A 144179-nucleotide genomic window follows, 5' to 3' on the forward strand; every position below is an offset into this window, starting at 1 on the left:
TAACCTAAGGACAGCACACAACACCCAGCCATCACGAGGCAGAGAAAATCCCTGACCCCGCCGGGAATCGAACCCGGGAACCCGGGCGTGGGAAGCGAGAACGCTACCGCACGACCACGATATGCGGGCGCGGATTTGGTTCAAATGGCTCTGCGCAGTATGAGGTCATCAGTCCCCTACAACTTAGAACTACTTAAACCTAACTATGGACATCACAAACATCCATGCCGGAGGCAGGATTCGAACCTGCGATCGTAGCTGTCACGCGGCTCCAGACTGTAGTGCCTAGAACCGCTCGGCCTCTCCGGCCAGCGAACGCGGATTTACTGCAAACTTCGTACACTCGTAGTACTCCACGAGGACAACAAAATGTGTAAGCAGTAGCGCGTACTTCTCAAGCGTTATTGAGAAAATCGCAAGATAATTCCGGTCGTCAAATATATACCTGTGAGTGGTCATTTTTACCATGAAGCGCCGGCAGCCGAGTGGTAGCCGGCACGGTAGCTCAGCCTGTTCGGTCAGAGAACTGGTTGGCCTTTGTAATAAAAAACTGTGAAATACTGAGTGGAAGGGCCAACAAACGAACTTTAACGGATGTCATGTGACGTCGTCAACGGTCAAACACACCGATCAACAACGGAAAAAAAAAAAAAAAAAAAAAAAAAAAAGGTTGCGTTAAAGCCCTGTAATCGCTGGGTCGCTGGCTCTAGTCCCATTCGTCAGTCTACAAATTTTTATTGTCACAAATAATATAATATTCATAACTACCGACTATTAAACGGACAAACGCATAAGTGATACTGAAAATGTATGCTAGTCCGTGATTTGAGAAATCCCTTATACCTGGAAGGAGCCCGAAACGACTTGTTACCTCCAAGTTTTGACCGGCACAGGCGGCTTCCGAAAGATGTACAATTAATCGTCGCTTTCGACATTACGAGTGCAAGTTGCAGGATGGTATTTTTCGTAAAAACTTGAAAAACAACGTTAAACGGCACGAGCTGCATTGAATAAATGATATCTTTCCGCACACGCAATGTCTTTTGAGGTTTTCCGTGGAAAAAGAAACCTCGTTAACATTTTCAAAAACCTCTCTTTCAGCCGATAATTTGGAAGCAAACCATGCATAACGTAGCATTTCCTTAAATATCGGCGCTGATGGTTCAAATGGCTCTGAGCACTATGGGGCTAAACATCTGAGGTCATCAGTCCCCTAGAACTTAGAACTACTTAAACCTAACTAACCTAAGGACATCACACACATCCATGCCCGAGGCAGGATCGAACCTGCGACCGTAGCAGTCGCGCGGTTCCAGACTGAAGCGCCTAGAACCGCTCGGCCACTGTGGCCGGCTATCGGCGCTGATCATTTGTCATGCAGTATCGAGTGTATTTTAATAGCGTCTTCACGAGAAGCAATTTCTCGTTCTGTTTCGATTCAATACGAATAATTTTGAAGACACGGACAAGCATAGATTTTCAGTATCACTTTATGCGTTTGGTCATTTACTAGTCGGTAGTTATGAATATTATAGTATTTGTGATAGTAAAAATTTGTAGACTGCCAAATAACATTGTAAATTTAATAAAAGTTCATCCGATTACACGTATTTTTCCCCATTACATCAATTGTAATATAGATAGTAAAGAAAATGACTGTGTTAGAAATAAAAAAAACTGACGAGCGGGACTCGAGCCAGCAACCCAGTGATTACAGAGCTTGAACACTAACCACTCCGCTGCCGGTGCTTCATGGTAGAAATGGCCACGCGCACGTGTATATCTGACGACCGAAATTATCTTGCGATTTTCTCAATAAAGCTTGAGAAGTACGCGCTACTGCTTACACATTTTGTCGTCCTAATGGAGTACTGCGAGTGGACGAAGTTCGCAGTAAATCAGCGTTCCAAACGTCGTGGCCTCCCCTTGTGAGTATAATTAAAACTACACCAAAGACATGAAGATAGAGTTGAAACTTCCTGGCAGATTGTATGCGCCGGACCAGGACTCGAACTAGAGGCTTTGCCTTTTACAGACATGTGGTCTGCCAACTCAGCTACGCGAGCACAACTCACTTTTCTGTGGGTAAATGTACAAGGTGATCAAAAGGTCAGTATAAATTTGAAAACTGAATAAATCACGGAGTAATGTAGATAGAGAGGTACAAATTGGCACACATGCTTGGAATGACATGGGGTTTTATTAGAACCAAAAAAATACAAAAGTACAAAAATGTCCGACATATGGCGCTTCATCTGATTAGAATAGCAATAATTAGCATAACAAAGTAAGACAAAGCAAAGATGTTCTTTACAGGAAATGCTCAATATGTCCAACATCATTCCTTAAGAATAGCTGTAGTCGAGGAATAATGTTGTGAACAGCACTGTAAAGCATGTCCGGAGTTATGGTGAGTCATTGGCGTCGGATGTTGTCTTTCAGCATCCCTAGAGATGTCGGTCGTAGGTCTGTCCACATTCGTTCCCTTTAATGTGCGTCAGGGCGCTGATGACCTCGACGTTGAGCACCCATAAGCCCCAACACACACAAACACACACGATACACTTGCGACTTCAGGTAACCCCAAAGCTAATAATCGCACGGACTGAAGTCTGGGGACCTGGGATACCAAGCATGACGAAAGTGGCGGCTGAGCACACGATCATCACCAAACGACGAACGCAAGAGATTTTTCACGCGTCTAGCAATATGGGGTGGTTGTAATAAAACCCCATGTCATCCCAAGCATGTGTGTCAGTTTTTACCTCTCTATCTACATTATTCCGTGGTTTATTAAGTTTTCAAATTTAAACAGACTTTTTGATCACCCGGTACATTCCTGAATCAATCAACCGTTTCTTGAATAAAAGTTCCTTTTTTTTGTCAAAAGCATTACGTTGCTTCAGCCTCCGTATTCGTCGGACAAGGCTCCCTTATGCAACTATTGATGAAATACAAACAGAGTCTCTGAAGGAGCTGAACATCAAAACGAAGAGCAAGTGCGGTAAGTACTTCCAAGATTGAAAAAAGTGCTGTCACAAGCGTGTTATATCTGAGCGGGATTACTTTGAAGTAAACGTTGACTTGATAAAGAATTAAAGATTCCTTAAGGGAAAAAAATTACCGTTACGTTTTGATCACACCTCGTATGGATCTCCTCCGCCTTTTTAGAGTCACGTTAGTGACCGACGTGTTTCAAATGTCATCCACTGCCTGGATTCGAACTGGCTGCCTCGGTAGCAAACGTAGCGAAACTGGTATCGGGGACATGTGCCAGTGTCGAAGGTGCTACGGTTGCAGCAGGTTGGCAACGTTAGCAGTTGGTGCTGTAGTGTGTGGCGGTGGTAGGCGCGTGGATACCTCAGCTGCAGCAGCTGTGTGCGCGGTGCGGACGGCGGCTGCAGCGCCGGGTCGGCTGTCCTCTGGCTGCGCCGTATAAAAGCGGCGCCGGCGCGTCGGGCGGCTATTCCGCGATGGGCACCCACCGCCGACACACACCGCTGCTGCTGGCGCTGCTCGCAGCCGGCGCCGCCTCCGCCGCCACGCTGCAGCCGCAGCCACTGGTCCCAGGTGAGTGCAGAGTCGCTGTCATCGCACCGTGCTCTTTGGCGGACGTCCTCCTCCTGCTACGGCCAGGACACCAGTAGGCCTATGTTAGTAGACGACGCGTGGTTCGGGCCTCTTCATATCGAGGACGTCCCTTCAAACCCAACGAAACGATCTTTTGGGAAGTGCAGGACAGTTGTATTTTCGACACCACCACTGCTCGTTTCCCACCGTGGAATTACATGTGTTCCGTCTTCAACGTGTACGACAAGGACAGGACGGTATATGCTCACTCCTACGGTGAATAACTAGGGGCGGCATATTTACTAAAGAGACCACGACTGTGAATAAGTAAAATATAGTTTTAGCATCGACAGACAACTGTGCGACGTGACGTGGTACTTGTGTTGGCTGAAGAGCCAACACCGTGTTACTAGAGGAGGCCGAAATGCACGCGTTTTAGCTCACGCAGGCTGGCGTGAGGAGGGAAGAACTATATTGACGTGAGGTCTGGAACATGACAAGGAATTAGAATTCAGAAAGCGGACATAAGTAGTTTGGTACTTAGCTTTAATCCATTACTGATGAACGTCGCTCTCGACGGTACATGAGTCACAATATTATCTGTTCAGAAGACATAGTAACTGAATATGGCGCCTTGCTAGGTCGTAGCAAATGACGTAGCTGAAGGCTATGCTAAACTGTCGTCTCTGCAAATGAGAGCGTATGTAGACAGTGAACCATCGCTAGCAAAGTCGGCTGTACAACTGGGGCGAGTGCTAGGGAGTCTAGACTAGACCTGCCGTGTGGCGGCGCTCGGTCTGTAATCAATGATAGTGGCGACACGCGGGTCCGACGTATACTAACGGACCACCGCCGATTTAAAGGCTACCACCTAGCAAATGTGGTGTCTGGCGGTGACACCACAGTACTGATATTACGAATACTATGGACCAGTGTGGTTTTCGTCGAAACCTCTCACTTTTCATCGTTACATCGAACCGAATCCTTTCTAACATACTTTCTTTAAGGTATATCGATGTCGGAACGCATATTAACGTTCGTAGAACAGCTTCTCTGAAGTTTGGAAGGTAGGAGACGAGGTACTGGCAGAATTGAAGCTGTAGGGGCGGGTCGTGAATCGTGCTTGGGTACCTCAGATGGTAGAGCACTTGCCCGCGATGGTAAAGGTCCCGAGTTCGAGTGTCGCCCGGCACGCAGTTTTAATCTGTCAGGAAGTTTCACATCAGCGCGCACTCCGCTGCAGAGTGAAAAATCTCATTCTGGGAACATCCCCCAGGCTGTAGCTAAGCCATGTCTCCGCAATATCCTTTCTTCACGAGTGCTAGTTCTGCAAGGTTCGCAGAAGAGCTTCCGTGAAGTTTGGAAGGTAGAAGACGAGGTACTGGCAGAATTGAAGCTGTGGGGGCGGGTCGTGAGTCGTGGTGCGTAGCTCAGATGGTAGAGCACTTGCCCGTGAAAGGCAAAGATCCCGAGTTCGTGTCTCGGTTCTGCACGCAGTTTTAATCTGTCAGGAAATTTCGTATTAACGTACTTTATAAGTTACGTCTTTCATTACTTGTTCGATCGTCGTTGATTCTGTCGTGCTGGTGTCTGTGTAAGTTCTCAAACTGTAACAGATCAAAGGCGAAAAGCACGCAATGTACTGCAAAAGACATCTAAACTTGATCGCTTTTAGTTAATGATATAGGGGGAAACATTGAATATTTATCTGAAAATGTGTAAGTTAAGTAAGTTTCTAGTGTGGTTATTCAAGTAAAAAAAGAAGAATTTTGGGCATCTGATATAGCTGAAAATCGTATGGCTAATTCTTTAGATTGGCAATTCTTTTATATAAGTGATGAAAACGGAACCGGGAGATCTTATACATGAATACAATCAAGCGTAAGGTATTAAAGACTATGCTTATCAGAAAGTTGTAGACGTTATCGAAATAAACAAAGATTGTCACCAAGACTGTCAGAATATACATGATGTTTGAATAATAGTGTACTATGCGATTATTTGGTTCATTCGGTATGCCGGGGATCATTCAATTTCGTACTCGTCTCGTACACTTTTCTGTCAGTGCTCCAAACTTTGCAGCAAGTGGGAATCGTAACAGTGACAGGTCAACGGGTCATGCAATCTTTTGTGCACTAGAATAAATGAAAAGGAATAAGTTGCTTAGAAACCGGAAATATTTCCTGCTCAGGTATACATAATAAAATCATTTACGTTCTGCCGTTGTTGGTTCCATATATGGAAACTTGTACAAATAATGTGGGATTGAAGAAATTACACTGGTGCAGGTGTACAAACGAGCCACGTAATATGAGATGTTTAGGACGCACGGTTAAAAAATTGGTATCACCCCTTTAAAATATGCTGCATATTTCTCATCGCACTGTAAGGAATCATGGCAAAACAACACATAAGAAGGGAATAACTCCACAAGAATCGTAACGTTCCGAGAACAAATCGTTTATCTGCATCAGACGTCGCGCTCTCGATACGCGATATCCAATTAGCCATGGATAGAGCAGTCTATGAAGCATTGTCATCGAAAAGCTTCTGATTCGATATACTGATGTTAACTAAATACATAGATGTTCGTATTGAATATCTATCCAGGTTTGCAACTCAGCTGAGGGTTTTGACAGGTTGAGAGGAGCACATTATTTTGGACGGACGGACTTTCACAGATATAGGGTTTAAAGTCTGTTCCAATGAAGTAATACAGAACCATTACTCTTATGATACATATTAGATGACTCATCACATAATAATCATCACCGCTTTAGATTATTGCAGATTGTGCATTACTTGTTGTATGTGAGGAGTAATCATCCGATAAAAGTTATAATTCCGATAACGCCTGAACAAAAAGATGCAAAGACAAGTTCTTAATGTAGAAAAACCTAACGTTATACAATGAAAAAGTGCAGTTGTCTTTGATTATTCGATTAGTAAGCTACAACTAGAGACATTCTAATCATAGCGATACGTTGGAGTGTTGCGGTAATGGATGTTCAGTCGTTGGTAATACAGATAAGTACAATACTCGAAAATTGCCGTTTCCCTCCAAAAATGTTGCCTATTAAAACACTATTGCGGACGTGTCACATAAGGAAAAGCGTAAATAATTGCATTTTAGTTAAACTCACGGAAACATGGAGCAGCAATGGAATAAAATCTAAACTTAACATGACAATAGAAAAGTACCAAATATCTCAGAAGTGTTTTTCAGAGATTCAACCAATAAGCTGGACCTGTAATCCATGCTCCATTGCTGAACTGACGGAGATCGAAGATAAGTGATCTGTTTTGATATGAGGGGCACTTGTGAATTTTGGAGCCTATCTTCATCATCTACGCTATGCGTGACGTTACCATCACCTTAATCTCAGAAATTGTCTCATGAAATGTCTGTGTACCTCGCAGGTAATGGTGTGCCCTGTGTAGGTGACACATTTATAGCTGTCCAGCTGTTTTGACGACTCCATTATTCTGTACAGTATTTCCACGACTGACGCAGAAGTCATCGTCAGAAGAAACTTGCTACTGGCTGAGATGCACTTACTGTGTAGGTGCCAACTGGTCCGTCAAGGAGAATTAAGTCAGTCGACCAAATATATTAAACAATGGAATCGTTAACTGAACACCGGAAAAAATGTTATCAGTCACGTCGGTAATACATCAGGCAACAAACCATTTCCGTGATTATGGATGTGTGTTCAAATCCCCATCTAGCTATCCAGAGTTTTCCACGGCTTCCTTGATTCACTTAAGGCAGATTCTGGGATGATCCCTTTAAAAAGGGCGTCGCCAGTTTCCTTCTCACCCTTTCCTTCCCAAACCTAGCCCGAGCCTATGCTCCGTCTCTAAGGAACTCGACGTCGACGAGACGTTAAATCCCAACCTTCCTTCCTCCCTTTTCTTTAAGATGTATTACCTTTTGAACTCGGTTGCGATTGGGCATTGGCATTATCATACGGCGCAAAAATTAGGAACGGTATATAATCTGAAGAAATTCCTTGCGGAAATATGCAAGAGACTGGATGTGAATAGACTGCAGCAAATGTAAGAACATTTTAGTTGGTTGTTTTATATACACGCTAACATTTCCTCGTGCTGTTTTGCAGGTTTTTATTACTTCGCCATTTCATGCGTGCGTGTGATATCGAGTGTCTCTCTCTTCATAAAAAATATACTGTTTTGGTTCATTGTCTGCCATCGCTATGGTGCTCCCTTACTGTACCTCCCATGCCAGATGATCTTCAAATGATGTCTTACTACTTTCTGATAGTGTGGCATATGTGAATAGTTCCACCTGTAACCATAACTCCTAGAAAGGGTGTTTGCATAAAATAAAACAAGCGCGCTGGTGCTATGGTTAACACATACGAACTTAAGGAACATTGAATCAAATTAGCGACTGGAATGAAGATTTCCCAGCAAAAGAAAGTACCACTTTTACAATGTGTAGAGAATTGTCAATTGTAAAAGTGTCTTTCTGATATTTTCCACGTGAATGTTATTGCCCCATTAACATTCATGATATGTGTACATCAGCTGGTGAATAACGTCGGAGGCTGATGTAGGACAATTGCTGTTGCGTGTTCGGAAGTCGACAACCCACAAAATTGCACCGAAAAGCCGGATGACCTGCAGAGCATCAACTTGTACCACAAGGGCATGGCTGTCGGCGTTCATAAACTTTGCGCAAATGAGTGGAAAGACGCATTACGATTTGCTCACAACGTTGATAATCAATCACTATAAACATTGACAGCTGTAGAATATCGAGGAATACTCGTCCGATGCATTGTTAAGTAGAAAAACAGATGTGACACAGTCATTGAAAAACCCTACGGAAATGTAATTCATCCAGAGAGAGGTACCTTACAAAGTTGTCTTTCAACCGATTCTTGAGGGCTCATGAGATTAGGGTCATAATCAGGTAGAACTAATATGTGAGATAGACAAGATCCATAGCCGAGCTGCGCGTGTCGTCACTGGTTCATTTAGTTAGGTGAACCATCTTCAGGAGGATACGCTTCGTGAGAGGAGTTGTGCATCACCGAAAGGTTTGTTGTTGTCCCGCAAGAATTGTAAACTAACTTGTTCCTTCCCACAATACCTCACATTATCGCCATGACGGTAAATTCAGTGGAAGTCGAGTCCCTAAAAGGGGTTTTGCGCGGAGAGAGAATTGGGTTGAAATTCTCCTTCAAGCACCATGGCTTAGGTCTTTCAGGGTTTTCATAAATAACTTCGGCGCTACTTTTTAAACGATATAACGGACAGTTCATTTTCATATTATAGTTATACTTCTAGCGCGGTGGCACAGCACTATGTTCCCTAACGGTAAAGTAGATCGCAGTAATTGAGTTTCTGTATTGAGCAGACGACAGTGCTGCAAGCAAATCTGAGCTATGTGACGGCGTATTGAATTAATACTGGAAGTGTGGAAACACAAAGATGTACTCACCGAGACTGAGAAATGAGTTTGTAACTTGACTACCAACATTTCCAGTAGTTGTTTGTATTCGTGAAAAGACGACATGGGATTATGCACATGTCTGAGCAAATACGAACACTAGCAAGCCCAGTCACCAGTGCTGCGATACTGCAGCCTTTTATACGACAATCGCAAAAATCGGTGGATCTCTGTGCAATAAATAGCGAGGGGAGCCAATCTGGCAATCTGGTATCCGTAAAAATTATGAAGGCTGCAAAATAGAGGGTGTGCATTTCAGGATAACTGCACGCTACGAGAAACGAGGAGCCACGCCGAAGTGTTCCGTATTGTGATCCAAAGGTATGGTACGTGGAAATGAGGAGTCTGCAAAGTGTTTTGTCAGTCATAATAAGGCGCAGTTCGAACAAAACAATGCTTTAAACTTGTATTAATAAGGAATATTTCGAATATTGATTTTTGTAGACAGGAGACTGTAACTACAAGAAGTTGGCACTCTTTCCCACATCCGTCAAGATTTCTAGGGCGTACTTTGAGGACATTTTCTGAAAGATGGGTAGATAAAAGTAGTTTTACTGAATACTCACAATGGTCTGCGAACATAGCACTTTGAAACTTCTGTCCGTGTCAGAACTTGAAGGCTGAAGCTTAAAGACAAAGGCCCGTTACGCTGAAGACGTGACTAGAATACAATGAAACATCGTGTGCAGCCATCAGCGTTACAAATGGTAAGCCGTAGATGATTCAGCTGCTCGACGTCGCCGCTAGTGACCGATGGTAGCCACCGTATACAGAGGCCCGCGGTATCTGCTCTTTATTTTGTGTTGTATTCTCATTCTTAAGGGAATCTGCTCTTGAAAAATGTCCAAAAACTGGAAAAAAGATCGTTTCATGCCGATCACAAAAATGTATAGCGTATGGACACTTTCATTTTGCGTTTGTTAGTAAATTTAGTTTGAACGTAATGCTGCACAGGTGTCACACCCCTCTGTCCTTTCGGGGTCCATCACAACATGTCATGTATTATTCTTTTCCATTTTTTTTCCAGCTTTCGGATACAGATCATAAAAAGGTGTTTCTAGAAATGTCTGATTACCAGAATCTAAGTTCATGCGTATCTCCATGGCTGTGGCGTAGCTACAACCAAACATCTTAATATACAGGGTGTTACAAAAAGGTACGGCCAAACTTTCAGGAAACATTCCTCACACACAAATAAAGAAAAGATGTTATGTGGACATGTGTCCGGAAACGCTTAATTTCCATGTTAGAGCTCATTTTAGTTTCGTCAGTATGTACTGTACTTCATCGATTCACCGCCAGTTGGCCCAATTGAAGAAAGGTAATGTTGACTTCCGTGGTTGTGTTGACATGTGACTCATTGCTCTACAGTACTAGCATCATGCACATCAGTACGTAGCACCAACAGGTTAGTGTTCATCACGAACGTGGTTTTGCAGTCAGTGCAATGTTTACAAATGCGGAGTTGGCAGATGCCCATTTGATGTTTGGATTAGCACGGGGCAATAGCCGTGGCGAGGTACGTTTGTATCGAGACAGATTTCCAGAACGAAGGTGTCCCGACAAGAAGACGTTCGAAGCAATTGATCGGCATCTTAGGGAGCACGGAACATTCCAGCCTATGACTCGCGACTGGAAAAGACCTAGAACGACGAGGACACCTGCAATGGACGAGGCAATTCTTCGTGCAGTTGACGATAATCCTAATGTCAGCGTCAGAGAAGTTGCTGCTGTACAAGGTAACGTTGACCACGTCACTGTATGGAGAGTGCTACGGGAGAACCAGTTGTTTCCGTACCATGTACAGCGTGTGTAGGCACCAGCAGCAGCTGATTGGCCTCCACGGGTATACTTCTGCGAAAGTTTCATCCAACAATGTGTCAATCCTCATTTCAGTGCAAATGTTCTCTTTATGGATGAGGCTTCATTCCAACGTGATCAAATTGTAAATTTTCACAATTAACATGTGTGGGCTGACGAGAATCCGCACGCAATTGTGAAATCACGTCATCCACACAGATTTTCTGTGAACGTTTGGGCAGGCATTGTTGGTGATGTCTTGATTGGGCCCCATGTTCTTCCATCTACGCTCAATGGAGCACGTTATTATGATTTCATACGGGATACTCTACCTGTGCTGCTAGAACATGTGCCTTTACAAGTACGACACAACATGTGGTTCATGCACGATGGAGCTCCTGCACATTTCAGTCGAAGTGTTCGTACGCTTCTCAACAACAGATTCGGTGACCGATGGATTGGTATAGGCGGACCAATTCCATGGCCTCCACGCTCTCCTGACCTCAACCCTCCTGATTTTCATTTATGGGGGCATTTGAAAGCTCTTGTCTACGCAACGCCGGTACCAAATGTAGAGGCTCTTCGTGTTCGTATTGTGGACGGCTGTGTTACAATACGCCATTCTCCAGGGCTGTATCAGCGCATCAGGGATTCCATGCGACGAAGGGTGGATGCATGTATCCTCGCTAACGGAGGACATTTTGAACATTTCCTGTAACAAAGTGTTTGAAGTCACGCTGGTACGTTCTGTTACTGTGTGTTTCCATTCCATGACTAATGTGATTTGGCGAGAAGTAATAAAATGAGCTCTAACATGGAAAGCAAGCGTTTCCGGACGCATGTCCACATAACATTTTTTTTTTTTTTTTTTTTTTTTGTGAGGAATGTTTCCTGAAAGTTTGGCCGTACCTTTTTGTAACACCCTGTATATCTTGCTTTGATAATTTGAAACACGTGTGGCTCGTAGTTACTGCTGTGTTGTGCTGTTTCAGTGTACGTGCCTTCTCCGTTAGAAGTTCCGAGAATAAAGCAATTTAACATGAAACTGAAGTTTCGAGGCAACCGGTTCAAAGCAATATCAAATAATACACTCATCACACAAAATGAGTGTACAGCCATATCGTTTCCTCACAAGCATTCCTTGGTATTATTGGTGCAATTAAGTAAAACAAAGGGATCTGGCAAATATAAGTAGTCTTAGGAGATATCTCCACGGTCTCTCGTAGAATCCGAATGAAAGCATCATTGAGGAGCGAATACCGAAAACTATACTTGTCGAGCTGACAGTGTTGAAGGTAGCTGTTATGGATGCACTAATAACTTTCAATGATGGTGCAATTTCTAGCACTCATGTTCTGCAAACAATTAGATGTCCTGACTGGATATGGCTGAAGCTGTTATTGATCGTCTGTGAGTAACAGAAGTGGAGAGAGCTGCAGAAGCTGTTACAAGAGAGGCTAGGATAAATAAAAGAACGATGAGAAAGAGCATGGAGATTAAAGAAACAGGTGACCGACAGGAATATGCAACTTGAATGCTCTAAAACTGAACAGTGATACACTAATATCTTCATAGACCTTCATTCACGATTTACCGGAAACTTGAATTTTTATTCAGGTACAGTTCTCTCCTTAATGAATTACATTAAACTCAGCAAAATTGGCACATATAATTAGAATGGCCTTCTCTACCACCCTCGGCTACTACTTTCACAAAATTCTAAATTGTGATGATGATGCGTCTGATTATTGATTTAAATTTTTAAGTATATTTCTCGTAGAAAATAAATTTTGCATATTTTTCACATATTAGTTTTAGAAGAGGAAACTGGAGGCATAACAAACTTCCCTGAGTGTTATCTATAACCTGAATGTTTTTCTAAGCGGCGCTGTCAGTGGTAGCAAAGAAAATGGTAAAACTGTTACAGTGTTCTGGTTCGTAGTCTTTTATAAATATTGTTGTCAACATCACAATATAATAGGTAGCTAACCGATTTTCTCAGAAATGCTTTGACTGATAACCCTAACTGTTTGCACAAATTCTGAGCTGCTTCTGCTCTGTAGATCAGCAACACTGCGAGGGAAAGAGAACGTTAAAAACACAGCCCCTTCAGGGATGGGTCCTCTTAAGTGAGAAATACTCTGCTATGTAGGCACACCAGACAAGGTACTTTTTTTGAGTCAGCAGTCTTCTGACTGGTTTGATGCGGCCCGCCACGTTAACGTAAGGCCCTGATGAAGGCTAGCTGCAACGCTGGCCGAAACGTTGGCGCATTTTAAATTATGACGATGCGGTCTGATACCCTGAAGAATTTTATTGAAGCAGACGCTTTACGATTTCCTCCTTGCGGAATGACTTTCCTAATGTTTCTCATAGTGTTTTGTATGGCATTGTGACCGAGCACTTGAATTACCGAAAATTGTGCGCACGTTGGGTACCGAAAATGTTGGCGGTTGTACACAAAATCAAACGTTTACACAGTGCATTGACTTGCCTTGAGCGGTACCACAACGACGGTGATGATTTCTTAAGCCAAATTGTTAGGGGCGGTGAAAGATGGATGGCCTACGTCACACCAGAATCAAAGCAACAGTTTATGGAAGTTGAGCAAGGGCATCGTTTTGCTGCAAGACAATGCCCGTCCGCATGTTGCGAATCACACCAAAGATCTCATCACATCTTTTCGATGGGAAACTCTAGATCATCCTCCGTACAGCCCCGATCTTGCGCCCAGTGACTACCATCTGTTCCTGCACTTGAAGAAACACCTGGGCGGTCAGCGTCTTCAAGACGATGACGAAGTCAAAACAGTGTTGATGCAGTGGTTAACAAGTCAGGTGGCAGACTTCTATGAGGGTATTCAAAAACTGGTACAACGTTATGACAAGTGCCTCAATATTGACAGAAATTATATAGAAAAGTAGATTAAGGTAGAGGCTTTCATGTAAAAATAAAATTATTGAGATATCTTAGCGCGTCTTTTTTTAATTTCAAAACGGTACGTACTTAAAAAAAACACTCCTCGTAGAGCCATCCTGCCAGGAACGTACATTTTAATAAATTCCAAAAGAGACTGAGCATCAGAGAGTATTTGCTTTTGGTTAACGACTGCCCCTTATTTCAAATAAGGGAGTGGTTCTAAAGCGAAATTTAATTTGCTATTTGATCCACCATACAACTCATCTGGGACACGTGCCATACGCAACTGTTATTAATTTTATTATAATGGCAACTGCAATTATATAAACACTGTACTTATTTATACAACAGTTTTCGGTCGCTAGCCAATTATCATGTGTTCGAGTTTTTAGCACATCAATGATTTTTACGATTTGGTTTCTGTCGTGACTAATCATTCATCACTTTAAAATGGACAAGACTCGAAGCCGGTCGTGTAAATGAATGTTTTTATGCAACTGGAGGTTCCATTTAATTTACTCAACTTGTTCGCTGCATTCTCTCCGCTACTACACCACGCTAATGACAGGCCTCCTGTCACGAAGCTACGAGTAAAATTACCGGGCACACTTCCTTCCATCATAATCTTCGGCTGCCCTAAACGGCTGCAGTCAGATTAGCAGAGGAACGTCAGAGTAACGACTCTCAGCAAAACCGCGGCAGCTGACCGCGTTGCAGCGAAGAGGTGCAGGCCCGGAGCATGCTCCTGGTGTCATTGACCTTCCGCGCCCGGAAGCCGCAGCCGCATTGTGCCGGCTCTGCAGCGCCCCCCAGGCCATCCACTCCGAAGGCCGTTGACTCGACTCCCGGCTGCAGCCTGTCAAACTCCGAGAGGCACAGGAGAACACAGGTCGTTCCAAAACGAATAAGCAGCTTTCGACATTTTACTGAGGCCAAAGTGCACACGACACGCGCACATTTCGCTGCTGAGGCACGTTATTACGACTACTTTGCCAGCACTCAGCTGTTTTACAGCTCAGTTGCTGAATTAAAAGAGAAGATGATGTATCTGAAGGGTATACTGTCTGCAGTGCTCCCCACAGCTGTGGAAGGATGAAATTTTCTGACAGATTAAAACCACTGGGACTCGAAATAGTAATCTTGTTTTTATTGGACAATACTTTTACTGTCTGAGCTATCCAGATACAGCCCGTCATGAAATTATTAACTGTATTCATTTAGTTGCTTCATTTAGTTCAGCACATTGTTTTCTGCAACCTGCCTAACAGGGCTGAAGAACTGCGTAGGGAACCAACTTTATTGACTTCTTTATTATTTCATATCATTATCTAGTGTTATCTATTATCCATAATCCTAATCATGGATAGTTCTGTTATGTACAAATATGCGTGTGCGATCGTAGACTCAGAATAGCCTTCTTGGGGACTGATGACCTCATCCTGTGGAATTTTCCGCTGGACTGTGCAAATTTTGTGCGGCAAGCTGGCTTGGGCAAATGGTATTGCTACTTCCAGCAACCACCCGATTGGACAAAGCCGCTGATGCCGCAGTGTCGTTTCCTGACGATTGGCTGTCCTTCGTCGCCACTCAGGGATGTTGCACCAGATCACACCGTCTGGGAACTTTTAGAATTTTTTCAGTCAGCTAGACTAGGCCTGGTGATGTGGCAGGTCATGGTGCTGTCGAGCGCACTTAGCGTAAACATTTTGGTTGGGAATAAGTCAGTCGTTTCGTTTCATAATGTACGTAATCTCTACAGTAATTAAATTTAGTTATCGGGGGAAGTCATGTGTAGATTTTGTCGATTTCGACTTAGTTTTTGGGAGGACGATTTTTTTTCGTTATCCTTTCACATTAAGACTTTTCCATTGTGCTCTTGAGCAGATTGAATGACCACATGACGGCATCGTCTTGTAGTTCGTAGGAATTAGAGGGATTTTTTCTTGATACTGCGAACTTATCTTCCAGTGGCTTTCTTTCTCTTCTGCAGTGATGTATGCGACAGTGCGTATACCAGAGTATCAGTGTCCCAGCCTTCTGATAACACGGTCCTTTGCTGAAAGAATTATAGCAAGAGACATTGTTAGAATCTGCCCCGGTAAGGAACTATATTCCTAAGATATCGTTACTTCGTGAAAAGATTGCTAAAATAGAGAAGAGAATAAATGTCCTTTATCATGGAATATAGCTCGTTTGCCATTTCCCCCACGTGCTTTTCACCATTCCTTTCCTAGTCCTGTGATAGCTGTCGTTGAGAAACGTCTCTTGAAATGTTTAATTGAACTTCTTTCCCTGTCAGTTATTCTGATGTCAACTAGGTAGATTCCGTATTATAAGTAAATCTTTGGTCCGAATTCCAGTAAATCCTCTTACATAGTCACTTCAGAGGACACTGCAAGTAGAGAGCCATTACCTACTCGTGATAAGAACCACTGTGGCTTTATAAAAAGTCCATGCTATATGGCGAAAGAGGTATCCCATATTTTTATAAAGAGGAAGGGGGGGGGGGGGGAGAGGAGGGGCGGTTAGACATCAGTGTTTGGTTGATGGAGCCTCCCACGTCTTCCTTCGTGTGCCAACCTCTTCATCACAAAGATAGCACTTTCACCCAATGTTTTCGATTATTTATTGAATGCATTCCGATATCTGTCATCCCCTACAGTTTTAGACCTTTACGGTTCCCTAACATATAACGGAAGCTAGTCTCTCGTGTCTCAATACACCTCCCACCATCCTTTCCCTTCTCTAGCCGTCGATGGCCATCTATTCCTTTCCTCGCTAATACTGCAGGGAGTCTCCTCATTTCTTATCAGTCCAGTTAAGATTCAACATCCTTCTTTTCCCGCTTGGCCGCAGTTCATGATTCACTTCCACGCCGTGCATTCACCAGACGTACATTCTAAGGAAAACGTGGACGTTACAGTTGAGATGAGTTAAAACCCGTGGCTCTACCCTTCATTCGATCCCTGCGAAACCCTACATTTCAGCAGGATAATGCACGACCGCATGTTGCAGGTCCTGTACAGTCATTTCTGGATACAGGAAATGTTCGACTGCTGCCCTGGTCAGCACATTCCCCAGATCTCTCCCCAATTGAAAACGTCTGGTCAATGGTGGCCGAGCAACTGGCTCATCACAATAGCCAGTCACTACTCTTAATGAACTGTGGTATAGTGTTGAAGCTGCATGGCCAGCTGTACCTTTACACGCCATCCAAGCTCTGTTTGACACAATGCCCAGGCGTATCAAGGCTATTATTACGGCCAGTTGTTCTGGGTACTGATTTCTAGGATCTATCCACCAAAATTGCGTGAAAATGTAATCACATGTCAATTCTAGTATAATATATTTGTCCAATGAATAGCCGTTTATCATCTGCATTTCTTCTTGGTGTAGCAATTTTAATGGCCAGTAGAGTATGTTGGTGAAACCTTCAGCGAGGTCTGCAGTGCGATCCTTTGTGGCAAAACGGCACAGCACAGACCAATGAGATGAAGATCGTAGTCACGAACAAGGAAAAGAACGGAAGACAGTTGTCGATTAAAGAGCAGAAGTCGTAACATCGGGAGCTCCGAGTAGTGCCTACAGGGAGACAACAGCCCTGACGTCACGCCGCTATGAGTCTGCGTGTTGGCAGGAGAAGAGAGGGAGAGAGAGACAGGAGAGCTACATAGTGCGTGCGTGTTTATGCGAAGGCCGCGCCTCACGCACCAGTGGAAGGCTAGCCGTAGCGGCAGCAGTTTTACAGCGCAGGGCCGGCTGGACAGCGAACAAGTGACTGGCAGCTGACCGGATTCACACTGCTCGCGGTCCCGCTACATTCTCACGCCGCTGCTCCGACACAGGAAAGCCCGCTCTTCGTCTGCTGCGGGGCCACGTTGCGAGATTTTACACTTTTACTGTCACACTCAGTGCCAAACTTCACTGAAAACTTCCTCCTCCAGACACCGAACGAGGACTGGCAGTAGACACAGTGCTTGTAGCACAGTCACGCAAATTTTCGCAACCAAGCGAATAAAATACACTACTGACCATTAAAATTGCTACACCAAGAAGAAATGAAGATGATAAACGGGTATTCGTTGGACAAATATATTATACTAGAACTGACATTTTCACGGAATTTGGGTGCATAGATCCTGAAAAATCAGTACCCAGACAGCCACCTCTGGCCGTAATAACGGCCTTCATACGCCTGGGCATTGAGTAAAACACAGCTTGGATAGCGTGTACAGGTACAGCTGCCCATGCAGCTTCAACACGATACCACAGTTCATCAGGAGTAGTGACTGGCGTATTGTGACGAGCCAGTTGCTCAGTTACCATTGACCAGACGTTTTCAATTGGTGAGAGATCTGGAGAATCTGCTGGCTAGGGCAGCAGTCGAACATCTTCTGTATCCAAAAAGGCCCGTAAAGGACCTGCAAGATACGGCCGTGCATTATCCTGCTGAATTGTAGGGTTTCGCAGGGATCAGATAAAGGGTAGAGCCACGGGTCGTAACACATCTCAACTGTAACGTCCACTGTTCAAAGTGTCGTCAATGCGAACAAGAGGTGACCGAGACGTGTAACCAATGGCACCCCATACCATCACGCCGGATGATACGCCAGTATGGCGATGATGTATACACGCTTCCGATGTGCGTTCACCGCGATGTCGCCAAACACGGATGTGACCATCATGATGCTGTAAACAGAACCTGGATTCATCCGAAAAAATGACGTTTTGCCATTCGTGCACCCAGGTTCGTCGTTGAGTGCACCATCGCAGGCGCTCCTCTCTGAGATGCAGCGTCAAGGGTAACCGCAGCCATGGTCTCCGAGCTGATAGTGCTTGCTGCTGCAAACGTCGTCGAGCTTTTCGTGCAGGTGATTGTTGTTTTTCACACGTCCCCACCTGTTGACTCAGGGATCGAGACGTGGCTGCACGATCCGTTACAGCCATGCGGATAGGATGCCTGTCATCTTGACTGCTAGTGATACAAGGCCGTTGGGATTCAGCACGGCGTGCCGTATTACCCTCCTGAACCGACCGATTCCATATTCTGCTAACAGTCATTGGATCTCGACCAACGTGAACAGCAATGTCGCGATACGATAAACCGCAATCGCGATAGGCTACAATCCGACCTTTATCAAAGTCGGAAACGTGATGGTACGAATTTCTCCTCCTTACACGAGGCATCACAACAACGTTTCACCAGGCAACGTCGGTCAACTGCTCCTTGTGTATGAGAAATCGCCGGCCTGGGTGGCCGAGCGGTTCTAGGCGCTACAGTCCGGAACCGCGTGACCGCTACGGTCGCAGGTTCGAATCCTGCCTCGGGCATGGATGTGTGTGATGTCCTTAGGTTAGTTATGTTTAAGTAGTTCTAAGTTCTAGGGGACTGATGACCTCAGAAGTTAAGTCCCATAGTGCTCAGAGTCATTTCATATGAGAAATCGGTTGGAAACTTTCCTCGTGTCAGCACGTTGTAGGTGTCGTCACCGGCGTCAACCTTGTGTGAATGCTCTGAAAAGCTAATCATTTGCATATCACATTTCGCATCTGTAGCACGTCATGTTCTTGGTGTAGCAATTTTAATGCCCAGTAGTGTATGAGTTTGAATGTAATAAAAGATTCGATTTATTTTGTGCGGGTGGTGTTCCACAACACCTAAGTATTTGAAAAAGGAGAACGAGTGTCACGAAGCTCAAGTATTTTATCCAACATCTGATTTCAATATCGGTGCACCATCTGCCCAGAGTAATTGAATCGTCATGTGCTGTAAACCATTAACTATACATACACATTATCTAATTAAAAATATCCAGATACCATAAGTGCTGAGGAATTAACCACCAGATTCACGAGAGAAGGATTAAACGAGGCAGAGAATGTTCAGTTGTCAGTAGAGAAACAGTAACAGCACAATGGGATTAGTCTTCAACTTTTGTAGGCCTGTCTTCTTCAGTTGCGTGTAATATTACGGTATATTGATAATTTTTACTTTATGGACCGTCTGACACGATACAAAGAACATATCAGATGTTGGAAGTACGAAACAAAGCATTCTACACTTGCAGAACATTAAAAAAAACTCCAACAACCATCCTACAAACATGGAAGAAGAAATGAAAATAATGAGAATAATCAATCATACCAAACATCTTATACAAATGCAAGAAAACTTCCACATTCAGAAAACCATCGTGGAAAACAAACATGGGATAAATGAACAAACACAAAAAAATGGTTCAAATGGCTCTGAGCACTATGGGACTTAACATCTGAGGTCATCAGTCCCCTAGATTTAGAACGTCTTAAACCTAACTAACCTAAGGACACCACACACACCCATGCCCCAGGCAGGACTCGAACCTGCGACCGTAGCTGCAGCGCGGTTTTGGACTGAAGCGCCTAGAACCGCTCGGCCACAACGCCCGGCGCAAGATCTGGGCTGTACGGAAGATGATCTAGAGTTTCCCATCGAAAAGATGTGATGAGATCTTTGGTCTGATTCGCCACATGCGGACGGGCATTGTCTTGCAGGAAAACGATGCACTTGCTCAACTTCCATAAACTGTTGCTTTGATTCTGGCGTGACGTAGGCCAGCCATGTTTCATCGCCCGTAACAATTTGGCTTAAGAAATCATCACCGCCGTTGTGGTACCGCTCAAGGAAAGTCAATGCACTGTCTAAACGTTTGGTTTTGTGCACATCTGCCAACATTTTCGGTACCCAACGTGCGCACAATTTTCGGTAATTCAAGTGCTCGGTCACAATGCCATACAAAACACTACGAGAAACATTAGGAAAGTCATTCCGCAAGGAGGAATTCGTAAAGCGTCTGTTTTCTCTCACCTTATTGTCCACTTCCTTGACCAAACTTTCATTGACGACCGAAGGACGCCCACTCCGTTCATCATGCACATTTGTGCGGCCATCTTTAAATGCTCTCACCCATTTTCTTACCATTCCATCACTCATAATGTTTTCTCCGTAAACTGCATACATCTCACGATAAATATCGATCGCTTTTAGGCCTTTAGCACAAAGAAATCTTATAACAGCCCGTACTTCACAGTCGGCGGGACTCACGATTATCGAAGGCACCTTAAACACTCAGTACACAACGTAAACAAAGAAGAATCAGACTGTAATGGCGTCAGCGCGTAGATTAAGGCACAGGCTTTCATGTAAAAATAAAATTATTGAGATATCTTAGCACGTCTTTTTTTTAATTTCAAAAGGGTACTTACTTAAAAATCACGCCTCGTACATATTGCAGGCCATTGAAGATGCCTTGCGGAAAATAAAGGTGAAACCGCGTATGGCACTAAAATTGTGTTTTATTCAGTTGCTGTCAGATGGTCCATAAAGTAAAAATTATCAATATACCGTAATGGGATTAGTCATTGGATGTCAACTAACAAACCAATCAGGGACAATTACCACGCTTCTAAAACTGCTCTAGTCGGCTGTTTGTGACGTTATTGATGTGACTGAAGAAATGCGGAAGAATAACGATAGCTAAATCAAGAGCACGCAGGTGGTTGTAAAAAATTGCATGAAATCAGCGGAAGGAATCAGCCATGATTTCCACAGTGCTACCAGCAGTCCAGCTAGGTCAGTGTCTGTGAACAGATTTAAAAGGAATGGGACACGGTGGTCCAGCAGGTCCTCATGAGCCATACATTTCTTTAGTCAGTGCTAAGTGACGCTTGAGTTATTGTAAAGAGTGACGCCACTCGACAGTGAATAACAGGAAACGAGCGATTTGGAGTGATGAATCGCGCTGTGTACTGTGGCAATCCCATAGAATGGTTTTGGTTGGGCGAATGCCGGGACATGCTCGTCGTATAGCGTAATGCGCAGTGCACTATCTCACGAGAGATGAGCCCGACGCGAACCGTATCCGTACGGCGGGTTAGCTACCGTGCTGGAGCATCGACCAACCTGAGTGTGCTTTTCGGCGGTTGCCCACGCACGTTTAGGCAAATGCTGGGCTGGTCCCCATTCCTGTTCTCAGAACATATGACACAAACAGCTGAAATACGATCACCCGCAGAACAAAGTTTACACGATTTACTGACAGGTGGCCCACAAGACTTCCTAACCTGAGGTAACTGGCGGATACGACACAGGAAGGGCATCCTGCCACAAAGTTAAATCAAATAAATGGCCAGAAGTTGAGATAAGCGGAACCTCTCCTAGACGCCCTAAAGGCTAAGGAAAAGAAAGTTTCTATGGGCCCTGGAACGTTGTAGGAAACTGTTAGCAACTAACAGTTTCAAAACGTTCGGGATTCGCTTCACATTATATCATACTTTTTGTATAGCACTGTCACCTGTGGTCAACTGTTGTGTATCTGATGCTAGGTTTTATTGCCATTCGGATGCGCCTTAAACTCCAGGTCCCAGGATAAATAAATCAGTCAGTCATTTAACAAGTCGAAGGACAGCATCCACTGTAAAGCTATACCGAGAGTTTCACACAGTGCACTCGCACCCAGGACTACCGAGATTCAAATCCCATACCATCATACAAATGTAGGTTTTTCCTTAGTTTCCCAGAAACCCGCTTTTCCTTAGTTTCCCAGAAACCCGCGAGGCAAATGACGGGATAGTTTCTTTAAAACTGAGACACCCGATTTTTTTCTCATTACGAGCCTGCAGCCTGTCTCTATCAACGGGACATCAAAAACTAATGTTTCTTCCTTTTTGTGGTTTTAAATCCTCTTCATTGATGCGCGCTGCGTTTTTGTTCTCAAACAGAATCACAATCTTCAGTATTAACACTAGAACACTAAAGTGGGTGGGGGGTGGGTGTGATGGGGTGAAAATGTTACATTGTTACTAGACAATCGTAAATTTTACTACTCCGTAGTTTAGTCAAATGTAATTTATGATTTATGCGCTACTTAATTAAAATTGTAAGGTTTCCAGTGAGACCCAACATACTAAATACGCACAAAATATCGCGCTTGACACGCTATCCGACTAAACTAGATTGGAGGGAACCACGAATTGGTACCAACTGCAATCGTAAATTTTACGGTGGTTCAGTGACTTAGTGTTAAAGTGTGACGTCCCGACTAAATTTTCGCCATTAGAGTGTTAGCATACAACATTAGCGCCAAAGCACAGGCAATTAATACCTCTGCAAACTCCAGGTCATCCCACTCGAAGCCAGACAGTTGCTGGCTGTATAGAAAATCCAAATAGCTTTTTTCTGTGGCAGAGACGATGACGGACATTCCCACACGTATCTCCGTGGTGTGGAAGAAACCGACCGAACGATCGGCGACAGGTTGCGATGTGGGGATAACCGCGCATGTACGTCCGTCGATGACGCAATAGCTGTCACGTGCTCCGCGTTCCGAGAAGACCTTCGCGAGGTCCCGCCGTCGTGCAAACATGGGCCCACCCGCTGCAAGCACTGCCCATTCTCTACATCCGAGGCTCACCTGTAAACATCTGTCAGCTCTTCAGAGAGAAATGCATACGGACGAGGACTGCATTCCAGATGTTCCGGACTTATTATGCTTTATTGAAAGACGAAGTAATGAAGTAATGTTGGTAACAATACGAGATCAAAGCGTCCTCTAACCATCACGTATGGTACGAAGCTAATACATGAAGGCGCAAGTGTGTAGGCTTCCACGGCCGCAGTACTTAACATACTTTTCTTTCTTTCAGGCCGGCCGAGCGGTTCTAGGCGCTTCAGTCTGGAACCGCGCGACCGCTACGGTCGCAGGTTCGAATCCTGCCTCGGGCATGGATGTATATGATGTCCTTAGGTTAGTTAGGTTTAAGTAGTTCTAAGTTCTAGGGGACTGATGACCTTAGAAGTTAAGTCCCATAGTGCTCAGAGCCATTTGAAAGCCTTTCTTTCAGGAACACATCATACTGAAAAATAACTGACAGTAAATGTTATTTCAGTTTTTCGGAACGAAGACCATGGATTTTGAAACAGGGTTCTAGGAGCATATCAGAGTTGAAATATTAATCTTTCCACAATAGGAGAACGCACGGCATGCATACGACATATGAAGGGCTTATTTCAATAGTGGTACAAGTCCATTACCTCCACTTTTCTGTCTATAATGCTTCTGACAAACAGAAAGAAAGGTTCATCTCTAGCAAGAAGCCGTATGATTGAATATTTCTGGTATCTCAACTACAGATTTTTCGGCGCTGATTTAACTTTAGGACTCTGTATCTCAGAATGAAAAAAAGTGGACTTGTACCACTATTGAAATAAGCCCTTCATATATAATCGTATTGTCAGTGAAGCAAAGAAGAAATAATCTCAACACACGTGTAAGGCTGAAGGAAAACCGCCGCATTCAAACAATAAAGAACCTTATAGTCGTAAATAATCACTCTCGAATGAAAGATACAACATTAACGACTCACTCACGCACACACACACACACACACACACACACACACACACACAAGATGGAAAAAGACTTAAAAACAGAAAAGATTATTACATGACAACGCAGAGAGAGAATATGATAGAAAGAACAGGAAGTTTTGAAGGAGACTGGGATGAGTGGATAAGGGGGCACAGAGGACAAATAACTCATTCGATGAGAACACTTGCGCAACGAAACCGCAGACTGAAGATGTCGTAAAGACACTGTCACGAGTTGGCAGCAGGAGAGATACAAAACAGAAAAACAGGGATCTGATACGTGTTGACTGCATGATTACACAGACGAGAATACGGTGTCGCCTGTTGAGTACAGACTGAGTCATGGTTCAGTCAGAAAATGGATAATTCTTAGCTGAAAAAATAAGAGACCACAGAACTGCTAAATGTGGAGTTTTTTTTATGTATTTACACTTTGTTCTCAAAACGTCGACGACTAATGTCTGTGAACGTACAGGGTGACAATTATTGAACTGATTGAAAAAAAAAAAGGAAATTAGTTACAAACTAAGGCGTGCACACACTTTATTCAACATGCAAATGTCACTACAGATATTCGTATTTAGGTTATGACATCTTCAACATTCGCGCCATCATTGGCGATGATGTGGTGCAGACGAATAGCGAAGTTCTGCAAGACCCACTGAAGTGTCGGAATATCGATGCTGTCGATGACCTCCTGAATGGCTGTTTTCAGCTCAACAATGGTTTAGATCTTATCGTTGTACACCTTTTCTTTGATATAGCCCCACAAAAAGGAGTCGCATGTGTTCAGATATGGAGAATGTGGCGGCCAATCGAGGCCCATGCCAGTGGCCTCTGGGTATGCCAGAGCCAGTATGCGGTCCCCAATGTGATCCTACAGGACATCAATCTCCTGCTTCGATGGGGTCGAGTTCCGTCTTGTATGAACCACATCTTGTCGAAATCAGGGTCACTTTGGATAGTGGGGAGGAAATCCTCTTCCAAAACCTTCGCGTATCGTTCGGTAATCACAGTGTCACCAAGGAATATCGCACCGACTATTCCGTGACTGGACATTGTACACCACACAGTCACCCATTGAGGGTGAAGAGACTTCTCGATTGCGAAATGCAGATTCTCAGTCCCACAAAAGCACCAATTTCGCTTATTGACGACCCATCCTAATGAAAGTGGGCTTCGTCGCTAAACGAAACCATACATCGCATACTAATTCCCATAATGCCCCTCGACCAACCGTGAAGTTTGGAAGTCGTAACGCAAACCGTTCAGAAGTTATGTGATTTTATTTCATATAGTTCAATAATTCTCACCCTGTTACCCTGTTTCATTGTGACACACGGACTTTAAATATGACACTATCTGAAAGCTGAAAGTGTCTCAGCGAACAAAGTGGTGACTCATGAACGAACTCGCTGCAAAACGTATTTGTTACTGCAACGGACATGACCTGAGATACGTATGTGTTACTGTAACGGACATGACCTGACGGTGCGCAAAGCATGTAGTCAGGATGGTAGAGGCACCAAGAAAGTTCTTTTTGGAATCAAGAAACGGCCGAGACGATAGTGTTGAGGAAGGTGTGTGGACGACCTTAGTAACACAGCCGAAGGTCCTAATACATAGAGTCTAGAGGAGGCCTATACCCTGTAGTGTATGTGAATGGTGATGATGATGAACTGTTTCGTTTTAGGGTGCCGCACCACAGTCGGTAAAAACGGAACCCTTCTGGGAGCACACTGTTGTCCGTCTGTCCGTCCGACAACTAAACACCATTTCTATCAGGAACGCCGGCCGCGGTGGCCGTGCGGTTCTGGCGCTGCAGTCCGGAACCGCGAGGCTGCTACGGTCGCAGGTTTGAATCCTGCCTCGGGCATGGGTGTGTGTGATGTCCTTAGGTTAGTTACGTTTAAGTAGTTCTAAGTTCTAGGGGATGTTGAGTCCCATAGTGCTCAGAGCCATTTGAACCATCTATCAGGAACGGAAAGACATACGTCGTTGGAATTTACACCACATTCTAAGGTCTACGGTCCCTTGGCTGTGTAAAGAATTGAAGCTTCTAAGTCAATGCAGTTAAAATATATGCCATTTAAGTCACATGTTTTAATGCAAACTGACTCATTAAAACCTTATGCAACTTACAGTTGACCTAGAATCATGAAATTTGACAAGAAGCAAGGTTCAAATGGCTCTAAGCACTATGGCACTTAACATCTAAGGTCATCAGTCCCCTAGACTTAGAACTACTTAAACCTAACATGCCCGAGGCAGGATTCGAACCTGTGACCGTAGCAGCAGCGCGGTGCCGGACTGAAGCGCCTATAACCGCTCGGCTACAACGGCCGGCCAAGAAGCAAGGTTTCACATTACAAGTACGAGAATAAAGTCAAAAAATTGTTAATTAATAATTTGTTGTTGTGGTCTTCAGTCCTGACACTGGTTTGATGCAGCTCTCCATGCTACTTCATCTCACAGTACCTACTGCAACCTACATCCTTCTGAATCTGCTTAGTGTATTCATCTCTTGGTCTTCCTCTACGATTTTTACCCTCCACGCTGCCCTCCAATGCTAAATTTGTGATCCCTTGATGCCTCAAAACATGTCCTACCAACCGATCCCTTCTTCTAGTCAAGTTGTGCCACCAACTTCTCCCCAATCCTATTCAATACCTCCTCATTAGTTACATGATCTACCCACTCTTCTGTAGCACCACATTTCGAAGGCTTCTATTCTCTTCTTGTCCAAACTGGTTATCGTCCATGTTTCACTTCCATACATGGCTACACTCCATACAAATACTTTCAGAAACGACTTCCTGACACTTAAATCTATACTCGATGTTAACAAATTTCTCTTCCTCAGAAACGATTTCCTTGCCATTGCCAGTCTACATTTTATATCCTCTCTACTTCGACCATCATCAGTTATTTTACTCCCTAAATAGCAAAACTCCTTTACTACTTTCTTATTTCCTAATCTAATTCCCTCAGCATCACCCGATTTAATTTGACTACATTCCATTATCCTCGTTTTGCTTTTGTTGTTCATCTTATATCCTCCTTTCAAGACGCTATACATTCCGTTCAACTGCTCTTCCAAGTCCTTTGCTGTCTCTGACAGAATTACAATGTCATCGGCGAACCTCAAAGTTTTTACTTCTTCTCCATGAATTTTGATACCTACTCCGAATTTTTCTTTTGTTTCCTTTACTGCTTGCTCAATATACAGAATGAATAACATCGGGGAGAGGCTACAACCCTGTCTCACTCCTTTCCCAACCACTGCTTCCCCGTCATGCCCCTCAATTCTTATAACTGCCATCTGGTTTCTGTACAAATTGTAAATAGCCTTTCGCTAGCTGTATTTTACCCCTGCCACCTTCAGAATTTGAAAGAGAGTATTCCAGTCAATATTGTCAAAAGCTTTCTCTAAGTCTACAAATGCTAGAAACGTAGGTTTGCCTTTTCTTAATCTTTCTTCTAAGATAAGTCGCAAGGTTAGTATTGTCTCACGTGTTCCAACATTTCTACGGAATCCAAACTGATCTTCCCCGAGGTCCACTTCTACCAGTTTTTCCATTCGTCTGTAAAGAATTCGCGTTAGTATTTTGCAGCTGTGACTTATTAAACTGATAGTTCGGTAATTTTCACATCTGTCAACACCTGCTTTCTTTGGGATTGGAATTATTATATTCTTCTTGAAGTCTGAGGGTATTTCACCTGTCTCATACATTTTGCTCGCCAGATGGTAGAATTTTGTCAGGACTGGCTCTCCCAAGGCTGTCAGTAGTTCTAATGGAATGTTGTCTACTCCCGGGGCCTTGTTTCGACTTAGGTCTTTCAGTGCTCTATCAAATTCTTCACGCAGTATCATATCCCCCCATTACATCTTCATCTACATCCTCTTCCATTTCCATAATATTGTCCTCAAGAACATCGCCCTTGTATAGTCCCTCTATATACTCCTTCCACCTTTCTGCTTTCCTTTCTTTGCTTAGAACTGGGTTTCCATCTGAGCCCTTGATATACATACAAGTGGTTCTCTTTTCTCCAAAGGTCTCTCTAAATTTCCTGTAGGCAGTATCTATCTTACCCCTAGTGAGACAAGCCTCTACATCCTTACATTTGTCCTCTAGCCATCCCTGCTTAGCCATTTTGCACTTCCTGTCGATCTCATTTTTGAGACGTTTGTATTCCTTTTTGCCTCCTTCATTTACTGCATTTTTATATTTTCTCCTTTCATCAATTAAATTCAATATTTCTTCTGTTATCCAAGGATATCTTTTAGCCCTCGTCTTTTTACCTACTTGATCGTCTGCTGCCTTCACTACTTCATCCCTCAGAGCTACCAATTCTTCTTCTAGTGTATTTCTTTCCCCCATTCCTGTCAATTGTTCCCTTATGCTCTCCCTGAAACTCTCTACAACCTCTTGTTCTTTCAGTTTATCCAGGTCCCATCTCCTTAAATTCCCACCTTTTTGCAGTTTCTTCAGTTTCAATCTGCAGTTCATAACCAATAGATTGTGGTCAGAATCCACATCTGCCCCTGGAAATGTCTTACAATTTAAAACCTGGTTCCTAAATCTCTGTCTTGCCATTATATAATCTATCTGATACCTTTTAGTATCTCCAGGATTCTTCCAGGTATACAACCTTCTTTTATGATTCTTGAACCAAGTATTAGCTATGATTAACTTATGCTCTGTAAAAATTCTACAAGGTGGCTTCTTCTTTCATTTCTTCCCCCCAATCCATATTCACCTACTATGTTTCCTTCTCTCCCTTTTCCTACTGACGAATTCCAGTCACCCATAACTATTAAATTTTCGTCTCCCTTCACTACCTGAATAATTTCTTTTATCTCGTCATACATTTCATCAATTTCTTCATCATCTGCAGAGCTAGTTGGCATATAAACTTGTACTTCTGTAGTAGGCATGGGCTTTGTGTCTATCTTGGCCACAATTATGCGTTCACTATACTGTTTGTAGTAGCTAACCCGCACTCCTATTTTTTTATTCATTATTAAACCTACTCCTGCATTACCCCTATTTGATTTTGTATTTATGACCCTGTAATAATTACACCCTGTAATAATTACATCACAGAAAAATATTTATTTCTGCCACTTGATATCCGACTTCAAACTTAGAATTAAAACCTTCTCGAAAGTCCTGGAATTGTCGGGACCGATATCTTGCCAGTATCAATGTCGATAATGAGCAGCCGGCCGGAGTGGCCGAGCGGTTCTAGGCGCTACAGTTTGGAACCGCGCGACCGCTACGGTCGCAGGTTCGAATCCTGCCTCGGGCATGGATGTGTGTTATGTCCTTAGGTTAGTTCTAGGGGACTGATGACCTCAGAAGTTAAGTCCCATAGTGCTCAGAGCGATTTGATAATGAGCAAAAGCCGTCAGGATTCTCGATTCCTGGGATGGATCAACTGACTGTACACATAATTAAGTTTGAACGCAACCCTCACGCTTAAGTCCTACTTGTACCTGGCCAATTTTTTATTTCAATTTAGACTAGATATACAGAGTGAGCAAAAAAAACTGAGCCAGAAAATATTTAATGCACCTCAAGGTAGAAAACCCATCTGTCCAGGGGAACGCGGATGTAAATGGGGTTGTCTATCTTTAGGTGCATTAAATATTTTCCTGGCCGCATTTAATTTTTCTACCCTGCATTTGCAAATACGAAGACGCGGCTGGCAACTAACACCAGTTCCCAGACATATACAAGGTAGACACAGGAAGACAAGAATTCAGAAAGGTCAATTGCCCCACAGTTAAAACCCTGGGCTTGAGAACAATGGTGGCGCGACTGTTGGGAAAGAGGCGCATTGCGGCTAAGCGTTTCCACACTGCGCTGTGGGGCAGAGTAATGTCACACGGCTCTTAGAAGTGGCTGGCCCGCGCACACTGCCTCACGTGGCAATTTTCCGCCACCATCCTGCTGGCTCTGTCTCACGAGCCATTGTCCCAACTCTGTTTCACAACAGTACACAGGGAATTGCTCTGCATATCGGCGGCCTCAGACTACCCTTCACTTCAAGGCAGTGATAGCCCGCTGACCCAACTGTGGCGCAGATACGATACGGCGTATACTAGACGAAGGCGTGTGACATACTGAACAACCACCTTTCACATTGCAATGCAACGAAGCAAGTGAATAAAGAGACACACAGTTTGAAGGCAGGTTCTGTGAAATCGTTCAAATCTACGCGGGTGGACAGGCTGGGGAGTGGGCGGTGAGACACAACAGGGCGGAATGCCAACGCAAGAATGATTCCCCTTAGGCCACGCCACAGCGGTTAGCCAAGGGATATTGTTCCTCGCCCACCTAAATGCTGGTAAATACCGGGATACAATATGGACCAAACACAGCCAAGCGTTTGAATTTTGTCTGTTCCTGTTTAGTGTCCATATGTTGTTGTTGTTGTTGTGGTCTTCAGTCCAGAGACTGGTTTGATGCAGCTCTCCATGCTACTCTATCCTGTGCAAGCTTCTTCATCTCACAGTACCTACTGCAACCTACATCCTTCTGAATCTGCTTAGTGTATTCATCTCTTGGTCTCTCTCTACGATTTTTACCCTCCACGCTGCCCTCCAATACTAAATTGGTGATGCCTTGATGTCTCAGCATATGCCCTACCAACCGATCCCTTCTTCTAGTCAAGTTGTGCCACAAGCTCCTCTTCTCCCCCAATTCTATTCAATACCTCCTCATTAGTTATGAGATCTACCCATCTAATCTTCAACATTCTTCTGTAGCACCACATTTCGAAAGCTTCTATTCTCTTCTTATCTAAACTATTTATCGTCCACGTTTCACTTCCATACAAGGCTACACTCCATACAAATACTTTCAGAAACGACTTCCTGACCCTTAAATCTATACTCGATGTTAACAAATTTCTCTTCTTCAGAAACGCTTTCCTTGCCATTGCCAGTCTACAGTTTATATACTCTCTACTTCGACCATCATCAGTTATTTTGCTCCCCAAATAGCAAAACTCATTTACTACTTTAAGCGTCTCATTTCCTAATCTAATTCCCGCAGCATCACCCGATTTAATGTCCATACTAATAATAAATCTGTAAAATTGACGTATCTATCTGTTTGTCTTTGAACACGCTAATCTCCAAACCCACTTGACACATTTTTTACTCGGTTTTTACATGTAACTTGAGCACAGCTTGGGGCAACGTTTGGGCTTTATCTCATCGAAATCGGATCACGAGCAAAATATATAGTGATTTAAAATTTCATCTGCAACCGTTGTGTTTGTGTGTCTGTCCCCGAAACTACAAGGCAAATTTTCATGAGGTTTTCAAAGGTACTTGGGAGTAGTTTGGGGAACCGTATAGGCTGTCTTTCATCAAAATTGGATGAAAAGGATGGGGGTGGGGGTGGAAAATGGGGGTAGCTCTCGGCGCACAAATAGCCGGGCTATATTTACCCACTATTTGAGAATTAAAGCACTTAGTGACTAGCAAAAAACTTTATTTTTCGCTGACAAATCCCACAAAAGAATGAGAGGAAAAAGTTTATCACTTACTGCCCTGTTCATGAAGTAGAACTGCAGAAGGCACGACGTTTAAATTTATTACTTCTTTGCTGCAAACACTATCCGCAACACTTTTAGCTGGCAGCATCCACCTATGCCGCTGAATGTACGTACAAAATTATACCATAATAAGACACAGAGAGAGGGGGAGCAGGCCATTAACAGAGTGAGGGAAGAGGAAGAGATGGAGAGAGTGAGGGGGAGGAGGAGATTGACAAGAAGGGAAATAGGAAGAGATGGACAGAGAGGGGGGAGTACCAGATGGACAGAGAGATGGTCAGGAGCAAATGGACGGATTGTGGGGGAGGAGGTGGTCAGAGAGAAGGGGGAGAAGAAGATGGACAAAAAGGGAGGCCGAAGAGACGGACAGTGGTCGGAGAGAAGTAGAGAGGAAGACAGACAGAGTGGTGGCAGAGGAGATGGACAGAGAGAGTGGGAAGGAAGAGATGAAATAAATACATACCCGGGCAATGCCAGGTTCTCAGATAGTAAAGAACAAGTGATACAATCGGTACATGCAGGCAAAGAGGATTTATCTTCCATAAAGTCACCTGGGGAGATTTATTGCTCTTCTAGTACAGCAGTTAATATAAAAACAATATTAAGGGCCCCTCACACGAGCCACGGATAGCAGCTATCCGTCGCATGCGATATCGCCGCAATCGAGCGCTCGCCTCGTCACCCCACACATGAGCGGTTTGTCAAGCAATTTCAATCAGTATTATAAATGCACAGTGTCGAGAAGTTCAGCTACAGAAAATGAACTGCTATGTTCAGCAGCAGTTGCAGTTGATTTCCGATTCCCCGTGAATACTTGCATAACATAAATTTAAAATTAATAAGCTTATGATTTATTAAAGTTGTTTTTAACGCTTTTCTTGATAACTGTAGTTTATCTTACAGAATATATTACATTTTTCACTCACGCAAAATGAGTTACGTGCATCTTTCCAGTGTGCCAGTACAATTCGTTCTACGTTTATTAGTCCTCAAATCCTTTTTTATTCATTAATCTTATAGTTTAGCTGCAAGTATTTACACAATTAACTCGAAGGGTCTGTATAGTTGTTGTCAATAGAAACACGACTGATTACCCTTAACTCTTTAGCATAGGCTCCAAAATGCTAATTACTGCAAAATCGGAGGGTATATTTTGGATTGCCGGTCGCGGTGGTCGTGCGGTTCTAGGCGCTCCAGTCCGGAGCCGCGCTGCTGCTACGGTCGCAGGTTCGAATCCTGCCTCGGGCATGGATGTGTGTGATGTCCTTAGGTTAGTTAGGTTTAATTAGTTCTAAGTTCTAGGGGACTGATGACCACAGCAGTTGAGTCCCATAGTGCTCAGAGCCATTTGAACCATTTTTTATATTTTGGATTACTTCATAGTGTACAAGGTGACAATTATTGAACTATATGGAAAAAAACGTAAATTAGTTACTGACTACGGCGTACACATACTTTATTCAACATGTAAACGTCACTACAGATATTCGGATTTAGGTTATGATATGTTCGATATGTCTGCCATCATTGCTGATGGTGTGGCGCAGATGAATAGCGAAATTCTGCATGAACCGCTCAAGAGTCCGGGCATTGATGCTGTCGATAACTTTCCGAATGGCTGTTTTCAGCTCAGAAATGGTTTTGGGATTATTGCTGTACACCTTGTCTTTAGTACAGCCCCACAAAAAGGAGTCGCATGTGTTCAGATCCGGAGAATATGCCGGCCAATCGAGGCCTATGCCAGTGGCCTCTGGGTACTCCAGAGCCAGAACGCGGTCCCCAAAGTGCTCCTCCAGGACATCTAACACTCTCCTGCTTCGATGGCGTCGAGCTCCGTCTTGCGTGAACCACATCTTGTCGAAATCAGGGTCACTTTTGATAATGGGAATGAAATCATCTTCTAAAACCTTCACGTACCATTCGGTAATCACTGTGCCATCAAGGAATATCGCACCGATTATTCCATAACTGGACATTGCACACCACATAGTCACCATTTGAGTAAGAAGAGACTTCTCGATAGCGAAATGCAGATTCAAAATGTTCAAATGTGTGTGAAATCTTATGGGACTTAACTGCTAAGGTCATCAGTCCCTAAGCTTACACACTACTTAACCTAAATTATCCTAAGGACAAACACACACACCCATGCCCGAGGGGGGACTCTAACCTCCGCCGGGACCAGCCGCACAGTCCATTACTGCAGCGCCTCAGACCGCTCGGCTAATCCCGCGTGGCGAAATGCAGATTCTCAGTCCCCCAAATGCGCCAGTTTCGCTTATTGACGAACCAATCCAAATGAACAACAAGGCGAGTGCGCATGCGCATACTAATTCCCATCATGCCGTGGGGCCAATTATGCAATTTGAATGTCCTAACGCAAACCGTTCAGGAGTTACGATAATTTTATTTCATATAACTCAGTAATTGTCACCCTGTAAATGGCAACTGCGACTTCACTTCCCAGAGTAGTTCATTGGCTAACTTCAAGTTCTACGTAAATTTCTACTCAACGTGGTCAAAGTGAAACGAAACAAAACTGCCCAACCACGCTTGACAAGTAGAGAAGCGAGTCTCTGCCTTATTGCCACACCCCGCTTGCAAACCAGCGGCTGCCTGCAGCCATATTGCGTGAACGGATCACATGCGATCCATCAGATTGTTTGGGATTACCGTGCGACCCGTGATCAGCAACCGATCGCTGCGATTTGCCCACACACGTACGATCTATGAAGCGATCGGTCATCCATGCGACGGATCGCTGCGATACGTCGCTCATGTGTGGGGCTCTTTAAAGGCTAGAGAATTATGGAGGGAGATGCCGGGTCCTGATTGGACCACAGAACACAGGGTTTGCGAGCGAGACGAGATGGGTCGGAAACGACACTTGTTGCTGTGGCCTTATGCACGGCAGGCCTGCAGAGACTTCGTCACAAAGGTTTGAGTGTAGTGATGTGCAACGTTGGTGAAACATTACATACCCATTACCTTGTTCGACTGGCGTTGTCTCCCTATCAAGGATCAGTTCTTGACACAGTTGTTTTATTGTAAATCGTTACTACAGGATTTAACTTGTGCTTCATGAAAGCAGTTCAGTACTGTGTTATAAATGGGGAACAGTTATTGTAATGAAGTCTGGTCTTATCTTGACTTTGTTTTACTTATTTTCGAGTTGAAGTCCGGCGGCGATCTTGCCACAAAAATTAACTCCGGTAGAATATTTCTTCCTGAAAAGCCAAATGCTGCTATTGTCTGTAGTTTTTGGGGAAACATAGCAAAAGATGAAAATTCCTGGCAGATTAAAACTCTGTGCCCGACCGAGACTCGAACTCGGGACCTTTGCCTTTCGCGGGCAAGTGCTCTACCACCTGAGCTACCGAAGCATGACTCACGCCCGGTCCTCACAGCTTGGTTCGCAGGAGAGCTTCTGTAAAGTTTGGAAGGTAGGAGACGAGATACTGGCAGAAGTAAAGCTGTGAGGACCGGGCGTGAGTCGTGCTTCGGTAGCTCAGGTGGTAGAGCACTTGCCCGCGAAAGGCAAAGGTCCCGAGTTCGAGTCTCGGTCGGGCACACAGTTTTAATCTGCCAGGAAGTTTCATATCAGCGCACACTCCGCTGCAGAGTGAAAATCTCATTCTGGATAGCAAAAGATGTATATTACGAGATACACTTATGATTGAAAAGCAAACTACAAACACTGCCTCTTCAAAAAAAAATGGTTCAAATGGCTCTGAGCACTATGGGACTCAACATCTTAGGTCATAAGTCCCCTAGAACTTAGAACTACTTAAACCTAACTAACCTAAGGACATCACACTTCATTTCATTGCAGAGTGCGTCATTTAGTAAACTATTGGACTTGACCTTCATCAGGTTTTTGTTCAGTATTGTCGATTTGCTAGAATAGAATAACTTAATGTCCGTAGTCGATCAGTGAAATGCTATGAGAGGTTCAACTACATCACCTGTAACGGTGCAATCGAGACAACATTACAGCCTATTCAAGTTTCAGGCTCAAAACACGCGCTGCGGTGGGAACGTGTTCTCTGTACTCGTTGAGATTCGAACTGCATTATTCATTGCTCAGTTCGCTTCCTCTGTGTTTTTTTTTTTTTAAAAAAAAAAACAAAAGTCACGGCTTTACTGCAAGTCATGGTCGCACGAAGTTCAGCACATACGAGCAACCTCCTCTTTCTGTGAAAGTTTGCGTCTACGGCGTTGGCTAAGCCCAACCCCGACATGTACTATAAAAGAACATGCAATCACACATTTTTTAATTCTGAAAACAGACAGTTGAAATAAGGCAGCATAATCATTAAGTAATCTTCTTCTTGCCCGTGCCTGGTTCTTTGAGTTCTTAACAATTTTCTTGTGTTCTGCCCTCTCGTTTACTTTCCTTCTTCATGATTCCTACTGCTCTGGTGTTTTCTTCCACGTCGTCCAGCAATTGTTTAAGTGGCCTTCCTTTTAATCTTCTTCCTGTCTCTTTTACTTTTAATTAGCCTTACAATATCAGCTACTTGCATGAGACGATCCAACTCATAATTGATCCTTGCTCTCCAGGTACCATCATTATTTCGGCTGCCTCCATAAATTTTCCGTAGTATTCTTCGTTCAAGCATTTTGAGCTGTTGGTCGTCTGTGCTGGTTAGTGTCCAAGCTACACATCTATATGTAACCGCTGGCGTAATCATTATCTTATATACAGTCATTTTGAGCTGTCGAGTTACCATCCTAGATGTCGTTAGCTTTTTAAAAAGTATGATAACACCTATTACCACTTAAAATGAGGGCTTTTATGTAAGTGGACATAGAATCCTTTATTAATATTAGCCCCTAGGTATTAAAAACCCTCTACAAGCTGAAAATTAAAACCTGACCAATTATCCAGGTTATTGTCTCCTGTTTTACGGAGTTTCATACATTTAATTTTTTATTTGTTGATTTCCAGTCTCCTATGGTGTGAAGATCCTTGCAGTTCCACAGATACCCTCTCCAACGACATCCTTCGTCTACTAATAACTGCAAATCATCAGCACCTGCAACCAACTGCGTGGTCCTTATACCTATGTGCTCGGATATCTGCAGTTTTCACCATAGTTGCTTCTAAGGTCAAATTGAAAGGCATTGCTGAAGAAGTATCACCTAGTCTGACTCCTTTATTCATACTGAAACAGTCGGTTAATTTCCGATCCACTCTCACCACTGCCGCTTGGAACCCGCCAAGGTTGTCTTAATACCCGAAGTTATTTGGATGATATGCCAAGTAGACATCTTATAACGTCTCTTCCCTGTTTAGACTATTGAAGGCCTGCTTGAAGTTTGGTAATATAATTATAAAAATTAACGACTCGGGAAGATCAAACACATCCTCAATTCAAAATAAGAACAAGAATTCAAACTTTTCTTATTACTGCATGCAGTGTGCTTAAAGGAAAGTGGCGAGAGACCAGTATTGGTCGAAATTAGAAGAAAAGTTTCTCACGATTATATGCCAGGAAACCAGTTGAGATATGGGCCATTTTACTTCTGCGAGTAGTGTCTAGTGTTCGGTGGTGTCGGTCTTCTAACTGCTGCAGTTCGTTGTGCCCCTCTGGATGGCTGTAACGAATTACCCGCGCTACTGGAGAACATTACCTCTGGAGACAAACGACTGCTGTGGTTTATGAAAGACGGGGCACAATCTCCGCCTCCGTAGCGTAGCGGTAGCGCTGCCACCTACCACGCAGGGGGCTCGGGTTCGATTCCCGGCAGGGGACTGAGTGTTGTGTGTCCTTCATCATCATAGATTCGCAAGTAGCGATGTGGCGTCACCTAAAAATGACTTGCAATGCGGCGGCCGAACTCCCCCGAATGGGGCCTCCCGACCAACAATGCCACACCGGATTTCATCTCACTTCTGCGGATCGTATCGCATCACGACGTTTCATGGGCGATGGACTGGAGAAAGAAATCCGGTAGCATGATCTATCCGTTCACCAGACCTGCATCTGTTGGTTTTCTGACTATGTGGACATTTAAAAAGCATTAGTGTATGCCCGAACCATCAAAAATGTGCAGACGTTACAGGAACAAGTGGTCAATACATGAAAGGCAATCAAACGGAATCAGCTGTATCTGAAAGAAGAAGTGCTAAAAACGTGCAGCACTGTCCACAGTGTCTACGACTGCGTAACAGACGGGAATGAGAGGACAGACTGGCCAATATCACCTCCTGTAGTAGGAATAAGTGATACTCTTTTAAACACCCTGTATGTCACAATTTTACGTTATCGTTTTTGGCACATTTCGACATTCTTACCGTCAATTAATCGATCATTCTTATACTAGGTACTTACGGAAGATCTTGTTCAAGCTGAAACCATAAGCCAAGAGAATTGCTCTGTGGCAGCAAACTGTAACTGCTTCGGACCCGAGAGTAAAGGAGCTCTAGCAGATCATGTAATTGTTTCGTTGTTACCTGTTCTGAAAACATACGAGCGAGACGGCGAGCAGACAGTGAAACACTTTTTCTTACGGAGCCACTGTTACTGGACCGCCTTCCTAAACAACTGCTGGGCGTTGTTGTGCCTCAAAAGCGCCGACACGGATGTCCCGGAGGACAAAGCCAGACTTGCAAGTCAGGGCTTCGTTTTTTGCCCGTAATGCAGTTGAGGGCGCCTGGCGTCACACTTGTTCCAGCAGTGATGTGGCAGTTTTGCGCCACCTTTCACAGGAACATCTTAATTCGTGTCTGAGGACCACTGGGCAACAAGTTGCTCATAGCAGAAAATTAACATAAAATCTTAGATTTTTCGTGATACAACTATCTTGTTTTTGAAAAAAAAAGTATAGACTATACAGGATGTTCGGATACTGCGGTTGCAAACTTTTAGGACTTGAAGAGTCGGCTGAGTAATAGGAACGCAAACCCGGGACGTAAGGTTTACGTTCTACAATCATTCCAATCAGGCGTTTCACTCGTCCATTCCTATCTGAGTATTTTTTCAGGCGGTACTGAATATGTTGTTTCTAACAACCACACACAGTTATGTAAAAATTCCAAGAGTAAAATAAACGTATCCCATCCATGTTGTATCTCTATTGCAAAAATTCAGTATTTCATGTAATTATTATTGACCGAATTTAAAAATTTAAAATACCATCATAATCGACTCATAATGAGGTATTATCTTAGATTAATGAAAAAACACAATAAGTCAATAAGGCAGCGTAATCCACGATCTAGTTCTCACGTCTGGCTAGAACAACCTATACTAGTAATGTCCCACTTTAAGTCAGAGACTTTTAAGTCAAATAGCAGGTGAACTGTTAATAGAGTAGGCGGTGTGCCAATTGGAAACATTTGGACTGGGGGGGGGGGGGGGGGGGGGGAGTGTATCCTGCCTTATAATCGAACGAAACCTCCTGAAAACTTTCGTCAGAATCAATGGATGGACACTACTTTTAATTTAATTCTGGAAGAACATCTCTCAGAAAATTACGAAAGCGTAGGGCACCTCAAAGTTGAAGCACGAAATACCTTCAGTATTAACTGTAACTATTTTAAGTGCAGGCTTTGAAAAAAAGTTGTTGTCCTTTTTAGTCCTTTTGGTGGTAGAACCTGCCGCTAGGATTCCTAACTTTGCTCAGGTAACGTAGGATCGTCTAAATCCTTTTTTTTTTCCTATTCTCGTTGAGAATAATATTCCACGCACGATCTGGAGGGGCATAGCCAAAAGTGTTAGAACGTTTGGACACGAACCTCAACGACTCAGATCAGAAAACAGCTTCCGAACAATGTCGAAGATGAACCAGGCACAGGGTCACACTTTCGTTATGGGAATCTATGCTGAAAAGAGAACTGGGGTGTCATGATGCAAAGTCAACCACAGGAAATTGTGCTTCAGCACTGACGATGGAATTTGGCAGTGTGGTGACGCGCAGGATCGACATCTGCTAGTCTGCAGGAACCGAGTGGATATGTTATATTGCTGCAGCTAACAAAACAGCAGCCAAAGCCGCCGATCTTCAGCTCTCTGCAGAATACGAAGAGAATTATCTTGCTGTTTATTAGTTTTCATCTTCCTGTCTGTGTTTTATAAATTATTTTTCTTTGCATTAATCCCTGTTCATTTATTTTACTTTCTGTCTGCATTTCATTGGACCTTCCCTGTAATTGATTCTTTGTATATAATTAATCTCTATGTGTGTGTTATTTATCCTCTAGCAGTACTGTAATTTTTTCACGTCCCAGACACAAAATTAATAAATGAATTTCAAAGTCTTTTCATTTGTGTGTATTAGAGTGGTCCTTATTTATCCTGTTTCTTCACGTACCCCCTCCCCCTAGTTCTTTCCTTTTGTTTTAAGAAAATTTTAAGACCTATTTTGCTGAAATTGAAGAGTCGAGCCCATGCCGCAGTGGCCCAGAAGTTGCGTCATATCACTACGAGATGTTTATTATTTCTTATAGTGTGCTTGCTGCTATCACCTGTCCATTGAAACCTTACATTAACTTTCCACCGTATCATATGTTATCTTAAGATTTTTCGTAGCCTCTTTGGCACTGAGGTACGAAGACTTTGAATCCTAAGAAAAAGGATTCTTGTTTAAGAAATCTAAATCTATGCTTAATTTCTTCAAGATATCCAAACTCTTGACTAAAACGAACTCATCACTCCGTTGCAGAGCGAAAATTTCATTCTGGAGTGTTACAGCCGTCAAGTACATACATATAAGATATAATAAACCAACTCGTAGTGATATGACGCAACTTCTTGGCCACTGCAGCGTCGATTCCTCGTCTTCAATTTGAACAAAACAGACCTTAAAATTCTTCTTGAAACAAAAGAAAAAACTAGTGGGTTTACGTGAAGAAACATGAAATTGGAAAAGATACGGACCACCCTAATGTGATTACAGAGCAAAGTCGGTCACTTGCTAATTGTGCACTTTACCTATGTCGCTATCGATTTCGCTTTGGATCGCAGGTGATGCGAACGAGACCGATGACTCGTTTGTGTTCGCTAGTCTGTGTTGACGACTGGAGCTGTGTGAAGCACGAAGCTCGTATAGCCGGCAGTGAGAAAGGAACGAGAAGGATGAGCAGAGGTCACGATGCCTCGTCGAGAGGTGACCTCGTCTCGCCGGAAAGACGAGCCCGGATATCACGGCGTTTACGTCACCGATTCGCCAGGGGTCGCTTCTGTCGCAACGCGACGAGGTCTCGGGTTTCTTATTTCTTTCATTGCTGTAGTCAGCGCTCCCTGTTTCTTTCTCGTTTTATCTTGTTGTTTACTCATGTGTAATCCGACCTAACTTCAGTAAAAGAAAGTGATGGTAATATAGCTTCTTTTGCGATTGGTTGGCGTTGTTCGGTTTCGCCATGTTCAAACGTGCTTGTTGCAACCGGAGTCTACACTCACTTCTATTGTTTCCAGATCCTATCTAGCCTGAAAGTGAGATTACACTCACAAACTATCCTCTCCAGAAATCCCGACGATCCCTCCAACTGCACCGCAGTCAGTTTATCTCCTGGTGTAACCAATGGCTCCTCAAGATCAACCCCTCCAAAACCCAGGTAGTAGTTACAGGACGAACTACCCGCACTTTCCCGCTCTATGCCTTTTACATCAGCATTTATGTCCGTCCTACCCCGTTAACTAATGTACTAAAATACCTTGGACTAATCCTCAACCGGCAACTAACGTGTAACCTTCATCTCCTAACCATCCAACAGAAAGCCACAACAGACCAAAACTACTACCAGGCCGAACTTGGAGATTACACCCCTCCACATGGATCCTCTACTGTCGCATCAAATGCCCATTCCCTCCTCACCCACATCGAAAATCTCCACATCTCCTACACTATCTGCAAACTAGATTCCAATAACCCCAATGCCTCACCGCTGATCACCAATCCTGGTATGCTGCTGCGCCTTTACATCCCTCCATTCCTACAAATACATACTCTCCTTATTCTACCCTAACGCAACTTCAGTCAACTCTCTGTCCCAGCCAAAGAGATCCGCCCCGATATTTATCCCTCCTACCAACTTTAACTCTTCCCCATTGACCCCACCCAACATCAGGGCTCCTCTCCCCCTATCCATCCAACACCATCCCTTCCGTCTTCTTATCATTACCTTACCCTCATAACAAACTGCTCCTTATCCCCTATCTTTCCCACCTTCGGTCTTCACACTATCCACCCCAACACCTACGTTCATCTCCAGTTTTTATACACCTCAAATCAGTGGGAAATTTTCTCTCCTCAAATACTCCTCCCACCACAGAATCTTCGGATTCTGAGTGAACGTGCATTGCTTTTTCCTAGAAGAATTCTCCATTGTGCAGAGTGATTTTAAAATGTATATATTTTCGTTTTTTAAATTTAAAATAGTAAATCAGTCCTCGTGTTCTTTTTCTCATTCTTGTTATATTTATTAAAAGGGTCATGGCTGGAGAGCGAAATACTGTACCGCTGACAGCCCATACCCACCCATATGGTACTACTGGATGTAATAACAATAAAGAAAAAAAAACAGGCTATTATTGTCTGTGCATTTACAGAAGAAGTAAAACATTGTAGAGACATAATATATTTTGAAAAAGTCACTGGGCGATTAAAACTAACTTATAGGAATAGATATTGTTACAACAGAACACTTTGAGTGAAATAGAAACCAGGTAGTGATGTTATTGATTTGTGTTTTACTACCAAAGACTGTTTCGTATTCAAAACTGTCCATTGTATTCCGCACTACCACCGGGCAATTGTAGAGTGAGACTACATCACGAAATAACATATGAAAGAATCGTCCTTTCAGAAATACTAATACGGTATTTATTTTCACAGACTTTTTATTGGATAATGTGTGTAAAAAGAAAGTCTGTGGCACACGGCCCATGACCAGGCTCCTAGGCTGACACAAGGCTGAGTGCAAGCTCTTTCTTCGCTGCAGTGCTAAGAGGGCAAGGACGGCAGATCCATCGCCCTGACCACCTCTTACCACTGGGAAATGTTCTCAATTGATTCGATAGCAGCTTGAGTGGGTTCGGGGCCCACCAGACAGGACTGGAATGAGGAAACCTTCCCACCCCTATCCGGAATTATAGGAACATAACACTTTTAAATGAGCATTACTAAAGATTGAACTTGCGACCTCGCACTCAAGGCGTTCCTTTTGAGACAAACGGAACATAGGCAGGTTTCCAATGACAGCAGTGGTTAAATACTGTACATGTTGTTACCAGGCGGTGATCGTTTCGTCAGTGGGCAGCCACTGACTGCCTTGTAGGAGTTAGCACAAATTCCTGGGCTGCAGGAGAGAAGATGACGGCAGTGGTGCATGTTTATTACTTCAACGTCAGCAGCAGTCAATGAAAGATCTTCATAGAAATGTGAGGAAACACAAAATTGGAAAGATTTCTTTTTCGTAGAATCTTGTGAAATAATAATTTTCTCACTTCTCTACATCTACTTCTTATAGGAGATCCATTTACGATTTAATGTAGAGGACTGGATGCTATTCCACATTAATTAATTTCACTGTACGAGAGGTTTTAAATTACTGATTCACAGAGAACCATCACTGAATGATGAAATATTTGAATTAACATCACTGAATAATATTTGCAATTAAATATATAGAATGTTCTCCAGTATGATGATTTTCAAATAATTTCATAACCAGTATACAAATTAATAAATTCCATTTAAATAAAAATACTAAATTGTATAATACTGTCCTCCTAATAAGTCTACTTGCATCACAGTTTGTTGAATGCATGATCTACTGTTCGTTTGCGACACAAATAATATCTCCATTGTGATAGAGTATTAACGAACGTGCTCCTTGGTCAGACAGCAACACTAACTGAACGTTTTCATTATGTTAATTACAGGCTCAATTACAAAGCCCCTGATTTCATTTACTTTTGACTATTGTAATAAAGCAAAATGAGGTTGTTGGTCGTTAGCTAAAACGTTTGCAGCGACCCGAACCACAAAACGCTACATCAATAGAGGACGATACCGCATTATCTTGCAAGCTTCACATGAAACGGAAAATAAACCAAATTGTTTGAATATATTGAAATTATACCGAAATATAATCGACGCTCACTGGCAAATTCGACGTTTTCCTGTCCCGGTGCAGCACTCGAAAACGTCTGCAGTAAGCTCCTCGTCCACTGCAAAGGAGTTCATTAGTTTTGATGAAACATGTCACAGCGTAAGAATACAGCTCAAGATTGACAAAAAGTCCCCCATTTATGCACCACGACAGATGGATCGTAATGGGAGACGACTCGTTTCTCTCATGACGACGAAGTACATTTACTCTTTAATGTTAAGAACAATGCCTCTCGGAAACATAATTTTTAAGTGAAAAGAAGCTGTAGTCGGTATTTGAGCGCTGAAATGTAATCCGTTACTGTGCCTGAACTACTAATTAGATTGTCCGATATACCCTTTCATGAAGCAGATACGCGGGAGACTTCGATGCCAGCATAAGCGACGAACTCAGCAACGACATATTAATCAAGCAGAACGACGAACTTGCAAAACTCGTGTACATTACCCTAGCACCACTATGGACACTGTGATCATCAGATTGTGAACCACTGAAGTAGCTGATGATCTGCTCATCGCACGCAAGGCTGCTGAGCTTGTGTACTTTGAACTACCTAAGGTCTAGCCAACAGCCTTGCCTCGTTGAATTCTCTGGTTCCCGTCAAATTACCAAAGTAAAGCAACGTTGGGAATGGCGACCCCTGGAAGGGCAATCGCCCGGGTGCGCCAAGCGCTGTTGGCAACGTCCCCTTTGCCTGTACGACAAAGGGGAGAAGGGTTGGAGGCGCAGAGTTGGTGATCAGCAGACTTTGCGGCAATGGCCTGGATTAAATTTCAAATCTCTCCACAGTGTCTCATGAAGGAGGGCATGCGGCGCTGCTACTAGTAATCCTTCCGTCGGATGGGGATGCTAAGCTCGGAGTCCCTTGTTGCTTTTCGAGAGAAGTAGGCCGTTTGCTGACACTGGGTTTCACCCTCTTCCTCATTTTATCATCATCCAACACAAACATTACAGTCAGCTATACTTTAACGGATACACTTAAACAAACAACTCTCACACTTCACGAAGGAGAGGTTCCATTGTGCGCGACGGAAACGAAAAACCTTTTGTCCTTCAGATTCTCCCAGCCATTCCTGCCACACAATTTTACTTAAGATGCAAATAATCTTTTGTAGAACATCAGGAAAGTGCTTCCTATTTAATATTACTCTTATATTCTTTCATGGTAGTAGGTAATTTAACTGCACTTCAGTAGCAATTTGGAAATACGTTAAATTGTATTCAGCAACGTGGCGCAGTGACTAAGAAGTACACTGATTTCCACATTTGGTTGCCCCAGTTTTGGTGTTCTCCCGTGAATCAGTTGGATGGAATATCTAAACCTTCCTAAAAGGCTATTGATGATTACCTCTTCGTCGTCCCATCCAAGCTACTGTTTCATCTCTACATACCCTAGCGTCAATGAATTCTTCGAGTACTTTATTAATAGGATAACGAGACATAAACTCACAAGCCATTGAAATTGCACCTAGTTTCTTAACCAGAGTTTTTTATGGCATCGTTTCAGAGTCTGTATTAGTGGTTTTCGTACAAGTAAAAAACCTACCCTAAATTTTTATATATTGGATTGAGGTGCATTTACTTCGTCAACTGTAGTATGGACAAAATTTTATTGAGAGAAACGACAAGCGTTTAGTTGTATATGAATACGAGATACATAAGGACTGCTGACAAGTCGACTTCGTCCGCATTCCTCATTAGCGTTACCACGATTTCTCCGCATTGAGTGCAGAGCTGGACCTGGGAGGCTTTAAGGATCCAAAAAACATTTGTACGTAAATAACAGTACGAGATGTGCTGCCTTGACTCAGCATATGGCAGAAAAACGTTGCTAAGTAAATATGGACTGAACAAATATGAACGTTTGTTACTAAGACAAAAATCAATGAACCTGTACATACAGCGCAGACTGCCTGAAATGCCTGTTAAGCAATTTTCGAGAGTTTCTATGGACTCGTAGTCACGAAATCAGGTGTGAACCCTCGATGAGGGAGGGAGAAAGAACATGGCGTTCTGCAGGTTGTGAAAGCAGAGGTCGTATTTAGGTTGTATTCAATTTTCGCAGTGCGAAAGTCGTCGCCATTAGTATCGGCACAGTTCATTTTCTTGTGCGGAGGATTTACATGAAATTTTAGTTACGTTTTCATTCTTAGGCGCAGAGCATTGTCAGTAGTTGTGATTTTCCCAGAATGGACTAACAAATTCGCTCAAGTACGTGACATTCTTTGTTTGCAGCTTTGTGTTAAGTATTAGTAGGCATTAATATGGGGTGTCTCCACATTTGGGCTCTATGACGGCTTAATCTCTACGGGAGGTACTGGGCGTACTACTGCACTTCTGTAGGAGACTGGCAGCCCATTCTTCTTCAACAGCAGTAATCATAATAGATAGTGACGTTGAGCGCTTGGGGTCTGGAGTGAGGTCGACATTCTAACTCACCCCAAAGGCGTTCCATTGGCTTCAGGTGGGACTCTTGGCAGGTCAGTCCACTTCATGAATGTTATTGTCCACAAAGCACTCCCTCATAGATGCTGGCTCATACCAGAATACACTGTCATGCTGATACAACCAACGTCTCCGAAATGTTCCTCTACTGTACGCAGTGCCCAATGCTGTAAAGCGTAATCATATCCCCCTGAATTTAGAGTTTTATTAAGGTCAGTGAGGGGACCACAACGTAACGTGAAAAGCGCCTCCTCACAGTAACTCGATCTCCACCGTACTTTACTGCTGTCACTACAAATGATCGGGGTTAACGTTCTCCAGGCATTCGCCAAAGCCAAAGCTTTCCTTCGGACTGTCACAGGGTACAGCGTGAGTCATCATTTCAAATCACTCGTTCCCAATCGTCCACAGTCCAGTCACTTTTTCCACCACCTCAAGCATCGCTTAGGATTGAGTAGAGAAATGTGTGGTTTGGCTCAAATCGCTCTGAGCACTATGGGACTTAACATCAGAACTTAGAACTACTTAAACCTAACTAACCTAAGAACATCACACACCTCCATGCCCGAGGCAGGATTCGAACCTGCGATAGTAGAATGTGTGGTTTATGAGGAGCTGCTCGACCATTTTAACCCATTAATTTAAACATCCTATGCACAGTCATTGAGCTAATCAGAGTGCTGATAACAGTTGAGAACTCGCGAGTTATCCCTTCCGCTGATTTCTTGCCATTTTTACAATCACTTCTGCAATTCTCGACGGTCCCTGTCCTTCGATAGGCCTACCTGGTCTTAGATTATCTTTGATTGTTCCTTCGCTTTTCGACGTCAAAGTCACATCACCAACAGTCTGCTTGGACTAATATATTGAAATATCCGCCTCACTTGCGAAAATTTCTGGTCTTTACCAAGGTTTCGGCTAGAATAATCTAGCTTTCTCCAGAAGCATAAAATTACTATAACATGTCAGAGCAAGGCACAGTCAACATTAAAAATTAAAACCTATGGTACCGTGGTACGTAGTTGCCGCTACCAACCGACCGCGTGGTGAAGTGATGCTGGCGCTGGACTTCAATTAAGTAGTTTTAATTCGACATGGTACCACGGTACTATAGGTTTGGCATGTTATAGTAATTTTATGCATCTGAAGAAGGCTAGATTATTCCAGCCGAAACCTTGGTAAAGACCAGAAAATTTTCACAACTGAGGCGAATTTTTCAGTATACAACTGTATCACAGTTGCTGACGGGGTTGCAATATGCTAAAAATTCTTAAGTCTGCTTGGACACCTTTAGAAGGGCTCAAATTTCGATGATGGATTTGCTACTAAGGTGACGTCCAAAGACTAGTCCGCGTTCGAAGGTACTGAGTTCTCGTGACCGACAAATTCTGCTGTTATTGCTGTTCTACTGACAACACAATACTTCCTGCCTCGTTTTATACTCACAGGTTCGCCTTTCGTGACACCTAGTGGTCAATTCTGCATTACGTAGTGGTGTGCGGATGCTTCTGATCAATTAGTGTAATTAAGACGAACGCAGAGGAGTAGAAAGACTGGATACAACTTAACTGATGCTGAGCTATCACATCCCTAACGATGTTTTCGGGGAGGTCCAACTTTTTAAGAGAACTTATCCCCGCAGTGGGCTTGTTACTGCTACGAAGATACGGAATCCAGTTTATGTTGGCTCCGCTGCACACGACTTTTGTTATACATGCTGGCGTACTTGGTTAATAAGTTGTACTGTTACACCGTTGGTCTTTGTCACTGCGTTTCGTGCATCGAAGGGAGATTACGCTTCGGGCCTGAAGATGACGCTTTTTGGCGTCGAAGCAGGTAGCATGATTTGATGATTTTATCTTGGAGCTCTTCCATTTTGGTCCGTTTTTGCATAGAAAAACAGTAATATCAGAAATTGAGTCGACCTTGCTGCAAAACGCCTTGTAATTCGTTTATTTCTTTATTCTCCCAAACTAGATTAGTAAACAAATAGCCGCTCACATGGTTGCAGATGACATGGTGTTCGCCATGTAAAAAACGGCAACAGAAAAAAAGCAAATAGAAAATATGTCGCAAACAGCGACAACAATTGCTTAAAATATACGGTAACATACAATAAATAAGGCAGTATGAAAGTATCTGTTGTGTACATAGTTCTGCGTAGCCAGCGCGTACACAACTTTCCCAGTTGAGCGCGCCCCGCTAAGCACAACAGCGCAGGCGCAGCGCTCGTCCGTCTACGCTCTACGAGATGGCGCTGTCTTAGAGACGGACCAAATTCTGCTTCCGCCGATCCGCGTATTAATATGTAACGCAGCCAATGAGATTGCTGCTAACGTAGAACCTTTTCTCCTCGCGGATCACACTCGCGCAGTGATACCTGAACGCTCGAGGTATTATAACGCGTGCACAGACCTCCGATTAGTCAGTCTACATTTGTCTGCATTAGTCTGTACCAGTCTATAGTCAAGTTTCAGTCTGCGCCTAATAAGATTATCATATTCCTGTACATAGCCATGAAGATAAATGAATAGACACTTTTGTCAAGTATCAGAGATATGTGAGAATAAGATTAACGTACCAAGACCCAAGGAACTTCAGATTGTCAATTGTAAACAGCATCCAGAATCAGATTACGTAATGTCTATCCTTTTTATTATTTTAATAAATGTGTGTGAAAATTAATCAAGTTCTGTTTAAAGTTGGTCACCATCAATCTGCTACACTAAGCGTGCAAGTGACATTTCTATCGTCTGACCTAACGGCAGAAGATAAACACGCCAGGATAAGACCACGAGACATATTGCTGACACTCGCCTACTTCGTTAGAGCGACAAGTCAAATAATCTGATGGTGTGTGTACCGAAGGTCTTACAGTACGCACCCCACAGTATCCATAGTAAACTATATTTCAAAAAACGAATAGTAAAATATGTAATAATGTGCTACTATGTGTGTATAACCATGCTATTTTCTGCATGTTTTGGATTTTAAAAAACCACTGATGATGATATTTGTCGCCGAAACTAGTTTGGGAGAATAAATAAATAAACGAATGGCTCTGAGCACTATGGGACTTAACATCTATGGTCATCAGTCCCCTAGAACTTAGAACTACTTAAACCTAACTGACCTAAGGACATCACACAACACCCAGTCATCACGAGGCAGAGAAAATCCCTGACCCCGCCGGGAATCGAACCCGAGAAATAAACGAATAACAACGTGTTTTGCAGCAAGGTGGACTTAATTTCTGATATTACAGCATGATTTGAATAAACAACGTTGGATTTCAATACAGCTGTTGGTTTTAAGTATTATTATTCAAGTTCTGAAACACGTATGCTCGGCACCCAGAGCGGGTACCAGAGTGGCGGACTGGCTGCCGCGTGAGCGTTGCGCAGCAGTACTGCACGGCACGGTCGTCGGTCGGCGAGTCGCGACCGCAGTACGCCACGCCGCTCTGCCGAGCCCCATCCGTCACGCGCGGCCGCTCTGACCTTGGCGCGACCGCAAAGTGGCTGCGAGCGCTGCGGCGCGCATCTGCCTTTGCCTCCGCCTGCCCGCCGCCCGTATTCCCGGTGACTCACGCAGCTGAATTAGCACCTCTGCCCGCTGCTTATTATTGTTATTAGAATGCGATAGTGGATGCTTTTCTGGCCACTTCATTAGCATTGCAGATGGCGTCAGGGAAAACCGCAGTGGAACTTCTACTTACCGCATTAGCCGCACAAGAAATGAATCGAGAAAATTTACGACTGGCTTTCGGCTGAAAAGGAAGACTTGACAGTTTGTTACAAGTGGCCTCACAATGAATACATTCAGAGTATGACTTGATATATCGTTTTCGTGTATACAGAATTGATATTGGTTGGTTGGTTTGGGGAAGGAGACCAGACAGCGAGGTCATCGGTCTCATCGGATTAGGGAAGGACGGGGAAGGAAGTCGGCCGTGCCCTTTGAAAGGAACCATCCCGGCATTTGCCTGGAGCGATTTAGGGAAATCACGGAAAACCTAAATCAGGATGGCCGGACGCGGGATTGAACCGTCGTCCTCCCGAATGCGAGTCCAGTGTCTAACCACTGCGCCACCTCGCTCGGTTCAGAATTGATATGTTGCAGCTTTGAAAACATTTCGACGCCCTTAACACTATCGATTTTTTTCTACAGTTTCGCCGGCCGAGGTGGTCGAGAGGTTCTAGGCGCTACAGTCTGGAGCCGCGCGACCGCTACGGTCGCAGGTTGGAATCCTGCCTCGGGCATGGATGTGTGTGATGTCGTTAGGTTTAAGTAGTTCTAAGTTCTAGGGGACTGATGACCTCAGAAGTTAAGTCCCATAGTGCTCAGAGCCATCTGAACCATTTTTTCCCCTCTGTGCCATGCAGAACCGCCACCGGAGTGCATTAGTGTTGTTCGTGTTTAATGCAGAATCCAGTACGTGTCGAAGGGGTTCCTGCTCTCAGGCGATAGAGCAGAAGCGGAACGCAACGTAGCTGCATTGGTGACAAAGTCTCTATACAGGTACATTTTTACAGCACTCAACAAAGGTGTGTAGGTGGAACCGAGGGTGTTGCCGACCTGAGGCGTCTTAGACGGACCCTTTATCTTTTCATTCACGCATCTCTCGACGTTGCACACCACGTCCCCTCCCCCAGCCACCTCTATGATTACGCCACAGGAGGGAGCGAAACAAGAGGGCTGAAAAGGCATAAACAACCTTTGCTGCTTCCGATCACTTTCAAATTTCGTCGAATGGTTTTGAACGGTCCCTAGTGGTTGGTTCCATTCTGTACAGCAGAGCAAAATATGCGGTCACGCTACACTCCGTAGAGGTCAGATCACGCCCCAGTGTCGTTGCAGCCCCACGATGTCTTTAGAGAACGGCTGAACTGTTCGGGGGCTGTCAGCAGTGTCGAACTTTGTCTAAAACGTCGTCCTATTGCCGACTGCACTGCGAAGTGTCGTTTTCGCCCGCAGAATGTGTGGGATTTGACGCCCCAAGGGAAGGGGTGGTTTCTTTGAAGCACTCTATGCCACCTTCTGAGGCGTTTCAGTGTCGATTCTGAGCAGTGATGTGTTTGAAATGCTTTTCTCGGCCATCCACAAGAAAACCGCGTGATTTTCAAAAGGTTCAAATGGCTCCAAGCACTTTGGGACTTAACATCTGAGGTCATCGGTCCCCTAGACTTAGAACTACTTGAACCTAACCAACCTAAGGACATCACACACATTCATACCCGAGGCAGGATTCGAACCTGAGACCGTAGCAGCAGCGTGGTTCCGGACTGAAGCGCTAGAACCGCTCCACCACAGCGACCGGTCGCTTGATTTTAACGCTGGGCTTCTGGTTCTGATTCCATTGCGGAAGTGTCAGAAGAGATGATATGTGACATTATTAACCCGTCTTACAATTCACATGAACTTCAGAGCTCTGGTCTTTTTTTTTTTTTTTTTTTTTTCGCGTGTGTCAAGACTTCGCTATTTAAAGTGCTGCCGAGCAAGAGGGTGACGTCGCAGGGCGCCACGCTTTTGCACCATTGCAGAGACAGATTGAGGTACCTCTGAACGAAATTTCAAACTTCCGCGTCACGGTGAGAGACCATTACGGAGTTTCAAAAACATGACCCTATAAATGTGTTGTGCAGTGTTGCATAGATGCAACAAGTTATGATACAATAACACGTCAGTACATTATTATATTAGGTATCGTTATCATACATTCTCAATCACTAATACATTTTATAGGTCAAAAGGAATGTCCCTTTATTCTGAATAAAATAAGAAGTAACTAAAAGTCAGTTGCTTGCTGATGGAGTGCAGCTATCTCAGTAACTTTTTTAAAAGCGTATTCCGCCACAATATACATAGTTTATGTGGAATAAATCATATTTGTACACACACTGGTGAAATAACGTCTAACTCTTCGAGTGGGCCTATAGCACTATTTTTTTATTCGTAATAGTGTACCGATAAGCATGCAGTATGTGAATGTCGTGTGACTAAGGCCTCCCGTCGGGTAGACCGTTCGCCGGGTGCAAGTCTTTCGATTTGACGCCACTTCGGCGACTTACGCGTCGATGGCGACGAAACGATGTTGATTATGACAACACAACACCCAGCCCCCGAGCGGAGAAAATCTCCGACCCAGCCGGGAATCGAACCCGGGCCCTTAGGATTGACATTCTGTCGTGTTGACCTCTCAGCTACCGGGGGCAGACAGCATGCAGTATGAGTTATCGGTACTTTATGATTCATAAATGTAGCTCATTTTGTTACATTTCTCTGTCGCTTGCTGGAAGTGTACACATTTGCAGATTTCGTCGATTGTTTCTGAGACCAAAACGTTCTTGCTTCTACAACTGCTCAATAATTATTGCACTTTTATTCTTCTAGTGCCTAACGAGATGTTATAGTCGCTACAATGAGTCATATGTTCAAGTCATAAGTTATCGGATTATTCCCTGCAAAAGCACGTTTAGCTTGCATCTCCTTATAATTTTACTTATCGATCGACGCGAGCTACTGTCACTAACTAACTCTCCTGTCCAACTAATTCGAGTCGAGTAATGAGGGTGCAGAGAGCCGTTTTTATTGTAAGATGCAATTTTTGTTGACACAGCATTACATTAGCCTAATCGGCACAAAAGAGCCACGTGCGCTATTTGTGCACGAACTGTGTGGACAAGCGTTCAAATCGCTCCGTTGTTTAACTGTTTCCGTATTGTGTATTTGAGTTAAGAGTGATGTTATGTCTTGCTAATGTGAGCTTTCGAAATAATTAAAACTGTGTGACGGATAGCGACTCGAACCAGGATACCTGCCTTTCGCAGACAGTGACTGCACTATCTAACCCAGCTCACTTATCCACTCAAACGACCAACTTGTTCCTAGTTCCTCTCAATAATTATCAAACCCCAGAGTGACTTTCCTATAACGCTGTAGTAATAGTACTTAAAACTAAAAAGATACAGCGGAAAGTTTTAAACACATCTTCAGTGATGTTAGAGAAACTACGTATTTTTGCTCTTTGTCTGTGGAGTACGATAGAACTATTGGTACCCTTTTGCCCGCGAGAGACAATTACAACTTGGCATGAATGTCCACCGCAACTTATATTCCAAAAAAAGGGAAAAATACGTCGTCGCCGTTAAATTTGTTGGCAATTAGCCCTGACATTTTTCAAAGGGTTTATATTCGGCAGACGCTCACGTTGTACCTTCTCATTACAGCTATTAACTGAGTTCATGCGGTGGATATACTGGTTGTTACAGCATCATTAATGAGCCTCAAGTGACACGTAGGTCAACAGACAGAGATGAGCTCCTTTAAGTTAGACAAAACGACTGACAGTTAAGGCGCTTGGGATGGATACGGTATAGCTAACAGCAGCTTCATAAATGCTGAAGAGTATCATTACTCGGCTGAATACAATTTTAAGACGATTTTCTGTCCTTTGTGGGCATATCTCGGTTTTAATACAGTACTTCGCTGTTTAAACATGGGGCTCTCTCTTTTACCCGAATGATGATAATAAGGTCCCATTCTCCGAGGAGCATAGGGAACGATGCGAGAGACCCACAACGCCGACTAGGCAAGGTCCTACCGGAGGTGGTTTGCCATTGCCTTCCTCCGACCGTAATGGGGATGAATGATGAAGACAACACATCCAACACCGAGTCATCTCGAGCCAGGGAAAATCCCTGACCCCGCCGGGAATCGAACCCGGGACCCCGTGTGCGGGAAGCGAGAACGCTACCGCAAGACCACGAGCTGCGGACTTTACTCGAATGCGTTCTGCTTGGCCATTTCGGTACATAGAGTGGCTCCTATTACGAGCAGTACGTAGATATACAATGAGAACCCAAACTACACCGACAAAACTTCGGAGAATGTTCAGGGATATTTTCCTGTATAGTCCCAGAATGGGACCCCTTCCAGATTCTATAAGGTGCTGACAATGCCGACTCACATCCGTAAGCGGGATCCATGTTCTTCACAGTGATCTTTCAACGTCTGACGCTGTTCACGTCCTTTATATACCCTATGAGATCTGATAATAACACTAAGCACGAACAACATTAATGCAATCTAGTAACTGCTCTACTTGTCACAGAGAATTGAAATTAATGATTAACATACGGGTCGCTGATGTGTTCGTGTTTCATTGAACTCCGACTAGGCCTTCTTGGTGCTTTACTTTGTCAGGCAGTTTATTTACATAAAATATTCTCGGTTTACAAAAAATGGTTCAAATGGCTCTGAGCACTATGGGACTCAACTGCTGTGGTCATCAGTCCCCTAGAACTTAGAACTACTTAAACCTAACCAACCTAAGGACATCACACACATCCACGACCGAGGCAGGATTCGAACCTGCAACCGTAGCAGTCGCACGGTTCTGGACTGCGCGCCTAGAACCGCGAGACCACCGCGGCCGGCACGTGCTGGTATCAGTGGTCACGTAAACACTCTCACACCCGCAGATGAACTTTTGGAGGTACATGCAGCACAGACGCCCGCCTGGATCGTCGTAATGGCACCGGTGGTAGATCGTATAGCTACCGCAGAATATATAAGAGGGTTTGTGAGTCCAGACGTGCAAACACGAACTGTTGCGTACCGGTTATTAGCAGTGGGACTAAGAGCACCCACAACTCTAGCCGTCTTCCACCAAGCCACAACATACACGCGCGCCTCGCTTCGTGCCGTCAGAGGATCAATTAGAAGAGGGAAAGGCGTGCCGTGGTGTTCAGCGAGGAAAGCAGATTCTGCTTGCACGCAAGTGATGATCGTTTGCGCTTACGACGCAGACAGGGTAAGCCCTGTCTCGTAGAATGCATTCATCGGAGACACCCTAGCCGCACCCCAGATCTTACAGTCTTGGGTGCGATAAACTACAACTCTCATTCACCTCTGATGTTTCTGGATGGGACGTTAACCAGCGCTCAGTACTTGCAGAACTTACGCGCAAAATGTTGTTATTGTAACTGACAAATTGAAAGTTTTTACAACACAACTTTTATTTACGTGAGTCTACATGTAAATGACTGTATAATAACGAAAAGTCACAGTCACAAAACCAGTAAAAATTTCCTACCAGAGGCAACAAAAGATACCTTCTAAGTTTCCCACAAGAGTCCGAGGTAATACACATACAATTAGTTCCAAGTTTTATTCTGATGGCGAAGATGTGGACTTCCGTGGAGACGTCCTTCAGATCGGTATTCGGTGGGAACTGACGTCTGGCCAGCCAATCAGATGTTGGTGTGGTAATAGTTCCTGCAGGCCATCTCGAACTCCCTCTGCAGGAAGTAGTACGCGGAATGTCTGTTTCCAAAACAGCCAATGTTTACCATTGCTTACGCCTTTACGGATAGGCAACCTTGGTCCCGTGTTGTGTTAGATGTGTTGCCGGCCCGCAGGGGCTACCGTGGCGACGGCGTAACAGTTGTTATGTTGTGGTTCTTGCAACAGGAAGGTGATGTGCTGTTCCAACTGGATAATACTCGTCCACACACTGCCTGCGGAATTGAACGTGCTGTGCAGGAAGTGCAGGAGCTTCCATGGTCAACACGATCTCCGAACTTATCTCCAAGTGAAGACGTGTGTCATATGATGGGACGAGAAGTGACTCGTGCCACTAGTCAACTAACACCTCTTACAAAACTACTTTAACATGTCTAGCAGGCGTGACATGACGATTCGCATCTGTATAATCGCCTAGATGCCAGAGTCAGCGCCAGCATTGCCTCTCGTGGAGGCTACATCGCGTACTAAATGGCTGTTTCAGCATGACTCGATACCTGGTACCTCATAACCGCTTGTGCTACTGAACCGTAAACGTAATCAGTTCATGTACTCAACATGCACTGTTGCAATAACAAATCTCGAGTAAATTCGAAATCTCAGGGTGTACGAACTTTTTTCGGCTGTGTGTTCTAATCGATTTTTTTTAACATGGCCCAGTCAAGCAGCAGCAACTGAGATAGGTACTGCCATTTGGACTCTAGTGAAAAAAAACACTACAGTGTTATAGCCCAACTGAATTTTGCGAAAAATTTGCTTTGCTTTTAGTCTATAGTGAAATGTCGTCATGTTTTATGTTGTCCGAAATCTATTTACAACAAACTGATGTATAAAACCATTCATCATATCTGCTGTTTAATTCAAATACGTTCACTTCAAGTAGTTCTACCCTATGGATTACTACATTGGAGTAACGGGATTTGCTCTCAGTGACTTTACTATTTTCTTTCAGGCAAGAAGGCAAATCGTAACGATAAAGACCATCCCAGAAGTAATTTGGATAAGAAGTATGTTGTATGAACTTTCGTGCTTTAAATTACGTTCCTGCCCCCGGCAAAGTTATACTGTTGTTCCCCGTTCATACACGTGATGCTTTCCGTAAACGCACTGGTGACGATGAAAGTGGTCTATTATTAGCTGAATAAATATCCTGGATGAGCCAAATGAAACTGGTCTGTTACGGGAAACTCTAAGATGCTGCTCCATTCTGCTAGTGATTCAATACAAGGGTCGTCAGATGCCTGATTATTAATGATAAACAAATAAATAAAGTGTCAATATTTTAAATTCTTCTGGGCCTCCAACGTTATATATGTCTTGTAAGGACATTATGTGTTCATTATGTCAAAACGCTGCTTTGTGTAGCAGTTGCTATTATTGCGACTTTATTTTCATTGGCTATAGGCCTATTTCGGCTCAAAGGCCATTTTCAAGCACTCTGAAACATATAGTACGGTATTTAGATCATATATCTGTGAGTTTTCGTAATAAATAATTATTTTGTACATTTGGCGTAAGACTTACTTCCATATTACGACGTTGACACTCTTGCTGTCAGATATCTTACTTGGTGCGTTTTTAAGCAAAGCACTGGCGAAATTATAAATTACTCGCTAAGAACTGTCTCAGCAGTGGAATTTTTCTTTGTTGGCCGGTATCGTTTTAAGATCTTGTTAACATTTTGTAAGTTTGACAGCTTAGAGTTGTGTCAGCGAAGTTACATGATTACAGATTTGTTTTTATAAATCTATGGTGTTCGTTTTATGAAATTATCCGTGGTCAATAATTTCAATCGGCTTGTTCGTTTAAAATTTTTTCTGGATATTTGCGGGTGTGTATATATATTTCTATCTCTTCCAGAAAGTTCAATTTGGGTATTTTGGTGTTATGTGGAGAATTTGCATCGAATTTTCAATGTGATCTACCTTGTGATTTTTAGTTTTTACATGGTTAAATAATGTAGATGGGTTTGTGTCACTGTACAACCTATGGCCTGTAGGCTGACTGGAAGTAATCTGTTATTCAACATAAAAAACAATGTTCCCCACATGTAAGTTTGGCTGATGGCCTTGCTTAATCTGTATTCAATTGGTTAACTAACTACCGAAATGATACCAGGAGGAGTTTGATGACTGCACATCTATTTCACAATGATATACACACATGGGAAAAGCTAAACATGACGAACCGCAAACGCAGATTCGCGAAACTCAGCTTCCTCTGTTCGTCCCAGCGATCTATAGCGCTGTAGACAACGGCGTCCAGGTTGATGCCGCGTTTCCTGACTTCAGGAAGGCATTTGACATCGTCCACATACGAGCTTATCGAGTATCGGACCAGATTTGCGACTGGATTTGAGACTTGCTTGCAGACAGAACTCAGCATGTCGCTCCTAATGGAACAAAATCGACAAATGTGAAGGTAATTTCTGGAGTACCCAAAGGGAGTGTGGTGGGGCCGTTACTGTTTACAATGTACACAATCTAGTAGACAGCATCGGAAGCTCTTTAAGACTGTTCGCAGATAATGTGGTTGTCTATATGAAAGTAGCAACGCCAAAAGACGGTATCGACATGAAGAATGGCCTAAAGAGAACTGATGAATAGTGCAGGCAGTGGCAGTTGATCCTGATCGTAAAGAAATGTAACTTACTGCGCATACGTAGTAAAAGAAATCCACTACTGTACTACTACGCTACTGATGGAAAATTTCTGCAACCAGTATAAGAGGCATCTAACAGGCAGTGCCAATATTACCAGCGAATTACTACACTGCTCAGTCACATTAATATGACCATCTGTCAAAAGCCTGGATAGCCACCACTTGCAGCACAGACCACTGCGAGACAAGCAGGAAGAGAGTCAATGACGTTTGTAGAACAGTGATTCCCAACCCGGGGGTGATTACCATCTGAGGGGTAAAGTGCAATTTTCGAAGCGGTAAGAACAAAATAATTCGATTGTGTTATGGTTACGAAACTAAATTATTTTTTAACATCATTGTTGTTATCTCTTTTTTCAAAGACTCTAATACTAAGTTACCAGTCCTTATATATTTTCAAACACGAGTACTAAACCGTAACAGAATTTGGTTGATGTTAAAGCTCATGAAACGAATGTATGAACATCTCCAACTTACACAGTCCACCTTTTACACACAAACTTTTTACTTCGTGCCCCGCGTTTATGACAGTAAAATTGAGCATACGCTTTAATATCTCTTCAAAATGCCTTCTCGAAGCTGTAGGTAGTTCCCGCAGTGGAGAACAAATCGCTTCATTATTCATTTGGCAATAGCTACTTAATTGACGGCGCGACGCAGCAGTAGCTACGTAATGGTTACTAAACTGCTGCAGGGTCTTCATAGTGTTATTATTATTACTAGTTGTTGTCAGACATAAAGCTTTGGCAGCCTAAGGTCCTCCAGTTTCTACCAGTTCAGAAGTAAGTGGGTCCAGCAATGAAGTAATTTACAAACAGTAAGAGTAGCGCACGTATTTTAATTCGGTTGCTTTTACATTGGGTGTAGAGTTTGGCTGAAGCAAGAGTCGCTAAGGAGAGGAGTAGTGCAGAGGCTGCGTATTTCGTAACAAGTGTCCATCCCCAACGTTGATAGTTAGCTTTATTTTCTGTAGAGGAGTTATAGGGAGCACTAGCTAAGTGTTTCATCATTCTACAAAAAGGTTGTTAGAAATAAGTAGAATCATTAGTTCATGATATAATAAAAGACCTACAGAAACAACCTTTGGTCATTCTCAAAATAAAAGTATGATGTTGATGAAGTTAGTGATGGAGGGTACTAGGTAATATGCCGGCCGCGGTGGCCGTGCGGTTCTAGGCGCTCAGTCAACCGCGTGACTGCTACGGTCGCAGGTTCGAATCCTGCCTCGGGCATGGCTGTGTGTGATGTCGTAATGCCCTTAGGTTAGTTAGGTTTAAGTAGTTCTAAGTTCTAGGGGACTGATGACCACAGACGTTAAGTCCCATAGTGCTCAGAGCCATTTACTTGGTAATATGTGATTGCACTCAGAGGTAATGGCGTTGGAAATGTTGGGAAACACTGTTCTAGAAGATACCGACATTGACGTGGAGCCATGCTGACTCCAGTGCTGCTCTAGGTTTTTCGGTTGAGGATCCATGGCGCGTACAGCTCAGTCGAAGTGGTCCCATAGATTGTCGATTGATTTTAATTCTGTATGTTTTGTGGCCAGGGGAGTTCGGTAAACTCGTCCTGGTGCTTTTTGAAGCACGCACGTACACTGACACTGCGAACGGCCAGACATGTTGCATTGTCCTGTTGGTAGATGCCATCTTACCACAGTTCCCAAGGATAAATGCAAACTTCTGTTGATTGGTTGTGCCTTCCAGAACGACATGATAGCCCAGGGAATGCCACAAAAACATTCTCCAGACCATAACATTCCCTCTAACATAATGGACCGTTTCGACGACTGTATCAGGGTATTTGCTTTCATATGTTTGACACCGTACACGTCAACGGCCATCTGTCGAACGGAACGTAAAAACATCATTCATCTGCAAAGGCCACCTGTCGCCACTCAGTGAACGTCCGGCTGCGTTCGTCGCCGAAGAACATCAGTCAGCATCGGTTCATGGACCAGGCTTCTGCTTCTGAGGCCCAAATGCAGCAATTTTCGCTGAATGGTCGTTGAAGAGACGCTGTTGGTAGCCCATTGGCTCACCTGGGCTGTCAGTTGCTCGACATTTGCGCCTGTATTCACCCGTAAACATGTCAGCAGCCGCTGTTTAATGGCTCGTGGCGTACTACAGTGGGCTCTGCGCCGGTTTTGGATAGCGTCAGTTTGCCATGCACTACGTACTACAACTACGGCAACATAGTTTGCAAACTTAGTGTGTTTCTAACATTCTTGCTGTCTTGGCCCGGAAGCCAATGATCGTACTGTTTTGGAAGTCAGTCTCAACAAGGTGTAGATAGTCTTTCTCTCTGTGTATTTTGTCCCTAGTGACTTCAAAATTTCGAGAAGAGTGTTTCACAGTCAACCTCATCAAAAGCTTTCTTTAAACCTAGAAATGCTACAGATGCAGGTTTCCCATTTCAATACCCTATCTTCTAAGATATGCCGTAGGGTCAGCATGGTCCTACGTTTGTTCGAAGCCCAAAATGATCTTCCCCGAGGTTGCTTCTACCAGTGTTCCCATTGTCCCGTTAGTAATGGAGTCATTATTTTGCATTCATGACATTACACCGTAGGTTCGGTATACTCACATCTTACTTGTTTTGAAATGGAATTATTACATTCTTCTTGAAGGCAGAGTATTACACGTATCTCATGAATCTTTCGTATCAGGCGGAATACTTTTGTCATAGCATCTTCTCGCAAGGATTTCAATAACTCTGAGAGATTATCGTCTACTCGAGGCGCCTATGATATTGCATGTTTATAGTTACTCTAATATCAATGTATGACGTAACGAGCAGTAACTGGATCTAGTAAAAAAATATCAGGAATTTATAGAGGAGTTACTTGTAGAAAACCTGAAAGCAGCATTTCTTCGACATACGGTCTGATTAATGATAGTCGCTGTAAGTGTTCACATCATAGTCTGTGCCCTCACCATACGCAAAATACAGCGCGTTAACAACAATGACAATGTTGACTGGAATAATCTCTTTCAAATTCTAAAGGTGGCAGGGGTAAAATGCAGGGAGCGAAAGGCTATTTACAATTTGTACAGAAACCAGATGGCAGTTATAAGAGTCGAGGGACATGAAAGGGAAGCAGCGGTTGGGAAGGGAGTAAGACAGGGTTGTAGCCTCTCCCCGATGTTATTCAATCTGTATATTGATCAAGCAGTAAAGGAAACAAAAGAAAAATTCGGGGTAGGTATTAAAATTCATGGAGAAGAAGTAAAAACTTTGAGGTTCGCCGATGACATTGTAATTCTGTCAGAGACAGCAAAGGACTTGGAAGAGCAGTTGAACGGAATGGATGGTGTCTTGAAGGGAGGATATAAGATGAACATCAACAAAAGCAAAACGAGGATAATGGAATGTAGTCGAATTAAGTCGGGTGATGTTGAGGGTATTAGATTAGGAAATGAGACACTTAAAGTAGTAAAGGAGTTTTGCTATTTGGGGAGCAAAATAACTGATGATGGTCGAAGTAGAGAGGATATAAAATGTAGACTGGCAATGGCAAGGAAAGCGTTTCTGAAGAAGAGAAATTTGTTAACATCGAGTATAGATTTAAGTGTCAGGAAGTCATTTCTGAAAGTATTTGTATGGAGTGTAGCCATGTATGGAAGTGAAACATGGACGGTAAATAGTTTGGACAAGAAGAGAATAGAAGCTTTCGAAATGTGGTGCTACAGAAGAATGCTGAAGATTAGATGGGTAGATCACATAACTAATGAGGAGGTATTGAATAGGATTGGGGAGAAGAGAAGTTTGTGGCACAACTTGACCAGAAGAAGGCATCGGTTGGTAGGACATGTTCTGAGGCATCAAGGGATCACCAATTTAGTATTGGAGGGCATCGTGGAGGGTAAAAATCGTAGGGGGAGACCAAGAGATGAATACACTAAGCAGATTCAGAAGGAAGTAGGTTGCAGTAGGTACTGGGAGATGAAGAAGCCTGCACAGGATAGAGTAGCATAGAGAGCTGCATCAAACCAGTCTCAGGACTGAAGACCACAACAACAACAACAACAATATTCGATATTTTAAGAGGTAGTAGACCAAAATCAAGAAAAATATCCAGAAAAAGTGGGCTCAAAAATACCAACCTAAGAGCTCTGAGCACTTGTTCATCTTCTCTATTGCGAAACACATGTCTTTTACTGAGCAAGTGCTCATACCTCGTAAGGTATTCATTTGACAGCCCATGTTTACTGGACATTTATTTTCTTGTTTGAGCCTTACTGTCATCTCTCAAAATACAGAATACTTTTTTTTAACACCTTGTATGAGTTTGTTCACTGAATGTGGCCCTTCGAATATGACTGGTATAGCCTTGCAAATAACTTATGTATATGTAGGACGCTATTATTTTCGGCGGTATATAATGTCAAAGTGCTACGGGAAATGTCATTCGGTTGAGAGTATGCAGTGGACAGAATTCGCACTTCATGTGTAAATTTCATTTTGGTAAATACATTTCATTATACTATTCCGAATTATTTAGGAGTTGCAATTCACTCGCTGATGCCTTTGAACCCCCGATCTGTCAATATATCGATGATTTTGCCGCGATCGTCGCTCCTTTATTTATATGAGCCTGTTCATCTGCAGATTCAGCTTTAGCTGACTAGATTCCAGAGAGACCCATTACAAAACATTGGTGTGTTGTCCATGCGCACAGAAAGCAGAAGCCTTGGTGTTAGCAGTAAACAATAACGACTTCGAGGTAGGAAGTAAGTGGCTTCCTCGTCCAACAACTATGAAATGGATTTCCCTCCATAAGTCCACAGCAGTTTTCCTTCCCCGTGCCAGTCTGAGTCCCTAAAGGCCTATGACCTAGACTTCGACGGACATTGCAGTTAGTTCAATTCCACCATCCCCCCCCCCCCCTCCCTGTTTCTTTTTCTTGTGATTATTTATCAAACGTGTACTTAAATGGTGCGTCTGTTATGTGTTCCAGGTTACGGGAAGGAGTTTCGGCAGTTCGGCAACTACAACGGTATCCCAATCGCTCCCAGGCCCTCGCCATGGATAAGGGCGGCCGAAATACAAAGGTAAGACAATTGTTGCTGTCTGCGGGATGAATTTCCATGTGAGAACAAATGTTATCAGAACCACGCAATTTAACCTGAGTTCTAGAACTAAAGCTAATATACATACCATTCACAAGAGAGGTGTTTGTCCATTTGAGTCAGCGGGACGGCATCTTCATGGAAGCCGTGCGTAAAATGGTGTAAGTGTTCTCTAATGGAAGCTCGTGGATCAGGGTGAGTCAAAAGCAGTTCGAGGACAGCAGGTAGGCGCTGACTGATGAGTTTCGATCTCACAGACCTCGGCTGTGAAGCTTTGTCGTGAAGGCTTTGAACCTACTACGCCCATAACAGCCGATCAGTTGACAGCCTTATGTGGCCGCCATTCCTCGAAGACACTGCGTCATGTGATGAAGTCTTCTCGGATTGTCAGTCAAATCAAGGCGTTGTTCTGCGGTAACGTTTCAACAAGTTTTCTACGTTCCATATTCAGGCGAAGAGAACGAGAGCACTTAGTGACTTCGCCTGAAGATGACAAGTAGGAAACTAGTTGAAACGATGTCCCAGAACGACGTCTTGACTCGGCTGATAACCTGAGAAGACTTCATCATCTAGATTCACCGAGAAAGTCTAAATTCGCATATACTGTATCAGGTGTTGGTGCGGCGGTCTGGGGCTGTGATGCTATCAGCGAGGCGGCAAGGACCTGCCCAGCTGTGGCGGAAGCATTTACCCCCATATAATAAGTCAGGTACTAAAGTTCGAAACTGTGTATATGCCTTGAGGCAGGTAAATCACCACGTGCTAATCAACCAGATTAAATTCGTCCAGTGTGTGAGAACCAGACCACTTAGTGACTTCCGACAAACTTAACACCTAATTTCAAACTTTTTCGACACATTTTCTCATTGACACTCTCCACAAAATAATGAAAGGAAAAAAATTTACCTCTTACCAAATTTTCGTTGTTCATCCAGTAAAATTTCTGCATCAGGCATGACGTTTAAATTTATTGCGTTTTTTAACTAATAACTCTTTTCGCAACACATTTTGCAGACAGTATCTGGATATAGCACTGAATACCTGCGAAACATCACTGTACTGCACGTAGTAAGGGGATATTCCGCCATAAACAGTTAGACCCGTGAAGCGGTTGTTTTACACATGGGAATTCGATTCTGTAAACCAGGGAATGCGGCCTGCGATACATCTGATTTCGGCCTGCCACTCACAGTTTGTTCCTGTAATTTTTATTTTATTTTATTTTTTCACTCTTCTTTCATTCCCTTCCGAAATGGAGAGGGCGGGCTCTTGTAGAACTTCGTTCTTTTGAGCCTAGTCTAACTGGCTTTAGGACAGTGGGATCCCAGTTCGGAATAATAACTTCTGACAATACAGTATTCTTGAACTTACGGCCTTTACGTAGACGAGGTAAGGGATTTGCGGCTTCAGTACTAGAAAGTATGTATACCATTCTTTAAACAATCGGGAGTGCGGGTGGGAGGGGAGCGGGCGGTTGCCATTCCTAGGTAATTTACGGTGATTGCCTTTTCAACATTGAATGTTCCATCGAAGTATTTATATAAAATACTACCTCACGCCTCGTTTAATAGTGTTCGTTAATGTTTATTTCTAATATACTTAAACTACTTGACCCATTATGTTAATGTATTAGCACTTTGTAATTGTATTTTTCCAGTCTCAGCTGTCACGAACTGTACAATATTCGTACTTTCACAAGTGCTATGTAACGTATTCAGATGATCTGAGTTTCTAAGAACTTTCAACAGGCTGTCATAGCATTTGGGACAGGTGCGACTCAAAAAATACAATCCAATAATTTTGTTTATAGTCTCGTCAATGTCATTCCTTTAGGTAGTAGGGAAAGGTACAGTAGATCGGACATGTAAGCTTATTCTGAATTTTCTGAATGTTTTATTGGAATACTCTTCACATTAAACAATACTATGATATGTTATTTAATAGAATTATAAAACTCGATGTCGTAAGAAAATACGTTCGTTGATTTTTTTAATATTTCTTCCACTATTCTCATTTTGGTACCGTAAATGTTTGAAGGATTGTGTCGGGCATGAAATTGTAATCAGGGGGGGGGGGAAGTCATTTAATATGCAAAACAGTTTTAATTTGATATTAAATCGTTATAAACTTGTAATTGCCCATCAGTTCACTTATTTCCCGAAGAATCTGTCAATTCGTTCCTTGCTGCAACTTTCTGCTCGCTGCAAACTCGTGATTTCAGCTTTCCTCAGTTATAAAACTTCGAGTATTTTGATAAAATCGTAGTAAAAGTCTTTACCCGCTTTCAGTCTTGCCTTATTGAGCCAATACTTTTATTTTCAGCTGCATTGCATATTTGATACTAGATTTAAGAACTCGTCATTACTGGAACATATAAGCCATCTATCTAAATATTTAAAATGATCGTACAATACTATTTCCTGCTCATCACAATGTTCTCGGAAATAATGTATTATTTCCTAAAACAGATTTCATAGCTACCTTGTTCTTTTCCCTGAAAGCCGTAAGTAAACCTAATGTAGTTCTAAAGTACTTCCCATTCGTTTCTCTATATGATTACTTCTACGGCTTCCTTCTAATTATTTTCACTGCATTTATGGCCTGACTTCTTCAAATTTGTACATTAAAGAAAAAATCCTAAACATTTTAGTTTTAAGCTTCGTTTTGTGCACTACAACGTAAAATTACTTTGTCCGATACAACCTAGACGCACCGCAATGGTACTTTAACATTCCCACTGATATCACTTGGGGTAGAAATCGTGCAGAATAATATCAGTTATGATTAGAGATGAGTAATTGATATTTTTTATTTTCTGCTTGCTGTCCACCGCGTTACGGAGCTATAACTCCATTTTCAACGTGTGCATGGATATATTGAAAGTTACATTTGCTTTATTTTCTTACGTAACAGTGAAAAAAGAACAAAGTTGTTAAATTTAACGATATTAACTATATCCAAGGTGGAATTAATGAGATAAAACAAGAGAAATGATAGAAATAAAGTCTAGTAGCTTATTACCAGCGTTTGACCACATGACTTTCGTCTTCTGCATTGCTGAAAAACTTCCACATTTGCACTTAAGTTTTGAAACTATTTAATATATTTATTATAGTATTACATGAGTTAAATGGTGCATATTAACCTATGTTATAGTGAAGGGATGGAATATTACTAGATTTACTGTTACTTCCATTTACATAATAGACGAAACAGAATAAGAAATTAAAGAATAATTTAGAGGAGTGACTATAAACAATTTTAATTTGGCATGTTTACATATTCAAGACGAAATTTGACAACCTTATTTATATACAGGATGGCATAATTATCACTGCAGTTTACTATTTCTATTGCTATGTATGTAATTTATAATTTTTGCTATTGTAACTTAACATTATTTTAGTTACGCATAAATGAAATACTCCAGTGTTAACTTCGTGCACCGAAAAGCTTACTAGAAATAACTAACTTGTTGCCACTCCAAAACGGACTGAATTTTTGATTCAAAATCGCCTGAGGCATCTTGTCCCTCCATGGTTCCCACTGCAGTGGCGTGATGGGTGCTGTCTCTAGTTCTAGAGGTTAGAAACAGCTCTTGTCCGATACAGTCCGCTGTCCAATACTTCCCGATCTTCCCCAGCCCTTAATCTATGTAAATCTTGTACATTCACGTGGAATGTGCTGTATCGTACGAAATAATTTTCGTCGACACTGTGCTGAGAATTCTTAGCTATAGTCCTAGAGGAGGTCGAGATGATACTACAACATATTAAATATCAGAACATCTTATTAGAGTCCGCGTGACATACAGTGGCCGATGCGCAGTTTCCGTCCAAAACGCTGGGTGAGTGCATACGTTAGCCCGGAAGGGGAGGCCTACACTGTTTGCCCACTTTTGGCGATGACAGAATCGAGGTGCACGTCCTGCAGTCTTTCCCAAAAGACTTTACAGAAACTTTTCAGTAAAAGAAAAAAATCTTTTCTGCGCTACTTATACCTTTATATATCAGCTTCATGATAATGTGCCAACCATTTCGTTAATAGTCACAATTATTGTGATATTTACATGTAAGAAGACGTTGCGCGAAATTTGAAAAAGTTTGCAATGAAAACTAAGGGTCGTTATTATTTTGTGTTTGGTGCCTATTACGAAATATGTTGCTGGGTCAGAAATTTAGCTAAGATATTGAATTTTTCCGTAGACTTGGATGGAGGACTCTACCTGTCACCAATCTCAACAAAACTGCTCTGACGTAGCACACTCATTTGCGATCGCGCGCGCCAGCGATAAAGCCATAGGGAAACATCCACAACATTCTCCACGTTTCCTAAACGGTTTGAGATATCGAAATGAGATTTTGGAACATGGTAGCTCGCAAAGAGAAGCGAATTTTGCTATATCGTTATTATGCAAAACTTCATTATCTACCGCATGATCCCACTAAGTACAGACTTTGACAATGAAAATATTTTATTTTTAAGGACCATCGATTGCTGGTAAAACGAGAAATGCTAGGTGTTTCGGAACTACGTAAGTGAAGACATTACACGGTAATTTTTGTACCGAGGATGTGCGTTTTCATAACCTATTGACCTTACTTCTTCTCAGTTCGTCATTAATAAATTTAATAAAGCACTGTTTCGGAATTCTGTCCCAGTTGCACCTGCACTACATGTTAGTGAGGCGGCTGTATTTTGACAAAAGAAGCAGATTTTAACATGGCAACAAGAGAAATGCATAGGTTTTACTCAAAATTCGCCAGTCATGACGCTTCTCTGAACGTTACAAATGACTAAGAAGCCAGGTGAGAATAAATCGCTGTTCTTGTTGTATATCAGCGGAATTATTTTTCGACACTAACGAAAGCAGAGGTGACACTTCTTTTTGAATGGTCAGGATGCAAATGTGGTTATGGAGGGTCTCAATATTATAAAAAAATGTGAGCGTAGGCTTCAGTTCAGAAAGGCACTTCTCGTCCAGCGGTCTGCATTACCCCTACAGTGCCTACCTTGTAGCCCCCATCACTTCCACTCTCCCCACGCGTGCCCTGCAGACTTGCACATCTACTGGGCTCATTATTCTGCGCACATTGTACAACTTGAACGTATGTCCACAGGAATCTCATGAATATTTGTTACTGTCACTGCACATTAACATATCAATTGATACAGAACAAAATAGGGTACTGTCTAATACAACAATTGAACTGCTGGATCAATAGAGAGATGATGCTATTGTCTTCAGCAATGACTGCACACTGGGCTCAGACGTAAGCAAGTATGCTAATGCAGTGACATATGGAAACTCTTCCTGCCTTGTCTACTCCGACCCCGCTCAGGGAGCGACTACGCTTACTTGTTTCGTTGCGAAGTACCAACCTTGTCTTAGCACATCGTCCTTCGGGGGACACCACAGAATGCAAATGCTATGACTTTTTCTGCCACACGAAATTTCCATTGTCTCCCCAAATCTAAAAACATTTGACACGAGAGTGATACAGAATGGCCCCCTGTTTGTACTCCAGAGCCTGAGTATGAGAACACTTTCTGGTGGTTTCACAGTGCGGACGCCGCTGTCTACCCCGGCGAGCGGCAGCAACCATCGTTCCCTGAGCAACAGGTGCCTTTTGGTAACGCCATCATCCTTCAGAGGAGGGGGCCGCAGTACCCCGTGCTACCAGCGGCCCCTGAGCAGCAGGCGCCACCTGCTGACGGCTTCATCTACCAAAGGATGGGACCGCCCCCACTAGGACCGGGACCATACAAGTAAGGCAAACGCAGGGAGTGCTGCGCAGATCACTTGTAAATTATCACAATTCATCAACTTGTTTCGGGAAGTCGTGATACCATCATTAAGTTCTATAAAAAACGAAAACATGACTCATTATGTTGTCCCTGTAGTACACGTACCTTAAAAGTACAGGCTGGCGCACGAAAAATCAGTCCCGAGTACTAGACTGCCCATTGTCGCCCACCAACAGTCATCTATTGTTTCTAAGCCGTTGGCAACCACGTTTTGTATGTCAGTACAAAAGCCGTTGCGACTTGGCTTGAAGTAAATATCGCAGCGAGATCGTAAGTACTATTGTACTTTCATGCGCAGAATACATATCAGAAGTGTTTCGCTCCCGAGGCTTATCTGGCGTCGTGCTGCACCAAAACTATCGATATTCCAACGTATCGACGTCTTCGTCACAACTATATCGTTATCTTTCATAATGGTCGATCAATGTACATCGATGGTCCCGGCAGAGGTTCGAGTCCTCCCTCGGGCATGGGTGTGTGTGTTTGTCCTTAGGATACTTTAGGTTAAGTAGTGTGTAAGCTTATGGACTGATGTCCTTAGCAGTTAAGTCCCATAAGATTTCACACACATTTTTGAACACATTTTTGAATGTATTTCGATATTTTTAAAAATTTGCCCACTCTAGGATAGTTTTAAAGACGTCTGAGAGCTCTGCTGACACATATTTTTTAACTGTAGCAGATCTTTAGTGAGATTCACCGGAAGTAGAACTTATCACAACGATAATCAAAAGTCATAAGGTAATAATGTACAAAGAACACGACGAACACCCAAGAAGATAAAACAAAATTTTTAACCTTCTTACAGTCTACTATTAAAGATAAGTCTAGAGCAGTGGTCCCCAGCAGGTGGTCCGCGGACCTCCAGGGGTCCGCGAGCTATGCCAGAGGGGTCTGCAAGATGCTATTAGAATAAAAAATATATTAAATATATTTCGTATGATAACAGATTTTTTGTTTTGGCCGCTTCCTGCATGAGCAGTTTTAAGATCAATATTTTTTCTATAATGAATTTGTCAGTGTTTTTTCTAAGTACCAAAAATAGAAAACGTATAAAAAGACTCTTAATCTGGCTTTTTAGGTACTTGATACTGTGATATGACAAAGTACCAATCATTCTCGATGAGGAGACCCTCGAGAAAATTTTGTTGGGAACCCCTGGTCCAGAGCATTGAACTATAGTGCGACTGGACATTTTAGCCTCACCTCTTGTGGCCAAATGTTAGCATGTAAGAAACCTCCTCACACACCTTAAAAGAGAATTATTCGCATCATCGCACATTATCACACAGTTGACATCTCAGCGAGATGTACCGCTTTTCGAAATTCATCCAGCAAATGAGTTATTTCTGCCCTATGTAGTGAGCAGATATGTGTCGCCTACCAAGAGAACGATGTAATACAAATCTACGAAAGAGTGGTTTGCTCTTAAACAAACTGAGGTGTGTCGTTTCGAAATTTACCCTTCAATTGTGACTATTGTTTCAATACCAAATGTAAAAAAAAAAAAATGACAAATGCTCCTAGCTGCAAAGGGCAGTACGGATGCGTCAAACATTCCAAGAGAGGAACGAATGAGAATTGCTGAAAATATTAATATAAATGACTAGACACAGGTATGAAAAAATTGGAGGCACTATTTGAGGGACAAGGTTTCCCGATGTTTCTGTATATTTGTATAACGTCTGTCGAAGACTGCCAATGTGTCAGGCACTTTCAGTACGTCTGCCCAAAGGCAATGGAGAAATCCGCGGATTGTGAAAAGAACAGCAGCCAATCATAGTCGAAAAAAGTAATTGACTGGATATAACATTCCATCTGCTTTCTTCCCACAGTGTGTCCCTATTAAAAATTATGGTCAAGCGCCACATTTCAGTTTGGTGACTCGTATGTTTCAGCAGCGGAATTAGCGTCGACCAGGCGCCACAAAAATACGAACAATCAGTGCTGCTGATTGACCATCCGCCGTACCACGTGATGATACACCAGCAATGGCACTCACAACAGCAGGCTATTTTCCGGTTAGAAGATCCGCTAAAATATTCCCTAACTTCGAAGAAAACGCGTCTAGTATTGAGTTTCAAGCAGAAATGCTATTACGGACCAAGTGTGCTATCACTGATTTAATTATTGATATTATTATTGATATTAGTAGTAGTAGTAGTAGTAGTAGTAGTAACAGGCTAATAAGGAAAAAGCATTTTTAATGAAAGAGACTTATTCTTGTGGCTTTTATTTTTCTGAACGTAATATAGTAAAAATAAACCTTATCAACCACCATTTTTTAAAATAATTTTTAACTATTCAAATTAATAATATTATGATATTACTTCGGTAGCAGTGGTTGCACTTGTTAACATATGTCAGCGAAACTCGCTGTCTGTTTTTATTTATGCTCAAGAGCCTTGCGGACCAGAAAAAAATTCTTTTACACCTCTACACAAAGATGGAGAATTTTTCATCTCTGCAAAAGATTTACTTATGTATCAGGAGAACTGACAGAAGGCCTCATGTTCTATTCCATAGCGGTGACCAGGTGCCACAAAAATACGAACACTCGATGCTGCTGATCGATCATCCGCCTGGTCAGATGATGTCCCAGCAACAGCAGCCAGGCCAACAGACTATTTTCAGGTAAGGAATATATCACAACTCCGAAAAAATAATTTCATAATATTCAATTTCAGTACGCAACTAGCGTGCTACATCTATCATAAATACTATTATTATTATTATTATCATTTAATTATTATTTAAAAGTGAAAAGCCGACAAATTGCTGTAGTTCTATTCTCGTTTACCTTCTTACAAGATGGAGTTTTTAATATTAGACTATCAGTAGTACGGCTAGGACAGTTCTGCAGAAAGAATACACAGTGTAAGTCAGTACTTTCAGCTACCTAGTTTCAGCTATTTTTCAAGGTCGTACAATTACCCACATTCCACGTATGTAGATCGTCGTAAATGGGAGACTTTTAGGATTTTTGCCACAGCAGCGAATAAGAAAGCATAATTTATTCTCAAACTTTATTAATTCTTGCATGGACGTTCACAAACAGAGTAACTCTTTGTTTTTAATTGGTGTTTTAATAACATACAGTTTAATTTTTAACTTAAAATTTAAATCTTCATTGGATTTTCTTCATTCTTTCTCCAGCCAGTAATTTCACAGGTACAAAGGAGGTATTTTTTCGAATTCCAATACATACCAAATTTTTTTCGTGTAAAAACTACGTCCTGTACGGCTTTGACAATTAGCTCTGTTCATTCCAGCAACTGTTCTAGGCGAGAGCATTAGAAGATTTTAATTTTACCGCTCACTTCCTGCACGACATTATTGTTATAACATTCCACATCTTTTTTTGGGTGTACGCTACTAGCCCCTCTGCTGCACATTCTCGTGGAATTTTTGTGCAGGACCTTACATTTACAATTTTTGCTAACTAAAGGGAATGTTGCTACTCTGTTGGTTTTAAGCTCTGCGAATCGATATTCTGTTGGTAGGTGCACAAACTCCAGTCCAGCACATTTAGATACAACATATCCATCCTTTTTAAGCAGATCCAGGTGGGACTGGTCCTTTATGCATAGATTTTTCGTGTTTCCGTTAAGGTAGTAAACATGCTCCAATGGGCCAGGACTCCGACATATGGTCATTTAGCGGTGCTACTAAAGGTGAATGCAGGTATTTTATATTCCCCTGTTATAGTCAGATTTTGCCGTAGACTGTGTTCAAAGCAATATATAAGCCTTACCTGCAGATCTGCAACAGCTGTGGTAGTTGTCTTCTTTTTTGGTTGCAATCTCTTCCATTTTCAGTCTTCTTTTTCGTACACACAAAACAGTAATTGCACTAAAAGCACAATTTCTACAATTGGGAATGGTTTAAGTCTGTGTATACACTTACATTTTTTCTTAGGACTTGTGGGATAACATTGTTTGTGGATACCAGTCCTAATTTGGTGGTGTCTATATCTGACGATATTATGCAGAACAGTGTCAAATGGTTCAAATGGCTCTGAGCACTATGGGACTCAACTGCTGAGGTCATTAGTCCCCTAGAATTTAGAACTAGTTAAACCTAACTAACCTAAGGACATCACAAACATCCATGCCCGAGGCAGGATTCGAACCTGCGACCGTAGCGGTCTTGCGGTTCCAGACTGCAGCGCCTTTAACCGCACGGCCACTTCGGCCGGCGCAGAACAGTGTCCTGGATAGAGAGAAATGTTTCCCATGCTTTAATAAATCACTTTTGTTTCTTTTTTGGAGCAGTGTTAAGCATCTCCACGTAGTTTTGAGGTAGGTAATTAAAACTATATGCATACAGAACATAATTTATAAGCTTTCCTCTGTCTTGAGAATCAGGAAGGCTTATTTGATGCCAGTTAGTTTTCATGTTTTCCTATTACCGCACTAGGCAAATTGCAGAATCTTGTTGAACATCACAGAGCAGCTGTTCTGTAAGTTATTCGTTAATTGGCACCACAAGGACGTGACTGGCACAGAGTACAGTGGAGCGCATTGTAAGTACTGTTTGAAGGAGTTTAAAACTGTTAAACGGTATTGCATAGGGACAAATACATGATCCATTTTCTAGTTTTATGTTGTAACCTCCAGCCTGGTACTACCATGTTCTTTATCCAAGGAGGACGTAAGCTTTTCTCGTGCTAGTCTGTTTGAACACCTTATAAAATCTGTAAGATGGTTACTGATAACTTTGTTCACGCCTGGGCTTTTGGTTTGACATACAAATTTGTTATACGAGGGTCACTCCAAAAGAAATGCACACTACTTTTTTTTTCAAAAAATCCATCTTTCATTCTACATGTTTGAAAGTTTTACAGTGTGTAGATACATCATTTAGGACCAATATTTTCATTTCTCTAAATAATTTCCATCCCTCTCAACTGCCTTACACCATCTTGGAACCAGCGCCTGTGTACCCACACGGTAAAATTCTGGACCAACCCGTTGGAGCCACTGTTTGGCAGCGTGCACAAGGGAGTCATCATCTTCAAACCTTGTACCACGAAGAGTCTTTCAGTTTCCCAAAGAGATGATAGTCACATGGAGCCAGGCCAGGACTGTGAGGCGGGTGTTTCAGTGTTGTCCATCCGAGTTTTGTGATCGCTTCCATGGTTTTTTTGACTGACATGTGGCCGTGAATTGTCGTGCAACTGCAAAACATCCTGCTTTTGCCGATGTGGTCGAACACGACTCAGTCGAGCTTGAAGTTTCTTCAGTGTCCTCACATATGTATCAGAATTTATTGTGGTTCCACTTGGCATGATGTCCGCAAGCAAGAGTCCTTCGGAATCGATAAACACTGTAGCCATAACCTTTCCAGCAGAAGGTGTGGTTTTGAATTTTTTTTTTCTTGGGTGAATTTGCATGATGCCACTCCATTGATTGCCTCTTCGTCTCTGGTGAAAAATGATGGAGCCATGTTTCATCACCTTTTACAGTTCTTCCAAGAAATTCATCTCCACCATTCTCGTACTGTTCCAAAAGTTCGCTGCATACCGTTTTTCTTGTTTCTTTGTGAGCCCTGTCAACATCCTGGGAACCCACCTGGCACAAACCTTTTTTTAACGCCAATACTTTCAGTATTCTGCAAACACTTCCTTCCCCTATCCCAAAGTAGTGTGACATTTCGTTCACTGTGATGCGTCTGTCAGCAGTCACCATTTCGTTAACTCTCTGCACATTGTCTGGAGTGTGTACAGTACGAGGCCTACCGCTGCGAGGACAATTCTCAATATTGCAGTGCCCACTTTCATCACGTAACCTGCTTGCCCACCGACTAACTGTACTGCGATCGACAGCAGCATCTCCATACACCTTTTTCAACCTCTTGTGAATGTTTCCCACTGTCTCGTTTTCACAGCACAGGAATTCTATGACAGCACGTTGCTTGTGACGAACGTCAAGTGTAGCAGACATCTTGAAGACATGCTGTGACGGCGCCACTCACGGGAACAGGTTGGACTAAGTTTGAAAACAAGCGGGAGGGATATACCTACACACTGTAAAACTTTCACACATGCAGAATGAAAACTGTATTTTTACAAAAATAGTGTGCGTTTCTTTTAGAGTGACCCTCGTATGTCTTTACAATTGGAGGTCATCCACGTTGAGTCAATCCCTACTGTCTTATCATTGTCCCCAAATCACATTGCTGTTTCCCTGGCAGCCTCCTTCCATGCGGAATTAAATATTAGGTAGTATCACATCTCCATCTTATTAAAAAATACTTGCTAATTGTAGCTTTGTGTCCAAATCCAAAGGTAATAGTCGTCCACACAAAATCTGTTGAAATATTCCAGGCACCTCCTCCATTAGAAGATCCTATATAACGTCAGGTAATTCCACTTTACATGGCGTAGGCACGAGATGTTTGTATTGCCACGAAATGATTTCCATTGATTCTTTGCGATATTTTCAGTATTCCTTTTACTATCACACTATCGTCCCCGTGTAGGGGAAGACATAGCTCCGACTTGAAACCACTGTCTTGCCGTGACGAACTTGAAGAACTGACTATGTAGCTAATAGTTAAAGGATCCATACACCTCCTTGTTTAACATTATAAGCCGTCCCTTCTCACTTGCTCCTGACAGTCCATTTTATAACAGATTTTAACAACCATAATGTTATCAGAAAAAGTGTCTATAATGGGCGTGCCTGGCGGGGTAGCCTCGCGGTTTAGGCGCCTTGCCACGGTTAGCGCGGCTACCCAGTCGGAGGTTCGAGTCCTCCCTCGGGCATGGGTGTTGTCCTTAGCGTAAGTTAGTTTAATTTAGTGTGTAAGCCTAGGGACCGATGACTTCAGCAGTTTGGTCCGGTAGGAACTTACCACAAATTTCCAAATTTGTAATGGGCGAAGTACACTTCCTATTAACAAGCGTGCCATTTTCGGTTGTAATTTATACTACCAATATCAGTAACAAGATTGTCCAGGTTCTCCAGTAATAACTACATATCAAAGTGTTTGTCGATAGGTCTCATCTTCCTTACTGATAGCTGAGGGATGTTTAGCTCATCGATAGTTTCCACTACCACGGAAGACGGTTCAGTTGTGGCTGTCAAGCCTCCTTTAATACTCTAAAGATCCAAGATGGCCGTACTTCTGACCACATCATCTTCTGCTCATTACTTCCGAATTTGTTTATACTTACAGTTTAATTGTAAACTCCTAGTTCAATTGCACTATTGTGTGTCTATGTGTGTCGGTTTCTTACGGCCTGTCGGGCATCGGGTATCGAGCGTTGGGCGTTTGGCTTTAGGGAGTCAACACAATCTCTTCAGCTCGAACAGGGACATGACTCCTGGACCTCAAGCCTGAGGGCGTGTGCTGATCGCCTAACACCTGACGCCTGACACCCGACTCCCAGCGAAGAATTTACTTGTCTACAAGGAAAACTGAAAGAGGGCGTGGTATTCTATTCCATAGCGGCGACCAGATGCCACATAAATACGAACACTCGATGCTGCTGATCGACCATCCACCAGACCAGATGATGCCGCAGCAACAGCAGCCGGATCAACAGACTATTGTCAGGTAAGAAATGTTTCTCAACTACGAAAAAAATCATAGTATTGAATTTCAGTATGCAACTAGCTTGCTATATGTCATAAACAATGTTATTGTTATTATAAGTCCACAAATAGCTATAGATCTATTGTCGTTTACTGTATTACAAGCTGGACTTTTTAGTATTCAACTGTTAGTTTTAGTCTTCAGTCTGGTTTGATGTGGCCTGCCACAAATTCCTCTCCTGTGCCAATCTCTTCAGCTCAGAGTGTGACTTGCACCCAACGTCCTCCATTATCTGTTGAATACATCCCGTTCTCTATCTTCCCCTACGCTTTAAGTCCCCTACAGCTGACGGAAATTGTTTCCTACTGTCTTAACACAGGTCCTGTCATCCTATCCATTCTCCTGCAAAGTATTCTATGGAAGACCTTCCCATTTCTCAGCAATCTACTTAATTTTCGACACCACACCTGAAAAGCACCGATTACCTTATTTTACGGTTTTCGCACAGTTCATGATTTGCTTCCATATGATGCTATGTTTTTTACATGTTTTGTAAGAAATTTGCTGCTCAAATTAAGGCTCACGTTTGGCGCTAGTACATTTCTTCTACCAAAGAATGCCCTCTCCGCCTGTGCTAGTCTCGTTTTTATGTGCTCTTTGCATTGTAGATCCTGTGTTACTTTGCTTCCAAGGTACCAGAACTCCTTTACTTCATCTACTACAGGGATCAGATAAACAGGCCTCTGCTTGTTACAGGAGGGAGGACGGCGCCGCCGGTGAGCCTGTGCAGTACGAACACTCGATGCTGGAGGTGCACGGGACGTCGCAGCAGCAGGACCAACAGCCAGACATGAGGTACTGCTGCTTTCATAATTTTTTTGTTAATTGTTTGAGACCTACGGGGGTGCAGATATTGTGTACTTATACAGCCTAAGGTTAAAGATATTTTCTTTTAAGTGTCATACTTTGCTTACCAGATATGCTAGTTATTGATTAATATATGAAAAAATTTGCATTACCGTGTTTCATCTGCTCCCGAGGGGAGACAGGTATGGGAGTGGATGATATTATTCTTTATATGCAATAGTATTTTTAGATTATATGAGTGTTGACTGAAAAGTAATGCCTCCACCTTCGTTAATTGGGTCTGAATGGCAATATTTTAATAAATCAAACGCAGAAACACACTACTGGCCATTACAATTGCCACACCAAGAAGAAATGCAGATGATAAACGGCTATTCATTGGAAAAATATATTATACTAGAACTGACATGTGATTACATTTTCACGCAATTTGGGTGCATAGGTCCAGAGAAATCAGTACGCAGAACAACCACCTCTGGCCGTAATAACGGCCTTGATACGCCTGGGCATTGAGTCAAACAGAGCTTGGATGGCGTGTACAGGTACAGCTGCCCATGCAGCTTCAACACGATACCACAGTTCATCAAGAGTAGTGACTGGCGTATTGTGACGAGCCAGTTGCTCGGCCACCATTGACCAGACGTTTTCAGTTGGTGAGAGATCTGGAGAATGTGCTGGCCAGGGCAGCAGTCGAACATTTTCTACATCCAGAAAGCCCGTACAGGACATGCAAAATGCGGTCGTGCATTATCCTGCTGATATGTATGGTTTCGCAGGGATCGAATGAAGGGTAGAATCACGGGTCGTAACACATTTGAAATGTCCACTGTTCAAAGTGCCGTCAATGCGAACAAGAGGTGACCGAGACGTGTAACCAATGGCACCCCATACCATCACGCCGGGTGATACGCCAGTATGACGATGAGGAATACATGCTTCCAATGTGCGTTCACCGCGATGTCACCAAACACGGATGCGACCATCATGATGCTGTAAACAGAACATGGATTCATCCGAAAAAATGACGTTTTGCCATTCGTGCACCCAGGTTCGTCGTTGAGTACACCATCGCTGACGCTCCTGTCTGTGATGCAGCGTCAAGGGTAACCTCAGCCACGGTCACCGAGCTGATAGTCCATGCTGCTGCAAACGTCTTCGAACTGTTCGTGCGGATGGTTGTTGTCTTGCAAACGTCCCCATCTGTTGACTCAGGGATCGAGACGTGGCTGCACGATCCGTTACAGCCATGCGGATAAGATGCCTGTCATCTCGACTGCTAGTGATACGAGGCCGTTGGGATCCAGCACGGCGTTCCGTATTACCCTCCTGAACCCACCGATTCCATATTCTGCTAACAGTCATTCGATCTCGACCAACGCGAGCAGCAATGTCGCAATCGCTATAGGCTACAATCAGACCTTTATCAAAGTCGGAAACGTGATGGTACGCATTTCTCCTCCTTACACGAGGCATCACAACAACGTTTCACCAGGCAACGCCGGTCAACTGCTGTCTGTGTATGAGAAATCGGTTGGAAAGTTTCCTCATGCCAGCACGTTGTAGGTGTCGCCACCGGCGCCAACCTTCTGTGAATGCTCTGAAAAGCTAATCATTTGCATGTCACAGCATCTTCTTCCTGTCGGTTAAATTTCGCGTCTGTAGCACATCATCTTCGTGGTGTAGCAATTTTAATGGCCAGTAGTGTTATCCTTAGAATGTGATCTTTAATAGCCAATATTCACTTTTCCACGTAATTACCAGCCAATTGGATACATTTCTGCCAACGATGAACAAGTTTTCTGAAGCCGTCACGTTAGAAGCGTAATGATGTCCCATGATTGAACGGAGAAAGGCGGCACCTTCATTCTTGTACCACGAGAGGAGTTCTTGGCAAATTTCAAGCCTGTGCGCTTTCATTTCAGGAGCCAGCATCTGGGGCACCCATCGTTCACAGATCTTCCGATAGCCAAGCAAATTAATAATGTGATCCACACGTTTTAGTGAAATGCCAATTGTGCTTGCAAATTCTTTCTGAGTGATACGACGATCGTCCTGAATCAATCTGTCAACATTTTGCTTGTGAAACTCATTGGTTGCTGTCACGCAGGTCAGATGTTCCCGCCTCAACTTACTCGACCAACGACACACAGTTCTCACATCAACACAATCACCATGAACTGCTTTCATTCTCTGATGAATCTCCTTCGGGGTGACACCTTGTGCTGTTAAGAATTCAATGACTGCACGTTGCTTAAATCACATTGACCGACCGTCTGCGCAGGTTTCCATGCTTTACACTGTAACAACACAACCGTTCAGTACTAAGGCTTCCCGCCAACTGTATGTGTAGAGAAGAGGCTACTCAACAAGCCAGTACCTGCCGCATACCAATGCTGCCAACCGTTAAAGGGTTACGATGGTGGAGGCATTACTTTTCAGTCAACCCTCGAATTTATTTTAACTTCTCGATCTACAATTACACTCTAAGACAAACGCCGGCCGGTCGTGCCTTTGTACTACTAGTACCACACTTCTCAGTCCCAACTACCAGAACAATAGGTACTTCTCGACCAATAGTGCAGGTTACGGTTGGTGCTTTGTTTCCACCAAACCAATCCAACTTACTCGTTACCGGCGCTGTCCATATTTCTCCCCTTCTTAAAACATCAGCTTCCTAACACAGTTCTGCAAAGTTCTAGAACAAGATCACTTCACCTGGTGAAACCGAAACCAGTCCCCTCGTTTTCAGTGACAAAAGTTCCAAAAGCGACATACCATCATTCTACACAAGATGGCTACCATGACGTGCCGTCTTCTTCCTCCGAACTAGCGAAAGTCTGATCATCTGCCGCCCTCACACACGCACGCTCTTCTCCTCCCAGCAGCCTTGCCAAAGCCGACCGCTCGCTACCCGCTGCGCCGGCAAAACCTTCTTGCGCTAGTAGAGCCACTTGCCATCCTTGTCCATGAGCGCTCTCTCGCTAGCCTCCCACGCCTCGTCCATACCACCAAAAACATTCTATGAAGACAAAGCAGTCAACCGATCCCAGCGGAAGTCATGAACCATCTATCACGATGCACACACAGAATGCCACAGGTAGCCCATTACTTGTTGTCGGACGACAGGGGTTAGGATGAGCTTGATACATAATACACTCCTGGAAATTGAAATAAGAACACCGTGAATTCATTGTCCCAGGAAGGGGAAACTTTATTGACACATTCCTGGGGTCAGATACATCACATGATCACACTGACAGAACCACAGGCACATAGACATAGGCAACAGAGCATGCACAATGTCGGCACTAGTACAGTGTATATCCACCTTTCGCAGCAATGCAGGCTGCTATTCTCCCATGGAGACGATCGTAGAGATGCTGGATGTAGTCCTGTGGAACGGCTTGCCATGCCATTTCCACCTGGCGCCTCAGTTGGACCAGCGTTCGTGCTGGACGTGCAGACCGCGTGAGACGACGCTTCATCCAGTCCCAAACATGCTCAATGGGGGACAGATCCGGAGATCTTGCTGGCCAGGGTAGTTGCCTTACACCTTCTAGAGCACGTTGGGTGGCACGGGATACATGCGGACGTGCATTGTCCTGTTGGAACAGCAAGTTCCCTTGCCGGTCTAGGAATGGTAGAACGATGGGTTCGATGACGGTTTGGATGTACCGTGCACTATTCAGTGTCCCCTCGACGATCACCAGTGGTGTACGGCCAGTGTAGGAGATCGCTCCCCACACCATGATGCCGGGTGTTGGCCCTGTGTGCCTCGGTCGTATGCAGTCCTGATTGTGGCGCTCACCTGCACGGCGCCAAACACGCATACGACCATCATTGGCACCAAGGCAGAAGCGACTCTCATCGCTGAAGACGACACGTCTCCATTCGTCCCTCCATTCACGCCTGTCGCGACACCACTGGAGGCGGGCTGCACGATGTTGGGGCGTGAGCGGAAGACGGCCTAACGGTGTGCGGGACCGTAGCCCAGCTTCATGGAACGGTTGCGAATGGTCCTCGCCGATACCCCAGGAGCAACAGTGTCCCTAATTTGCTGGGAAGTGGCGGTGCGGTCCCCTACGGCACTGCGTAGGATCCTACGGTCTTGGCGTGCATCCGTGCGTCGCTGCGGTCCGGTCCCAGGTCGACGGGCACGTGCACCTTCCGCCGACCACTGGCGACAACATCGATGTACTGTGGAGACCTCACGCCCCACGTGTTGAGCAATTCGGCGGTACGTCCACCCGGCCTCCCGCATGCCCACTATACGCCCTCGCTCAAAGTCCGTCAACTGCACATACGGTTCACGTCCACGCTGTCGCGGCATGCTACCAGTGTTAAAGACTGCGATGGAGCTCCGTATGCCACGGCAAACTGGCTGACACTGACGGCGGCGGTGCACAAATGCTGCGCAGCTAGCGCCATTCGACGGCCAACACCGCGGTTCCTGGTGCGTCCGCTGTGCCGTGCGTGTGATCATTGCTTGTACAGCCCTCTCGCAGTGTCCGGAGCAAGTATGGTGGGTCTGACACACCGGTGTCAATGTGTTCTTTTTTCCATTTCCAGGAGTGTATATCCACCGTTGTGGTGGTTATAATTGGCCAACCGGGACCTCGATGAACTCTACCTGCCCGCACTTTCCCATCCGATTCACCATCGGGCCGCTACGACATTCGAATGCCCCACAACTCTGGTTATTTTACGATTCGACCAGCCGGCCATGGAGACCCACAATCAGCTCCACAATAAGGTGCTGATAATGCTGCCTCACAGAATTCGCGGTATCTATGTGTCTTTCAACCACAACCCCCGTCTACCCCTCACCAGGCATTGTAAAAACAGTGAACATGGCCCACCCAAACGCACTCTTTAACTGCCACAGGGAATTACAACTCTAAATGATTGACATACCCACCGCTGGCGTGTGCATGTACGAAGCTGTATTGACATGCGACCATGTTTTCCTAGTGCTTCACTTTTTTGTTGTCAGGAAATGTATTTCGGCCACATATCTTCTGGCCATCCTCGATGTGAGTGTACTCAGAGGTTATGAGGCTGGGATATCAGTGAAAGAGCTAGACTGTGCACGGATGTTCACCAGAAAATTAATGGAGTAGAAATACTACCACCAAGATTCGATCAGATGGTGAACATCTGCACGCTTTAGCGATCTCTGACATCGCGATGGTAACACAAATGGGATTTCCTCTGTTTCCAGCGGTGACCCAATGCCGGCGGGAAGTCCAGCGGAAGAAACTGTCCAGGTGCAGGTTCCGTCAGCCGACCAGCAGCCATCGGCACAGGTACTGTATCTTCTGTCTTACTCCTAACACCAACGATAAGTCATACAAGATGAAGATTATATAGAACAACCAGGTGATCCAGTTACGCGGTCAAAGTGTGACAGAGTGGCTCAGACAAGTCAGCGGAAGTCGATGACATACATCTGGAATTACTTAAATCCTGAGAGGTGTAGTTTTTATATAGATTATTTGAGTTGATCAGAAATCTACGAAACAGGTGGCGTACTACTATTTGCTGTAAAGTATTATCATTACGTTACCAAATGGCAAAGGTGCGAAATGGGAAAACTTGCTTGAAGAAATACAGCAATAAGCCACTTTTTTTATAATCGTATTTGGGCTAGTACGCGTTCCGGGTTTTCAGCCATATTCAGTTGTCGCAATACATCTCCATGTTTTAGTCGACTCCCCTGTGTAAAATAACGATTCCTTTACCTACCGCGTTTCCCGAGTTGTATATTTACGTCCTTTAGGTTCATTTACTTTCGTTCTGCTACTTGTATTCCCTTGTTTCGCATATATCTGCATAATACACGCATACACACACACTCACTCACACACACACACACACACACACACACACACATACACATTTTCACAGTCACTACTGCAGCGCAACATTCACCATGTGGACGACTCACGTATGAGTTTGCATCGGTAAATATATCTAAAGTCAGGTTACAATTGACGCATACATTCAGTAGCTGTTGCTGAATCCAGTTGCGTTTATGACTTGAATATCGTCGACCTTAAAATGTGATGCATGTGAGTGAAAAAATGAATGGTGTCATACTTCTTAGTTTACTGTATGTTACGGAGCATGTTCGGTAACGGTGATATCTGTTTTCTAGGCGTCAGACATGTTCCATACTGGGCAGGCATAATGAGCTGCGGAGGAAAACAAATCACTGACAGTCGTTTTGAAAGCAGCAGTTTTTGCAGCCCATAAGCTGCATACCTATGTTCCGAGTATATTTTTTGCTGCGTCTTTCTTGGCTGTATATTCACACCGGTTGTTGCTGTTGGCGAGAAACCTGATTAAGATAAGGGTCAGATATCTGGTTCAGAAGCTGAACACTCCATGATACATTAAGTTTCTCTGCCCATCCTGATCGCAAATTTTGTAACTTGAATACGATTTTCAGCAAATATGAAATAAAGTTCTACTACATTGAAGCTTGCAAAATATAAATGATAATCAGAACAAAATCCTTTTGGTATTAGGTCGTGTGACTTTTTAACACTAAAAATAGTCGTTGAACACCCATTGGATTGTGGCCATCCTATAGCTTTTCAAGAACCCATTGTGCTTGTTCATCAGTCGTGGAGCCGCACGGGGTAGCCGCGCGGTCTGCGACGTCTTGTCGCGGCTCGCACGACTCCTCTCGTCGAAGGATCGAGTCCTCCCTAGGGCCTGGATGTGTGTATTGTCCTTAGCGTAATTTAATTTAAGTTGGATTAAGTAGTGTGTAAGCCTAGGGACGATAACCTCAGCAGTTTGGTCCCATAAGATCTTATCACAAATTTCCATTACCAGTCGTGGATGCAGCAGCGACAATAAGAGAGGCTGTTGAAATAATCAAATGTTTCGTACACAATCAAGGAGACTACTGCAGTTTGGCGCTCTTCCTTCCGCTTCTCTCGGAAGGAGTCCACTGTCTTACGCCGTCGACGCATCAGCAATACTCGATTGTTTTCTCTTGCGTAACGAACGACCACCATAATGTGGCTGTATATCCAGACTGACGGTATCCCACACATTGGTGGAATGTACCCTTCTTTTTGCCCTTCGTACTGCTAAGTATAGCCTTCCAGATTCCTTACCTTTAGTATTAACAGATGATTCATGGATGTTACGGTATATTGATAATTTTTACTTTATGGACCGTCTGACTACAACTGAATGAAACACAATTTTCGTGCCATACGCGTTTCGCCTTTATCTTCTGCATGGCATCTTCAGTGGCAGCTTTCGTGGACGGTTTTCTACATTATACGCTCCTGTTCCATTTTTCGTGTTGCTCCTCTTCTTATAAATGCCAATTTGCGGTTTTTTCCCAAATTTCACAGCACTAGGAACTTGTTTGTGTGCCGACTGTCAGATGACATACTATTCAGTATACCACAAGGTGCTACAAGTACGATCCCTGACCACCGGCAAAGAAGGTAATCTCCCTACAGTATCACGCAAATTTAAGATTGAAAACCATGTCGCGCAACAGAAACGTCTTGTCGAAGGAAAACTAGTATGATTGCCTAATCAAGCATGAAAATACAAGTGCCACACCACACATGGATAAATTCTACATCTGCTTCTACATACGTACTCCACAAGCTACCGTACGTTGCGTTGTGGAGAGTACATTGTACTACTGCTAGTCATTTCTTTTCCTGCTTCGCTCACAAACAGAGCGAGGGAAAAAGGACTATCTATATACCTCCGCATGAGCCCTTTTCTCGTATCTTATCTTCGTGGTACTTACGCGAAACGTATATTGGCAGCTGTAGAATCGTTTTGCAGTCAGTTTCAAATGCCGGTTCTCTAAATGTTGTCCCGAAAAGAACTTCGCCTTCCCCCCCACTGGTTCCCATTTGAGTTCCCAAAGCATCTCCATAACAGTTTTCATTCTGTTCGAAACTAGCAGTGACAAATGTAGCAGCCCACCCCTGAATTGCTTCGGTTAGTCTGACCTAATACGGATCCCAAACACTCGAGCATTGCTCAAGACCTCCAGTGAGTAGATGAACATACAAAAAATTACTCAAGAATAGGGGGCGCCAGCGTCCTATCCGTGATCTTCTTCACAGAAGAACCACACTTCCCTAAAATTCTTCCAGTAAACCACGTCGAACACACGCCGTCCCTACCACAATTCTCACATTCTCGTTCCTGTTCGTATCGCTTTGCAACGTGACGCCCATATATTTAAACGTCGCGACTGTGTCAAGTAGCGCACTGCTAATGCGAACGTTACAGGTCGTCTTGCCTACTCCTCTGCATTAACTTGCATTTTTCTACATTTAGAGCTAGTTGCCATTTATAACACTATCTGAAAATTTTGTCTAAGTCTTCTTGTATCCTCCTGCAGTCATTCATCTTCGACACCTTACCGTACACCACGGCTTCATCAGTAAACATTCCAGGTTCCTACCCACCGTGTTCATCATATCATTTATGTAAATAGTAAGCAATAGCGATCCTAGCATACTTCCCTGGGGCACTCCTTACGGTATACTTGTCCTTGTCGAACACATGGTATCGGGGACAACATACTGGGTTCTGTTACTTAAGAATATTAATGAAGGGGCTCATCTGTCTACAACAGAATCAACCGGTCTCTTTAACAATTTTCTTTATTACCGCAAAGCATCGACATATGAATTATCCACTGAGATACGTATGTGAGCATTTAAGAAATGAATAAGGGATTGTAATTATGAAATCTAACATTGGGATGCAATAAAAGCATAATCATGAAATTAAGTCGCGGATGTGGCCAATGTCTGTAGAAATGGGTAGTGGTTAAAGGAAGAACACGGAAAAGTAAGTACGAACAACAACCGAACCGCCAAAGTGCATGATGGAAGCAACTACCTGCCTGCAGTCGTGAAAACTGTGCAGTTCGGCCCTGATGAAAGTGTTGTGACTTGGCAAGACAGCCAAGCCACTAGGAGGTAGCCCATTGGCACGCGTTTAAGCTCACGCAGGCTGGCGTGAGGTATGCATCACAAGTTAAATAGCAAATGATAATGGCGCCTTCCTAGGTCGTAGCAAATGACGTAGCTGAAGGCTATGCTAACTATCGTCTCGGCAAATGAGAGCGTAATTTGTCAGTGAGCCATCGCTAGCAAAGTCGGCTGTACAACTGGGGCGATTGCTAGGAAGTGTCTCTAGACCCGCCGTGTGGCGGCGCTCGGTCTGCAATCACTGATAGTGGCGACACGCGGGTCCGACGTATACTAACGGGCCGCGGCCGATTTAAAGGCTACCACCTAGCAAGTGTGGTGTCTGGCGGTGACACCACAGAAAGTTAACTACATTCCGTTCCTCCCGACTTGGTGACTGCGTCGCTGGCTCATTCTCACCACTCTCATACAGTGTGAGCGAGGAAAAAAAATGGCTCTGAGCACTATGGGACTTAATATCTGAGATCATCAGTCCCCTAGACTTAGAACAACCTAACCAACCTAAGGACATCACACACATCCATGCTGAGTCCAGCTCGCAATCTGTACTCAGTACTAAAGTGCAGACATCTTTCTGTATGACAGCAAGTCTCATCTCATAGGTTAACTGGCAGCAAGTCCTTACTCTTCCATCTCCCTACGGCTAGCGACGTCCACTTCAACCATCTGTCCATGAGTGTCCTCTGACTTAAATTTCTGAAAGTCTACTGTTTCTGCCAGTGTAGGAATCTCGCCGGCCAATTGCTGCAGAACTTGTGACTTCCGCCCAATGATAATTCTGTAAACACGTTAAATGAACTCTCGCGGCTTTTTTAACCAATGATGGCCTGGTGTTGGCCGGAAGGCAGAAAAACTCTTGCACTTCACGACTGGTTTCTAACCCTAGCAAGTCGAATGGAATACATGAAGCGCACACAGGAAAGCGCACAAGACCCAGTTGTGAGGATTTTAAACTAACATTCTTTTGTATCGAGACTGCAGAGAAACGTCGGATGCTAAGTTTCTCCCATTCCAGCGTCTGCACCTCACATTATCTTTCCAAGAGGATTTCTTTCTACGTCATAAAATGGAGCTTTATGACAGCTAGGCAAGCCCTGGCGCAGCCAGGTGTGCAGACATGAGCTGAAGCGAATTCTGTACTGTCTGCCTGTGCTAAAGAACAGCTCTTAACGCATTTATGACCTCTTCTGGTTCATTTAATGGGAGTATGAATGGCTTATCCCGCTAATGTTAAATTTATTGATTGCTTGACCCATTTTCTCAACAACTACATCATGAAAATTAGTGAAACCTTTGCAGGTTACTTAAACATTCTCCACGCACTAACTCTTCTAGTTTGGGATGAAGTATGTAGTTCTGGGAGTTGGGATAGAATTTTTTTCTGTTGCGTTTTTTATTACAGTTTTTCCTGAATTCTTGAACATTTTACTGGAAGTATACACGCTATCTCTACCACGCGAGAGATGTATCACAATAAAAGTATTATAAATTACCTGTAAAAAAATGAAGAGCCATTTTTTTAGTTCCTTAAGAAACAGGTCATTTGTCTGAGAATTTGTTTTCTCAGAAATTGTAATGGCAAATTAATTCAAGTTAGAGCTCACTTTTTAATAGATTCAACGGCTAAAACACGGCAGCACCGTATTCTTATTCACCTTCTACGTCGTCCTAACGCATCCTCTTGCTAATCTTCAACGATCTTGCCTCCTTGGACGCTTTTTGGGCTTGTAGCTCAGCCTTGTTGACTCGCCCCATGTCCACTTCCTCGAGCATGGCTCACGTATTCCAACCAGTCATTGGTCCCAGCTCCACCAATACTTTCACTCTATCAGTATTGCCCTCCTTAAATGTGATGACAGCATTATACACACAAAGCATCAAGTGCGGTATACACCCCAATAGCCGAGTGGTCAGCTAAGTGGCCCAGGTTCGATTTGGGGTTGGGTCGAAGATTTACTCCGCTCGAGGGACTGGCTGTTGTGCTGTCTTCATCATCTCATCCCCATCGACACGCAACTCGCCGAAGTGGCGTCAGCTAAAATGGCTTGGACCAGTCGACCGGTCTACCCGACGGGAGGCCCTAGCCACACGACATTCCATTTTATTTTTAATGTGTGGTATCCCACAAGTACGTTTTTAGTTACACTGGTCCATACTACGCTATTGAATGACTGTTTCACATTTTGTGTTTTCTCTGTCATACATTTCTTCTAAGAACGGGTTTTATAGCCAACATAGCAGCTGCAGGTAAAGAGTTCTTGTGGGTGAACTTACCTAAAGTTCCAGCTGATTCAGCTTTTTTATATTTACACGACTCGCCTGAACGAAAGTTGTGGCTCGGCTTATCATCTATTGACATTTTATGGAGAAAGGTTCCCCACGCAATAATTTTCATACCATCTAAGTTATTTCCGTTAATTCTGTTGCTTGACCGCAGCGTTCGGATAGTGGTACTGCCTAGCAAACTCCTAATAGTCTTGCTATCACTCAGCGGTCTTTTCAACAGCTCCTGCTTCCTCCGTTATACAAAGAATATCGCTTGCACAACGTAAACAAGAATCACATCAGTCCTGTCAGTGTATTCATAAAGGATTCCACTAGAATTGAAATCATGATTAATGAGATTTTATTTTTTGGACTGACCAATGGCTTATGAAACCCTAAAAATGTCCTACGCAACTAATCAAATTAAATATACTTCTAGTCAACGAAACTTAATTAACCTCACAACAAATTAATCAGAAAATTGCCAGCCCGGTTAGCCGTGCAGTCTAACTCACTGCTTTCCGGGCGGGAAGGCGTGCCGGTCCCCGCCACGAATCCGCCCGGCCGATTAGTGTCCAGGTCCGGTGTGCCGGCCAGCCTGTGGATGGTTTTTAAGGCGGTTTTCCATCTGCCTCGGCGAATGCGGGCTGGTTCCCCTTATTCCGCCACAGTTACACTATGTCGGCGATTGCTGCGCAAACACTATCTCCACGTACGCGTACACCGTAATTACTCTACCACACAAACATTGAGTTTACGCTCGTCCGGTCTGAGACGTTCCCGGGGGTCCACTGGGAGCCGAAACACACAATAACACTGGGTTCGTTGTGGGGTGAGTGGACTGCTGTAGCCTGCTGTGGGGTTGTCTACCACTGTGGCCCAGTTCAATGCAGTACAATACAATCAGCAAATTCCTAGTAATGTTTCTGCAAAAAAAAAAAAATTCAACAAAATGGCCATTTATGCGGGAATAAGCTGCCACGTAACGTATTCCACAGATTCTATAATTTTTCCTCACTGTTATCAGAATAGCTCATCATTAATTTTATGAATTTTTTCCATCTCTTGAACCTTGTTTTTGTTTCAGACATTGCTTTTTCTACGAGACATGTCGAACTGTGGAGGCATCCTTGTCTAACGCTTTTCTAAATCCGCTCTTGGACTTTAATTTCATTGTTATGTTGTTGCACATCATATATGGCCTTCCCGTTTTTAGCCAATTCAGTGGAATTGTTTCAGCAGGAATTATCGTTCATTTGGGAGAGATTGCCTTTCATTTAAAAGGAAGCTCACTCAGCTCCCTCGATTCGTAAAAAATTACGAAACTGGAGAGGGACGAATGCGTAATGGCGTACAGAAACTAGCAGATGCTGATGAAGTGGGAAGGGCAAGGGATGTCGTAATAGTCAGCATGCTCTACAGTGCACTTTAAGAAATGAATTCAAAGAATGGTATCGTGCAAAAGCTAAGTATGTTGTGAATTACAAAAAGAATATTAGATGCGTGGAGGGCAGCGATTCCCAGTTGCAGAAGTACCAAATGGCCACCATTAGGCTGAGAAAAAAATTATTTTCTGAAGATTTTTCGTCATTTATTCGACGCTGCATGCGTCAGTGTATACAGCCTCTAGAAAAAAAAACATGGTGGCGACGAAAACAGACTGGAATCCACGATTAGTGATCTAGCCGTTCGTTTCTTTTGCTAAGTGTAATGGTGTTGATAACCTCAGCGTTGAGAGCCTGTAAGCTCCAAACACACACACACTGGTGGTCTAGCGGTAAAACACTTGCGGGATCGAATCTCAGTCGGGCCTTGTATATTTCAATCTGCGTTTTAACCCAGCCTTCACCTCCCAATGATGTGAGGAGTCGCCAGAAACGACACGTGGTTGCGATTCTACTTTAAACTGCAGGTCTCCTTTCCCCAAGTGGGTAACTAGGGTGTGTTAGGGACACGGAAGTCTCCGAAATGGCGCCCAATAGAAAGACGTGCACCAGGCCAGTGAGCCACACGAAATTATCATTATCACGGGGAAAAGTTGGACGTTTCCTCTCCACAACAAGGGTGTTCAACTGGACGTCCACCTCGAACAGCAAAAGCGACAAGTCTTATAGACAGGAATTTTCCAGAATTTTCTCCAAGAACAACGAGCAGAAGACCATTAGGGTGGTGCGAAGTACGGACAAGAACAAGATTTCGAAAAGAAATTTCTTACTGATGTGCAGGTTCTCTGTGCAGTTCCATGTTTTTAACCGTCTCACACAAAAGACGACCAGTAATTAAGTGAAAATAAAATTTCATTCTTTTTTATTACACAATTGGGTCCAAATTTACTTACGTTATGGTAAATAAAATCGACACAAAACGGTTTTAATGAATGAGAAAGAAGTGGCAATATCGCGTTAGCCACTGCTAGAAAAAACACTCCCTCAAGCGTTTTAGGATTTAGGTAGCTGATGCCCATCGAACGAAGTTGGGAGTTTCCGTAGAGTTCAAATAATGGCACTTTGCAAATCATCTTATCACGCCTTTTACTTCTGGTACATTTCGTCTAATTTGACAGTAGCATCAGTGCATTTCATCGTTCAGTAATATGAAAGTGAAGTAGCATGCCGATCCACTTTCTGTTGCATGTGCAATGATATCGTCAGGAATATTCAGACTTTACGCTTTTACACTTCAGTTATTTAATGCTATCGGAAATAAGGGAATTGGCATAACGCATCGCCATGTATCGGGTGGTTGTAAGTAGACTGTCGGCGATCAGAGTGCTAAGGTGCAGGCTGTGTACATTGCAACACGCTGAAACTTCATAGGTATATTCATTAATCGGTGTACGTAGTATGCTGAAAAAATAATAGTTCCACTTTCTGCCACCAGGTGAAAACATGGCACTGTAAGCAGTCAGAATGTGAAATGCTTCCTATTATGACGTCACTATACTATTTGCCGCTTGGCGACACGTGTTGATTTTTCTTTTTTTTTGTTAAGTGACTATTGGTGTAACGAATTAAGACTGTTGAACTTTTCTGTGAGAAACGCATGGGTGGCCCATTCCCATAGTAGCTGTTGGTGGAATTCAAAAAATGGTTCAAATGGCTCTGAGCACTATGGGACTTAACTGCTGTGGTCATCAGTCCCCTAGAACTTAGAACTACTTAAACCTAACTAACCTAAGGACGTCACACACACCCATGCCCGAGGCAGGATTCGAACCTGCGACCGTAGCGGTCACGCGGTTCCAGACTGAAACGCCTAGAACCGCACGGCCACACCGGCCGGCTTTGATGGAGTTGCTGTAGATATAATCGACTGTGCAGCACATGGCTCAAATTCAATAGCTGGTTGGTTGGTTGGTTTCTGGGGGTTGAAGGACCAAACTACAAAGGCCATCACTCCCTTAATTCAATAGCCACTGGTCGAGTAGTGTCACGGGAGTTTTCTCTCCCCTGGTCAACACTTCAAAAGATTTTGCAGCGCATTTCACACCCATATCCATACAAGTTCATATTGTGCACCAAACGAAGCCCCAACAAAGGCTACAACGCCGTGACTTTGCCCTTCATTCTTTGGCATGCATAGAAATGGATGATATTTGGGGCCGCCCAGGAGTAGCCGAGCGGTCTAGGGCGCTGCAGTCATGGACTGTGCGGCCGGTCTCGGCGGAGGTTCGAGTCCTCCCTCAGGCATGGGTGTGTGTGTTTGTCCTTAGGATAGTTTAGGTTAAGTAGTATGTAAGCTTAGGGACTGATGACCTTAGCAGTTAAGCCCCATAAGATTTCACACACATTTGAACATGTGATATTTGGGGGAGGGGGGCGGGGGTAATGTTGTTTTGACAGACGACTTAAATTTAACTCTGGACGGTGCCGTCAGTGTACAAAAACGTTCCATACGTGGTCTACTGCGCCCCATTTTGTGCAGGAACATCCACTGCACTCAGTTTACGTGACTGTGTGGTGTGGTCTGATTTCACAAGCTCCTTTATTCTCGATCCATTTTTCTTAGAGGAGACGACACCTCGCGGGCCTGTTCGGTGTACTGTGACAGCTGCATGTTATAAGGATCACCTTGTGCAACGCGTGATTCTGGGTTTGCAAGAGTGAACTGTGTACCAAACCCCAATTTTCAAGCAAGCTATGGCGATACCACATGCTGCTTGGCAAGTGAAAAGTTTGCTTCGAGAAACCTTCGGTAATGACCACACCATCTCTAGGCATTTTCAAGATGTGTGCCCTTCCAGATCCCCCGAGCTAAATCCATGTGACTTCCGGTTGTGGAGATATCTGAAGTACTCTTAGGGATGTATCCGGACTCTTCTTGATCTGAAGAATAGCATTCGATGACACATCACTCTGATTACACCAGATGTGCTGCGAGCAACTGTCGACCATTCCGTATCACGGATGCAGTATGTTGCTGAGTTGGGATACCGTACTGACCACATGATGTAACTTGTGACCATATTCTAATAAAGGTGCGAGAACCACCATTATTATGGTTTGATCATTCCTCGCCTTTTCCTGCACCCACACCCACCACGCCATCTTGTCACCTGGGGGCAGAACGTTAAACTATTGCCCCCTCGGTGGTCTCGCGGTTCTAGGCGCGCAGTCCGGAACCGTGCGACTGCTACGGTCGCAGGTTCGAATCCTGCCTCGGGCGTGGATGTGTGTGATGTCCTTAGGTTAGTTAGGTTTAAGTAGTTCTAAGTTCTAGGGGACTTATGACCACAGCAGTTGAGTCCCATAGTGCTCAGAGCCATTTGAATCGTTAAACTATTATTTTTCAGCGTACTCTGCGAGCGCACCGATCAAGAAACGTATTGATGATGTATCTCAGTCCTGTGATGTACACAGCCTGCACTGCAGCATTTAGAACACTATCAGTTTAATTACAACCACCCCGTACTTCTGTACTTACCCCTTACGTTGTATGCAAGAGTGCCACATGACTGACTGTGACACTGTTGTCTTGTTCTAGGAGAGCAGTGGCGCCATTGCCCAGGTGACACAGCCGGACAGCTCAGTGCCCCAGGGCCCCATGGCACCCATGTTGATGCCTTATCAGGTGAGCCATTCTTGAGATTTTGTCTACGGTAGCCTTCAAACTCAGTCTCATAGTCAATGGGAAGCTTCAGGATCATGCCTACATCTACATCTACATCCATACTCCGCAAGCCACCTGACGGTGTGTGGCGGAGGGTACCTTGAGTATCTCTATCGGTTCTCCCTTCTATTCCAGTCTCGTATTGTTCGTGGAAAGAAGGATTGTCGGTATGCTTCTGTGTGGGCTCTAATCTCTCTGATTTTATCCTCATGGTCTCTTCGCGAGATATACGTAGGAGGGAGCAATATACTGCGTGACTCTTCGGTGAAGGTATGTTCTCGAAACTTCAACAAAAGCCCGTACCGAGCTACTGAGCGTCTCTCCTGCAGAGTCTTCCACTGCAGTTTATCTATCATCTCCGTAACGCTTTCGCGATTACTAAATGATCCTGTAACGAAGAGCGCTGCTCACCGTTGGATCTTCTCTATCTTTTCTATCAACCCTATCTCGTACGGATCCCACACTGCTGAGCAGTATTCAAGCAGTGGGCGAACAAGCGTACTGTAACCTACTTCCTTTGTTTTCGGATTGTATTTCCTTAGGATTCTTCCAATGAATCTCAGTCTGGCATCTGCTTTACCAACGATCAACTTTATATGATCATTCCATTTTAAATCACTCCTAATGCGAACTCCCAGATAATTTATGGAATTAACTGCTTCCAGCTGCTGACCTACTATTTTGTACCTAAATGATAAGGGATCTATCTTTCTATATATTCTCAGCACATTACACTTGTCTACATTGAGATTCAATTGCCTACCATCCGCTCTTGCTCCGTTTGCAGTAAGTGGTGGATATTTATCGTTGATGTTCTTGAGCCTGCAACTAAAAACTCAAGTAACTGTGTGAGGGTGGTTCAGTAAGGATAAAAAGAACTCTCACTGGTGCATAAATATCCTATGCGAATTAAATTCCATGTCCAGTTAAACGTAACGATTGAAACTTTCGAACGCCGCCAGTAGTTGGAGGTAGCAGTGCTTTGTGCTCCGAAACACATTTTCAACGTGGAGGTGTTGATAGGCACATGACCAGCGACTGAAACGCGAAGTGAAGGACATTTCTGTTTAAATAAAACGTCTGGAGTCTATGGAACGAGTGTAGTTTCACGAAATCAGGTGTGGTTTTGGTGTCAGGAACTTGCTTAAGGCAAAACAGACGACTATATGTACCACATCGAAGGATTGATTGAAGCCGATTGTCGCACTCCTATGAGGCGGAATTCGAACATGACTCAACAGTTCCGTTAGCACTGTAGTCGATTCAATGCTTACACGAGAAGCAGTAACCTCACACCCCATTCTTTAAGGAATCGAACTCCATGTATAAAACAGTATGTTTAAAGTTTGTTGGAAATTCAGCACTGCTCTCATTATCAAACACTGGCTGAGCCTGGGTAATTTGCTCTTTGTTTTTTTTTTAAAAAGCTCGGTTTTCATGCATCACAGTGTTTATGACGACGTATTTTCTGAACCATTAGTCGCACAATGATAATTTGCAATGACATAACTTCACCCTATGAAGCGAGCGTATTGCTTATTTAAATAGAGCCGTTAAACAGGACGAGCAATCAGGGTACGACCAAGCCACGTGGTTCCATCAATTTTCCAGCAATTTACCTCAAATTTTCAAAAACATGCTTTAATGTCCACTATTTAAAAATTAAACTTCAAATATTAAAATTTAATTAATTCTTTTAAAAAACGATCGAAATACAACCTAACAATTTCAGAAAGTTACAAATTACTTGGCACAAAAGTTATTGCAATATTTCTTAATATTTTGTGGGATATCCTTTTGATTTAATCATGTCTTGACTCTGCGCAGCGCTGAGTCCACCAAATGTCGAAGATCTGGTTGATCACTATTAACCACGAACTAACAATGGCCTCTAGAAGCTCTCTCTTGTTACTGTGACTCTGCCTTGAAATCATGATTTTATGCCGCGACGACATGTTCTCAACTGGGTTGAGATAGGGACTGTTGCCAGCCTAAGGCAGCCCACTAATTCTATGGTTATCGTACCATTTCTTATTGATTTTCCCAGTATGACATGGCATATTCTTTTGCTGAAACATGTTCTGTGTGTCCTTATCTTCCAACAAATCGTGGATAGTGGGCAGCAATTTTAGCGCTAAGACTTCGTTTTGGCACTTTTTTGTGGTAATGTTGCCCCGTAAAATCGGCAGATGTCCAATGCCATGACTTTCCACGCAGCTCCACACAGTGACACTGATGGGATGCTTCATAATGGCATTGGTTTACCGAGGCAATAAGTCTTCGCCTGGTCGACGACGAGCGAACTTAACTCCATCACTTCCAAAGATGCTGATCTTACTCTCATCACTCCAAATGACTCTTACCCAGACTGCTTGTGTCCATTCCCTGTATACTTATGCCCATTGCACACGTTTCTTCCTCTGCATTTCGTTCAGATAACACTTGTCCCTGGGAGTCCTCGCACGCATACAGTTTTCGCAGAGTTGCCGTCTGAACGGTCGATCAGAAACTTCAAACTCTGAAGTCTTCAAGATGAGATTTATGTTTTTTACCGATGACCTTGCAAAGAAAGACTGCAGATTCTACGACAGTCTTGATTAGTCGAAATTGGCTTTCTGCCCGTTCTTGGAGAAATTTTGATTGACCCAATTTCTTCATACCTGTTGTAAACTTGCCTCACTCTAGATTTTGTGGTGCTTCTGCCCAACCTTTTTGCTGTTTCTACATACGTATAACCTTCTTCACGGACTGTTAATGACTTAGTCAGTTTACTTGGTGACTAATCATCACGTTCTGGTACAGGAGAGATCGTTTTCAGTCCGGCACCCTCTCAACCTAGGTCACAAAAAATGTTCAAATGTGTGTGAAATCTTATGGGATTTAACTGCTAATGTCACCAGTCCCTAAGCTTACACACTACTTAACCTAAATTATCCTAAGGACAAACTCAGACACCCATGACAGAGGGAGCACTCGAACCTCCGGCGGGACCAGCCGCACAGTCCATGACTAGGTCACACTAAAGAAATCTCACAGTTCAACAACAACGATGTATTGGTACTACTAGAGTTATAACAATGACCAAAACGCTTTTTCTCACTGGATAGAGCGAAAATAATACGCTCTCATTGATTGATTTGTTGGAACAGATCAAGTTACAAACGGATGCCCAAGCAGGTGAAATAGTGAACTTTTTTAATCGTTTTGAGTCGATTTATTCATTTTTAATTAAAACATATAACAGCACACTCTCTAAAAATGATTAAGATTCAATAGGACATATAAAAAATAACAGGATAATTTATTAATTTTGTATACTAAATCTTACTTACATCTCGTTATGCTAAAGTGAGCGTTCCGACAATGCGTCCAGAATTAATGCTGCTGCTGTATATCGCCATCGTACCATGCATTCATACACTTGTTATAAGGTGTATTTAATACGTTTGTTAGCAGGGACAGCGACCCTTGGGCGTCATCTTCCAGTCGAACGAGCCGTACCCCGGGCTGAGCCCACCGCCAGCCTACCAGCCAGAGCAGGTGGCCTGGGGAGTCCCTCCCGTGCAGATGCCTGCCTACCCAGCTCCCTTCCGCGAACAGCCGCCTCAACAGGGGCAGCAGCCCGGAACGCCAACTGTCGTCGAGTTTCCGCGACCTGCTGGCTACCCAGACGACTTCCAGGTCAAGGGCGGATACCAGCCATTCTTGAGCCAGCGACAGGGCTATAACCCACCTCTAGTCAGCTTCGGCATGCCTCCTGTTGCGGAAGACCGCGTGGGTGCGGTGCCGCCACCTCCCGGTGGCGTTGCGCCTTTCCCGATGCCGCCCAGCTACGTACCCGAAACTCCACTGGAGGAGACCAGCCAGGCTGAGGTCGTGCCTGACAAAAACGAGCAGTCAGAATCACACGAGACGGAGAAGAGCAAGGACGGCGACGCGAAGGACGACGACGACGACGACGCTAGCGACGAGATCGAGAACAAGGTGAAGGCCCTGAAAGACGCAGTGGATGTGGAAGAGGAGGTGGTGCCAGCACTGGTGGTGTTCCTGCGCAAGAAGGGCCACAAGGCGTTCCACGACAAGGACTCGGTGGGCATCCCCGGCAAAGAGGACCGCTTCCGGCGCAGCCCCGGCGGGGGCAGTGGCTCCTCCAGCCACTCGTCCAGCTCCAGCTCCTCCAGCTCGGGCCCGCTCTACTTCGGCGACGGCGGCGGCAGCTACAGCTCCAGCTCCAGCCAGAGCAGCGCCTCGTCCAGCTCTGGAGGCGGCGCGCCCCTAGGTCTCGGTGCAGGTGCTCCAGGTCTCGGAGGCGGTAACGGCTTCTACGGTGGAGGACACGCGCCATCTTCTGGATACGGCGTCTCCGGCGGCGGCAGCGGCGGCAGCGGTGGCTATGGCAACACTGGCTACGGCAACACGGGCTACGGCAGCAGTGGTTACGGGGGCGGCGCTGGAGGCAGCGGCGGCGGCGGAGGCTATGGTGGCAGCGGGTACGCATCAGTCATCTTCTATTCGTTATCACATATGAAGGGCTTATTTCAATAGTGGTACAACCACTAAACATAGGGAACATGGTAACTACTTTTAAGTCAAATTAAAAAAAAAAAATCTCACGAGCGGTCTGGCGCGACCAATATTGCGGACGAGTCATTGCTGTGGCACGTTAACACAAGTGAACATAGAAAGACAACGCCCAGCGAAACCCAGAGCTAAGCTATGCGTCCGCAATATGGCGCAAAGAACAGCAATAACAATGTAAATACAAACACAAAACAATTTTCTGCAACACGGGCCTAGTAATACTAGGACCCGTGTTGCGTTGCAGTCCCGCCTGCCAAGCGGCCAGAGTCTCCAAGCAGCCAGCAGCGCGGCGGAAGTCCTTATCGGTGCTCATTAAAAACCGGAAGTTAATTTTCTGCAATTATTCGTTATCAGTGCTCTAATCTCCATAAGAATAACACGTACCGGAAGTGAATTTTTGAGCAACACGGGTTAAGTAAATATACTGTACGCTGAAAATTTCTAGGTCCGAATCAAGGTCACGCGCAGTCACGACTTACACCGCCGCGCTGAGTTACAGAGTCCTAAAGTTAAATGAGCGCTGAAAAATCTGCAGTTGAGATAACAGATACTTCCAGAATGAGATTTTCACTCTGCAGCGGATTGTGAGCTGATATGAAACTTCCTGGCAGATTAAAACTGTATGCCAGACCGAGACTCGAACTCGGGACCTTTGCCTTTCGCGGGCAAGTGCTCTACCAGTTCTGCATGGTTCGCAGGAGAGCTTCTGTAAAGTTTGGAAGGTAGGAGACGACGTAGCAGAAGTAAAGCTGGGAGGACGGGGCGTGAGTCGTGCTTGGGTAGCTCATTTGGTAGAGCACTTGCCCGCGAAAGGCAAAGGTCCCGAGTTCGAGTCTCGGTCCGGCACAGAGTTTGAATCTGCCAGGAAGTTTCATATCAGCGCACGCTCCGCTGCAGAGTGAAAGTCTCATTCTGGAAACATCCCCCAGGCTGTGGCTAATCCATGTCTCCCCAATATCCTTTCTTCCAGGAGTGCTAGTTCTGCATGGTTCGCAGGAGAGCTTCTGTAAAGTTTGGAAGGTAGGAGACGAGGTACTGGCAGAAGTAAAGCTGTGAGGACGGGGCGTGAGTCGTGCTTGGGTAGCTCAGTTGGTAGAGCACTTGCCCGCAAAAGGCAAAGGTCCCGAGTTCGAGTCTCGGTCCGGCACACAGCTTTAATCTGCCAGGAAGTTTCATAACATATACTTGTTACTCATTTAACTTTAGGACTCTGTATCTCAGAATGAACAAAAATGGACTTGTACCACCATTGAAATAAGCCCTTCATATAATACTGTTTCTTTTCAGCCAAATATATTTGGCACTTGGTTATTGCCGCGGCTTCCCCCACGTAAGCATATGTCACCCATACACTGATGAAAAAAGCCCCCGATACCAAAAAAAATTTAATGTAGAGTAATGAAATGTCCGGAATACATTTGTCTAGTAAGAGATTAAAGTGATTAACATTGCAAGATCACAGTTTAATGTAAGCTCGATGTACGCCAATACAAATGTGAAATGCCTGTACATTAATAAACGGTGTTGAATCCAAGCATGCAAACGTGCATGCATTGTGTTATACAGGTGCCGAGTGTCAGTTTGTGGGATGGAGTTCCATGTCTGTTGCTTTTGGTCGATCAATAGAGGGACGGTTAGTGCTGTTTGTCGATAACGATTGAGTTGCCCTCCGACGATGTCCCATATGTGCTGGAGACAGAACTGGTGATCAAGCAGGCCACAGCAATACATTGACACTCTGTAGACCATGTTGGCTTACAACAGCGGCATGTGGGCGACCGTTGTCCTATTGGAGACCACCCTCCGGAATGCTGTTCACGAGTGGCAGCACAACGATCACCAGATTCACGCACGAATTTGCAATCAGGGTGCGTGGGATACCCACGGGAGAGCCCGTTTTCTCACGAAATCGCACCGCAGACTCCATACGTAGAACCACTGCGTCTTGTGCAAATACAGGTTTGTTGCAGGCCTCCTTCTAACCAACATATGGCCATCACTGGCACCGAGGCAGAAGCAGCTTTCATCAGGAAACACTGCAGACCCCCACCCTTCCCTCTAATCAGCTTTCGTGTGAAATTACTGAAGCTGCAATGGGACGCACGCTGTACGACGTCTGGCTCGGAGCTGTCATTGAACTAACTGATTTGTAACTTTTCGTTATGTCAGAGCGGTGCCAAGTGCTGCTCAGTTTGCTCGGTCTTCTTGCGACCGTACATTCTCAGTACCTCCGCTGCCAACAATCAAGTATTTCTGCAGTATCGCAGAAGGAACATCCAGCGTCTCGTAGACCTGTTACACGACAGAATAAAACTCAGTGAGGTGTTGGTAATGGCGTCTTTGTCACCTTAAAGCCGTTCTTGACTAACATCAGCTCACCACGTCCTATCTCAAAGTTATTTAACACTCACGACCATTGCAGGGTGTATTTAAAGCAAACGTGATTTTCATCCTCATAGTGATGCTACTGGCGCCAGTCTTATGCGACTGGTGGAAATCTGAATAGAAATCATCTTTCATTCTTGGAAACATGCCTAACAACTTTAGTTTATGTCACACCTCTCCTTCTTTGTGTTGTGACTTTTTTCTGCCCATTTATATTTCCCGCATCGTTTGTGGATGGCGTCCACGTTCATGCTCAGGTTCACCAGCCCATGACGTGCTGACTCGTTCCTTCATTCCTTGTACGCGACGTTCATGTTGATTTTCAGATACACCAGCTCGCATTTTAGTGACATGTTCCCACTTAGCCCGAAGTCGATGGTGTCGTTGATAACCTCTTGATATATTCGTAACTGTTCCGCTTCTTTTTCCTTCCATTAAAACTGACCGATACAATTTCGTTTCTTGGGCGCTTAATTGACAACACTAACGGATTGTCGTCTCGACTAAAAGGACTGTCATTGGCAACTGTCTGACTCTCCGCTGTCTTACGCCATGAGAGTCCAGAGATTACGTTAAACGTATCGGTGTTATTCAGCGGTGTAGCATGATCTTTGGTCGCGAAACACACTGACAACATTACTGGCCCTCTGCAATGCTAATTCTTGCAACCTGATTGACGTGACTGAATAACTCAAATAAGAAACAGATTGTGCTACATGCTATTAAAATACTCCAAACAGTGCAGGAACGAAATAACGGCAGGTCGTTGTCGAACATTTTTACATGTCATCTTTTCACCGCCACCTCAATGATAAGGGTGTCTTAACTCTATAGCATTTTTTTTTCTTCATATAGTATGTGATACGTGTGCCAAGTTCGATAGAAAATGCTTCAGCTATTATAGTTAAGCTGATACATCGCTGGCTTTGCAAGTCCTGCCCTCCCACTCTCCCACCTGCCCTTAAGGGTGAAACATCAGGGCTGCCACCAACGAGCCTCGAGATCTCGAAAACCATGGATTCGATACTAACGTCGGTCGTTACCGAAGTTACATGTCACGGTTCATCACCTCCATCTCCACCCGCATACCTAGGGATGGTAAGGATACATTACCTTCCACAGTATTTTTTATACAAACAATTGTACGCAATTAATATAGATAATGAGTCGTGTGAATACAAAATTTGTTTGAAATCACCACAGACGTTCCTGAGTCACACTTCTAAGTCATCCCTTTTCCACCCCCACCCCTACCGAAAGTAGCTTCATGGGAGTGAGCATAACAACTCACCAAAGTTACACAGCAGGTACAGGAGCACATACGGGAAAACATTAAGTTTTGTGGACAAATTCCATATTAACGCATGACACGAGTTCTTGCGCTGATTCCTTTAGGTTGGTCGCAGCTTGCACCATTGATTTACGTCGATTATTGTGCGATAGAGGGTGCTTGTCGACATGTCTCTCAATGCGTATGCGGGGGCACCTCATCGTAATCAGAGTTGTTGTTGTTGTGGCCTTCAGTCCTGAGACTGGTTTGATGCAGCTCTCCATGCTACTCTATCCTGTGCAAGCTTCTTCATCTCCCAGTACCTACTGCAGCCTACATCCTTCTGAATCTGCTTAGTGTATTCATCTCTTGGTCTACCTCTACGATTTTTACCCTCCACACTGCCCTCCAATGCTAAATTTGTGATCCCTTGATGCCTCAAAACATGTCCTACCAACCGATCCCTTCTTCTAGTCAATTTGTGCCACAAACGTCTCTTCTCCCCAATCCTATTCAATACCTCCTCATTAGTTACGTGATCTACCCACCTTATCTTCAGCATTCTTCTGTAGCACCACATTTCGAAAGCTTCTATTCTCTTCTTGTCCAAACTAGTTATCGTCCATGTTTCACTTCCATACATGGCTACACTCCATACAAATACTTTCAGAAACGACTTCCTGACACTTAAATCTATACCCGATGTTAACAAATTTCTCTTCTTCAGAAACGATTTCCTTGCCATTGCCAGTCTACATTTTATATCCTCTCTACTTCGACCATCATAAGTTATTTTACTCCCTAAATAGCAAAACTCCTTTACTACTTTAAGTGTCTCATTTCCTAATCTAATTCCCTCAGCATCACCCGATTTAATTTGACTACATTCCATTATCCTCGTTTTGTTTTTGTTGATGTTCATCTTATATCATTCTTTCAAGACACTGTCCATTCCGTTCAACTGCTCTTCCAAGTCCTTTGCTGTCTCTGACAGAATTACAATGTCATCGGCAAACCTCAAAGTTTTTACTTCTTCTCCATGAATTTTAATACCTACTCCGAATTTTTCTTTTGTTTCCTTAATTGCTTGTTCAATATACAGATTGAATAACATCGGGGAGAGGCTACAACCCTGTCTCACTCCTTTCCCAACCACTGCTTCCCTTTCATGCCCCTCGACTCTTATAACTGCCATCTGGTTTCTGTACAAATTGTAAATAGCCTTTCGCTCCCTGTATTTTACCCCTGCCACCTTCAGAATTTGAAAGAGAATATTCCAGTTAACATTGTCAAAAGCTTTCTCTAAGTCTACAAATGCTAGAAACGTAGGTTTGCCTTTCCTTAATCTTTCTTCTGAGATAAGTCGTGAGGTTAGTATTGCCTCACGTGTTCCAACATTTCTACGGAATCCAAACTGATCTTCCCCGAGGTCCGCTTCTACCAATTTTTCCATTCGTCTGTAAAGAATTCGCGTTAGTATTTTGCAGCTGTGACTTATTAAACTAACAGTTCGGTAATTTTCACATCTGTCAACACCTGCTTTCTTTGGGATTGGAATTATTATATTCTTCTTGAAGTCTGAGGGTATTTCGCCTGTCTCATACATCTTGCTCACCAGATGGTAGAGTTTTGTCATGACTGGCTCTCCCAAGGCCATCAGTAGTTCTAATGGAATGTTGTCGACTCCCGGGGCCTTGTTTCGACTCAGGTCCTTCAGTGCTCTGTCAAACTCTTCACGCAGTATCTTATCTCCCATTTCGTCTTCGTCTACATCCTCTTCCATTTCCATAATATTGTCCTCAAGTACATCGCCCTTGTATAAACCCTCTATATACTCCTTCCACCTTTCTGCCTTCCCTTCTTTGCTTAGAACTGGGTTTCCATTTGAGCTCTTGATATTCATACAAGTGGTTCTCTTCTCTCCAAAGGTCTCCTTAATTTTCCTGTAGGCAGTATCTATCTTACCCCTAGTGAGACAAGCCTCTACATCCTTACATTTGTCCTCTAGCCATCCCTGCTTAGCCATTTTGCACTTCCTGTCGATATCATTTTTGAGACGTTTGTATTCCTTTTTGCCTGCTTCATTCACTGCATTTTTATATTTTCTCCTTTCATCAATTCAATTCAATATTTCTTCTGTTACCCAAGGATTTCTATTAGCCCTCTCCTTTTTACCTACTTGATCGTCTGCTGCCTTCACTACTTCATCCCTTAGAGTTACCCATTCTTCTTCTAGTTATTTCTTTCCCCCATTCCTGTCAATTGTTCCCTTATGCTCTCCCTGAAACTCTCTACAACCTCTGGTTCTTTCAGTTTCTCCAGGTCCCATCTCCTTAAATTCCCACCTTTTTGCAGTTTCTTCAGTTTCAATCTGCAGTTCATAACCAATAGATTGTGGTCAGAATCCACATCTGCCCCTGGAAATGTCTTACAATTTAAAACCTGGTTCCTAAATCTCTGTCTTACCATTATATAATCTATCTGATACCTATTAGTATCTCCAGGATTCTTCCAGGTATACAACCTTCTTTTATGATTCTTGAACCAAGTGTTAGCTATGATTAAGTTGTGCTCTGTGCAAAATTCTACCAGGCGGCTTCCTCTTTCATTTCTTACCCCCAATCCATATTCACCTACTACGTTTCCTTCTCTCCCTTTTCCTACTCTCGAATTCCAGTCACCCATGACTATTAAATTTTCGTCTCCCTTCACTATCTGAATAATTTATTTTATTTCATCATACATTGCTTCAATTTCTTCGTCATCTGCAGAGCTAGTTGGCATATAGACTTGTACTACTGTAGTAGGCGTGGGCTTCGTGTCTATCTTTGCCACAATAATGCGTTCACTATGCTGTTTGTAGTAGCTTACCCACATTCCTATTTTTTTATTCATTATGAAACCTACTCCTGCATTACCCCTATTTGATTTTGTATTTATAGCCCTGTATTCACCTGACCAAAAGTCTTGTTCCTCCTGCCACCGAACTTCACTAATTCCCACTATATCTAACTTTAACCTATCCATTTCCCTTTTTAAATTTTCTAACCTACCTGCCCCATTAAGGGATCCGACATTCCACGCTCCGATCCGTAGAATGCCAGTTTTCTTTCTCCTGATAATGACGTCCCCTTGAGTAGTCCCCGCCTGGAGATCCGAATGGGGGACTATTTTACCTCCTGAATATTTTACCCAAGAGGACACCATCATCATTTAATCATACAGTAAAGCTGCATGTCCTCGGGAAAAATTACGGCTGTAGTTTCCCCTTGCTTTCAGCCGTTCGCAGTACCAGCACAGCAAGGCCGTTTTGGTTAATGTTACAAGGCCAGATCAGTCAATCATCCAGACTGTTGCCCCTGCAACTACTGAAAAGGCTGCTGCCCCTCTTCAGGAACCACATGTTTGTCTGGCCTCTCCAACAGATACCCCTCCGTTGTGGTTGCACCTACGGTACGGCCATCTGTACCGCTGAGGCACGCAAGCCTCCCCACCGACGGCAAGGTCCATGGTTCATGGGAAAAGGGTAATCAGAGTAGCTTTTAATATATCGGACTATTTGTCGAACGTTTGAGACACACCATGTACATAGATTTTGACGTAGTGTTCACGTGGAAGTGCAACCTTCTACGGCCGTTGTCATCTATTCTATATACTAATAACAATACTGTAAAACAGGACGCTCCCTGCCCTTACATCTATTGTCATGCTGCTGTGGCCACGTACTTCTTTCCCCAGCTAGTAGGATTAAAACATTTTTCAAAAAGATCAATACAACGTTTATCCCGCACATGTAGCTTAACACTGTAACTTTTCCATAACGCCGTCTCCGTATTACTTAAGTTAGAGGAAACAAAAAAAAAAATAAATAAATAAATAAAAAAAACCTCATGGACTTGCCAATATAAGCTGACCGTCGCATACTCTGCTCAAATGCTCCGAACCTACATTCTCAGAAATTTCTTCCTCAGATTAAATTCGGTTTTCCATACTAGCAGACTTCTCTCGACCAGGTATGCCATTTCTGTTTGTGCTAATGCGTTTCCAATGTTTTAGGTGCTACATCCGTGTGTTATTTTGCTTCCAAGATAGCAGAATTTCTACACTTCTTCTCTTTGTGTCCTCTCCGCCTATTTTTTTTTTCTTTTTGTAAAGTTTATCACTAAGCTAATTTCTCCTACATCTCGTTACTTTCTTCTCATTAGAGTGTTCATTCCATTCAACAAGTACTGCAGCTCTTCTTCTCTTTGACTGAGGATAGCAATGTCATCAGCGAATCTTATCAAGATGTACTCGTAAATATGATATTTATTTATTATTATTTATTATATTGTAGCCAGTAGCCTATAATTTAAATACATAGTGTATTAATTCTTAAACAAATTATTGTTATCAGTAGCAAATCATTTATTTCCTATACACCGAAAATTAATTATACAATATTCATTTTTACATCCAACACAATACTAGTTCTCACGTCTTTCTACTATTACCAGAAACTGGCTCCATTACCAAATCTATATCTATCACTATTATACAGGGTGTTTCAAAATTAATATCGGTCTCTGAAAACATTGTAGCATTTACTATGTTTAGCTTACAATTATAAATAATACATCAAATAAAAAGCAACTCAGATAGTTGCGTCAGATAGTTGTGTTTGTAATCCTGTGCAGACTTGCATGCACTGTTTCCCCTGTCTTCTGTTAGAGAGCGCTAGTAGCAAAGATGGTGTCTCGTGAGCAGAAGGCTTTCTATACCTTGAATCTGTTGTTACAGAGCAAAGTGCATTCGGTATTAAGTTCCCTTCTATTTTTTCAAGTGATGATAACATCTGCAGATGGTATCAACAGTTTGAATATACTGGCTCGCTTTGTGAAGCAAAAATACGGGCTGACCAAGAATGATACAAGAACATGTTCAATGTGTGAGAGAGTCTTTCACGTGTAGCCCCAGGAAATCAAATTTTCGGATCCCTGATACGGAGAATCAGTGATGTATTTCGTTCCAAAGACGGTCAAACAAGCTAACGAGGGTGAGTCAAATGAAAACTTTCAATTTGTAATAACAAATCAAAATTTCGCGCCGTTATCCTGTGAGTTGGTAAGCGTGTTACAAACTGTGGAGAATGGCCTGTAGGTGGCAGCATAGTGCAGATGCACACATACCGTCGCAGTATTAGTATAAAGATGGCCGCCCCATTTGCGACTTGCACCAGGGAAGAACAGCGTTCTGTTATTCGGTTTTTGCGTAGTGAAGGTGTGAAACCTATTGAAATTCATCGACGAATGAAGGTTCAGTACGGTGATGCATGTTTGTCACAGCAGCAAGTCTACGAATGGAGTAGGAAGTTCGCAAATGGTGTGACTTCAGTGAAAGATGCTCCTCGTCCAGGTCAGGCACAACGAGTTGTGACTCCACAGAACATTGCAGCAGTTGAAGCCATAGTGAAGGAAAACCGCCGAGTGACACTGTATGACATTGCAGCATGTTTACAGATTAGTCATGAGTCAGCACACCACACTGTGCATGAAGTGCTCCAGTTTCACAAAGTGTCTGCAAGATGGGTGCCACGGCAGCTGACTCCTGAAATAAGAGAATGACGTATTGATGCTTGTGAAGAAATTCTTCGGCGCTTTGAACGAGAAGGTGACGGCTTCCTTGCAAGAATCGTTACTGGGGACGAAACCTGGGCTCACTTCCACCAACCGGAAACGAAGAGAGCGAGCAAGGAATGGCGCCATTCCTCATTGCCAAAACCAAAGAAGTTTCGAACCACCAGCAGGGAAGGTTATGCTGACTTTTGGGACGAAAAGGGTGTCATTTTGGAGCATTACATGCCTAGAGGGACCACTGTCACCAGTGCATCATACACAGATCTCCTGGAAAAAAATCATCTGCAGCCTGCAATCAAATCAAAGCGACGTGGATTGCTGTCAGCAGGTGTCCTTTTGAAACATGACAATGCAAGGCCCTACACTGCCCATACGTTGCAAGAATCACAGACCTGCATTTTGAGTGTCTTCCTCGTCCACCACACTCACCAGATCTTGACCCATGTGATTTCCATATGTTTGGACCACTCAAAGACGCAATGGGAGGAAAGAAGTTCCGTTCTGATGAAGAGGTTCGCCACACAGTGCATGAGTGGTTGCGCGGACTACCAAAAGAATTTTTTTCTAAAGGAATTTATGCACTTTGTAAGCGCTAGAGGACTTGCATTGAGCGTGGGGGAGATTATGTTGAAAAGTGATACAGCTTTGTACCACTTCTGCACAATAAATAATACTGGGTGATAAAAAAGTCAGTATAAATTAGAAAACTTAATAAACCACGGAATAATGTAGATAGAGAGGTGAAAATTGACACACATGCTTGGAATGACATGGGGTTTTATTAGAACCAAAAAAAGTTCACAAAATGTCCGACAGATGGCGTCGTTTGGTGATGATCGTGTGCTCAGCCGCCACTTTCGTCATGCTTGGCCTCCCAGGTCCCCAGACCTCAGTCTGTGCGATTATTGGCTTTAGGGTTACCTGAAGTCGCAAGTCTATCGTGATCGACCGACATCTCTAGGGATGCTGAACGACAACATCCGGCGCTTATGCCCCACCATAACTCCGGACATGCTTTACAGTGCTGTTCACAACATTATTCCTCGACTACAGCTATTGTTGAGGAATGATGGTGGACATATTGAGCATTTGCTGTAAAGAACATCATCTTTGCTTTGTCGTACTTAGTTATGCTAATTATTGCTATTCTGATCAGATGAAGCGCCATCTGTCGAACATTTTTTAAATTTTTGTATTTTTTTTTTTTTTGTTCTAATAAAACCCCATGTCATTCCAAGCATGTGTGTCAATTTGTACATCTCTATCTACATTATTCCGTGTTTTATTCAGTTTTTAAATTTATACTGACTTTTTGATCACCCGGTACTTAAAAAATATTTTCATTTGACTCACCCTCGTATTAAGCGGGTGGTCATAATGTTTTGGCTCATCAGAGTAAGATGAATGTATGCTACAGACCTCGATTTTCTTTTTGAAACACCCAGTAATTTCATTACTCCTTGTCTTGTTGTAAATACGACAGCGAATATCGGATTGTGAGATTCTATTTCCCTAGCCAAGGACAAATAGAGTCTTTGTCGCAGCACGCACACAATGCGGTGAGAAATGCCCGGAGGAGTTTCGGGTGATGAATGTTTTCTGGTTCCGCAGGTACGGCGGCGGCGTGGGCCCTAGCGGGGGCGGCGGCAGCTACGGGGGCGGTTGCTCCAGCTGTGGTGACGACAGCAACGTGCTGCTGAACCGCTTCGGTGAAGTGGAGGGCGGCGGCCCGTTCACGGTGGGCGGCAGCGGCACCTCCAAGGGCCAGGGCGTGCACTCGTCCGCCAGCTCCTCCATCGACAGCACCGGCAAGGTCACCTACACCGCCTTCGCCGGCAAGCACTGAGTCTCTACACCCCGTACCGGTCCTCGCAGATCCGTAGCGCGAGACCTCCGACAGCAGTCGCCACCTATCTCCGTCCTTCCGCCAAATCTGCATCATAGTCCTCGAAACGCATATCCGACAGTTATTCGCGCAAAATGTCAAAACTTATTCTGCTGTCAGATATTTCCGTTTGTGAAAAATATACCATTTGTCAACTGCTGAAAATAATACGAAAAATTCAGTGTAAACCAAAATGTATCCTTAAGTAGATCAATAAATCTCCCCCATCCAAATAAAGCTTGTGCGTTAATCTCTTACTATTAGGGGACGTCAGAATGTAAATTACTCATTATTAGCCGGCCGGGGTGGCCGAGCGGTTCTAGGCGCTACAGTCTGGAAACGCGCGACCGCTACGGTCGCAGGTTCGAATCCTGCCTCGGGCATGGTTGTGTGTGATGTCCTTAGGTTAGTTAGGTTTAAGTAGTTCTAAGTTCTAGGGGACTGCTGACCCAAGATGTTAAGTCCCATATTGCTCAGAACCATTTTGAACTCATTATTAAGGGAGGCCAACAAATTATTATTGAAGCTACACGGGACATGGACGTACCTGCACAAACATCTGTAGAGCAACTGTCAGTCCACTTCCACGCACACCAGGAGGAAAACTTGCCGACCAGAAGCCGAACGCTGATTGGCGGACAGCTACCAATCGCTGACGACATGGACATCCACGAATAGCCTCTTTCAATCTTCCCTTACGTCATGACTAGCCAATCATATTAGAGGGCCAATCAAAGTTTTACAACAGTGACGTCAGACATCGATAGTCTGTAATAAATAGAAGCATATATCCCCATGCAAAACCAGTCGTGCCCTGAGGAAGGCCGTTGCAATTCGGCCGAAACGTCGGTTTTAGTTTATTATTATTGTTAGTTTTTAGCAATATACCCAGAAGAATTTTAATCACTATGACACCGGCCGCGGAAGCCTACGTTCTTATATATTACAATGAGGTGACGAAAGTCGTGGGATACCTCTAATATCGTATCGGACATGCTTTTACCCGGCGCAGCAACTCGATGTGGCATCGACTCAACAAATCGTTCGAAGGCTCTTGTAGAAATATTGAGCCATGTTCCCTCTATAGCCGTCCATAACTGCAAAAGTGTTGCCGGTGCGAGTTTTGTGCACCAATTCACCACTCGATTATGACCCACAAATGTTCGATGGGATTCATTTCGGGCGGCCAGGCCGGCCAAATCATTCGCTCGAATTGTCCAAAATGTTCTTCAATCCAATAGCAAACAAATGCGATCCAGTGACATGGCTCATTGTCATCCATAATATGAAGTCCATGAAAGGCTACAAATGGTCTCCTAGTAGCCGTTTCCATTCAATCATTGTATGTCAATCTTTTCAGAAATGCTTTCGTGTCTCGGCGATACGCTACAGTATGTCAAATCGATCACCTTCCAGCCGTTTAATTTCCAAACTTATTTTATTTGGCTACCGGTTTCGGCGATTTACTACGGCTTCGGACCCCTGACCGAACTGTACGAAGACCTGCCGACCTCGGCAGTTGATTGTTGAAGTGATCGCTATAGCAAGCATTAATCTATAGATACCAGTATCTGAATGCTGGCTCCTATTACGACCAGAACCGAAGTTGGAATCTTCCTACAAGTCGGTCAGGGGCCTGAAGATGGCGTAGTAAATCGCCGAATCTGGTAGCCAAATAAAATAAGTCTGGGCATTAAACGGCTGGAAGGTTTGTGATTTGACATCCTATGTCCATCGAATAATCAGTTTACCTGGACCATAGGACCGAGTCCATTCCATGCAAACACAGCCCACACCATTATGCGTCACCACCAGCTTGCACAGTGTCCTGTTGACAACTTGAGTCCATGGCTTCGTGGGGTCTGCACCACACACGAAATCTACCATCAGCTCTTAGCAACTCGAAACGAGATTCATCTGACCACCTCATGGTTTCCCAGTCGTCTCAGGTGCGTAGGGTGCATCTGACATGGTCACGAGCCGAGGAGAAGCGTCGCATGTGATGTCGTGTTGTTAGCAATGGTCAGTCGTCTGCTGCCATAGCCCGTTAACACCAGATTTCGCCGTAGTGTACTAGCGGATGCATTAGTCGTACGTTCCACATTGATTTATGCGGTTACTTCACGCAGTATTGCCTGTCTGTTAGCACTTTCAACTCTACGCAAACACCGTTGCTCTCGGTCGTTACGTGAAGGTCGTCGGCCACTGCGTTGTCCATGATGAAAGGTAACGCCTGAAATGTGATATTCTCGGCACACTCTTGACACTGTGAATTCCAGAATATTGAATTCCTTAACGATTTTCCAAATGGAGTGGTGAAACGGGGATTTACGTGTCAAACGTAACATTTCAATGAACGAAGTTCTATCCTTTAATAATGCGCAGATATTTAAACAGAAAATTCATTCAAGAAGTGAACCCCCAGTCAGCCTTACAAGAGAACCGATAAGGCAATATTTATAACACAATGTTCTGAAAGCTGAACAATAAAGCCTTCTTTAAATAAAACTTTTAAGGTCAATGAGCAGAGAAAATTTGAATTTAAACTTCCATTCCCATTTTATCTTTAAGAAACAGCAAATGTTAAGACAGCTTATAATGAACCAGCATGACAAAAGCGTATTTGGAATCAACAAAACCAACTATCAAATTATATACTTTAGAATAAACCATTTTAAAGCGCCCACAGATAATATTTACGTAAAAAACAAATCGCATCAACCAAGTTGGCAGACAGAAATCACACAGGGATAGCATGATAAACGAGGCCATAGAGATTAGAATTTCTGACAACACCTTCAATAGAGACGGTGGATTGCAGCTGAGTACAGCGTGGGATCCGGTGATGAGGGAGTTGCAGCGGGCCCGGAGGTCGCGCGGCCAAAACATTACCATGTATGGTGCGGGACCGAGCACCAGTGACGTCACGGGCGGCGGCGCGGCTATATAAGCACGGCAGTGACAACCACACGACAGTCATCCACTTGACGATGGCAGAGGAGATCTCTGCTGAAAGGTCGTGGGCAGTAAACCACATGACGCGGCTTGAAACCCGAGAATGTTTTATTAAGGATATCGTCGTGAAAGCATGCATTCGTACACAAATCACACAGTTCTCACCAACAATTAACAACAAAAGATTTTAATTTAGGCACTGAGTTCACAGTCCTGCATTTCAGAATAAATAATATTAATTTTAGCACAGGTAATGCTTACACAATAGACAAGTGAATTGATAGCTCACACGTTAACATTAGTCACATAAATAATCCTCCCAAAATGGGAATGACACGCTTTTGTACAATAATCAAATGAATAAGAGAACATACAGCACTCAGATCAATAAGACATAATGCAATAAAAATGATTTTTGTCAAGGCAAGCACGCCCAACCAAAACCAAGTGGAGTCAATACAACAACCACGATGCGAACCATTAACGTACTTCACTACAACCGACTACACTGAAACGCCACAGAAACTCGTATAGGCATGCTTATTCAAATACAGAGATACGGAAACAGGCAGAACACGGCGCTGCGGTCGGCAACGCCAACAAGTGGTGCAGTTGTTTTTCCCGTAAGACCATTTCACGAGTGGACCGTGAATATCAGGAATCCGGTAAAACATCAAATCTACGACATCGCTGCGGGTGGAAAAAAGATTTTGCAAGAACGTGACCAACGATGACGGAAGAGAATCGTTCAACGTGGCAGAAGTGCAACTCTTCCGCAAATTGCTGCAGGTTCCAGTTCTGGGCCATCAACAAGTGTCAGTGTGCGAACCATTCAACGGGACATCATCGATATGGGCCTTCGGAGCCGAAGGCCCACTCGTGTACCCTTGATAACTGCGACACAAAGCCTTACGCCTCGCCTGGGCCCTTCAACTCCAACACTGGACCGTTGATGACTGGAAACATGTTGCCTGGTCGGACGAGTCTCGTTTCAAATTGTATCAAGCAGATGGACGTGTGTGGGCATGGAGACCACCTCATGAATCCATGGATCCTGCCTGTTAGCAGGAGACTGTTCAAGCTGGTGGAGGCTCTGTAATGGTGTGGGGCATATGCAGTTTGAGTGATATGGGACCCCTCGTCTAGATACGACAGGTGACATGTACGTAAGCATCCTATCTGATCACCTGCATCCATTCGTGTCCATTGTGCATTCCGACGGAATGGGCAATTGAAGCAGGACAATGCGACACCCCACACGTCCAGATTTGTTACCAAGTGGCTCCAGGAACACTCTTCTGAATTTAACCACTTCCGTTGGCCACCAGATTCCCCAGACATGAACATTATTGAGCGTATCTGGGAAGCCTTGCAACGTGCTGTTCAGAAGAGATCTGCACCCTCTCGTACTCTTATGGATTTTCCGGGTTGTGACTTGCTAGTAAGTTGACTATACTTTCATTGAACTCCTACCAGATTGAAGAAGTCTCATGTGTAACGGTTGTAATTGGTTGAGACATGAGCTCTGTTTTTTCTTGTTGAACAACCAACGTTTTCATTTCTACAACAGCCTTCATGTAGCTGTCCTGAAATGTTTTGTCATCTGAAAATTCTTGCTTTTGGATCAGGATTCCAGTAATGTTGTCTGACTAATTATTTAGTTGCTGGAGATAACACCAGCCACTCTGATAACCCTTTAAGCAAATTATCAACCAGTGAATTTGTTTCTTGAGTATATTCTTTATTTTTGGCTTTAATACGTTTTAGTTGACATTCCACTGATCTTGGCAAGATTTTCATTACTGAAACTGATACAGTTTTCTGTGAGGGCACCTCTTCGGCTATCTCATCAAAAAGTTTCAAAATCTGTAAAGCCTGTTGTATTATCTCCCAGTCTGTATCTTTTAATTTTAGAGTATTTTCCACCTAAAATGTCGAGGTCAGAAAGATGGGATCTTCATTTAAAGTAAATCTTTTCAACATTTTGAAAGTAGTTCCATCTGGTTCGGACATCTTGTTTCAATTTCAGTTAGTCTTTTCTTAAATTTTCTTACATTTCCATAAGTTTGCTTAAACAAAGGGTTTCTCCTTAAGAAACACAACAACTCATTTGAACTCATCAACGGTTTTTTTATGGACTTCTGAATTGCATGTTGTGCAGTGGGCTTTAAAGAATGTGCAAAGCATGGGATATGTGGACGTTTTAAAAGCATGGCAGTTAACTTCGTATTTGACGCATTTACTGTTATTATGGAAGCGATTTTAAAATTGATATTGTATTTGAGATAACAGACTTTACCCAATTTGAGACGTTTTCTGCAGTCTGTCTGTCTTCGAATTGTGAGCACTCCAAAAGGTATGAATTTAAGTCACTCTTCTCAAACTAATGTTACTAACACTTGCCCACGCGTCAAAAGTACGGCAGACTGCCTTTTCGGTGGCCGAAAAAATTTTTATTTTTACAATAAATCATTTTTAAAAGCTGTATATCCAATGGCATACATTTAATGTGAACGGTTTTATAATACTAAAAAAATTACTTATTGGTTGTTGTAATGGAAAGCAGTTGAGGGTGAGGGCACCACAAAGGACATAAACCAGGACTTTGTCCAGAACCTGACGACACTGATGGGCTGGATATTGCTTCACAGTCAGTTTGCCTTTTTGGGAAGAAACCTTCACCCGAGGTGGAAGCAGACGTTAGTGAGGATAATTTACGAGAAATGATTTCTCGCAGTTCTGCATCGATTGATGGTGATCTTGATCGGCTTCCTGACCCACATTGTTGCAGATATAATGTGGGATGCTTCGATGTTAGATGTCTCTTCAAGTTTGATGATGAGCCAGAAGCTATGATATTTATCTGTTGACAACAGTGACATTTTGCTTTTCTTCCATTTTGGTAAAACGTACTGAACATCAATCGTAATTCTTCTAGGCAAAGGCCATGTGGATAACATATTGTTGTCAGCACTGAAAGTACACTGGTAAAATTAAAAACATTTGCTACTAACATGGCCATTTTACATTGTAAAAGTTGGAAGTGAGAACAAATATAGATGCAGCACATTCTATAATCAGAAGTTACAGAGTAGAATGTAGGAAGTTGTGATCTGCGAAACCTAGAGTCACAATAGTGAAGTTTATATCAAATACGAAAAGGTCTGAAAAAGTCATAGTGATTAAGAAGCTCGCGAAGACAGGTTTGACAATATGCGAAGATTTCACTGCTGGAAGATAAAAATTTTGAATAATGTGATATCCGAATTCGGGCTACATAGTGTGTGAACATGAGATGACAGAATAATGGTGCGGATAAAAGCTGGAAAAAAGCAGTGCATATGAACTCTAAAGTCTGTGCTTTAGAGGCTATGCAGCCACTGTTTGTAAAAAATGGTTCAAATGGCTCTGAGCACTATGGGACTCAACTGCTGTGGTCATAAGTCCCCTAGAACTTAGAACTACTTAAACCTAACTAACCTAAGGACATCACACACATCCATGCCCGAGGCAGGATTCGAACCTGCGACCGTAGCAGTCGCACGGTTCCGGACTGCGCGCCTAGAACCGCGAGACCACCGCGGCCGGCCACTGTTTCTAACAGTGTGTTTCTATTGTTATTGTAGAACATAGTAGATTATCACTTTCAACTCATTTCGACGAACTCCGCTACATATTTCAGAATATCGACATCCATGTCTTTCTTGACACCTGGCTCAAGCCAAGCGTGCTCTCCATTTCCCTAAATATAGACTCCACTGTCCTAAGACATGACAGAAGTAACAGATGAGGAGATGGGGAAGTGGCATGTAAACACTTTCACTTATTACCGACCATGCTATTCACATCCAATACTAATGAAGACAAACAAGACAAATATTCGTTCGTAAATATCAAATCCATTTTTTAAAAAAATTCCTAATGTGCGTCCTCTACAGACCTCTGAAAATAGGCAGGATAGTCTGTTCCAAACCTGATCTTTCAAAATTCAACTCGACTTGGGACCATGCAAATAATGCTAGGAACATTAATATAAATATTGTGCCCCTTCAATGTGATATTCAAGTGTGTAGTTTCTTCTTCAGATGCAACCTATCCATAATACAGCCTAAGTCAGGCCCCGTTCATATATTTGCCACGAAATCCATAAGCAAAGACATTCGCACCTGGAATAACAGCTCACGTCATTTTCGAACTAACTCTGTTACATAATAAATATGCTCTCCCAAAGACTGAAAACCTGAAGGGAAAACCTGCACCTTGGCTAATGGAAGAGCTAAAACTGTAAATGATTGTCGGACACACTGCATATCAGATCACGAACGACCTTCTCCCCTTGGAAATAAATTTGATTACATGCAGAAAGCAAACAGAATCAATCAAACTGAGAGGAACGTTAACTAAGACATCCCAATACATTAATCTAAAACATATCGACCAGATGTTGTATGTGCGATCTAGGGAAGAGTAGGCAAAGTAGAAGCTGCAGCTGATCCCATGGTCCCAATCAAGGAACTAAACCAATACTTGACTTTAGCGGTAACGTTCATTGAACCGTAAACAAAACACAGATTTATTGATTATTTTGCAGAGATAAATGATAGTAGTTGCGAAAAATTCGTTCTTGAGCTGACAACGCTGTCGGAAAATCCTTCAACTCAGTATTTACTAAACGTAAATGAGCAGATTAAAGAATACAGAAACAAATGGATGGATTATGTCAAAAGAATGGAAGACAACAGATTACCTAAATTGGTTATCATTATTGGACAGAAGTTATTTAGGAAGCCCAAGGAAAATCAACAGTTTCAGTCAAGATGGCGTAACGGACAATTGCCTGCTACATGCAGAGAGACGAAGAAGAGATATCATATTAAAAACATTATGATTTTTTAGTAACTGTGATTTTAAAAAGTTTTGTAATTACATATAAAAGTCTTGTCTGATGTAAGAGGACTCCTGAGAGCATCACTCTGTTCAGGATACATGAATAAATAAAAAATTAAACGTAGTATACACCTTGTCCCGGGATGAATGGTCACTATTCAGGGGTAAGATAGGAACGTTTTTTTAAGCAAAATATTTAATATGGACATATGCACTCTTCTGAATGATTTACGAGATAGAATATATTTAATGTACATTGTTACTTATTTTCTTTATTATTCAGTACAGTGTTATGTTTACAATGTACCATAGTAGTGTAGATGAATTCGAGACGAATAATTTGATACAGGACACGTTCTAACATTCTGCGTGGTTTCTGTTTGTTCTAAGTCGTGTCTCCCTACCACTTTCGCGCAACTACGCTCTGAGCGTGTTTTTTAGGGAATTTAGTTTGAACCTGGAATCTGTTCCTGGTAAGGAGACGCCAGACCACACATGACATGTAGAGTTCAGAAGAGTTCAGTGAGACTATCGATCATATAATCAAATACTTAATGATTTCAGCGTCAGCTCCACTGCACTCCCTGTAAAAGAATCTTAATACTAACTAAATTTAGTGGAAGGGGTTCAAGGCTTTCCTATTTTTAGTTAGCTGGTAAAATAACGTCGAAAAAGCAGTTAAGTTTACCATTGGAAATTTTATTCTACTCACAAAACATTGTTTATAAATTGCACTATTGATAAAAGGAAATATTTTAATACAGGATGATAAAAACCAACTGCGTTCAACAAAAATGTGAACGAATATTCCCTGAATGGGTTTCCAAGTTCTGCAATGGATCGAAGGATGACCTATGCCATATCGCAATTATAATCTAGGTTTAAGTTAAGTTTCATAAAACAGAAAACTATCCAAATGATCTACAGTGATCCTCAATTATCTTTAATTACTTATCTAACTTGTCGTAAATTACAGTGGCTGATGTGGCTTCTCAATAATTATATAACAGAAAAATCATCACGTTTCGGATTTTAACTTGTCAGTGGTTAGGCAGCGTCAGGGGGCGGCGGGCGGTGCAGCTCCACACCTCGCCGTCTCGGAAGCAACCCTCACCTAACTTCTCCTTACTACAATTTACCGAAGTTGGTTTAAAAAAAGCTATCTGGCTGTGTTTTCAACTGACAAATCAGGGTCTCAATGTTAACCTTAAGCTCCACCTACAAAATTCTGTCTATCCAATGAGAAACGATATACTTTTCGTGGTGGGGCAATGTTTTTAACATTTGCAACGTAACAGAGACGCGAAAAAGTCTCACGCTAAAACTTGCAGCTGGTGTGGCCCTTTCAGTGTTATCGTAAGATCTATACTGTTCTTCTGGAGGGCTCTATCTTTTAACATGGGCTGGGGGGTGGTTTTGGCGGTCAGCTGGCGACGTGGGTGTCCGTCCCTTATCGTAGGGCCTCCTAGCCTACACGATTCTGCTCTCGGCTTCTGTTCTCGTTTCTCCCCTCGGAACTGCGTCTGTTTCACGGTGGGGAGGTATGAAATGCATTTAGGCGTTCTTGTGTTAGTCGGTGGTATTCCATTTTCTCACTCGTTGATCGTATTACTTTGGTTAATTTAATGTCAGGATTTATTTGGAGCTATGTAACATACTGCCGGATTTGCTATCATGTCAGGGTTTTCATGGAAGGTGTTGGATTTGCCTGACACCTTACAACGTGGTCTATGAAGTCGAGAAACTACCTAAAACTGACTCATACACGCCTCAATGCATGTGCATTGTGCAAGAATTTCCACATTCTCTCGCTCTCTTCACACAACCTAAAAGTCCTTGAGAAAAAACGAATAGGACCCTTTTAAAGAAAATTTAATGTAGTTTAATTTTGTACTGCGATAAGATTTTGTTAGAGGTCGCTGGGATTTCGTGTTATTCAAGAAAAACATACAGAAGTAACTTTAAATACGGTTTTTAGGTTTTTGCTTCAAATGATCGTTCCTGTAGTATCTCTGAATATTGGCCATTCCTCCTGGGACAACATGTATACATGGACTATCATGTATGTTAAAATAACTGTTACATTTACTGTACTATCCACCCAACGTAATTAAAAGGTACATAAAGGCTACGGATACACCAACAAAAGCAACTATAAATGCAACAGACTCAGAAGAGGACATAATAACACACCCAACAAGGACACTCACACAACAAGAAAACAGAAGAGCAACAGCACAAGATGACAATTAGAACAGATCAAATAACAATATTAACAATTAAGAGCTGAACTCGAATGGAGACGTGCTCAGTCATGAAAGCGAGTTGAAAGATGTTTCACTGTGCCAAGAACGCAGAGAACAGAGTGACGCCTTGAGTCGTCGTGTGGTCTGCTCCATGCGATTTCGCCTGTGAGAGCTACACTCATGCTCGTAAATTAAGAATAATGCTGATACACGGTGGAACAACGCTCTGGTGGGCGGTTTGCGGGTTTAAATCACCTCGAGGTTTGATCATGCGGTGCATTTGACCCGCGGTCGTCGCACGGTGGCGCTAGCAGCATCCCACATACGCAGAAGTGTGTTGGTGTACGTCAGAGTACGGTACAGCGAGTAAGTGTGCAGACGTTTTCAGACGTACTAATGGTGACTGTGTGTTGAAAATGGTTCAAAGAACACATATTTATCACGTTATGAGGGGTAGAATACTAGGGCGACTGGAGGCTGGTCAAACACAGTAGGTCGTAGAATGGGCCCTCCGTGTGCCACAAGTTGTGATCTCAAGATTATGGCAACGATTCCAGCAGACAGGAAACGTGTCCAGGCGCTACAGTACGGCACGTCCACAGTGTACAACACCGCAAGAAGACCGATATTTCACCAACAGTGACCGCAGATGGCCACGGAGTACTGCAGGTAGCCTTGTTCAGGACCTTACCGCAGCCACTGGAACAGTTGTCTGCAGACACACAATGTACAGACGACTGAACAGACATGGTTTATTCGCCCAGAGACCTGCAAGATGCATTCCGCTGACCCCAGGTCACAGGTGAGCACGTAAAGCCTGGTGTCAAGAACACAGTGGTCCCAGGTTATGTTCACGGACGAGTCCAGGTATAGTCTGAACAGTGATTCTCGCCGGGTTTTCATCTAGCGTGAACCAGGAACCAGATACCAACCCCTTAATGTCCTTGAAAGGGACGTGTGTGGATACACCCCTGCATGTCTTTGACAGAGCAACTGTAGCAGGTGTATCGGGATTTCATTTTGGACCAGTATGTCCGCCTTTTCAGGGGTGCAGTGGGTCCCACCTTCCTCCCGATGGACGATAACACACGGCCCCACCGAACTGCCATTGTGGAGAAGTACCTTGAAACAGAAGATATCAGGCGAGTGGAGTGGTCTGCCTGTTCTCCAGACCTAAACCCCATCGAGCACGTCTGGGATGCTCTCGGTCGACGTATCGCTGCACGTCTTCAAACCCCTACGACACTTCAGGAGCTCTGACGCACTGAAGCAAGAATGGGAGGCTATACCCCAGCAGCTGCTCGACTTCCTGATCCAGAGTATGTCAACCCGTTGTGCGGTCTGTGTACATGTGCATGGTGATCATACCCCATATTGATGTCGGGGTACATGCGCAGGAAACAGTGGCGTTTTGTAGCACATGTGTTTCGGGACGGTTTTCTCAACTAATCACCAATACTTTGGACTTACAGATCTGTGTCGTGTGTGTTCCCTATGTGCCTATGCCATTAGCGCCAGTTTTTGTAGTGCCACGTTGTGTGGCACCACATTCTGCAATTATCCTTGCCCGCATCTCGTGGTCGTGCGGTAGCGTTCTCGCTTCCCACGCCCGGGTTCCCGGGTTCGATTCCCGGCGGGGTCAGGGATTTTCTCTGCCTCGTGATGGCTGGGTGTTGTGTGATGTCCTTAGGTTAGTTAGGTTTAAGTAGTTCTAAGTTCTAGGGGACTGATGACCATAGATGTTAAGTCCCATAGTGCTCAGAGCCATTTGAACCATTTTTTGCAATTATCCTTAATTTATGAGCATGAGTGTAGTTGTCTTGGAGGGGAACAGTGAGCTAGTTTGCAATTCTATCCTTAAGAATGGTGGGGAGCAGTGAGCTAGCGAGCTACCTTGCAGTCTGATCCCTGAGAGTGGTGGGGAGCAGTGAGTTAGACAGCCTACGGTCCAATCGGCGAGAATGGTGGGGAATGCTGAGCTAATGGGCAGAGAGTGATGCCTGGATCGCTTTGCGACAGGCTCCCACCACGCAGTGGCCAAAGACCCAGCTTTTATGATTGTTCGCAACACATTACAAGTGTGATGCTAAGTCAGAGTATAAGAAGTAACAACTCGCCAAAACGTTTATTGAGCTTATGAAATTTGAGATATTCTTTCGAAATCAAGAACGGAAACATGTGTTTTTTGTATTAATATATCGTTCTGAAGACACTGTTTGCCTCAGTAGCTGCATGGTAAGCGTGGCAGATTGCGAATTAACGGGGCCCAGCTTCGATTTCCAAAAAACCCGCCAGGTTAGCCGAGAGCGCTAATGCGCTGCTTCCTGGACTCGGGTAGGCGCGCCGGTCCCGGATCGAATCCTCCTGCCGGATTAACGACGGGGGCCGGTGTGCCGGCCAGCCTGGATGTGGTTTTTAGGCGGTTTTCCACATCCCTCTAGGTGAATACCAGGCTGGTTCCCACGTTCTGCCTCAGTTACACGACTCACATACATTTGCAACACATCCACACTTTTCCATGATTTACACTGGACGCAGACAGATGGGATTCCGTCCCGGGAGGTACGGGGTTTGGGGCAGGAAGGGCATCCGGCCACCCCTTCACATTAACATGCCAACCCTGTGCAAAATGCGGGACAAGGGCGCAAACGATAGATAGATAGGTTCGATTTCCAAAAAAGTCGAATATTTTTTTCCACTCACAGACTGGGAGTTGGGTTGTGCTTACTTTCACATCGTCATAATTAGCATTATTATTGAAATGGCTGAATGGATATTTACCGAAAGCCAATAAACAGGAAAAAAACGCTTTCTTTATTTTCAGTTTTCATGGATGAGGAAAGCTTCGTGTACTAATAAGGTTTGCAAATTCTTATGTGCACGTGGTCTATAACACATTTTTTGTAGCTTGGGAAACGTTTTCTTAAGGATGTGACGTAGGGTGTCATTGCAGCAACCTAGCGCAGAATTTCCTTCCCACTCATTATGGCTACCAGAAACGCATTTTAAAATCAGATGAGCTACCATTCATTTTTTCCGAATAATCTACCCATTAGAAAGATCTGTCTCTCTGAATCAATTCAGAAGCAGAGTGCCCATCACAAATATACATAGCAGGTTTGTGATTTCTTGTTTTTTTTTTCTTTTTTTTGCATTTTCTCTTTTCTAACTTATTAGTAACCCAATGACAATGAGTGCGAATGTATGTGATGAAACTAAATAACAGATTTTTTTTTCTTTTGATCTGTAACGGCCTTGACAATGGACTATCGTGGAATACTTGTACCAGACAAAGAAGACACGTTCTTTCAATGATACAATGAAACGGAGCGCAGACGTCAGTTATAAAAAAAAACGCCACAGAGAACAGAAGGGGCTCTAGAGACAAGTAATGTGGAAAGTGGATGTTTTAAATCGGCAATCTTCGGTGACCCACGGGCCTGATTCACATACACTCCTGGAAATGGAAAAAAGAACACATTGACACCGGTGTGTCAGACCCACCATACTTGCTCCGGACACTGCGAGAGGGCTGTACAAGCAATGATCACACGCACGGCACAGCGGACACACCAGGAACCGCGGTGTCGGCCGTCGAATGGCGCTAGCTGCGCAGCATTTGTGCACCGCCGCCGTCAGTGTCAGCCAGTTTGCCGTGGCATACGGAGCTCCATCGCAGTCTTTAACACTGGTAGCATGCCGCGACAGCGTGGACGTGAACCGTATGTGCAGTTGACGGACTTTGAGCGAGAGCGTATAGTGGGCATGCGGGAGGCCGGGTGGACGTACCGCCGAATTGCTCAACACGTGGGGCGTGAGGTCTCCACAGTACATCGATGTTGTCGCCAGTGGTCGGCGGAAGGTGCACGTGCCCGTCGACCTGGGACCGGACCGCAGCGACGCACGGATGCACGCCAAGACCGTAGGATCCTACGCAGTGCCGTAGGGGACCGCACCGCCACTTCCCAGCAAATTAGGGACACTGTTGCTCCTGGGGTATCGGCGAAGACCATTCGCAACCGTCTCCATGAAGCTGGGCTACGGTCCCGCACACCGTTAGGCCGTCTTCCGCTCACGCCCCAACATCGTGCAGCCCACCTCCAGTGGTGTCGCGACAGGCGTGAATGGAGGGACGAATAGAGACGTGTCGTCTTCAGCGATGAGAGTCGCTTCTGCCTTGGTGCCAATGATGGTCGTATGCGTGTTTGGCGCCGTGCAGGTGAGCGCCACAATCAGGACTGCATACGACCGAGGCACACAGGGCCAACACCCGGCATCATGGTGTGGGGAGCGATCTCCTACACTGGCCGTACACCACTGGTGATCGTCGAGGGGACACTGAATAGTGCACAGTACATCCAAACCGTCATCGAACCCATCGTTCTACCATTCCTAGACCGGCAAGGGAACTTGCTGTTCCAACAGGACAATGCACGTCCGCATGTATCCCGTGCCACCCAACGTGCTCTAGAAGGTGTAAGTCAACTACCCTGGCCAGCAAGATCTCCGGATCTGTCCCCCATTGAGCATGTTTGGGACTGGATGAAGCGTCGTCTCACGCGGTCTGCACGTCCGGCACGAACGCTGGTCCAACTGAGGCGCCAGGTGGAAATGGCATGGCAAGCCGTTCCACAGGACTACATCCAGCATCTCTACGATCGTCTCCATGGGAGAATAGCAGCCTGCATTGCTGCGAAAGGTGGATATACACTGTACTAGTGCCGACATTGTGCATGCTCTGTTGCCTGTGTCTATGTGCCTGTGGTTCTGTCAGTGTGATCATGTGATGTATCTGACCCCAGGAATGTGTCAATAAAGTTTCCCCTTCCTGGGACAATGAATTCACGGTGTTCTTATTTCAATTTCCAGGAGTGTATTTACTTAAGGATGGGGGCTGCCTTGTCACGCGACGGGACAGCAGCGCTCCTAGCTAATTTCAATGTTACGAATACGTATGCAGAGGTGGAATGTTCATCGGTAGGATCCGTAGGAACTAAAAAGTTTAAGATTTTGTTGGACACAGGGGCGCAAGTGTCAGTGGCTATTAGGAAGATAATGGTACGAGGGAAGTTAGACCCACCACGTTATAGGTTGCATGGAGTGGGGGATAAGGAGTTCACGCCTTTGGGGTCGGTGACAGTTGACTTTCGTATATGGAAAGTCCGATTTAATGCATGCATGGAGGCAGTACCATGGGTGAGCGAGGGCTACGACATGATCCTAGGAGTACACTTCTTGCATCAACATCATGCCAAAATTGACCTTGGACAACGAACCGTGGAAATTGGTGGAATGTTATTCCAGCTAGGGGAAACTGTTGTCAATACGGAGCTGTCGGAGGGGCGTTCAACGTAATGAACAAACCAACTGAACCGCGTACATTAGCATTAAGGCTTAATTCGCATGAGTGTGTGTCTCGTGGCACCGGGAAGTCGCTTTGGGTAACTGTGGAGTCAAATCTACCTGTGGGTACAGTATGTGTTATTGAACCATTGGAGGTTAATGATGATTTGGTTTCACTGGGTTGTTTTGTGAAACGTAGTGTTGTACGCGTACGGGAGGGGAACGAAGGGCAAGTAATTCCCGTGAACGTGGATAATTTTAGCGCTGTAGACGCGAATTTGAGGAAAGGAGTTTTAGTAGCAAATTTGGAATTGCCAGATGACGAAGACTGGTGTTCGAGAGGTAGACGAAGCGATCAACCACTGACTGCCGATAGAACTGTATTGCTTGACAGAATTAAGCATTTGAAAGGAGGAAAAAGAGAGCAAATGGAAGAATTATTGTGGGAATTTAAGGATTTGTTTTTTCCACAAGGGCCGTTGCCAGTTCAACATAGGATACCAACAGGGAATGAAGCACCTGTTTATCGTAAACCATACAGAATACCGAGATATTTGCAGCAGATTGTGGAGGATTTCATTGATCAGCAGCTTTCGGACGGTATTATAGAGCACAGTAATAGTTGCTGGGGAGAGGGTATTGTCGTTATGCCTAAAAAATCTGCGGATGGAACTAAGAAATACAGGATCTGTTGTGACTACCGATACCTCAATAATAAGTCAGTAACGGACGCATGTCCCATTCCAAATATATGAGAGACTTTGGATCACTTAGGACAGAACCAGTACTTTTCTACGATGGATTTGACAAGTGGTTATCATCAGTTAGAGGTAGCTCCAGAGGATCGTCCAAAAACTGTTTTCTCTACACCGGGAGGCCATTACCAGTACATTAGAATGCCATTCGGTTTGAAAAACACTCCGGCAACTTTTCAGAGATTGCTAGATAGTGTCTTGAGGGGTTTGAAACCACGGCAGTGTCTTGTCTATTTTGATGACATTATAGTGTTTTCAAGTAGTATGAAGCAACATAGACAGCGGTTAAGGGAAGTCTTTATGAGGTTAAGAGCAGCTCGTTTGACGTTGAGCCTGGAAAAGTGTCATTTTGCATTAGAAGAAGTAAAATATTTGGGTCATATTATCAGTAAGGACGGAGTGCGAACAGATCCGAGGTTGGTACGGGCTGTAAGGGATTTTCGGGAACCGAAAACAGTTAAGGAAGTGCAGACATTCATCGGACTTCGCAATTTCTATCGAAAGTTCGTGAAGGGTTTTGCAGATTTAGCACAGACGTTGACGCGATTGTTACGAAAGGGTGTGAAATATGAGTGGACAGAAGTGTGTCAGAAAGCGTTTGACAAGCTGAGAGAAGTATTAACATTAAGTCAGGTTCTTGTGTTTCCAGATTTTGAAAATCAGTTTATACTAGCATGCGATGCATCGAATCAGTATTAGGGTGTGTTCTTAGTCAGGAAGTCGATGGGAAAGAACATCCTGTAGCCTGTGCGTCTAGGCAGTTGAATGCAGCAGAGAAGAATTACTCAACAACTGAGAGGGAGATGCTAAGCGTAATCTATGGAATCACATATTTTAAATGTTATTTATATGGGAGAAGATTTCGGGCAGTGACAGATCATGCTGGATTGAAGTGGTTGTTGGGGTGGAATGGTCCGTCCACTACTCGTTACATTGGCTGTGAGGTTTAGTGAATTAGACTACGAGGTGGTGCACAAGCCTGGGAAGAAGTATGGTAATGCGGATGCACTAAGTAGGAAGGTGGCAAAAGTAGAAGTAATAGGTTATGACCCAGCAATATGTCAAAAATTACAGGACGCGGACAACGATCGTAAATTGTATTGGACACAGCCGCAATATGTACGACGGTCTTCTATGCAGGGAAACGAAGTTAGGGCCAAGGGTAGTAGTGCCAGCGAAGTTGAGGGATGAGGTTTTAAAGGAAGCACATGATCACGTGTTATCCGGTCATGGTGTGTGTAGAGCGACGAATAGGAGAGTGGCGGAGAGCTATTGGTGGGGAGGTAGGAAAGGAGATGTGGATCAGTATGTCAAGAATTGTATACCATGTGCGCAGAGAGCAGATTTGAGTCGGAAACAGATACAGCTACAACGATTACCGGAAGCGACATGTCCATTTTCTTTTCTGGGGATTGGTGTCTTAGGACCTTTTTGACGAACGCCATCAGCGAACAGATTCGTTCTCACAATAATAGACCACTTTTCGAGGTGTGTGGAGATGGTGGCTATGCCAAATCAACAGACAGCAATGAAGTTTGGTGTACCAGAGACAATAATTACTGACCAAGGGACCAACTTCATGTCGGATTTAATAAAGGAGCTACGTAAACTGTTGAACGTAAAGAAGTTGAGGACGAGCGCGTTGCATCCACAGGCCAACGGAAGGACAGAACGAGTACACAGAATAATCGGGAGATGCTGAGTTTTTATGTGAATTCTCATCACCATCAGTGAGACGAGTATTTGAAGCATATTGTATGCGCATACAATGCAAAAGTCCATACAAATACCGGTTTGTCTTCATATGAGGTAGTGTATGGGCGAAAAATGCCGTCACCATTTGATTTAGTGAAGTTACAGAAAGGAAGGACTGGTGAATCTGTACGTCAATTCGCGAGAACAATTCGGGATGTTTGGAAACGGGTACAAAAGTTGAATACAAAGGCTTTGGAAATGCAGGAAGACGCAGTAAAGCGGAAAGGAAGTTAACCGCAGTATGAAGTGGGGCAATGGGTAATGCTGTCCAGCCCCTATACGCAAAAGGGGGAAACGAAGAAGAACCTTACGAGGTATCAAGGGCCATACCAAGTTTTCGAAACCAAATCCCCCGTTAATGTTAAGCTTCAGCTGCCAACTAGAACAACGATAGTACACATTGGGCGGTTACGACCATTTAACGGTTGCTCGGATGTGATTCCAGGCGTGTCACAGGAAGGAAAGAGGAAGAAAAAGAGAGTGAAGAGAGGTGCTAATCACAGAGAATATCACGAAGATAGAGTACAGTATGAAGTACCGTATGCTTTGCTATCTAGAAAGTTGTAGCGTACTTGTAGTTTTTTTTTTTTTTCTTGTTATGTATCTTTGGCTATGTGTAGATTCATTGTGTTTTTATGTGTTGTATGTGCTTTCAAGTATTGTAAGCCTGCTAGAGGCAGCAGTCTTTTTGAAGAGGGAGGAAGGGTGATGGTGGTCCCTGTCCTCGGGTCACTGAAAAGGGAAGTGCAGCGTCTGACGTATGTGGAGAAATAAATGCGTCGGGGTAAATTTTGCGGCGAAGCCGTAATAAATATGTTTTGAACGATGTCAGAGTCGTACTATTCCTTGTTTAAATTGTTAGTTATCGGCAGTGCTGGGTCAGTAAAGTCGTGTTTATTGCACCAGTTCATATAATGTAAATTTAAGGATGAAAGTAGTCACACAATCGGTGTTGAGTTTGGATCAAAAATAGTGAATGTTGGAGGAAAATCTGTGAAGCTACAAATATGGGACATGTGCACGGTGTAGCTATTCTTAGCCAGGGGTTAAGGAATAGACTGTCCAAGGGACATCGTGGAGCCAAAATTGAGCTTGCAATGGGTCAGGATGCATTGGATCTTCTACACCTACAAGAACTTGGTAGTAGTTGCAAGTTGTTTGAGCAGAGAGTATTTGCAGAAGCGAAACGTATAGAGCCCGAGGGGAGCGGAATTTTAATCAATGGAACTAAGTGTGACATAATAGGACCAACATTCCATCTGCCAGCGTCAATTTCAGGAGTCACGTAATTGAATGTTACGCAGCCACAGTTGCACTGGCCAGAAGTCACTTTAGAGTTCTGACCTCGTTAAATCAAACTCTAGAGCCAGGTCTGTTGAGATCAGTAAACCAGTTCGTTTTAGAGCATGTCAGCCGAACAGCTTGTTCAGCATGCCGCACAGTATAGGGAAAGTCAATGGCAAATAACGATCATTTAGAGCACCTCTGTGCCAAGTGTCATCGCAGCCTTAACTTTGTTGTGTGTTGTTTCCTTTCTGATCAGGCGGAGAGCCAATTCCCAGAGGGATCTGAGGGTAGTCCCAGTAGATTGGATACCGAGGGTGTAGGTAAGAGGTTGAACGAGCGTTCAGCGGAGTAGTCACCCATTAAGGATTTTTTTTATGTTTTTCCCCTCATGTCATGTCCTTAGGAGCACTCGACCATGTCTAAGTTTTCTAATAGTAAGTAAGCATGTCATAAGTGCCAATCCAAACAAGTTTAAGAGTTAGTTAAAGGACGACCCGGGGACCGGGTCTTTCCAAAGAGAGGAATAATGTAGTGGCACCACCGTTTAGGATAGGGAAAGTTAGTTTTGCGCGATATTCGAGCTACAGCCAGGTGCGGGCTGGATTGCAGTAAGTTATGCATACCAGCAGTTGCGAAGGCAAATAGAGGCCACGGGGGTTTAGAACTGCTGGAGAGGGCGCACACAGCAGTTTCCATGGCGCAAGTCACAGATAGAAGAGGGCCACTGGCCAACCTAAGTGTTATGCATACGTGACATGAGGCGACACACTTGGCAAAACAGAGGCACACAGCCGAGTATAAATAGGTGCCCTTTTCTAATGAGATTCATTCAAGTGTGGCAGCTCTCCAGGACAGCGAGGCGTGTCACACTGCCGGGCTACACACAGCAACAGATGGGGCGACAGCGTCCCAGTCCATGGTGGGTCATTGGTTCGACCCTCTGAGGCCGATGCGGGGTCCACAGCCAGCCAGTGGCGGGCCACTCTTCACTCTTTGGCTCACTACCGCAGGCAGTCGTCTCCGCTCCCAAAACACGCCGGAGACTTCCGAGGCGAGGGTCGCAGATTCGGACACCGAGCGAGGAAGAAGCAACAGTGGGGCCGGCCTACAACTCCCAGCAGAGCAGCGCGGAGTCAACAGGGATGGTGGCTGCTGAGTCAGCTGCTGGCGCAGCCATCCTGACGTAGTCGGAACTCTGCAGCTGGCGTACAAGGCTGGCACAACACAGCGTTGCATTGCACAGGCCGCTGGGGTGCCTCCTCAGCATTGCGGGGCCCTGTGACGCAGACCAAGGTGAACAGAGCACTGTAGTGGAAACAAATAAATCATTTGGAAAGTTCTCGCCAAGTTTTAATACGGCACCTCCTGGCACCCACCCACTACATTTGGCGTCTTCCCGCTACATTTGTTCATCCTGATTCATTCGGTGACAGAAGCCAGCCACAACAAGTCAAAGAGTGAATTTTTGTGTCATCGTAAAACACCACTCGTGCGCTGGCCTACAAAAGCCCTTCAGCGCGAACGTCAGTGTCTGCAGTGGCACCAGCGTGGCAGCATATGCAAATCAGGCACCTCATCTGCCCTCTCCGGGAAGGGTATGCAACAATAGCATCCTCTCCGGCGCTGGCATTACGGACGCCGACGTCAGCGCTCGGGTGCCACCAGTTCTTCAGTTCGACAGCTCAGCTCTACGGACTTCGGCTGCCGACGTCTGCGAGAACCAGCGCGGCTAGAAAGACAGTTTGCTGTGGAGTTGATAAAACATTTTATTCAGAGACTGGAAATGCTTGTTACATTCTACATGACTGTTTCTCAAAAGATAAGTAAATGTGTTTCACTATTGAATGATAGTACTGTCTATTGACATTATGTAGTGTGCCCAGCTTCCCTGGTCTGTCTCCTGCTTTCTAGTCTACGAATTACTGTTCTGACCACCCGAGGTACAACATAAGTAGTTTTTTCTAAGAGTAATTATTGTTCCACATTTCGCGTTATATTTTTCAAATCAGTAAATAGCGAGTACTACACACTTTTAAAAATATCCAATTTGTTAATTCATGGTATAGTCTAATTCTTCAAATCAATAAATATGTTGTACTACACACTTTTAAAAGTACCCTATGCGTTAATTCAGGGTATAATCTAATTCCTTTCCAAATCGTCCAGCCGTAAATGAAAGAGTAACAAACAAATTCACACACAAACTTTCCTATTTATTATATACATGGGATGTCCTCGTGAGATATTTCGGTCTCATCAACAGAAAATTAATTTTTTACTGTTTTTTTCGAGTTGATACTTAAAACGCTACGCCTACCTCCCGTATGCGGAAAAAAGGGAAATGGAACACCTGTAGACCGCCACAAGCACGCGATATAGGGTGGCTAGTAGCCAGAGAGAAAGAGAGAGGAGGAAAGCTGGGGAAATGTATGCAACGGCGGCTCCCCAAGCCGTTACGTGGTTTGCCCTCACAGCAGTTCTCAGAACGACCTCTTCGCGTCACTCAACCGTAAGGCACGCGGTTCACAGTACGTTGCCCCCCCCCCCCATCCTCCCCCCCCCACCCACCCTGTACGTGATCTCCTGCCATCACGCAGTCAGCCGACCCATTCGTGCCAGATACGCTATGACGCGACAAAAGAAAGAAAGAATAGAGTTTAAAGCCCCGTCGACGATGAAGTGATTAGAGACGATACTCATTGGTGGTCATTAGAGGCGCAGCAAAACATCGGATTGTAGAAGAACAATGGGAAGGTAATCGGCCGTGTTCCGTAAGAGACCATCCCGTCACCCGCCTTTACCCAGGGCCATTCACTCCAGCACTCTACAAGGAACGATATTTCTTGTCTCTTGCTCCAGGCAGCCGGCCGAGGTGGCCGAGCGGTTCTAGGCGCTCCAGTCTGGAACCGCGCGACCGCTACGGTCGCAGGTTCGAATCCTGCCTCGGGCATGGATGTGTGTGATGTCCTTAGGTTAGTTATGTTTAAGTAGTTCTAAGTTCTAGGGGACTGATCACCTCAGAAGTTGTCCCATAGTTCTCAGAGCCATTTGAACCATATCTTTAGCCGGCCGAAGTGGCCGTGCGGTTCAAGGCGCTGCAGTCTGGAACCGCAAGACCGCTACGGTCGCAGGTTCGAATCCTGCCTCGGGCATGGATGTTTGTGATGTCCTTAGGTTAGTTAGGTTTAACTAGTTCTAAGTTCTAGGGGACTAATGACCTCAGAAGTTGAGTCCCATAGTGCTCAGAGCCATTTGAACCATTTTGAACCATATCTTTGCTCCAGGCAGCACGGACTCTTGTTATGACCGGGTAAAATTCAATTCACAAGACTTCCTGCAAACCAATGGCACTTTCGGTTGGTACATTTCTGCCGCTAAGGGCATTTGTGAGCTGTTACCCAAGCGAAAGTTGAGATGTATGAAAACTGCACCAAGTGAAATTTGCACCCAACCAGAAATCTATGAAATTTGCACTCAGTATATCTGGAGACTACCTGCTCGCTACGTCACGGCCTACTTGGTTCAAATGGTTCTAAGCACTATGGGACTTAACACCTGAGGTCATCAGTCCCCTAAACTAAGAACTACTTAAACCTAACTAATCTAAGGACATCACACACATCCATGCCCGAGGCAGGATTCGAACCTGCGACGGTAGCAGCAGCGCGGTTCCGTACTGAAGCTCCTAGAACCGCTCGGCCACAACGACCGTCGGCCTACTTGCGCCCAGTGTCCTTGCTTACCCGATTGCTGCGGGGTATTTCGCAGTCCTGGGCATGCCACGTCGACGCCGCAATGCAAATGACCAACGTAAACAAAATATCGTACTGCCGTCTAAATATCTCTCTACGACATTACCTCTTACATACGCATATGACATTGGCTCTACTTGTTTTCAGGTTTATATCCTTATTTTCCTTCTTTTGTGATGGATACATCTACATGACTGATCTTAAATTCAAGCTTAAGTACCTGGTAGAGGGCTCATCAAACCACCTTCAAGCTACTCCTTTACAGTTCAACTCTCGAATAGCGCGCGGGAAAAACGAACAGCTAAATCTTGGCGTGCGAGCTCTGCTTCCTCCTATTTTGTCACGGTGATCATTTCTCTGTATATAGGTGGGCGTCAATAAAATGTTTTCTCAATGGAGGGAAAAAGTTGGAGATCGAAATTTCGCGAAAACATCTCGTCGCAACGAAGAACGCCTTTGTTTTAATGATTGCCACCCCAAGTCGCGTATCATATCCGTGATACATTCTCCCCTATTTAGCTATAATAAGCGACGAGCTGACCTTCTTTGAACTTTCTCGATGCCCTTCATCGATCCTATCTGATAAGGATGGTTCAAATGGCTCTAAGCACTATGGGACTTAACATCTGAGGTCATCAGTTCCCTAGACTTAAACTACTTAAACCTAACTAACCTAAGGACATCACACGCATCCATGCCTGAGGCAGGATTCGAACCTGCGACCGTAGCAGTCATCCGGTTCCAGACTGAAGTGCCTAGAACCGCTCGGCCACAACGGCCGGCTCTGATAAGGACCCAATACTGCGCAGCAGTAGGACAAGCGCAGTGCAGGCACTCTCTTTAGTACACCTATTGAATCTTCGAAATGTTTTGACAGTAAAACGCAGTCTTTGGTTCGCATCCCTACAACATTATCTATGTGACCGTTCCAGTTAAGTTCATATGTCTTATCTCTAGGTATTTAGCTGAATCGATAGCCTTTAGATTTGCATGGTTTATTGTGTAACCGAAATTTAATGGATTTCTTTTAGTACTCATGTGGTTGACTTCATACTTTTCATTATGTAGAGTCCATTGACACTTTTCACCACCATACAGATATTTTGTTAAATCATTTTGCAATTATTTTTTATCTTCTGATGATCTTACTAGAGGGTACCTGACACCATCATCTGCAAAAAAATCTACGAAGCCTGCTCAGATTGTCTCCTAAATCATTTATGTAGATCAGAAACAGTCAAGGTCCTACAACACTTCCTTCGGGAGCGCCAGATATCACTTCCATTTTACCCGATGTCTCCATTTTACTCGATGTCTCTCCGTCAGTTACTACGAACTGTGACCTTTCTGTCAGGAAATCACGAATCCATTCGTACAGCTGAGGCGATACTCCATAAGCAACCAATTCGATTAGAAGTCGCTTATGAGGAACTTTTGAAAGTCTAGAAATATGAAATAAGTTTGACATCCCCTGTTGATAGGACTCATTACTTCGTAAGAATAAAGAACTAGCTGTGTTTCACAAGAACGATGTGGCAATTTCTCAATAAATCGCTTTTTTGCGGGTAATTCACAATGTTCGAACACAGTATATGTTTCAAAATCCTACTGCAAATCGACGTCAATGATACAGGTATGCAACCCAGCGGATTACTCATATTTCCCTTGATAAGTATAGGTTGTGACCTGTGGAACTTTCCATTACGGATCTTTCGTCGAGCAGACGGTTGTATATCACTGCTAAATATGTAGTCGTTACGTCAGTTGAGATGTATTTTCACACCGCCACATCTCGTCACATAAAACACTGATTTGAGTAACGAAAGAGGCCAAGAACCATTTATTTGTCAATGTATAATATTTAACTACGCATTGTAATGATGTATTTTGACGATTTGCAAGGAGAAAGCCGGCCGGAGTAGCCGCACATCGCACATCGCTCGCACAAAGCCTCACTGTTCCACAATGGTACGCGGCACTTTTTAAACAAGAAAGTGGGCCACGCAAAGTATATGTTGCTTCCCTTCCTCAATCAGATGCTTAATAATAATAATAATAATAATAATTAATAATAATAATAATAATAATAATAATATTTCCTTACATCAGACAGTGTTCTTTGAAAGGAATCTAACTGGTATACAGTCTGGACTTGAAGCTTCACCTTCATTAAATGATTTGAGTTGTTTCGCTTTACCGAGGATATCTCCTTCGAAGTTGGCAGCAGTTCGTGATCCGAATTTTGGAATATTTACTTTGTCTTCATTGGTGAAGGAATTTTGGAAAACCGAATTTAGCAAATCCTTTTTAGTGGCACTGCCATCGGTAACATTGCCATCCATACTATATCCTAATATGTAAAATCGTTATGCTTTGTAAAATAAAATAAAAATTGTTCTTTTCTTACATAAGTTATGATGTTACATGACTTGTCAGGGCTACTCGGTTCTTTTAAAGTGTATACTACTTAACATAAAATGTTATAATGTTCATGTACAGTACCTTCCACTTCGCAATAACGACTATGATGTGCAGAATTGTCCACGAGTATTGCTCTTCCATAATTCTCGCACCACTGCAAAGAGAGGAGAGGTGTTGGGAAACAGCTGAAATCGCTAAAATTTGACGAACATTCTTCACTTGATGAAATCCCTATCAAATTCTTTACCAGACTGAAAGTTTTTTTTTGTCAAAAAATTGTACTGGTGAAAGTTTTGCTATCAAGAATTGTATTTATTACCAGCCTGGTGATAGACGTACGGAAATGTGTAAAACTCTATCTCTGACAATATTATCGTTACCTATACTTTTTTTTCTAAAAATTGCAAGACAATCTAGTGAAACTTTGTTGTTGTCATGAAACCTGATATGTAGCTGTACAAACTGTATTATGAAAACTCTTAATCCGACATGCCAGTATTCAAATCTTTTATGAAATCTCCTACTATCAGACGTCAGTATTCTGATAGACAACAAAAACAGAAATTAATTATTCTTTATATAAATCATAAAAAATGAGTTCTCTGATATCTGACTGCGATTATTTAGCAATATTCTCTAACGCCTCCTAACAATTATACCGCAATGCTCCTTCATCCAATAGACAACTTACCTCGCCTTGCCGCTGCAGCTGCATAAATATATTGTATTCAGGAACGTGAGACAATAATTCAGAAGAAATACTGTGATCCATGCAGAGTGCAATGCATGGTGTCGTGTGCGTACTGTAAGACCTTCGGTACACACACCATCAGATTATTTGACTTGTCGCTCTAACGAAGTAGGCGAGTGTCAGCAATATGTCGTGGTCTTATCGTGGCGTGTTTATCTTCTGCCGTTAGGTCAGACGATAGAAATGCCACTTGCACGCTTACAGTAGCAGATTTACGGTGACCAACCTTAAAAAGAACTTGATTAATTTTCACACACATTTATTAAAATAATAAAAAAATAGACATTACGTAACTTGATTCTGGATGCTGTTCACAATGGTCAATCTGAAGTCCCTTTGGTCTTGGTACGTTAATCTTATTCTCACATGTCTCTGATACTTGACAAATTGTCTATACATTTCTCTTCGTGGCTATGTACAGAAATATGATAATCTTATCAGGTGCAGACTGAAACTTGACTATAGACTGGTACAGACTAATGCAGACTGGTACAGACTGGTGCAGACTGATGCAGACTGGTACAGACTAATGCAGACAAATGCAGACTAATTAATCGGAGGTCTGTACAGTCTTTATAATACCTCGACGTTCAGGTATCACTGCGCGAGTGTGATCCGCGAGGAGAAAAGGTTCTACGTTAGCAGCAATCTCATTGGCTGCGTTACATATTAATACGCGGATCGGCGGAAGCAGAATTTGGTCCATTTTTATGGCAGCGCCATCTCGTAGTGCGGAGACGGACGAGCGCTGCGCCTGCGCTGTTGTGCTTAGCGGGGCGCGCTCTGGTGGGAAAGTTGTGTACGCGCTGACTACGCGGAACTATGTACGCAACACATGGTCACACCTACCGATTTTATTTTATTTTTATGGAAATTAAATGATCGGGGGGGGGGGGGTGCTAGCCAACAAGCCTTAAACAGTGATGAATTCCTCTCGGGTGATCAGCCGAGAGGTGGCGTCGTCATGCCGCAACGTTTCAATGAGGTTTGTACTCATCCTCAAGCGAGATGTCGGTATGCTGTGCTGCACATATCTGTATAGTTATTTGACCGCTGTCCTCATCTGCAGGCGGGCCAATCACGCGCCTCCGGAAACGGATGCCGAGCGGAGCGACCGGAGGTGGGAGGGAGACCACGGTGCAGCTCTGATGCGGGCGTCGAGTCCTGTGGTTGCTGTCGATTCTCTCCACAGGCGGCACCACCTTCACAATGGAGCGTTCCTGACGTATCTTCTCAACTGCGGATCTCCGTCCCTCCTACCTTTTACAAATCCCTTCAAATCCTAGAACGCCATCCGCTCTGCCGCGCCTATCGCATCCGTCTCCCCTCCCCCACGCAAATCCTATATGACCTTATTCCGTTCCCGCACCTCCTCCTTTTCCTTGAACGGATACGGATCCTCTACACCTCCTGAAAACTTGATCCCCCTCACCCACTTGTCTCTCCCATCCTCTCCCACCCCTGTCCGCTGCGGAGCCTGCATTCCCACATCCCACCTGCTCTCCATCTCTCCACTCTCCGACTTTGATCCTCCTCTACCGCACCCTGCGTTTTTTCCCAAGGGCACCCTCTGTCCCTTCTCTCCCTCCTCCCTTTCTCCCTCCCTTCTCCCCCCGGGCTTTCCCTACCCCGCCTACCTTCTTTCCTTCCCCTCCCACCTCCACTGCCAATGGCATCTACACCCTTCCCTCTCCCCCCCCCCCTTTTTCCCCTTTTGGCAGGTCCCCAGACTCGTACACGTTTAGTGAACTTTCGCGTGCCGGAGATCATCGCCTAGTGTTTGTATGTGCCATCGTGTTCGTGTTCCAGTGTTTCATTGCTTGTGCTCCATAGTTCGCGTGTGTCATCTCTGTCTTCTCTGTGCTTGTCCACGTTTCTGAACGTTTTTATTTTGGACACTGCGCCCATGAACGGCTCCGTGTGTTTTAATTTTGTATGTCTACGTTTGTATATCCATCATGTCTGTTCTGCAATTCTTTTGTATCATTAGTCATATCTGTAGCCAAAGAACGGCGTAGTATGCTGCTGCTGGCCTACCTGTATCAGGTGTGAAAATAATAAAGTCAAAAAAAAAACGACGACATGTACTGATGTCAGATAGTTTTATATTCTGACAGAATGTAAGTAATGTACATTAAACTCCAATTTTTATAATTGAGCTACTTTCTTAATGAAATGTTTGCTTAATTATGTATATACACCCTGTGCTTCACTTTTGTATTTTTGTGTTTATGTAACTTTTGCAATTTACTTGAAAATGGCCATAAGGCCGAAATTGCAATAGTAACAATAAACATTTTATACAGTCAATGGCGACTATACTGTTATGGTCCATCACACTGACTTCCCCCTCACTTCTCACAATTCATTTCTGCTGATCAGCAACAATCACACCTCCCTCCATCCACTCGACGTGCTAGGGAACAATCTAGCCATACCCAAACGGTTCAAATGGCTCTGAGCACTATGGGACTTAACATCTGAGGTCATCAGTCCCCTAAACTTAGAACTACTTAAACAAAACTAACCTAAGGACATCACACACAACCATGCCCGAGGCAGGATTCGAACCTGCGACTGTAGCAGCAGCGCGGTTCCGGACTGAAGCGACTAGAACCGCTCGTCCACAGCGGCCGGCTAGCCATGCCTAACTTAGGGTGCGTGGTCACGATGTAGCCACCCCATCGCACAAAGGTACAGGCATCGCATTACGATCGGTAATAGTCAGGTGATTTTGTTTTCTTTGTCCATATTGGCCGGCACAACACGAAACTTGGACTGTGAGAAAATGATAAGTTTATTCAAAGAACGTGCTTGTGGCATTATGATGACGATAAATGTCATAATCGCGGTATAGTTCTGAATCTATGGACTAAAACTGCAGGTTTACTAGAACCCGCAAGTAGGCAAAATCTTTATTGGAACTTATCGGTGTGAGTTATAACCTCTACAAATAATTTGTTCAAGTGAGGAGGTTGGCCTACCTTATGCTTAAAGGTACTGTAGTGGATCTTTTTTGGAGTTTGATAAGTAAACGTTAGCTGTCTACCGTTTATTATTATTCCTTACTGGCGTTTTTATGCCAGATGGTGGTGATTCTGATATAACAAATGGTTTGCAAATGCGGTTAAGTATTTCCACTTTTCAAGACTTTACCCTGATAAACCAAAACATTATGACCACTTGTTTAATAGCTTGTTTGTCCGTCTTTGCAACGAAATACATCACAGTATGCCTAACAGGGAGCCGACAGTTTGCTGGTCGGTTTACGGAGATATGTGGCAATAGGTGTCTACTACGCTCGGGTAAATAATGGACACGCTTAAATAACGGGGCGCTGATTTGCGCACGTGGTGACAGCGCCCGATAGCGACCCAGATGGGTTCCATAGCATTTACATCAGGCGAATTTTGTCGCCGAGACTTCAACGTGAATTCACTGCAATGCTCCTGAAGCCACTGTAGCACGATCCTGGCTCCGAGACACGGACAATTATACCGCTGAAAGATGTTGAGAAAGACATCAAGCATGAAGGGACGCAGGTGGTTTGCAGCTATCAACGTGTCTTCGATTACCATCACTGGCCTCATGAAAGCACAAGAACTGTCTCCCATAGCATAAATGCTCCCACCAGCCTGAATCTGTGATGCGCTGCACCTTTCGAGCCGCTGTTCACCTCGATGACGGCGGTTGTGGAGACCACCAATGTGTAGCAAAAATGTGATTCACCCGAAGAGCCGACACGTTTCCATTGATCGACGATCGAATCCCAATGGTTCCGTGCCCACTACAGTCGTAATTGACGATGTTCGGTCAACATGTGAGCATGTACGGGTGGTCTGCTGCGGAGCTTCATATTCAACAACATACGATGAACGTTGTGCTCCGAAACACCTGTGGGTGCACCGGGATTGTGCTCTGTAGGCAGAGATGCCACAGATCAGCGTATCTCCTCCTTTACAGAGCTGACATGCCTCCAAACCCCACGTTCTGCGAAGAGTCGTGGACGTCCAATCATTTAGCGCCTAGTGGTAGTTTCACTGTCCTACCTTTTTCCGTAGATGCTCACGACAATAGCACGTGAACATTCGACCATCTCCGCGTTTTTGGGGTATTCGTTCACGAGCTCTGTGTAATAATAATTACCCCTAAGTCAGAGTCGCTTCTCTCAATGAATTTTTCCATTTGCAGCCCATATCATCGCTAGGGTGATCCACCGTCCATGCTTGCTCAGCTTACATACATTTGTTACCGTGTCATGTGTCCGCAAAGCCACCAGGCGGCGTCCAGTGTCCCGGTGGGCAATGGGCATAATGTTTTGGCTTATCAGTGTAGGTGTCCAAAGTATCTTATTCTAAATTTTATGCTTGTCTTTCACACATATGCTGACTGACAGTCATTGAAGGTTAATCTGCATATGTCTGCACAATTTCAAATAAATTCAGCAGAACAGTGTCTTTGTAACTTGCTTTTCAAAGTCACCGCATATCATCTGGAGTATTTGCTGTCTGCACAAACTAAGTTATCACAGCGTGATGGCTGGTAGGAGAGACTGTAAATGGGAAAGGCCTTTACGGTCACTCCCAAAAGCCACAGGTCTGAGTGTTTGCTTATGCATACAGTAAAGCCAAAGACCCATACATGCAACATTTCTGGATAACGATAGCTAATTTCGAGAGGTGTGACATTAAAAAATGCAGTTCTGGCTCGCGTAAAACTAGAAGTGACATTTTGATATTTGACATCTGGTGATTATCTCTTTCCAATATTTAGACCTATACCATGTTCTGAATAGGCAACGGCCTTGCCGCAGTGGATACACCGGTTCCCGTGAGATCACCGAAGTTAAGCGCTGTCGGGCGTAGTCGGCACTTGGATGGGTGACCATTCAGGCCGCCATGCGCTGTTGCCATTTTTCGGGGTGCACTCAGCCTCGTGATGCCAATTGAGGACCTACTCGACCGAATAGTAGCAGCTTCGGTCAAGAATACCATCTTACGACTGGGAGAGCGGTGTGCTGACACCACACCCCTCCTATCCGCATCCTCGACCGAGGATGACACGGCGGTCGGATGGTCCCGGTAGGCCACTCGTGGCCTGAAGACAGAGTGCTCATATACGATATTCTGAAAAGCTCAGTCCAAAGTTTTTGGGTGACATGTTGGATGCCATTTACAATGCCCTAAAGACTAATTTTAAAGCTAATATTTTCACTCATGGCCCCCAAATACTACGAAATATTAAATTTATTCTACACCCAATTTTGGAACTACGTATCGTGTAAGTATGCTAAAAGACGCTGTAATATGATTGATTTCCTTTATTGAAAGCTACACTCAGTTTTAAATAATACTGCCACAAGAACCTTGTTACTTCCTTTCTCAAATCGACTGGACATGTGTTTAAAGAGCTTTGAAGTTTCCAGTACTAGAATCTGATTATCTGAATATATTGCCAGAATTGCATTAATTTTCACCATTTTAGAATAAAGTGATCTGCTGTGAAACGATAAATCCACCTTTCATTAACTAAATCTTACTTTCCCACTCACACGTTAATTTTATCCATGTATCATGTAACAGAAACATTATCTATTTTCACCACATTTGTGCTCATAACCACATTGACAAAACCTTTATGCACCGAAATATCACATCGTACCACTGTAGCATAATAACCATACTCGGAACAACGTATTTTGGAGAGATTCTTAACCCTTTCCGTCCCAGTGGTCTCAGTTTGAAATCATATTTTTACTTCTTTGCGTATCCAGCCCATTGGTTTTATCTTGAAGCCAACACTGCACGCTGACTGCTAGTGTCACCTAGCGCTTGCGCCAACAACTAGTTGGTTGACTGCGTTTCCAGTGTAGTGTTGCGCTGGACACAGTGGCATGCAAATTAGACGTTGTTCTGTACGTAATTTGGGACGTTTCTGCAGCAGATTTTTGGAATATCAGGTAATGATTCGTTCTTATACTTCACTTATGGGATATTGGAAGATGTTTTTATTAATAATTATAATAAGTAGTTTCACTTCTTCCAAAAGTACAGGTGGTTTCATTCCGAAATCACTTGGATATAACGACCTTCATAGATAAATCTCAGGGCAGATTTTTTATTCTTTATCGCTCGTCAGTATGGATAGTAGACCACCGTCAAGAAGCAACCAGCGATTTAGAGCGTGTGACCTCAGCACTGATATGCTAATAGACATACTAGCAGAAATTCCAAGTGATTCAGAGTCGACTGCTTCAGACATTGAAAGTGAATCAGATGAAATTGATCAACAACCACAACTTACTGTATCTGATGAGAACATAGTTCAACATGCAGGCAAAGTGGGTAAAAATGTTTGTGTTGAAAGTGACTCTGTTCGCATTAGTGAAGTCAACAATGACAATGATGTGTGTGATGATAATGTAGAATTAATAAAGCATATAGAGTGGGTGCAAAAGAAACATGCAAAAGAAACTATTGAATTTTCACATAAATATGGTTCAAATATTCTTTCTGACAAAACAAGCCCCACTGAAATATTTGGCTGCTTATTTGGTGATGATTTACTAAAGCATCTTCTGTTTCATACAAATTTATATCAGACTCAGAAACTTGGAGGTTCCACCACTTTCAGACCAACTGATACTGAGGAAAAGAAGAAATTTATTGCAATCAGTTTATAAATTGGGATCGAAAAATGTCCTTCATATAGGTATTATTGGTCTTCTGACCCAGCTCTCTGTGATTCGTACATTTCAGCTCTCATGCCTTGGAATAGATTTTCGTAGTTGCTAGGCCATATACACGTGAATGATATTAATCAGCAGCCAAAAAATGGAGAAAAAGGTTATGATAAACTGTTCAAGATATGCCCACTGCTGAACTATCTAAGTAAGACCTACTCTGAAAATTATTCACCAACAGAACATCTTGCTGTGGATGAATCTATGATTTGATTCAAAGGTAGATCAAGCCTGAAGTGGTATAGACCTCAAAAACCTATAAACCGTGGATGGTCGGAGTGGCCGAGCGGTTCTAGGCGCTACAGTCTGGAACCGCGCGACCGCTATGGTCGCAGATTCGAATCCTGCCTCGGGCATGGATGTTTGTGATGTCCTTAGGTTAGTTAGATTTAAGTAGTTCTAAGTTCTAGGGGACTGATGACCTCAGATGTTAAGGCCCATAGTGGTCAGAGCCATTTTTATAAACTGTGGATACAAAATTTTGGGTACTGGCAAATGAAACTGGCTACGTTTCCAAATTTCAGATCTGTACTGGGAAACTTGGGCAGGAGACAGAAAAGTGCTTAGGTTCCCGAGTTGTAAAACATCTTAGCTCAGAACTAGCATGAAAATATCACAAGTTGTATTTAGATAATTATTTTTCTTCTGTGCCCCTTATGCTCGATTCGAGGAAACAAGGAATATATGCCTGTGGAACGCTAGGAAAGGGAAAGCTGGGTTCCCAAAAGACTTTGAAAATGAAAAGCACATGTCCCAGGGAGAATTCCAGTTTCGATGCAGCAGCCATTCATCGCAGCAGTGATTTGGAAACATCGCAAACCAGTACAGTTTCTTTCAAATTAACACAATATTGAAAATGTAAGCACAGTTTCTCGATAATGCTAAGATGGTACCTGTGCAGAAATTTCATGCTCAGATGTTGTAAAGGACTACAATGCCTAGACTGGGCTTGTGGACAAATCCGAAATGTTAAAATCAGTCTATGAGATTGATAGAAAGAGCAGAAAGTGGTGGCACAGAATTTTGTGGCACTTTCTTGGTGTCACAGTTGCAAATTCCTACATCATTTATAACGAACATTGCAATAATGAGCAAATATCCTTGAACCAGTTCAGACTCTGTAATTGCTGGTCTAGTTGGAGCATCTTCATCATCTCCTAACCGCAAGAGGTCCCAAATCAACAGAACAGATTCAAGCCATTCGTTGCATCAGAAAAGCTCTATAAGAATGCGTCTCATATGCCAGAAAGAGCTGTGTGGAGTGGTTGCGCAGCTTGAGGCGCCATGTCATAGATTGCATGGCCCCTCCTGCTGGATGTTCGACTCCTCCCTCGGGCATGGGTGTATGTGTTGTTCTTAGCACAAGTTTAAAGAGGGTATAAATCTAGGGACTGATGTCCTCAGCAGTTTGGTACCTTAGGAATTCACACACATTCGAACATTTTTTTTGCCAGAAAGAGGACCATCCCAACTAAGTGCAAACTATAGTGCTCCTAAAGGACCACATCACTCAAGACTGAAGTTTAAAACATGCATTGTTGGTTTGTGTACAACTAAAACAAAAAACTGTTTCACTGAATGTCACAAAAAATGTAGCCATTCAAACCATCCC

The 144179-nt window shown here is 43.8% G+C and overlaps 1 protein-coding gene, 1 non-coding gene and 1 pseudogene across 3 annotated transcripts; all 3 read left to right on the forward strand.

Annotated features, from left to right (window-relative positions):
• The first annotated feature begins 3458 nt into the window (after positions 1–3458).
• On the forward strand, positions 3459–109910 carry LOC126200568 (trithorax group protein osa-like). Of its 2 annotated transcripts, XM_049936719.1 has the most exons (10): positions 3459–3570; positions 63242–63335; positions 68919–69122; positions 71688–71795; positions 76617–76724; positions 77460–77558; positions 82792–82876; positions 93812–93898; positions 97391–98427; positions 109400–109910. In XM_049936719.1, the coding sequence occupies exons 1-10, from the start codon at positions 3474–3476 to the stop codon at positions 109632–109634; spliced, it is 2154 nt and encodes a 717-aa protein (XP_049792676.1). In that variant the 5' UTR covers positions 3459–3473; the 3' UTR covers positions 109635–109910. The 2 variants fall into 2 exon arrangements, with proteins under 2 accessions (XP_049792676.1, XP_049792677.1); XM_049936720.1 differs by lacking the exon at positions 93812–93898.
• Trnal-caa (transfer RNA leucine (anticodon CAA)) lies at positions 99592–99666 on the forward strand. The gene has a single exon. It is a non-coding gene; the product is annotated as a tRNA-Leu (tRNA).
• A 30709-nt stretch (positions 109911–140619) lies between the features above and the next one.
• On the forward strand, positions 140620–140737 carry LOC126203193 (5S ribosomal RNA; annotated as a pseudogene).
• The last annotated feature ends 3442 nt before the right edge of the window (positions 140738–144179 follow it).

Source organism: Schistocerca nitens, chromosome 1, assembly GCF_023898315.1.
Source record: "Schistocerca nitens isolate TAMUIC-IGC-003100 chromosome 1, iqSchNite1.1, whole genome shotgun sequence".
Lineage (NCBI taxonomy): Eukaryota > Metazoa > Arthropoda > Insecta > Orthoptera > Acrididae > Schistocerca > Schistocerca nitens.

Bases quoted from the DNA above. Each gene is read 5' to 3' on its own strand.
- LOC126200568 (XM_049936719.1), top strand. From the start codon at position 3,474: ATGGGCACCCACCGCCGACACACACCGCTGCTGCTGGCGCTGCTCGCA. The intron at 63,336-68,918 runs GTAAGACAATTG...GTGGTTTCACAG, and splicing joins AGGGCGGCCGAAATACAAAG to TGCGGACGCCGCTGTCTACC. The intron at 77,559-82,791 runs GTACTGCTGCTT...CTCTGTTTCCAG, and splicing joins GACCAACAGCCAGACATGAG to CGGTGACCCAATGCCGGCGG.